Genomic DNA, 144,179 nt, shown 5'->3' on the forward strand with positions numbered 1-144,179 from the left:
TGGAAGAATCATACCAGTCCCTTGAACTGCATCTACAACAGTCTTTCCCAGCACAGCACCCTCAATATATTTGATCACCATTTTTATTGTTCAGATCCAGCATTGTCACTGATGGGAATGGTAGTCCAACACACCAAGAGGACACCAGGCTGAAGGAAGATATTCATCCACATTGGTGTAATCCAATGAGAAAATCCTAAACCAATGCTAATTGTGTAGAAAACTTTAAACTATAGCTACTCTTTATAGTACTTCTGTTTAGGAGAATATGCACCGAAACCAAAATTAAGTTCCAATTAATGCTGTGCAATGAATTCAAAGTGAATCAAGCTGATTTGGATCAATTTGGACCTGGTTCTGATCAGATTAGCCTGATTTATTTGCAAAGCAGAACAGCATGGGCGCAATTTAGACTTCAAAAATAAGGCCTCATTCCCACTTACTTTGGTTTCCGAACCGAATCTATGATTCGGTTCACACTTTTGCGCTGATTGAAGCCATTCCATCAAACCAGGGGCTGGAGAAGCTGGGGACAAGGCCGAGGAAGCTAGGAGGTAAGGAAGCCATGGGGAAGCTGCGGACAAGGCCGGGGAAGCTGGGATAGGGGGCAGGGGATGGGAGAAGGCCGGGAACAAAAGCCAGAGATGGATTGGCCAGGGACAAAGAGAGGCCAGTGACAGGAGAAGGGCAGGGCCATTGCAGCTGCCCCCCATCAGGAGCGGATTCGAATCCGCATGGTTCCCACTTGGGCTGAATCGATTTATTTTGAAATAAATCGATTCAGCCCAAAAGGAGTGGGAAAAATCAGCTTCTTTTTGACATGATCGAAATGGGTTAAAAGCATGCCCCCCCCTTCCGAATCGCTTCAGCGATTTGGATTAAGTGGGAACCATGCACCTTTAAACCGGATCATGACGCATTACGATCCAGTTTAAATGGTAGTGGGAATGAGGCCTAAGTAGAACCAAACAGGCACTATGTAACGAAAACACCAAGGGCTATGTAATGAAAATATCAAGGAAATGGAACAGGAGGAAGAGAGTTGGACTTTGCTCCTTTTCAGCTTTAACATGCAAATGTGGGGGGGGGGGATCTCACCAGCACCCTTCAGTCGCAGTATTTAAGGAAAAATTGTGTGTAATCATTAAGTTGTTCTTCTACATCTCAATTCACTTACTAGAATTAGTTTTTGGTAGTAGATTGTTGGAAGTGCTGTGACGAGGGTTTATAGTGGCTGTTCACTGAGATCTAAACTTGGTCTCCATCTTCTTTCCTAAGCCTTTGTTCTGTCTCATTCTAGCTTTATTGCATTTGCATTTCTTGTTGAGTAGTAACAGTAGTAGTAATTTGAGTAGTTATCAGTTTAGTGGGTGTCCTAGTTCTAAGCAGCAAAACACACACATCTGATTTGCTTTCCTAGGGTTTGATTCACTTTTAAAAAATTCACTATATATAGTTTTTCTGCCTGCGTACAATATGGTATTCTAAGAAGTATGTTTTTCTGCCTGCATCCATCTGGCATTCTAACAAGTATGTTTAAAGCACATATATAATGCATGTTTAATTCATATCATGAAACAAAGGAAAGATTATTTTATTGCCCATTCTATTCATTAGTTGAGAAAGCAAACCACTAAATTTAATGTTCATTATATCTCATTACTTAAACACACTGTTTTAGCAACTCCTATTACCATTACATTTGATCATTAGTTTATTTTAAATCTATTGTAAAGCATCTGCATAGCAATTACAGACATAATAAAAGATGCCCATAGGGCCAAAGGGAGGGAAACATCTGCTTGCACTGCCACCAAAACGTGTAAGGGTTTTTCCCTCTTTCTTTTTGGTAAGCTCTGCAAGTTTCTTGAGAAAGTTATACTGTATAGGTTTCTGAAGGAAGCTAAAGAACTTACCAAAAGGCCAGAGGAAAAGAAGGGCGAGGAGAGTTCCTGTCTGTCTTGATTTTACAGGAAGACAAAATTATTATTTCCTTCCGCTCCACATCTCTTGAGACTGAGAAAATCTAGAATTACCATAACTACTATGGACCTGCAAGTTTTTAAAGTAAGCTTTCATTATTTCTAAAATTCATTCAGCATCTCTACTTAAAAAACTATTCAACTGCAACAACCATTGCTACAGCAATGAACATTTAACAAAACCACTTGAACATCAAATTTACAAGTTATGTTTTCAACATCATTTACATATAGAAAGATTAAAACTGATGAACCACCACTAATGAATCACTTCAATGAATTCTTCAAAACTTTATTTATTGAAACATTCAAATGTATCAATTTCAAAATGGGAATTAAATGCAAGTAAAGTCAGAAAACGAGTCACAGCTCCTTTTAACTGGTAGCACCATTTCAGTTGAAATCTTATCCTACATTATGGTTTCTGGGTGTGCAAAAATTCCAACATTATAAAACATAGCATTCCAATAGTAACAAAAAGCTTTTCTAAGCAGTTTAAAAATACCATATGAAGAAAATGTTTTAAAATGCAGTTATGCATTATCACTGTGTTCATAATAAGATTGTTCATAAGTCTATCTATCATGGTTACAGGAGAAGTGTTTGAAACAGCTTTTGGCATCCCTTTATAAAGAAGATAAAAAACATTTAGTACACTATAGTACAATCACTATACTGTTTAAAAAAACAAAACAAGACTCAGATTATAAAACCTAATCTATAAAAGTACTAAATGAGCTACAAAATTAAGCATTGTCAAGTTCCTTTGGCCACATGCAGCCAATACAACAAATTGCTAAACTCACTGCTTTTTTAAATCACAGCACAAATGATTTGAACACAAAACAGAAAGATCATAAGGAAATGTATTAAAAGTCACATCTGACATTTTCTACTTCTTACAGTATGAAATTCCACTACACTTGAAATTTGTGTCCAAAGTACACATAAAGTGCTAAAAGTGCAAACAACAGAACTTTTCTTTCCATATCTCCTTGGGGTTAGTTTGTATAAAATGTTACGTCTGGTTTCTACAAAAAGTATTTTTATTCCATTCTGACTAACCAAAAGCCATGTTAAATGGTTTTAACATCTGTAACTAGTATGAACAAAGATGTCCGACTACATATTATTACAGCAGAAAATGCTTTTTCGGTTATATTGATCACCATGGAATCTATTCAAGAAAAGGCTTTTTAAATCAGCAAATTGTTGGAGACATAATACTGCTAATTCTTCCTTAACACATATGTTTTGGAATTGTCCCACAGTAGCTACATTTTGGGAAGAGGTAATCACAAAACTATATTTGGTTTTGGAAAGTTTCTTGATATTTGGGGGCATGCATGTTCTTGTGAAGTACTTCTCTGTTTCTTGGAAAGTAAGAAATGGTCAACGGAAGAAGATTTTTTTGTGACCTTCATTACTGGAATGATAACACAAGCCTATTATGAAAAAGCTTTTTTCCCAATATTATAGCTATTTTTAATGTATTTTTGGGTGCTGAACTTGAAAAACACAGTAAAAATGTTGTACTACATACAGTTCTTCCACAAATTCAATATTTGTTATCATTTCAGATATTACCTACGTTTTATTATGTGCAGACACTGATGTTCCACTGAGATTTCTTATGCATAGATTTTTGTGTTTGATATCAGGGAATTAAAAGTGTTTTGAGCCTATTAGACAACTAACCCTTTTCTTACTCTTTGCAAGATAATTCTTTGAAGGATTATTTCAGTCAGTCATATATTACAATATAGAAATGTCAAAGCAAACTGTGAAAAAACTGAACATGATGGAGCAAATCTGAGGTCATTTTTTGATTTAGAATGTCAAATTCCTATAAAACCAGCATACATTTAAAAGTTTTTATAACCCTCAATTTTGCTCCACCCATAATCCAATAGATAGACAGTCTAACAACATGTTCAACATTTGAAAAAATGATGTATAGACAAACTGTCCAAATTAACTTATATTTGGACATTTGATCAGCTTTTTATAAAAACTTACAATTAATGTGGTAATTTTTCTCCTTTTATGTTTTTATTTTCCTGCTTGTGTTATACTGGAACATTATTGTATGGAACAGAGATCCCTTCTGAATGTAAATAACAAATAAACAACACCAAAAACAAAAACAAAAAACCCAGTCAGGTAGGGTAGACACAAAAAGCCTGTACTGTATGTAAATTGCTTTCTGCATGGACTGATCTGCAATGGTCATTTCCAACAAGAGTGGGGAGCTTACCATTGGCCATGTTGGTTGCTAATGCTAATGGCAACATGGCCAATGGCTAACTGGAGCTGTAAATCATATGAAGGGCCAAAGGCCCATTCTGATTCATAAGATGTTTCTGACAATAGCAAAAACTTTTTAAAAATCACTATAAGTTGTTTTAGAGATTTTTCATATGTTCAAAACAATCAGCAAGAGGAGAGATATGAATTATTATTGCAGGAACAGTCTTCACAGGATCTAAATTACAAGTTGAAGGCGCTCTTGAGTTGTGGGTAAAGATCAACCATTCCCAAGCCTTGTGAACAAAAAGTAAAATGTACTTGGATACATGCACCACTTTTTTTCAAATTCTTGTAATTTCTCTATAGGACACTTCAGGAATAACAATGATTTGCTGAATGAATAAATTATTTTGGTAATGTTTGCGTTTACTTTAGTGTGTCAATCTCTACAGTGGAACAACACGGAACCAGAATGTACTCATTCAGTTCTTCAAGCAATATCCATTTTACAGCAGCTAACAGACAAATCAAGTTTAGCACAAACAAAATAGTTTGCACAGTTTGCTGATACACATGGTACATTTATGACATCTCAAATCAATCTAGAATGAATTTTGGCAAAAATAAAGCCACTTCAATCTGTATTCATTTGCACTTAGGCACACTAGGATTCATCATATCAAGATTCTTCAAAAGATAGATCTTTTGACAAAACAAATTGCAGTGTTTAACTTCTCCTTCAGAATGGTCTTCTGCGACATGCATCATAATAGTTGGTGCTATTAAAAGGTGAAAACATGTCTTGCTTAATGAAGTGGACAAACTTTTCCAAAGGGCACATTAGCTTGCCATAATGTTTGTTGTAATCTTGACAGAAAGATGTCTGGAATGTGACATCAACACCATTATAAAGGATACGAATATAGTGTTCTTTATATTTCTTTGCATCTTTCCACAGCTCGAAGACAAGTCTAGCTGCAAATCTTGGAAACCTGGCCTCAGTAATACCCAAGGCACTAAGAACAGGTGACAAGGTGACATCATGAGCAGAATAAAGGGCAAACAATTCTTCTTTCTTGCCATCTGCAATGCGCTGCATACGAGTGACAGTCTGGTTAAGGATAGGATGAGTTGCCAGGAGCGCATACAAATAATAATATTTCTTCACCTGTCTCTCTTTTTCATCTTCAAGTTGATGCTTCTTAATTACTTTAAAGTGCTCAATGTCAATGCAGCCATTCTTAGTACATGGAAAACTGACATTATGACAAAAATGGCAGAGCATTGAATCTATGGGGTTAGAAGCTCTTAACTGCCTAGTAGGTATGCCAACTATTCTTGCCATATCTGCATATGTTTTCTCCAAATGTATGTTTTTCACCCGGAGGCTATACTGACGACGTTGCTCCTCCTCTAAGTAATGATTTCTTATTGGGCAATCACAATTTCCAGAACAAAAGATTGTGCTCCACTGGTTCCTGAAGTTAATTTTTTTCCAGTCAAACTCTGGCAGGAAAGAATAGAGTAATGCCAGGCCACTCTGTAGTGTTCGACTCTTTCCAGTAGTCTCCAAATACAAATGCTTAGCTGTCCAGTCACTCGGTATCAAGTTATGCTTCTTTATATAAATATCTCGTAGCAGCTGTCCGTTTAGCAAATGTTGGACAATTCCTTAAAAGAGAAAAAGATAACCATTCTTCTATAACAACATCTTCAAAGTGCACACTGCAGATAATCATGACTTATTAAACTGGAGTTCAACGTAGCTAGAAATGAAAAATTGAATGTTGGATAAATGTTACTCTTAAGCAGGATAGCACAAAGGGAGATCCACTGCTATTTATTATATTAGTACAGATGTCAGCATTCTGTACTACTCAGCAGAGTGAGAAAACTGAACAGCTGCTTCTGTAACTTTATGATAAACAGCTTAGGCATGAATACTATCTTAAGAGGTATTAAATAGGGAAGTCAGTTTGATAAGCTAGAAAACATACAATGAACTTGTTTCATCAGAGTTGATAATTTCTCAGATGTGACAGCGCAGTTTACTTTCTAAGAAGCAATTCTGTTGATACTATGTTGCCCAGAGAAATATACAATACCGCAGAAACTGTACCTGAAATTCTTAGTGAAGACTGCATGTTTTGTATACCAACTCACAGGTTCTGAAAGACTAATTATGGCTGAAACTGTTATGTAACTCACGAGAGCCATGCTGGTCCTGTACTCATTCTCCCTCTCTTTTTCTATCTTTTTACAGTAAGACTAATGTTGATGGTTTCTAAGACATGTTATTTTAAGACTGTTGTTTGTTCTACAGATTTTTTTAAAAAAATAGCGGCACAGCATGAAATGAATCTGCCTGTGCAAGTAGAGGGGAAAAATATAAATTTCTAGTTAAACCCCCTCCCACCCCTCAAAAAAAATTGAGATGTGGTTATTAAGGTTTTGAAAACAATTTGGCTTAATTTCAAATAACAAAGAGAAGAGAGTTGATTTCAACCTACTCTGTACCAGATTAGAGTGGCCTAATTCACTTCTGGAGAACAGTACAGTTGGAAACATATCAATCTCATCCAGAAATCCAAGCATTTAAACTAAGTAGGAAAAGGTCAGCCAGTGTGTCCCTGAAATTACCATATAAGGAAAATGGCAAGTTGGAGAGATAAACAGGGGGATGATGGTAACTGGGCTTTGCTCATTGACTGATGAAATTTGTTCATTTCATCAGTTTAACAGGCAACTGAAGGCATGATTTTTATCAGTCTGGGGTACAAGGTTCTCCCCAGTAATCCCAGTGCTTTGGAAAGGGATTGTGTGAGGTCATTAAAGTTATATCACTGGTTATCTTCTTTGGTGCTCCTTCATTTGTTTTGTTGGTTGTGTTAGTATTAGACTGGGAAAAAGTAATAGTGAGGGATGAGCAGTTTTTAATTGTCATCTGAGTTGGTCTCTCTACATTTCTCTTTTCCTTGTGTCTTGTTGAAATTAACTTAATATTCTGTTTGCCTTTGTTGTTACTTTTAATTTGGCTGAAGAGTCTGTGTGAGTTTAGTGGTGAAATTTATTCTCTGCCCCCCCTCCTTCTAACTACCCCATGTTATTCTTGCTCAGTGTCAGATGGAAGGAAGACAGATAACAACGGAGAAAAAACATTGTCTGGGACCACGTGAAAGAACAGATCACAGGATAATTATCTTTCTACCCTGTAGGCAGGAAATAAAGAGGAATAAACTGTCAGGACATTACAGAGCCAGCAACCTGCTCGAGTCAGGGACAGACTTGTTTAAATTATTCATCCCCAGAGGAGAGAACAAGTAATTAAATCATTTTCTCCCTGCTGCAAAAATGTCTTTGAAAACTGTGCAGTTTTAGAAGATGACTTGCATTGGGGAGCAAGACTCCCTCCCCAGGCTCACCTCTTTCCTTGCCCCCAGTGGTAAGATTGTGGAGGGAGAAGCCAAGCGAGGAGGCTTAGCCACTACTAGCTATGATAGCCAGTGATAGAGAATCCTCACTCAGCTCACCTGGTAACCACCCACATGGCCATACGGCTGGTTAGAGGGAAGGGGTGAGCAGCCAAGGGCAAAGACTTATCCACTAAATAATAATAATAAATAAAAATTTTATTTATATACCGCCCTTCCATAAGATCAGGGCGGTTTACAACAATTAAAATACACAATAATCATCAAAAACCATACAAAAATTACATAAACCATACAACAAAAACAAGAACAAAAGGCCCCCAGGTTAGCCAATCCATTGCCTGTGCGGCGGGGGGGGCCTATGGGGCCTTATTCGGGGAATGCTATCTGAAACAGGTAGGTCTTCAGATCCCGTCTGAATTGGGCCAGGGAGGTAGCTGAGCGGAGCTCTATGGGCAGCGTATTCCAAAGGGCCAGGGCGGTGATGGAAAAAGTCCTCCTGGAAGTGGAGACCAATCTCGCCCCGGGAACCCTAAGTAGTTGCTGCCCAGATGTTCTGAGGGTGTGGGGCGGAATGTACGGGGAGAGGCGGTCCTTCAGGTATCCTGGGCCCAGGCCATTTAGGGGTTTATAGGTCATCACCAACACCTTATATTGCGCCCGGAAGCGAATGGGCAGCCAATGGAGATCTTTTAAAACCGGTGTTATATGGCTGGCCCTGGACGTACCAGTGACCAGCCTGGCTGCCATGTTCTGCACCATTTGAAGCTTCCGGGTTTGGTATAAGGGTTGCCCCATGTAGAGTCCATTGCAGAAATCCAGTCTCGAGGTTACCAGGGCGTGTACCACAGTTTCAAGGTCCCTCTGGGCCAGGTATGGGCGCAGCTGGCGAATGAGCCGAAGCTGATGACAGGTGCTCTTGACCGTCGCATTCACCTGAGCAATCAGGTGAAGGGACGAGTCAAGGAGCACCCCCAGACTGCGCACGGAGTCCTTCACAGGGAGCGTGACCCCGTTCAGGACAGGTGGAACCACCGCCATTCCTGGACCAGGGGAACCTATCACGAGTACCTCCGTTTTCTCTGGATTCAGCTTGAGTCGGTTTTCCCTCATCCAGCCCATTACTGACTCCAGACAGGCCACGAGAGGAGAGACACCATCCTCAGTCACTGCATCAGTCGGAGACATAGAGAAAATTATCTGGGTGTCATCAGCGTACTGATAACCCCGCGCCCCATGTCTCCGGATGATCTCTCCCAGCGGTTTCATGTAAATGTTAAATAGCATGGGAGACAGAATGGCTCCTTGAGGGACCCCAGTTTTAAGGGCCCTCTCACCGGAGCACACGTCTCCCAGCTGCACCATCTGGGACCTCCCGGAGAGGTAGGACCGGAACCACTGGAGCGCAGTGCCCCCGATTCCCACCTCTGCCAGGCGCCCCAGAAGGATACCATGGTCTATGGTATCGAAAGCTGCTGAGATGTCCAAGAGCACCAACAGGGACACGCTTCCCCTGTCGATGCCCAGACGGAGATCATCGACCAAGGCGACCATGGCCGTCTCAACCCCGTAACCCGCCCGAAAGCCAGTTTGAAATGGGTCCAGATAATCCGTTTCGTCCAAGACCCTCTGAAGCTGGATTGCAACCGCCCTCTCGATCACCTTCCCTAGAAATGGCAGCAGTGAAACAGGCCGATAATTATTATACTCCAGGGGGTCGAGGGAGGGCTTTTTTAGTAAAGGTTTTACCATGGCCAATTTGAGAGCAGATGGAAATTGCCCATCCCTCAGAGATGTATTAATAATCCGGTGTAACAATAAAGTTACAACCGGTCCCCCCTGGGCTGCTAGCCACGAGGGACAGGGATCGAGAGCACTACTAGTAGACAAGCCAACCCCCCCCCCCACACCCTTCCAGCCCACGCAAGCATACAGTCGCTGGTAGGAAAAGCTAGGGCAGCAGCTTGCCTAACAAAGGAAGAGAGAGGTGATATTACTTTGCTTCCATGTTCTCTCCTGCCCAAGTCTTGCAGGAAGAAAGGAAGTGGGAAGCTGAGAAAGGAAGCTCATTTATCACTTAGTAAATCTGGAACCTCACAGGGATCCTCCAGAGATGATGCAGGATGATGTCATTGTGGCACATAGGCTACACTGCATACAATCCTCTCAGCCCATGTGCCCCTACTCTCCTGCCAGCCAGTACATCGTTGTGAGGGGGGACAGAGAAAAGGTGAATCGACTCTACACTGGGGATAGGTGAGAATTTAGTCCTTGATTCTATTGAAGGACTGAAGAAAAATGAGAAAGGGGCTTAAGGATGATTCCTCCTGGAGGAGTTTCTGGATACTTGATAAGCCACCCTTTTTATGAATCTTTTTATTATTCTTACCACCCTAGCTTCCTCAGGCTAGGGGCAGGAAATGTTCACCATTCGGGGGGGGGGGGGGGGAGAAAAAGGTTAAGACCAGTAGGACAGGAAAGAAGAATGATGAATATCCTGCCTGCATCAGCTCTCAATCCCTCATGTCCCACACCCCAAGAAGTTCACCTAATCCCTTAAAAGAGATCAGATGGATTTGTTGGGAGAATCTAATCAGATGGACTGCAGGTAAACCATCCTCTCCTCACTCCTCTATTTCCTTATGTTGCATAACTGAATCTTACCAGTTACACTGTAGGTATGTTAAGACTGTTAAGTCAGCTAATGGGATGGTAGTACAACAAAACTAGCATAAATTGCCAAGACTGAGCAGCCAATAGCTTTGAAAAATGATTTTTTAAAATTTGTAAATCAGCACAGTTTACAGCTGCCTCGTGCAAGAATCCTTTGGATTTCCTGCTTGGCATTTGCATGATTTAATCCCCTCTTCAGGTTCTACCACATCTCTAAATTTTATATGGGTGTGTGACTAGTTTTAAAAAATGTATAGTAATTTTATGTTTCCCAATGCAAATGATGAGGAAGAATTGGTGAATCAGATTCTGATCTGGGGCCTGGATTGGATCAGGACAGATCATGATTGACTCAGACCAAATGAGGTTCCGAAGTGAATTGCTGAATTCAACTCCAAACCAAATGGAGGCCCCATGCACAGGCCTAATTACTATCACAACCAGGAGAGAACCAGCATGTCTCCTGACGAAATCATTTTTAAACACTTAGCAATCACTTGGGAAGGTCCAGTTAAGAGAGAACCAAAGACTCTCTTAGCAGAGTGATTTTTGCTGAAGATGAAGATAGAACAGCTGTATACAAACCTGTCTGCGTAAGCTCTCCCATTTCACACAGTGAATGGCTGGGGTAACGAGGCATGCTGCTCAGAGTACCGTCCATTTGTGCTTCTACTCCTTTAGACATATGGTTGATAAAAGCTTCAAGCTGAGGATGGGAAGGTTTTCTAAATAAAATATATAAAAAAAGTTCTGCCTTTTAAGTGCATTTAAAAAGCTGCAAAGATCAAAGTGCTCTAATTATGTCAATTCACATAATTTCAGAATGAAGTCATATCTCTTGCTGAGAAAAAAGTCTGTTCTTAAAGAAATGAAATCTGCTACTACGTAAATGGTCATCAACAGTTGGAAGAAGCGTATAGGAGGCAAAGAAAGAGAGAGAAATAGAAGAATTAAAATACAGCAGTCAATCCCCAAGAGAAATTGCTATACAGTTTTATATAATTGTTATAGTTTTTTCTGCAATGCAGTTGGCAGTCTTTCAAACTATAAACTTTGTTTGCAGATCAGCATTAGCCTTCGATATCTCTGGAAAAGACATTTTTCATACAGGATAGAGAAACTGGTAGTGGTGGTGGTTGGAGTTGATCTTGAATCAAAATGTGGTTTCAAAATTAATTACTGGAGGACCGTGAACAGATGTGTAAAAACATGGGTGAAATGCAATATAAATGCCACCAATACAAGACTCACTGAAATAAACTGATGTAACAACATGTTAATGTATCAACACTAAATAGGATTAATGTTGGATTTAACTCAATAGCTCTGAACTATTATAGCTGTTGGTTGGTTGGTTGTTAGGGTAGCAGGTACCTTTTTAGAAGAGTGATAAGTAATATATGGCCCTGCAGATGCTTTTATATTGCAATCCCGCCAGACTTAGCCTGCACAGGAAAAGGTGAGGAGTGTTGTGTGCCCAAGATGTTCTAGAGGACGACATTTTACCAACCTAGTTTACAAGATGCATTCACTGTGGAATGAAACAAAAATGTGAACACCCCATTTAAAACAATCATGCCATTTGCAGTTTGGTCATTGTTTTTAAGTCTGTTGTTGAGTGCTTTCAAGTCATTTCTGACTTACACAGGGTTTTATTGGCAAGCTTGGTTCAGAGGAAGCTCGCTATTGCCTTCCCTGAGGCTGAGAGAGTGTGACTTGCCCAAGGTCACTCAGTGGGTTTCATGGCTGAGCAGGGGATCGAACCGTGGTCTGCAGAGTCGTAGTCAAATACTCAAACCACTATGCCACACTGGTTTTTTTTTTGAAATTTTCTTCAAAAAAGTTGGCAGATTAATCAGTGTACTGTATCATTTTAGTCTATCAAAGGTTTAAAACAATCTGACTACTTAAATCTTGCATTCCTTGACACACATGTTATGTCAGTAATGTGGAAGATTTCAAACCCATTCTGATTAAAAAAGCTTTTATTTTTGTACACACACACACCCCTTCAACTGGATTTTAAAATATTGTTCTGAAACAGAATTTAAGCATAGGTAGAAGTCCAGGATTTAAGTGCTGAAAAATAAAGGGACAATTTTATAAATACTACATAATAATGCCTGATTATCAGATTAATTTTTGGTAAAACAAAATTAAAGAATAATATCACATCAATTTTACATGATGCATATTTTCAGTTCATATTTTGTTCAGTTTCCTTCCATTTTCAGAATGACAGAAATGGAGAATATTATAGTCTTCAATAGAAGGTGTTAATTCAGATTTGATTAAAAAAAACCTATAGTAATGAATTGTTTCTATGGAACCATATAACTTTATTGATTCTTTCTTTCTTTCTTTCTTTCTTTCTTTCTTTCTTTCTTTCTACAGTAAAACTAAAGAAGTAGTCTCTAAAAACTAATTATGCTGGTTCATCAATACTACATTCTGTGTGGTATATCTATCTAGTTATCTAGTATTTATAAGAAGCTATATTCCACATATTGGCAAAGCTGTTTTAGGAGCTTTAATGTACCTGCTATGAAGGGGGGAAAAAACAACAAAAGACAAGGACAGAAGTTCAAGCCTTTAATAATATCTCTGAACTGTTGCTAATCTTTGTCTGTGAAACATAGTCTAAACTTCTACTTCCATCTTTGATATACTGTAGTAAAATCATTTTGGAAGAAAATTATGTATTCCTTTGAGCCTTAAGATAGTTAAAGAAATTGGGTTTGATCCAAATTCATTTGACAAGCTTTAGTCACACAAGGATCCATGAGAAAAGTTACTCATGGATCCAATACAATATATACAAATTTGGATCCATTTAAACGTTACTTATTTTATATTTATATCCCATTTAAACATGTTCACAATCTCTAAAACAGCTTGAATAATCGATTAAAACAAAATTAAACTTAACACATGACACCCATTTAAAGACGATGACTACATCCTGAGATAAATAAAATTGTGTGGTTGTTCTCATTTTAACACAGTTGGGTATTTGTTTTCATTTTCATTCTAACAGCCCCCTGCAAAACTGCAAAGTAGATATTAAACTGAGAGTGGGTTAAGGCCTGGTTTTGGACAAATCTGAAGGACACAGCTTACTGGGGTGAAAATTAGAACAAAAACACCCAGAGGGATGTAAGACAGAGCCTATTCGTTTCAGTTTCCACGAACAGATTTGTTCTTTCATGATGCTTTCCCATTAGCGATAGATATGTTTGTTCTTAGCACTACAGCCTGGATTTTTGGTTAGTATCATAAAAGCATCCAGCACTTTACAAAACATCAGGGCTTATCTTGATCTTCTAACATTACTTACAATTACAAAGAGAAGATGAACAACATCTACGTTTTTCTAGAGAAGGTGACAGATCTGGTTTTTAAAATAAAGTATTTAAATTGACAAGTTTGCACTGCAAGTTCCCACCTCCACTCATTCACAAACTTGGATTGTCGATTCCTACCGCAGTTTCTCAACCCACCACAGACCATTTCAGAGGATCAAGGGTCCACCTAGTACTGGGTTTACAGGAGTTGCACTTGCTCTGCTACCCCCTCCCTCAACAACCTGTGCATGCAGAAGTGCATTCTGGTAATTAACAACATGGGGGCCGAACAGATGGCCTGGAAAAGCTGGCTTCTGGCTGTGATGTTCTGATGCCACATGCCTCTAAGACATATGGAAGCTGCCCAGCCATTCAGATGGGGATAGCTTCAAGCTATTCTGGGGGGTAGGGTAGTGTTTTGACAACACTTGCCCCCGAAGTGCCTGAAAGCCACCCTGAGGTTGCACTGGGGCCACCTAAGGTGGCCCAAAACCAGCCCAAATAGGAACAGTAGGGATTGGGGCCACAGAGGGTGCTTGCAGCAGCTCTAGGGAGAGCAGCTTCAGGGCAGCCCCAATCTGCCCTTTTGGGACAGTCTGTTTCACCTCATAGTTGGCTCAAAGGTACACTTACTAGTTGATGGGAAAGTCTGACCCTTTTTTAAAGTACTTTTATTTCAAAAGTTATTTCTATCTCCTCTCATTCTGAATATATTAACTTTCACAACAAGCTGTAGTCTAACTGTGGTCCAAAACATACTGCAAGTGTGAGAAATAATCAGGTCATTGATCAGAAGGCTGGATCCTGGGTGGAATAGTGTTGGGATATGCTGCTTTAATCTGTGTGGTTACAAAGAAATATGGCCTTAGATAAAGTCAGCAAATCTTTCAACCTGTAGATTCTGCACGTCCTTGAGAACAAGCTAGTAAAAGTGCAGGTTGCTGCTGCTCTTGTTTTATCCTGCTGAAGGATACCACTTATTTTTTCAGTTGTAAAGCAAAGTACAATAGCCCAAGGGGTGTGAATTGGCCTATTGATCTATTGGAAAAGCGGGTGAGAAATAAATTATTATTATTATTATTATTATTATTATTATTAATCCTATGGTTAGTCTTGACTAAAGTATTCATTCAATCAATGGGATGTTCCTATGTGTTGACATTCAGGGTAGTCAGCCATCAGGGGATGGTAGAATTTACAAAGAAGGTTGTACATTAGTTCTGTCTAACAATTTGGGAGGGAAAAAAGGGAAAGCTAAAGAATGTATTTCAAGTAATCCTCAAGCAATCTTTCCAAGCTTTGGGCTCCTGAACATTCTTAGACTACAATGCCCATAATCAGTGGCCAATATGGTGATTATAGAACATGTAATGGCATCCCTTCCTCTGTCAGGTATTTTTGCTAAAACTTCCCCAAACTGTTTTAATCTTTGCAAGTGTTCTTGATACCTGGATATTTTCAAAACCTATGTAGGTAACAACAGTTACCTGCAATAGCAGAAAAGTAGAGAAAAATACTTGGGGAGGGGGGAACTGTGACTTTTTTCTCTCCCACTGCTTTTCCATTGCAACTTACTATCATCCTGAGAGTGATCTGCAAGAGAAAGTCAAGAGGTTTTTGTTATTTGTGTTTTAACTGCCCTGGCTCAGTGCTAGGGAATCCTGGGAATTGTGGTTTATTGTGGCACCAGAGCTCTTTGGCACAGAAGGCTAAATGTCTCACGGAACTAGTTCCCAGAACTCCCTAGCATTGAGCCAAGGCAGTTAAAGCAACCTCAAACTGGATTATTTCTGTAGTGTATTTGAGACCCAATTTACATCCAAACAATTTCATACTAGGACATTAAGAATGGCCCTGTAAACAGTCTTCCAGTGTTCCATTTCTTGTCAGAACCCTGTAGTATCTCCAATGGTTACTTCTCAGTAGGATTTTTATGGGAAGCATTCATGAAGAACTGCAGCTAGTTTCTTGAATACAAAAGAAATAATTTCAGTTTTTAAAAGGTTTGAAAAATATTACTGAAAATGGGATATAATATTCAGCATTCATTAGTCTGCAGGACATTTTAAAACCTTGCCTAAATAAACATAAGCTCGTTTCCAAATTTCAAGAGGTAAACTGTCAGTGTGACAATTCCTGCTGGGTAGTTATTAAGTCTCTTGCTCAGAATGTTTCTTATCATAGAAGTACTTTTGAAATAGGCTTTTTGTCCCTCCTCAAGAATTACAAACTACTGTATATAGTTGTGTATAAGTGAACCTCATGTACAAGTCGAGGGCAGGTTTTGGGGGCAAAATCATGGATTTTGATATAACCAGTGGCTAAGTTGTGGGTCAAACTCAGGGGCACGGAACAAATAATCTAAATCGAGGGGGGGGGGGAGACACCATTTCACTCCCTCCTTCTCCCTCTCTGGACCTCTCCCAAGGGTTACAGTCTGCGTATGCAATATTTGGGTACAAACCTCCAATTTCCCTCCCTTCCCCACTCCCCAAGGCAGCTGGCTTGCAAAAAGGGGGACAGAGACCTCTGATTTCCCTCCCTTCCTCACAACTTTCCCCAAGGTTGATGGCTTGCAAAAAGGGGGGCACAGACCTCAAATTCCCCTCCTTTCCCCACATTTTTCCCCAAGGCTGCTGGCTAACAAGAAGGGGGACACAGCCCTCTGATTTCCCTCCCTTCACCACAACTTTCCCCAAGCTTGATGGCTTGCAAACAGGGGGAAACAGACCTTCAATTTCCCTCCTTTGCCTACATCTTTCCCCAAGGCTGCTGGCTTGCAAAAAGAGGGGCACAGACCTCTGTTTTCCTTCCTCTCTCTCTTCCCTCCCTTCTCCACAGCTTTCCCAAGGCTCATGGAGAAGTATTACCGTATGACCCGTATATACATCTACCTAGGGTTTTGGAGCCCATTTTTGGGCTTAAATTATTTGACTTATACACAAGTATATATGGTATGCCAACAAATCTTCTCCCAACCCCTAACCTTTCAAGTACTACCACAGGTTTTCCTGGCAGCTTTTTATTAATATACAAGAATACAGGATTCCACTTAATTAGTGAAAGTTTTTAAACCAACAAGTCTGTGGTGTAAAATGTGTTGAAAGGCTAAAGATGCACCAACTGCAAGGTATGACCAGTTTACACCTGGACAGTTAGAACACAACTGACACTCAAATATAAGTTATTTGCAGCATCAGAACAATGTGTCAAAGCTAATATGGACAGATATTTAAAACCATAAAATCTTAATTATCAAAGCTTCCATTTCAGTACTAAACTTCAAAATCCTTTTAAAAAGATATCACAGGTCTTTAGGGAGGGAAAATGAGTCTTGTGGGACACTGGTAATAAATATCTTACAGTACAAAATCTTACAGTATTATCCCCCAATGGATTACAGGGAAACTAAATGCAAAAAGCAGAATGCCAATAGTGATCACACACTAACACAATTTTCACTTTCTGGACTTTTTCATTTCCTCTAACAACACTGCTTACAATCCTGAACTCTATGCAGCCATCTGTATGTAGCTAAATGGGAAGTAATTCCCACACACGAAATCCAAGAATAGCAATAACCTCCTTACTTATACAAATTGTCCTGGCCTATATTTGTGGACATGACAAGTCACACAGTTCTTCTGTGATGTAGCTCTTTAGAAGATTGTAAAATACTTCAACTGAACCATACTAACATCTATGGCAGTTATATTCCTTTTCTCATCAACAAAATATAGGCATAGGACAGTATCCAGTATGATTACTGCTCTCATGTAAGCAGCTTCCACAAGAAATGATACCCTGAAAGACAATGTAGCCATGTGCCATAAAATGCCCTTCTTGAAGGCAGGCTGGATATATCTCCGAAGCGGGTTTTCAGAGATAAAGAGGAGAGAAGAGAGCGGCTAAAAATCCCAATGCTACCCAAAGCAATATGTTAGATTCTACTTTTGGATTCTACTTACATTCGATTCTTCCTATTAATGTTTGAAAACCTGACCAGGTTCACATACTGTATATTCACAATTTATTACCTGCTTTGAAAGTAACAAGATGATTCTTCACTCAATGTATTGTCTAGCAATACCTGATTCCTGATTGTGTTGGCTTCTTTTTTTTAAAAAAACTAAAAGTACCTGCATTTTTAGGCAGAGAAATCATCAGAATTTAAAATAAAGTGTCTATTTTTTATTGAGTGCTATGCAAAGCAGTTGAAAACATTATTTTAAAAATAAAATACAAGCTTGCTCTGCATCTTCCATAAAAAAGTCTAACATCAATCAAATATAACAATTGTCATGGCTTCAAAATTACTATAATTTCCATTAGATGCTATTTTGAAACTTAAGGACTTTAAACAGAGAGTCATTTTTTAAAAAGTAGAACTTTGCTATTTTGTGAAGTTATGACTGAAAGACTTAAGCCACAAGAGGGTGCCACAGTATCATCTCAGAATATACTACACCTTAGAAATGATCACCTTTGAATTATCACCTTTGAATGATTTTTTTTTAAAAAAAGAATCTCCTTAAATGCAGAGTTGACTTTTGAAAAGCATGCATAGTAGGAGAGCACAGAGGAAGAAACAACTTTTGCAGGGCTACTAGACAGGATTTTGACAGAAAAATGGAAACAGAATAAATGAACTAAACTTTCAGATTAGCTATGTGTAGTGGTAAATCACACAGATGAAAGGCATGCAGTCTTTCAGGCTATCATTATGTAGCTTGTCTTCCTTTTTAGGAATTCCAAAATCTAAAATATTCCAAAACCCAAAATGTTTTTCATGGATGGTGAACCGTACTCAGGAACAATGCTAACAGTGGTTGCTATAAAGGTTTCAATCTAAAAAGACAGTGTAGTATGCATACATGAGCCAGTGTAGTGGTTTCAGCACTGGACTATAATTTTGGAGACTAGGGTCTGAATCCCTGCTCTGCCATGGAAAGTCAACTTACACTCTCTCAGACTCAAAAGAAGGCTAGGGCAAACCCCTTCTGAAGAAATCTTATCAAGAAAACACCATGATAGGTTCACTTTAGGGTCACTATAACTTGGAATCAACTTAAAAACACACAACAAGAAGTACTGGTATGTGTCAATCAAGCCCTATTTGAACAGGAAAAAGAACTGGAAACATATAACAGATATAAATTATAAAAGCATAAGTAACTTGATATATGGAGCTACCTGGAAAGGGGTGGGGGGGAATCAACTTTACATAGTTGAAACCTATGTATATTTGTGCAAACACAGCTGAATGGGACTCTTAAAGCAGAAATGAGCATCTTGTGGGCCTCTACATATTGCTGATTGCAATCTCCATCAGCACTAGTGACATAGCAAATGATGAAGGTTAATGAAAGTTTCAGTCCTGCAAACTGCTCACTGTTACTCTACAGCAAAGATTTCAACTTTATTCAAGTGTGTACTTCAATGATTTCCATAGGAATTATAACACTGGAGTCACAGCAAAGTTTTGCTAAGCTGTGTATATCACACTACATTAGAATACCAAGTATCACTATCTTCACTTCAGCCTCTATATGCAAGGTCCAACATTAGTACTTTTTGAGTGATCAGAATTTTTAGCATATGCGCATAGAACGATCCTATGCATACTTTGGAGCCAGCATGGCAGAGTGGTTTGAGCATTTGACTACAACTCTGGAGATCAGTGTCCAAATTCCTGCTCAGCCACAGAAATCCAGTGGGTGGTCCTGAGCAAGTCAGACATTCTCACCCTCAGAAGACTCTAAAACACTCTAGGAAAAATCATTAAGACAGAAACAACATGAAGGAAGGCACACAACAACAAATGCATATTTTATGTGAAAATATCTCACTATACTAAAAGGGATCGGATTCCAAGTAAATGTGCATAGGATAGCAGACTCAGTGTTCCAGTTTAATCCATAAAACCACTCAACTTTAAATCATTAAGATTGCCATAAAGTGTTGCAAAAGATTGCCATATAGTGCTTTCTTTCCAGCACAGTAACTGTAGGCAATCTGGGGTATACATGCCATCTGCAGCTACTGAACTTCATACTGTATGATCCCATATATTTGTTGACAATCATCACTTTATTAAACCTTTAAATCAGCCAAGAAAGAGCTATGCCTCTCATACCAAAACCCTGGATGCAAAAAGGGACATGTGCATGTTTCTACACATGCACACAACTAGCACATTCATATATAGTAAGAAATAACCTAATTCTGTCAAATTTAATGTTCACTAACTGCAAAACAAATGTCAACGTTATCATCCCACAAGAAAAAGGAAAATACTTCCAGAAATGGTTAACCTGTGCATAATGCTTATTTGAACTGCAATAACAATACACAAGATCTAGGTTACAAAAACTATAGGAAAGACTAAATTGGAGCAGGGTGAAGTTCAAGTTAACCAACATGGCCAGTGGTAAGGAATGCTGGGTGTTGCAGTTCAATGTTTAATCCAAAATACTACAGTTCTCAGCATTATATAAGAGTTGTCCTCCCACTCACAACCCTCAGGACTAATGGTTTCACTGTGATAAGCCCCTGAGTGGCCATTCTGCATCTAGTATAGAGCGGGGGTGGGTGGGAAATTCAACCATGTGAAAAAGAGTATGCAAACTAATAGATTCACCACTATACCTTATGTATACTGTCTGCCACCAGGCACCGCAAGCTGCCATTAGGCATCATTCCCACCAAATACCATTTCATATGCCTCAGTAGCACTGCTGCCATCAATCAATTATTCCATCCCCACTCATGATATTCAGTATAAGAAATTCAGTGAAGAGCTAAAACTTTCCAGTTGCTGGTCACAAGAATTACAGCTGAAGGAATTTTCTTCTAAAGCACCTTAGTCATGTGTAGTTTGGTAATCTGGGAATATCTTTCTCCTTCCTTCTTCCTTTCCACAACAGGCAGCCATCTCATTGGAGGCTGTCTCATCCCTGAATGGCACAGCCACTCCGTAAGTACATGACGTAGGACACGTCTGCTCCTGGCAACTGCCATTGTGGAAAGTAATGCTGGTTTGAAGGCTCAGTGATCATTGAGGCCTGATGCTGATGGAGTTCCAGGTCTACACTTGCAGCATTAACATCAGCAGAACTACAATGGGAGCCCCTCAAGCCTCACATCCAACTTGCAGGTGCTTAATCTCCCTTCATGGACCACCTTCTAATGTAAAGTAGAACCTCAAACTACTTATGATTCTATCTACCGTAATCACTTACCCACAAAAATAGGCATTTGAACTCCAAGTGAAACCCACCATTTGGAGCAAATCAAATTTGTGTAATAAATTCTCTGTTGCTTTTTCACTCAAAAGAATAATTTTCATTTCCTTAACACAAAACATTTATGGATTATTGTATTGTGTACTGGGATTAACTAATGTCCTCCCCAGGCAGGTCAAGGAAATGTGTAGCCCACCAGAGATAACTGGTCCTAGCCAGCACACTCAACAATGACAGATGGGAGTTTCAGTCCAGCAAGATCTGCAGAAACACATTTCCTATGCCTGCCAGAGGCGCGTTACAGACCGCCCCTTTGAGGCGGCCTGTACCCGCCCCTTTCCCCAGGGTATCGGGGCCTCAGTGGGCAGAATGGCAGCTGCTGAGGCCCCAATCCGCCACTTTCCAGGCTGCGGGGAAGCGGCAAAAGGCCGCTTCCCCGCAGCCTGGAAAGGGGTGTCCTTGGGGCTTCAAGCCCCAAGGACACCCTGCGGCGGCGGGGAGGAGGAGAAAGGGGCCGCTTGGCCCCTTTCTCCTTTGCGTCACTGGGTGCAGCCGTGTGAAGGCTGTGCCCAGCGGTGCAAACCAGGAAGGAGCTCTGAAACGGAGCTCCTTCCTGCTCCGCGCAAAGGGCGCACTAAGCACACTGGCGCGGAGCGATGATGTCACGTCTGCGCCACCCCGTGTAGAGGCGGCGCGGTCGTGACGTCGTCATGGCGGCCCCCATGCAGATGGGGCGCCGCCATTTTGTACGGACTCAGTCCGTACTAGGGTTAGGGGGGTTCGGAAGCACCGCACCTTCCTAACCCTAATACGGACTGACTCCGTACTAAAAGGCCCGTCTGTAACGGGCCTAAGTAAATTCTTCCATAACCTTTCTAAGTTTTAGTATATTGAATATACACTCACACTCATTATTGAAACTGGGGTGTTTATATTCATATTTTATGCAATGGTAACAACAATAGTTTAGTGTGTCCTTAAATAGTGAATTAATTTATTGAGCTTTCATCCATTTACACAGCCCTTGGAATATAGTAAGTGATTTTCCACCTCTCCTTTTTACCGACTTATTAAATACCAAACTATGCTGTGTAAAATGTTACAAATGTTTTAACCAGTACACATCCTCTCTGTTGTTTTAACTCAGTTGCAGTCTTGAACATTTATAATTTAAGACTGGGAGTGTACATTTTGAAAACTCAATATTTACAGCAGTAGAAAGATGCTTCGTCTCTGTCACTCTAATAATGTAACCAACAATGAAAACAAGAACAGAAGTTTATGGAAAAAATATTATCCAATAGATACATATTAAGAAGTTTGAACTTACAGAAAATGTCCCGCATGCAAGTATTTTCTAAGTTGTACTCAGTACAATGTACTCTGAACATTATTATTCACAAGAAAAAGGATGGTGGAGGAGAGATACAGATGGCAGCTGAAAAGCAATGGTATTCAGATGCTGTCTGGCCAATTACTTTTTAGAAGGTGTCTTTAAAAATAAAATCAGATTAGCAATCTTACTCTTGAATTGGCCAATTTACAGATGCCGCAGGAGACAGAGTATCCAGGCAACACTGTGCAAGTGGCTGGGACTGAGCAGAATGAAAGAAATTACCCTGTTTAGTTTGACAGATAAAACCTCCAGAGAAATTCTTATATGCTAATTTCCATAAAATCATGGAAGAATGAAAATGAAAGAGCTTGATTATTCAACTTGACCTTTTTGATAACTATGACCGAGGGACATGACCAACATCACCTCAAAAATCTGAAACATTTAAAACAAAAGAGTATTACTTACTTAATTGTCAGCTTGATGACATGCACTGTTTGCCAAAGCCATAAATTGTGTTTTATTACGGGATGAATTTTTACTAATATATTTGGTTTTTCATTTCAGATAATTTCTAATGCACTGAGGGGTTATAAGTTGATCAAATAAAACCTCCAACAGAATCTGCTCCCAATTAGAGCCAACAGGTCCTTTTGAAAGTAAACTGCTAAGAGGCTGCTGCTCTATTTCCAATTTCTGCTTGGCTTTTATGCTTTTCTGAATTAATGAAAGAAAGTGTAAGTTCATAAAAAGCTGCCCATTTTTCAATAGGGAATGACAATCTATCAATATAAAACCACATATGTATCTTTTTTTGCATACATTCATAATAAAATCAATCCCATCCTGTTTCTGCAGTAAATGTGTGGATTTTTCTTTCAGCACATCTGCACATCTAACTCTGTTTAAAATACTTAGAAGGCAGTCTGAAATATGTCTTTTCGTGAATTTTATCTTCTTCTTTTCTAATAGCATGTAGCTGGTACATGTGGTTAAAACAGATGGAGAGGTCATCACAAAAAAGCGATCCCTCCCAGGTCACTGCCCAGAAAAAATAACTATCCCTATGAAATCCAGTCATTTCTGTCTTCGTTCTCCCTCTCTCCCTCCCTCTCTCACACACACACCACTCCCTAGTCTTCACATGACTTACTGACCACATTTAAAATCTTTCAAGTAGGTGCCAGGTCATTTCCTATGCTATTAAAATTTTTAAAGTACTGTAATGCCTTTAGTCTAGAAACAACCATTTGGCTTTGTGTTTTGTACTAACACACAGATCGTATTTCATACATGCACTTATTTCTCATTGTTTTTATTGTTCCAGCCCCCTCTTGCCAGGGAGCCATGGTATGATGACCAGTGGCATGGACTCTTGAGGAGTCCTTTCACAACTATGGCTCAATGGTGAGAAAAGGCTCAATGAGTCATCCTTCATTACCATACCCACCAACACTTCAGAACTTTTCAACTGGTGTAGGGGTCTGGTGTCTAAAGTGGAGTTGTTTTGTTTTTGGCCATGGCAATGGTACCACAACTTTAAGTGTGAATTACAAAATGTGTGAGGTTATAAGTCATGACTGTGACTTCATAAATACTGAACAGGATGTATTATCCAGGGTATTCTCCAGAAATGAAGTACAAAAAAGTTAAGAGTGTTCCAGAAATCACTTTATGACATGACAACAGTAGCTGATCAAGAAATTCAATGTAGGGTGGAGGCATACATATACTTAGGGTAGTTTCTTTCCAATATCACTTTGCTCTTAAAGAGTTTGCCGGGGAGAGGTTGTATGAGATGGAGGATATCAGATAAGAAAACGCTGAATAATTTCCACACTTACATGAGTGCCTCTGAATCACAATCATGGATTAAACATGATTCTATAGTTAACAGATGTCACAATTGTTCATTATTATATTTCAAAATAATATTACAACTGGTTCTTTTTTATAGGTTAGCAACGTTACATTACCAGATGACAGGGTGATTCATTTTTAAACTAAATATGATAGGTTTTCCTCCTTTTCTTTTTGTCTATTGAAATATTATTCCTTACGGAATTCACTTATGGCATTCTAGGCAAATTAAAGTCAAACGTTGTATTTACTGAATTTTAAATTTAACAAAGATCTAAGTATTATGTACTTCAATTGCACCCCATCCCAACTCCCACCCCAAAGGCAAACACTGCAATAGAAAATTAATTATGCTTGTGAACAATTACAAAAACAAGTTTTCTCAATGAAAATCTACCTTGATTTGAAAATGTTAATTGAAATTTGACAAAAGAATTCTCCAAGGACTTCATCCATTTCCTTACCTACATGCTAAGCTATTCATGTGTCACAATCCTTAATTCACAACACTCTAGCAAGACCCCCTAAGATATCCTGCTTGCCCATTAGGAGTCCATACATAGGGCTGCAGCATAATCTGCGTAATTAATGAACTCCATCTGTGGAATACTAAATGAAAGAGAGGAGGGAACAGAATACAAATGAGAAACTCATCACAAAACAAAATCCAAATAGGTTAATCAAATACGAATTTCAATGAGAAAATAATTAAAACTTAAATAGCTGCCAATCTATATTTAAAATGCATGGTGATTCCTCCACTTTTCAAGTTCTCATTAGAAATTACTGTATTAAATTTCCATAAAATCCACTCTGCTATTCGTGCCAACTAACTTTGTTGCATTACAAGGCCATATAAAAAAAGAACTCTTAAAGTCGTCCTGCAATTATTCTGGAATGTATGCCAGTCATCTTGCCTGTACAGCTGCTGATTCAATTACTCAGGCTACACCCTTACCCTCTCTGCCCATAGAAAAGCTGTTCAAGGGTGAAAGAAAGAGACATGCAATAAATGTAGTGCATATGTCTATGGATGACATCTTGTTGGTGACTTATGTGCACAACGTCCCCTTCTGGTTGGGATACAAAGGTACACTGCACTCATCCAGAAAACTCTCACCACCCACAGCTGTCAAGCCCCAGAAGGGGCTGCTGCAACTCCTTCTTATCAGAGAGAAAAGAGGAAAGGAAAGGCTACTCAGACAATGAAGATCCAGTTGTTCTGGGCTCCTGAAGGGAGGGAAAGGAAGGTACACTGTATTTAAGAGCACAAATTTCTCCTTCCCTCCAAAGTTGTTTCTCCATGGTATGAAATGTCTTCCTCCTATTTTCCTTCCTCACTGGTAAGCAACAGCCAGAGGGATGCTTCCCAGGGCTTAGCAGCTGCCAGGCAGTAACAAAACACAGAACTGCGCTTGTGGAGCTATGCACACATGTAGCACCTCAGCCTATGTGCATATTCATATTGCCCCCCCCCCTCTCTCTCCCACACACACACACACACACACACACACTTCACATGCAAAAAATGCAGATTTCTTTTATACTTTCCCTCCTGTAATATATCCCCACAAACATAACACACACAAGCACATACAGTGTGTACTGGCTATTAATTGTTAATGATTTTTCTGTAAGTGTATATAGTCATACCTTGGAATTTGCAGAGGATCTGTTCTGGATCTCTCCCCATGGACACCAAAAAATGCAGGACCTCAAGCCCCATTCTCCCTAATGGCAGTGTGACATGTGCACGCCTGCTAGCATGGTCACATGCACACGTCACCATTGAAGACAACGGTTCTTGCCACCCACAGATGCTAAAATCCATAGATAAGGAGACCCTACTGTATATTCATATTGATCTCTCCCTCTAACAGCAAGAGGAGTTGAATACGATTTGCAGTTTTTAGTCCTTCAACAGAGAAAAGATTGTCCTTCTGTCCATCTGATATAAAAAGCTTCCTGATCCAATCTTGTTTACTGAAAATTACATCTGTGCTTCAAAGATTGTGGTTGTTTCTAAGAATGCTAGTTTTCAGCTACAAAGACTATAAACACTTGTGGTTCTACGTAACTACACAACCAATCCTTTGCTTGTTTGCCAGCATATTCATTACCACTCTTGAAAGCATCTTCCATGCATGATTTAAAGAATGCAAATAGAAGCTTTGGAGATTGTTTTAATTTATAAAGTTATCGGTTAACCATGCTTCAGCTGCAGATCTCAAGGCAGATTACAAAGTAAAACCAAAACATATTAAAAGAATTAATCAAAATTCATCGGAGCAATATGGTTAATAATTCTAGGATAAAAGAAGAAAAAATAATAAATAATAATAATAATAAAATTTTTATTTATATACCGCCCTTCCATCAGATCAGGGCGGTTTACAACAGTTAAAATACAATAATAAACAATTAAAAACATACCACAATTACAAAAAACATAAAAACAAAAGGCCCCGGGATTAGCCAGTCCCGTTGCCAGTGCAGTGGAGGAGGCCTATAGGACCTTATTCAGGGAATGCGGTCCGGAACAAAAAGGTCTTTAGGTCCCGTCTGAATTGGGCCAGGGAGGTAGCTGAGCGGAGCTCTATGGGCAGCGTGTTCCAAAGGGCCGGGGCGGCGATGGAAAATGTCCTCCTGGTAGTGGAGACCAATCTCGCCCCGGGAACCCTAAGTAATTGCTGCCCAGATGTTCTGAGGGTGCGGGGCGGAGTGTATGGGGAGAGGCGGTCCTTCAGGTATCCTGGGCCCAAGCCATTTAGGGCTTTATAGGTCATTACCAACACCTTATATTGCGCCCGGAAGCAAATGGGCAGCCAATGGAGATCCTTTAATACCGGTGTTATGTGGCTGGCCCTGGACGTACCAGTGACCAGCCTGGCTGCCATGTTCTGCACCATTTGAAGCTTCCGGGTTTGGTATAAGGGTTGCCCCATGTAGAGTACATTGCAGAAATCCAGTCTCGAGGTTACCAGGGCGTGTACCACAGTTTCAAGGTCCCTCTGGGCCAGGTATGGGCGCAGCTGGCGAATAAGCCGAAGCTGATGACAGGTGCTCTTGACCGTCGCATTCACCTGAGCAGTCAGGCGAAGGGACGAGTCAAGAAGCACCCCCAGACTGCGCACGGAGTCCTTCACAGGGAGCGTGACCCCGTTCAGGACAGGTGGAACCACCGCCATTCCTGGACCAGGGGAACCTATCACGAGTACCTCCGTTTTCTCTGGATTCAGCTTGAGTCGGTTTTCCCTCATCCAGCCCATTACTGACTCCAGACAGGCCACGAGAGGAGAGACACCATCCTCAGTCACTGCATCAGTCGGAGACATAGAGAAAATTATTTGGGTGTCATCAGCGTACTGATAACCCCGCGCCCCATGTCTCCGGATGATCTCTCCCAGCGGTTTCATGTAAATGTTAAATAGCATGGGAGACAGAATGGCTCCTTGAGGGACCCCAGTTTTAAGGGCCCTCTCGTCGGAGCACACGTCTCCCAGCTGCACCATCTGGGACTTCCCGGAGAGGTAGGACCGGAACCACTGGAGCGCAGTGCCCCCGATTCCCACCTCTGCCAGGCGCCCCAGAAGGATACCATGGTCTATGGTATCAAAAGCCGCTGAGTCTATGGTATCGAAAGCCGCTGAGTCTGTGTGATGAGCGTGTTTGTGCTTCTGAAGGCAATTCAAACGTCTGGTAACCAATCATTTCACTTCAGATGCTGGGAGATATGAAGCTGGACTTAACAAGCTGTTCTTGCTAGGTATGCATCAGAAGCATAATAAAACAATTGAAACTGGATGCCACAATTTCAGACTGCTACACACAGAGCTACAGTCAGTACTCCACATCCACAGATTCCTTATCCACAGATTCAAAACCAACCATGGATTGAAAATATATATTTTTAAAAAGTCTATAAATTCCAAACAGCAAACCTTGATTTTGTCATTTTATATAAGAGTACCATTTCTATGCCATTATATTTAATGGGACTTGAGAATCCACTGCTTTTGTTATCCACGAGGGGTTCAGGAACCAAACCCGAGTGAATGCCATGGGCCGAATGAATTTTAGTTTTGAAGAGTTTTTCAAAAAAGAAATATTTTTCTAGGATGGATACATGACATATTACCAAATTTTCTTATTCTCTGAAAAGCCAACAAAACTGAGCATTTATTGGATTCATGGGAGATCCAGAAAAATATTGAGGGTAACAAATGAACAAAGTACCTTTGCAATGCATGAAAGCCTCATACCAGAACCTTCAGTACCATTGTCATTTCTCATATCTGGAAAATAATTAATTAGGAATGTCTTTGGACATATCCCCAAACTGAACTTCGGTAGAGTGGAATTCACAATGTAACTCTTTAGACTGTTATCTGCTGGGTTTTCTTCTTATGGACTTTATAAGGCTAAAATTGTTATTTAATTACTATCATCAAAGCATGCACTTGCCCACTCCGTAAAGTGTTGTCTTTAATACTATCCTGCAGACGTTTTTAGAGCTTAGAATGTCAAGCCCTGTAAAATTTCCAAATGGCTTTGAATTCTCTCTCTTCAATTAATGTTTTATTCCCTAGAGTATGTTCATTAAAAATCCTATCACTGCAATTAGCAAATTAGTCACTGCTTATCTTATTATAGAATTTAATTTCTTACTACAGCCAATACAATTTCATAGCACTAAGTCCCATCCTAAAATATTTAATATACATGCCCTGCTTTGGAACATTAATACTTTGTGAAAATGTGTTTACCACATATGCTGTTGACTTTTTTTTTCTCCCACTCTTTTCTTTCCCAAATACAGATTTTATTATATATTTATCTGCTATGTTAACAAACAGCAGCTTACATGACTGGTCATGTCAAATTGCTAACCTTTATACAACTGTATTTATTCACTGCAAGATTTAAAAACTAGGATTTATCCTAAGTGACACACCTACAAATTAGCACATAACATAACATTTCACTTGTCCTTCTTTAATAATTCTAATTAACCTTGACACAGTCATTCTGAACCATTCAGTGTGGTTGTTTATTATTGCTTGCAGCTACAGTGAGTCAACAAAGCTGTATCAGTAAGGAAATACAGACTCCAACTATGACACTAATTAACAACTCATGGTTAATATACTCTATATTGTTTCAAAATGAATTATTTTAACAACTATGTACAGGATTATTAAGCAACGCTAATGGCCACCATCTCTACTAAAAATAATGAATCCATATTGAATTTACCAGCATCTCAGACTAGTCTTGCCACTGACAGAAAAGCCACACAAATTAGGGAAATTTTAGCTCAGGTCAACCATCAAAATATTTATTACTGAATAAGTCAATTAACAAATGAAAAATATACCAAACAGTCCTCAGTGAAAAAGGGTGAGTGAGTGGGTAGGAAAATATTATGGTTCTGTCCGTCTCGCTCCATCTTTAAGTATTTAATATCTCATAAAACTTCCTGACAGTACGAGCTGTTTTACAGTCGAATGTGCTAACTCAGAGGGTGGTGGAGTCTCCTTCATTGAAGGTTTTTAAACAGATGCTGGATGGCCATCTGTCCAGGGCGCTTTGACTGTGTATTCCTGCATGGCAGGGAGTTGGACTGGATGGCCCTTATGGTCTTTTCCAACTCTATGATTCTATGATAAACTTTCCAGTCTCATTTTGGAAGACAAGAGAACATTTTCCCCATCTATTCATCTGTTAACACATATACTCAACAAGGATGAGAGTGACTGAAGAGATAGAGGATAAGAGGCAGTCTTCCATTGAACTAGGATTTTCAGAGCTTGGTAGCTGAAATACAGTTCTTTCATTTACCTCTATTTGCATAACCTGTGGAAGCCGTAACAATTTTAGCTTTTTTAAGGGAAACAGAAATTAGCACAAGATAAACCACAATGTTGTATGGAAAAACATACGTGCTATGAATGTGAAGATTAAAATAAACCTTTAAGTAAAATGTTCACAGCTCTCCACTTGGATAGACAACAAGTCAATACGTGGATTTTAATTAGGTGATTATATTTCATTGAGAGTGCCAGCATGGTGTAGTGATTTGAGCATAGTATATGGACTCTGGAAATTGAGGTTTGATTCCACACTCACCCATGGAAACTCACTGGGTGACCTTGGACAACTCATACATTCTCAGCCCCAGAAAACCCTGTGACAAGTTTCCTGTAGAGTCACTGTAAATCAGAAATGACTTGAAGGCACATAACAACAACAACAACTCCACTGAATTTTTAAACTTCAGAGTGTATAAAGGTAGCCTAGAGAGAAATTATAACATAAAGAAACTGTACCTGCTGGACACTAATGTACAGTCAATGTCTGGCCTTTTTGTTTTGGGAATGGCATAAAGAGGGTATCGGTCCCCATGACGAATCAGCACATGGACAGAAATCAGTTTAAAATAATGAGGTGCATGGCCTATAAGAGAAAAAAAAACATTATAAAACTCTCAAGAAGCCCAAGGAGGACTCCTATATAAACATAAAACAGTCACCAACATACAAAACATAGGCAATGAAAAGGCCTACTAGTTCAGAGGATCTACCACTGACATGATTGGTGCTGGATTACATATGCATGCCACAGTGATAATCTAGATGTATTGGAACATGTAAATACTCAATAGGAACTACATCTACTGTGTGCACTTTATTTGTTTCATTGTCATAATTTTCTTCTGAAGTAATTTAGTACCAGCTTTACTCCTTATTCTGTTTTCCCACAATCTTACTAAAATAAATGTATTATTAAATATCTACTAATTCAAGACTGAGAAAATGGGATAGTGATAATATCAGCAATACATATTTAGTGGCAAGGTGGTCTGACTGTTGGACTGTGACTCTGGACACCAGAGTTCAATTCCCTGCTTAGCCATGAAACTTACTTAGTGAACTTGGGCAAGTCACATACTCTCAGCCTCAGGGAAAGGCAATGACAAACCTCCTCTGAACAAATCATACCAAGAAAACCAAACACTTGAAGGCACATAGCAGCAAAAACAACAACAATTAAACTGTCCCATCCTTTGAACTGAAAATGAATGTGACACATGGGCTGATTCTTAATAGTTTTTTGTGAGTTTTTCGGGCTATGTGGCCAAGTTCTAGAAGAATTTCTTCCTGACGTTTCACCAGCATCTGATTCTTAATAATAACTTACAAATATTGTACTTTTGACTCCTGGATGTAGTTTAGACAGCAACTGCAAATCATTATAGGATACAGTAACAAACTATGATCTGTGCTACAGAACATAGAGAACATAAAAGCAGCCTTGTCTGGTTATAACAAAAAAGCCTATTTAGTTCAGTATTTTATATACCCCAGTTGCCAGTCTGGGAAACCTACAGGTACAGCAGAAAGATTACATCCATTTCCTGCCATTGCTCCCAAATAAGTAGTATTAAAATAACTGCTGATCATAATATCTTTCTGTCTGGAAGTTCTACAGAGGCATAGTGACTACCACAACAATGACTAGTCCTCCATGTATTTTTCCAGTCTCCATTTAATGTCATGTAACCTATTGCCTATTAACACAGCCGTAGGTAACCAATTCCCAGTGTTAGTTATGTGTTGTGTAAGAAAATACTTCCTTGGTGTCCTCACAATTCATTTCATTGCATAACCCTAAACTGAAGCATAATAAAAGAAGACTCTCTTTTATTCACTTCAGCCACAGTATGCATTATTTTAAATAAATGAAGCTACAAGGTCCTGAACTGTAATGAACACCTAACTGATAAGGAAGCTCTTTGCTTTAGAAGTTTACGAGAAGCTGGCAAAAAAGTCAAATTAAAAATAAGAAGAAACTTAACATTAGCAGAGAGATAGTGTAGTGAAGTTGTTGACTATTGTACTAGGACTCTGGAGACTTTCTCTCCTCGGCCATAGAAAACCACTGGTTGACCTTGGGCAAGTCACAAGCTCAGAGAAAGGCAAAGGCATACCCATGCTGAACAAATCTTGCCAAAAAAACAAAAACAAAATCAAAACATGATCGCGTTGCCTTAGGGTTGCCGTAACTCAGAAATGACAACATTAGTAAAACAAAGAAATCATTTTGTCTCTAGTCCTCAATAGTAGCAAGCAGACATAAAGGATTGATCCCAACCCTGCCTCCAAAATTAATTTTAAAAATAAGTAAAAGTAGTTGGTTAATTAAGGGAAAGCAAGAACGGCAATTATGTCAGCTACTAAACATAATCTTACATAAGTCTTACATAAACATTTATCTGTTATCTGCCCTCTAGAGATAATGTAGGAGAAGTAAATATAGGGACATATTGTCTTACATATTTTATTCTTCATTGTAAAAGAGAATATTCCATAATCCATTTTCCAGGGGGGGGGGGTTTCGGGGGGGAGTTTGGGAGGAAAAAAAATCACGCTAAATTTTAGGGTTCCCCCACTCAACATTTACACCTCTACATGTTCAAAATGAAGGAAAAAATCAAATATGGAATGTTTTAGCATGATTCAGGAGGGCAAAGAGAAAAAGAAAAATGTTTTTCCAGGCTTTCACATCTCTAGTTATCCCTACCATGGTCCTAAAGGCTGCTGGTTTTATTTTATCGACTCCTATCATCTATTATTATGTATTATTTTATATGTATATTGTTCTCATTTTGTAGAATGTATGCCATAGGCAGGTTTCTTTTTGTCTATTTTAGTGATGGCGAACCTCTGGCACGCGTGCCAGAGGTGGCACTCAGAGCCCTCTCTGTGGGCACATGTGCCGTCACCCCAGCACAGACTTTGCCAGAGTTTGTTACTACAAAGCTGGAGGGACATGGCACTTTGCAATAAATAAGTGGTTTGGGGGTTGCAGTTTGGGCACTCAGCCTCTAAAAGGTTCACGATCACTGGTTATTGATTGCATGTGCAGCACTGTGTAAATCTACAGCGCTATATAAATAAAGTACAGTCAGCCCTTCTTATACACTGATTTTTTATACACGGATTTAAGCATACACAGTTTGAAAATGTTCCAAAAAAGTATACATTTACCTTGATGTTCCATTTTTTATTAGGGACACCATTTTGCTATGTCATTATACTTAATGGGACTTGAGCATACACGGATTTTGTTATACACGGGGGATCTTGGAACCAAACCCCAGCGTATAACAAGGATCCACTGTATAATGATAATAATAATAATAATAATAATAATAATAATAATGGTTTTCCTTGTCTTTCTTGCCACCAATACTTTGACTGAAAGCCCCTGTGTTGCCCTCTTTCCCTCTCACTGCCACCCTGAATCTTTCCACCATTCCTGGTGTAAGGTGTACTGCTCACTCTGGGAATCACTGGTCCAGGTGGATCTTTGGTCCATTTCATTCCAGCCAGATGACTATATTTCACCCAAAACTATTAATAGTTGAGGCTAAAACAGAAGTTAAGACATTGATTTTCATGTTAGTTTTAATTGGTACTGCTGCTTCCTTCTACCTGGTAGTTTTATGAGAGCATGCTTTATTGGAAATGTTAGAATCTATAAACAAAACACTATTAATTATACCAAAATAAAACAGCAGACATCAACACAATAATATATTTACCTTCCATGCTGCGTTCAGGTATGCTGGGAATGTTACAATAAAATTTGGCTTCATAAATAGGATCTATGGCAGGGGGCTCTGTCAGTGGATTTGGCATAATTCTCTTTCGATTCTTGGAATTCAAGCCATCTTCCTTAACTGGATTAATGGGGATCAAGTGTACTAAAAAAAGATACAAATAAGCAATATTTATGGTTCATAATATTGGATTGTTTTAATGCTACATCATTTATCTGAATAACAACAGATAAATATAAATGTAACACATACATATAAATAAACAAAAAATTACTGATGTCTAATCTACTTAATCACTGGTTCAATTTATCATCAGTTAATAATCTTGCTGTGCAGTGAATCAGAATACCTTGTTGAATTAGATTAGTCCCTCCACACACTAAAAACTGAAGATGTTTAATTAAAATATTAATAGATAAGTTGTCAAAATTACTGGAACAGCTAAATGTACTTGGTATGTGATTTGTGCCTCAAAATACTTCAGTCCTACACAAAAAGAATAGTTTTGAGTGTCTCTTAAATTCTAGCTTCTATTTGCTTAGATACCATTTCCCCCAGATTTCAGTACGTTTAATCATTTTTTCCAACAGAAGATCTTTCTGAAACAAGCTCTTTCAAATAAAATGTGCATCATAGCAAGGGTGAGAATCAACAAAGGGGGAGCAAAAAGAGACACACACAGTCACGGCCACATCTTCTCCACAAATATTTTCCCATAGCCCCAGAATATTTAAGATTATCATTTTTTCAGTGATATAAGTTTATATCAACCAATTCTACTGTCCATAATTATAAGTGAAAAGTGCTAACTCTCCATAGGCTACGTATGCTAGAAAGCCTCCCCCCCACCCCACCCATTGCTTTTAATAAGAAGCATTCACATTTCTGTAAAATATACACACTACAACAGTTACAGAAGGTTAAACAGGCAATTATGAAGGAAAGAAGCAATACAAGACACCAAATCAATGCTAGATCACGAAATATAAGTTCATGTATTTATTGCAGACTGCAAAATACCAAGACATTTCTTCTTTATGTTTGAAACATACGAATTACATTAGTAACCAATACAAACATTACAAGTTAGCATAGAAAAAAGAAAAGCGATGCAGTGAAGACTAGACCAAACATTTACCAAAAATTAGAAGAAAAGAAAGCACAGCTGTTTCCTTTTTTCTTTTTCCTCCCAAACGCCAACCGTTACAAAAAGAATAAGCAACAAGAGTGGCCATCTTAGCCTGGATTTTCCCCCTTGAAGGTTTGCTGCAGGCACAGAAGGCTCTTTCAGTTGCACACAACCCAACTATTTTAAACTATTTTCATTGACCTCAAATTACACAGCATTTAAAACAAGAAAGGTTACGTGGCAAAATTTCATCATCTTAAAACAGAAAACACATACAGTAGATATTCTGGTTAATTATCTCACCCCTTCCCCCACCTTTCAAAATCTGCAAGGTAATTGTCACTTTAAAAAAAACATAAAAACTCTTTACCTGTATGAAGTAAAATGTGTCAGTAAACAAGCACAGAAGCACAGTAAGAGGTAGAAATACACTATATAAAGAAAAAGGGAAATCCCTAGCAGTCATACAAGGAACAGCCTGGAACAGACAGATAAGCTCCATAGGGATTAGAGGATTGTTAGTGTACAGTGCTGTCAATTTAGTAGATATGCTATCCTGGAAATACACTACAGGAATACTTACTGCCTTCCCTAGAATATTTTATGTTGATTGCAAGAGAGAGATTATCATTCACATTTGAGTCAGGAACTGTGGGTAACTGAACACACACAAGACTGCTAAGGTAGTACAGTGCACCTGCCTCATACGTAGCTTCCAACATATGCTGGAAGCCACGCCGGAAAAAAGCCTTGCACACCCCGGAAGAGGTAATGGGGCGCACGACTGCGCCACTGCACGGCAGGCACGAGCCCCATTATTTCCAATGGGACTTGAGCTTACGCATTTTTTCTTTTACGCGGGGGGGGGGGACGGATCCCCCACGTAAAGGGTGCACTGTGCAACAATTCTTAGACAGCAATCACTATTTGTGCATATGGACTAGTATGTTCATATGTGCCTTCAAGTTGCCTCTCACAGGGCAACTCCATGAATATTGGGGGAGGGGAGGTTAAGTAAGGAATACTCAGAAGTGATTTGCCTTCCTCTGAAATATATCCTGCAGCACTTTGTGTTTCCTGGCACTTCCTCATCCAAGGCATCCTGACTCTGCCTAGTTTCCAAGATGAGACAAGCGATTGTACCTTCATGGAAAAATTTAGGAAGATCACACCATTGTGGAGACAACAGGCAGATTAGAACCTTGGCACTAGTCAATGGGAGCAATGCCAGGAAAATTTGGGGGCTGCTCCCAGGAGTGAGTATAGAAGAGGGAGGAGCAGGCTTGAAAGTGGTTGATGTTTAGTGTTCCCTGAGGGGTGAAGAACCATTGAGGCTAAGTTAGGATGCTGTGAGGGCTGTTAGAAAGGGTGTTAGGTACCCAAGAAAGAGATAAAGAATGTCCTTAATTAAATTAGTGCAAGACACAGTGTTTGGTGACTAGTAGAGTCACAGGTAGCTTTTGTAAGATACAAAAGTTTAATAAAGGTTCTATGAGAACTTAGTCTGTATGGGAACATATATATAAAGCTACAAAGAAACAATTGCAAGCTAAATAAATTGTCAAACTGTGTAACTAATCAAGTATTTATACACCATATCCATTGTAAACATCATCCACTAAAAGAGATATTGCATCCAGCCTAACTGGAAAATAAATTTATTACTTTGTTTCAACAAGCAGCTGTCTGTAGTGATCTCAGAAATCACATTAAAAATGCTACCAATGTTGAGAAAAGTCTTTTAGGTTTTGGACACACTACATAGTGGGTGTGTGGCTGTCAAAGAACAGTTGGTCTCAAACCTGGGGAAAATTTGAAATCCAGAGTGCTGGCAACTAAAGAGTTATAGTGTAGGAGACACTTAAGAGAGTCCCAGGTTTGAGTCTCGCAGTGAAAAATTGGTGGGATAGTAGCCATCACCTTCACATAATTGGTGGCAGCATTGGAATCAAAAAGACCCATTGGGCTGCCATCTGGGAAAAGTATTTGGGTGGGTGAGTATCATTGTAATAACTATCAAGATGAAAAGGGAGTTACAGAGGATGTTACCCAGAGTTTTGAATGTTAACTGTGAGAAATTGCAAAATTAATTTACTAGCATTTACACTACCATAATAACTGGACTGAACTAATAACTGAAAACGTTTTGTTTGTCATTAATTTTTAATTGAACCATTAAGTGTTGGGCCAGATGAAGAAACTTACACACAATAGCATAGAGATAGGCACTCTATTCTAACATATTTCATCAACAACAAATATCAGAGTTTTGAATTAAGTTACTGATTATTCTTTAAGCTATTAATTCATTATTTTCTAGTGCTTTCCAATTAACACCAATTAAAAAAGCTTTAATTAATTACCGTATACTCAAATATAAGTCAACCTCATGTATAAGTCGAGGTCAGGTTTAGAGTGGGTATCATGGTTTTAGTGTGGTTTTAGTATCTGTAATTTTATATTGTTTTTAGATGATAGTTTTAATTGTTTTATTGTAAAAAAATTTAGAATTTATACTTATGAGCTGCCTTGTTTTACAAACTAGGATTGAAATGGATTTAACTGGCATTGTTATCATTTGATATACACAAGATACTCATAACTGTGAAGGAGTCAAATCTGTGTAATTTAATTTAATTTAGATTTTAATTTAGATTTAATGTAGATTTTCAAAAAAATATATAGAATAGGATAACACAAACTGAATGAGCCAGTGTCTGGGGGAAAATGCTGGAGGTCCTTGATCATTGTAATTTTTAAACACACTGGGTGGATGCTTAAGTTTACTATAGATAGAAACTTGCTACTGCAGCATATCCCTAGAAATAATGGATGGAATCCAGTAGGATTTCTGGATATGTAAACACTGCAATTATAGCACTACAGAGTGAATCTCAGCCTGACCCCCACAAATCCCCACTTACCAGGAAGCAACTGTTGTGATTGATGGTGGTCTGCTTTCCTGTTGCTCGGAAAGCACGTGACTGCCATTTTCACCCCCATCACAATTCCCTCTCATGCCACAGAGCCCTCATACAACTGGGGTAGGGCCATAAGACACCTACTAGTCATCAAGGGACTGGATCCCCAATGATCAATGTGGCTGCTGCCAGAAAGTGGAGATTGAGAGACAGTCGTGCTGTGCATGGACTGTGAATATCTAACAGTTGTGGGTGCATAACTCTAGGCTGCATATTCATAACTCCCAGAGGATCCCAGCCATTTTTTTTAATTGACTGTCTATTTTAACCAGGTTATGAGAAGAAGTCTTATTTCTGCTCTCAAAAGAACTTAGTTTGAATGATCTACTACAGAAAAAAATGATGGATAATTAGCAATACAGTAGGAGCTTGTTATCTGCTGGGGTTTGGTTCTAAGATCCCTGTGGATAACAAAATCTGTGTATGCTAAAGTCCTATTAAATATAATGACACAGCAAAATGGTGCCCCTTATCAAAAATGGAAAATCAAGGTTTGATATTTGAAATTTATACTTTTTTGAGTATTTTCAAACCATGGATGCTTGAATCCATGGGGGAAAAACCTGTGAATAAGGAGGGCCAACTGTCCATCCACCCAATTCCTTAACATTAATCAGCTCTTTTAGTTTTGTGTTACATTTCCAATCATATCCCTTTCATACCAAGCTGCGATAAAACAGGCATATATATATCCTGGGCTGAATATTCAATAATACTCAAACAAACAAACAAACAAAAATAAACCTAAATTGAGGAATCTCCCATATAATTCCTGTTCCACATAATCTTGCATGGTTTACACAATGGAAACATATTAGGTACAGAAGATTAGACAGGTCTTCCAACTCTTCTTGCTGAAAATGGAAGCATGATTTACAACAGCAAAGGAAACCACAAAGGAAGAAACACATAATTTATTTATAAAGAAAAGAAAGTTTATAACATGAACAAAGAAATACTGGCAATCTCAAATTACATTATAACTATGGAAACAAATATCTATATCTCTATCTATCTATCTATCTATCTATCTATCTATCTATCTATCTATCTATCTATCTGAACAGGTAAACATCCTTTCCAAGTCAGTGTAATTAATGTGCTCTGGCAGTTTTGTTGAATAATCTAAGGCAGTGTAGAATAGAAGAAGCATGGCAAGATGGACAAGAAAGAAATGGAATACAGCGCACCTGCGTTTTACACGGACACGCCATACACACCTTTCAGCATATGCTGAAAGCTGTGCCGGAAGAGCCAGTTGCGCTCCCCGGAATAACTAATGGGGTGCACACCACGGGTGGGGCTTAAGCATACGCTGATTTCCCCTTACGCAGAGGGATAGAAAATGGTAAGGATCCAAAGACAATAGTGTGGAAAATACAACCCCAAGAGTTTAAGTTTGGAGAAAAAAGGGCTAGAACAACAGTAACAACAACATGAAGAGAAAATGTTGTGCTTATTCCATAAATGTTACCATTCCCTACAAAAATTTAACAGGTCTTCTATTTGGTAAGAAAACGGAGAAGGGATTATATAATATTCACTACTGCTTAGCAAAGCAAAATTTTCATCCTGCTCTACATCAGCAATTTGCACCAACAAATTGAAAAAGATGAAAACACAAAGAACAGCTAACGAAATGACTATTTTCATCCCATCTATGCCTTACAGAAAAAGAAGCACAGACAAGGCACAGCACATACCACTTTTCAAGCATTTTTTAAATCACCTCAAGAAGCATTTGCCCATGTATCTAAAGATCAACAGTCATACTAATTTCCATCATTCAAATTCTCCTTTGGAAAAACATTAACAGTATTCACAGATATCTGCGAAAAAGATTATACAGTGATAAAATACAGCAGCATGATTGTTTTTCTAAGAAACTCAAGGGCTATGATTACACAGGTGTATAACATAAGAAAGAAAGATGTACAGTAAATTATATGTTCTGTGATTTTTTTTCCTGTTTATCCAAAATGTAGCCATAGAAGACTGGCTTCTAATTATGTTTGAAAAGGAAAAGAAAACCTTGAAAGAGGGATCCTTAAGGGTGAATGACTGCCCATCACACCACAGCTGTATTTGTTTGGGGCTTCAGTAGGAATCTGTTACAATACTGATTTACTGGGAATTGAAGTGTCTGGCATTCTCTAATGTAAACAAGAATAATCTGAAGCTTCATCAGCTTCATCACTTGCTACACATCCACAGGGCTGGTTAGAAATAAAGTTTCCTCATCTTCAAAAATAAAGGATGTGTTGATATACTGAGGCAACCTATCCAAAAAAACAAAAACAAAACCACAGTCAGCTGTCAAAAGATTATTTTGAATTGTGGGAAGTATTTGCAAAATACTTATTTGCATGAAGAAGCCTAGAGTACTGCTTTAACATAAAACTCTGTATCTTGCTTTAAAGCCACTGTTTTCTGCTCAAAATTATTTTTGCACAAATTAATTTTTTGAGTGAAATCCTAAAATGTAACAAATCATTTGAAACACACAAAACCTCTCAGAATTGTGCCCAATGGAGACAGAATATGTTTTGGTCTTGCAGGCAAGAATGAGTAAGTGAAGATTTTCATCCTTGCTTACTCCTATTTCTGGCACAGCAGACCTAAATGACAAAGTATGATAGTAAAACTGAAGCAATGATTTTTCCCCTCATCCAACCATCATGGAAATTCAGGTGCAAATACAATTTATATATATATATATATATATATATATATATATATATATATGTCAGTAAAGGGCCAGTTTTAACTTCCCAGTGTTGTCACTAACACAGTGGAAATTTCAAACAATGTTGGGGAACTTCCATTGCTATCTAAACCTCTTGAGCTGTGGTAGAAAAGCTAAAGATCCTAGAGAGGTGTAATTCGGGTGAAACAAATGGATTTTTTATTTGAAGTTTTTCCACTTTCACAGAATCCTGAATCTATTCCCAGCAAATGTGGGAGGACCACTGTATACTGTCTTGGGCCCAGACTGTCTGAAAGACCGTTTCTTTCTATATGGGTTTGCCCAGTTTTTGAGCTCTTGGTTCCACCATTGTCACAGACCTATTTGGTTAGGATACAGGACACTGGCTTTTCAGTGGTTGTTTCCAGGTGCTGGAATTTCCTCCAACAGAAGGACTGTTTGGTTAATTTTTATGTTCTTTCCATTGACAAAGTTTTTTTTTTTAGCTTTAAAGTAGCTATAGGGCATTGAAAACTTATCTTTTTCAGAAAGCATACCCCCCTGATTCTCTCTAAAGATAGAATACCCTAAGGAAGATCATGTCTAATTCAGTCAATTGTTTTTAAATTGTTGTATAATGTATTAGATTTTATGGAATTGTTGATGTAATCGTAGATGTAATGTATTTTTGTAATCTACTGTTTTGTATTGTGACATATGTTCACACAACTGCCATATTGTGAACTGCTTTGATCAAGAAGGAAAAGCGGTATACAAATAAAGCTTATTATTATTATTATTATTATTATAGCAAAAAAAAGCATTTTTGTGGGAATGCTGTACTTTTACATTTATTCCAGTTTAAATGTGTTTGAAACTGTTTTAAATTAATGTTTTAATAAGGCTGGATATTATTTATTTAAAGACAGTTTTATTTAGGCAGTATTTTAGCTATATTCCATTTTGACCAACACTGTACACTGCTCATACTGGGAAAAAGGGTGAGACACATATAAAATAAAAACAAACTTTTTTTCTTCAAACAATCTCTGACAACCTCTGAAATGACCACTCTTTCACAACAGATTGCAAAATGATAATGTCTTTGAAGTCAATTAAAAACTTATTTCCTCTTATGCACTTTCCCAACTGCTAATTGTTTAAGTTGCCTTTAGCCTCATCTTATGGAGTCTTCTATTTGTAATACTGCTGTGTTTTATTGATTAAAGTTTACTGTAAACTAGTTTAGGATTTTTAGATGGGAATCAATACATAAATATTTAAAATAAAAAAAATAAATCTAAGATGCACTAGAAGATGTTTCCATTTTCACTAAAGTATACAATCTGGGCTTTTGACTTTCACCTTTCTTTTTTCCTTAACTCTTTCTTCTCTGAACAGATAGCATGTGCAGCATAGGATATAATGGCCTGCAGCTCTCTCGCTCTCTCTTATGTTGGCTATACAGTATTCTGAGTTTGGCTTGTAAAAAAACAAACTAAGGTAATATGTTTAAATCTGTACAGTAGGTCCTCCATATCTGTGGACTTGCCATTCGCTGATTCCAGCATCCACGGACAGTAAGTCTGCATGGGGGGTGTATGGCGGAAGAGGGAGGAGCTGGAGGAGGAGGCAACCTCCTGCTGCCTACCTCAGGACACTGAGACCTGAGCATCCATGGATTTTGGGTATCTGCAGGGGGATCTAGACTGGATCCCCCGAGGATACCGACGGCCAACTATACTTCCCAGAATACTTACATGGAAGGAGGAGCCCAGCATGCCCTTCCTTCATAACATTATCTTACATATTTCACATACGTCAGATAGTACAATTCTGCAGTCAGCCCTCCATATCCATGGATTCATGAATTCCAAAAAATAAACCTTGATTTTTGCCATTTCACATAAAGGACACCATTTTACTATGCCACTATATTTAATGAGATTTGAAAATCCACAGATATTGGTATCCACAGAGGGTCCTGGAACCAAACCCCAGCGGACATCAATGACACACTGTAAATTCTAAGCAGGTTATTTATTCAAGTACTGAAACTAGTCTAGGTTTGCTAAAAATGTAAGCATTTATATATATTGCAAATGTCTAGGAAACATGCCCCCTAGGGAAAATGTGGGGAGGGAAGGTAGGAGGTGAGTTACATTATACAGTGCACCCTCCCCTTACATGGGGATTTGTTCTGGATCCCTCCGCATAAGAGGAAATCAGTGTATGCTGAAGCCCCATAGGAACTATTCCTATGGGGCTTCAGCACATGCTGATTTCCCCTTACACGGAGGGACCCAGAACAAATCCCCGCATAAGGGGAGGGCACACTTACGGGGCACACGACGGGCTCTTCCAGCGTGGCTTTCAGTGTATGTAGCTTTAAAATTGCCAAAGAATATGTATCTCTAGTACAGAGAAACAGGGCTGGAGAGTAGGAGTAACGAGTAAAGAATAACAAAATATATTTGTTACTCCTAATTCCTGTTATTATATTGTACATGCAATCATCATTTTTTTTATATATTTTTATTGAGGATAATATGTGTAACATTAGGAAAAAATATCTTACTCCGGAGTAGGACAAGGAGTACAGTCTGCGCTTTCTTTATGCAGGGGATCCATATCGGACCCCCCATGTAAAGTGAATTCTGCTTATGCTCATGCCCCATTTAAATGAATGGGGCTCGTGCATATGATGGTGCACACGCACAATGGGCACACACGCCATTATTCCCTGTGGGATGTGCCGCCCTTTCTCCCAGTGCGGCTTTCAGCATATGACGTGGGTGCACTGTATCCCCAAAATCACCACTACTCCCCAGCCCTGCACAGAAAGAGACAGAGCTACCATATATACTCATGTATAGGTAGACTTCGTGTATAAGTCAAGGGTTGGTTTTGGGAACAAAAATCTGGATTTTACTATGACCCATGGATAAGTCGAGGGTAAATCTGAAGGGCATGTAACTGGGCTGGGAAAAGGCTTGGGGAACGAATGCTGGAGACAGCTGGGCAAGGAAGAGGCTTAGAAAGGGAGGATTCACTCGTCCTGTGTCTTCCCAGCCCAACTGCCCCCCTCCAGAGGCAGCAAGGCTGGGAAGAAGCTTGGTGAGCAACTGCTCCCTTCTTCTTCATCTTCCTAGCGCAGCTGTCACCCCCACTTCTGAGCAGCCAGGCTGGGAAGAGGTTTGGAAAGGGAGCGTTCTCTCCTTTTTACCATATTGCCCCATCTATAAGCCGACTCAGGATTATGGAGTTGGTTTTGAGGCATAAATTTCTCTACTTATAGTCAAGTATATACAGTATGTTTTTTTAAGAATAAACAGAAAAAAAGAATCTTATGACACCTTTAGATTTAACCAATTTATATCACATAGACACACATGCATACATTACTGGCCTCTACTGTATTCTGTATACAGTCCTTCCTCCATTCTCGTGGTCTTCAGATTCATGTCCCTCGCTTATCTCTGTAATTATGTCATTGATTATATCAACCTGCAGCCAGAGAACAGAGCTTTCTCATAAAGTTAAACAGTATAGGAGACTATCATGCTCTCTTCATATCCATAAAAGTACACATGTAGGGCCTTGGGGTTGTGGTGAAATATTACAAAAAAAATCAAAAAGAACCACAATTCAATTACTACACCTTGGGTTGCTAAATTAATGCAAACCACACACATAAATTAATAAGAAACCCACACATCAAACATCTTCCTAAGGTGTGCAGAGCAAACACATATGGACAAAGCCACAGATCCATCATTTTTTCATTCACTACAGAAACACACGTACTGGCTAGAAAATCTCCTCTGTGTAAGAGGAAATGTGAACCTTTAAATGCTAGATTCTAATGTGAAGATTGTGGAACGTTGAAACATTTAAATCCACTTAGTCCAAAGTGAAGATTAATGATATCCTTCTGGGTTGCCTTGCTGGGATGGGACTTGGAAGCACTAATTTTCAGTGGCTTTGTTCCTTCCTGGAGGAGCAAACTCGGATGATGGTGTTGTGGGACTCCTCTTCGACCCCCTGTCTGTTGACCTGTCATGTTTTGTCCCCCATGCTATTTAACATATGCATGAAACTGCTGGGGGAGACCATCTGGAGTTTTGGAGTGCCATAATGTGCATGTGACATCCACCTCTATCCAAAGAGGCTGTCCTGTTCCTAAACTAGTATCGGTCATCAGTAATACAATAGATGAGGGGAACAAATTGTAGCTTAATTCAGACAAGACAACAGATGTTTTTGATCAGTTGTAAGGCAGATCAAGGAATAGAGATTCAGCCTGTGTTAGTTAGGATTACACTTCTCCTAAACACACAAGTTTTGGAGTTTGGGGGGCACTCCTGGACAGAGCTTTGAACCTGAAGGCCCAGGTTTCTGTAGTGACCAGGAATGCCTTTGCACATTTACAGCTTGTGCATCAAGTGCAACCATTGCTTGAGATGCCAGATCTGGCCTAGTAACATCCTGCTAGGACTTTTGTAATATGCTCCATTTGGAGCTATCTTTGAAGAGTCTTTGGCATCTTAAGCTGGTCCAACAAGCTGCAGCCAGACTGTTAACTGGGCCAGGTTATACAGACCATCCAACAGCTCTGCTGAAACAGCTCCACTGCCTTCCAGTTTGTTTCTAGGCCCAATTCAAAGTGGAGGTTATGACCTAAAGCTCTATATTACTTGTTGAAATTTGGAAGGAACTCAGTGAGTACTTAAAAAGAGAACTACACACGGACAGAATTAAATTACAAATATTTTTTTAAAAAGAATGGAACAAGATCATTTTCTTGCAAATATTGTCAATATCCAGTACTTGGGGTAAATCTTAAGTGCTGAGGAACAGAAGTTATCTATGAGATGGGGATCAAGCAATCACCCACCTGTACTGCCAATTATAACAAAGTTCAGAGCTAAGAGGAACTCTTCAAGAAATGTATGTTTGCTGATGATGTTTTAAAGAAAAATACTTAAGCACTTCAATATAGAGACCTTTCATTATGCAGAGAAATGGCAGCTTCGCAAACACTTTAATGATGGGACGCCTCCATGATGATTTTATCACAGGAGAAAAGTGTGGCCGGCAAACACACCCTTGTGCTTTAGGGACGATCTAGCCATGTTTTAGGGATGGTAAGCCTCCATGTGATAATCTCCTGGGGTACAGGGACAGTATTTTAAGCTTTTCATGTGTGGATCGAACTGATTGTCTACATTTTAAAAAATGAGATATTTTGTTTATTCACCTCATCTAACAAACATGGATGTTTAAGCAAATAGAAGAATATACAAGCTATAATGTTATTGTTTTCATTGATTTAAACTATTTAAATTGTTAGTTTTTTGTGGGGGTTTTTGGGCTATGTGGCCATGTTCTAGAAGAGTTTCTTCCTAACGTTTTGCCAGCATCTGTGGCTGCCATTTTCAGAGAATGCTTGCCTGGAAAAAGTGGGTATATATATACTGTGTGAGTCTGAGAATGCAAGAGTGATTTGAATGTGTATTGTTCTGTGCTGATGGCAGGCCTCAGGCTGGGAGGCTAATGCAAAAGAGGATTGGTGTCTGCTAATTGGTGATCATTATCTGCCCCTGACTCTGAGTGGTTTCCCATTTGCATTTGCTGAGTCCTTATTTTGCCATTCCTCAGGACTGGTAGCCAAATTTTGTTCACTTTGAGGGTTTCTTCTTTCCGGTTGAAATTACCCAGGTGTTTGTGGATTTCAATGGCTTCCCTGTGCATCCTGACATGGTAGTGGTTGGCATGGTCCAGAATTTCAGTGTTTTCAAACAGTATTTTATGCCCAGGATGGTTTGTGGCATGTTCTGCTACTGCTGATTTTTCTGACTGGCCCAGTCTGCAGTGTCTCTTGTGTTCCTTGATTCTGGTTTGCACACTATGTTCGGTGGTCCCTATGTAGACTTGTCTGCAGCTGCATGGTATGCGGTAAACCCCTGCAGCTGTGAGAGGGTCTCTCCGGTCCTTGGCTGAACAAAGCATTTGCTAGATTTTCTTTGTTGGTTTGTAAACCATTTGAAGGTTGTGCTTCCTCACCACTTTGCCTATTCTGTCTGTGACTCCTTTGATGTATGGTAAAAATACCTTCCCTTTGGGTGGCTGCTTGTCTTCATTTCTCTGTGTTCTCCTGGGCCTGGCAGCCCTTCTGATGTCCGAGCTGGAATAACCATTAGCCTGTAGAGCCTGGTCCAGGTGCTTCAGTTCATCTTCCAAGAAGTGGGGTTTGCAGATGCATTTTGCGCAGTCTACCAGTGTTTTGATTGTGTTTCTTTTTTGCCCTGGATGATGGCTGGAGTTCTTGTGCAGGTATATGTATGTATGTTTCAGTATACTGTGTGACCCAAATGTTGGTTTGGTTTGCAGATGACTAGGACATCCAAAAATGGCAGTGTTCCTTCCCTTTCTTTTTCCATAGTGAATTGGATGTTGGGGTGAATATTGTTAAGATGGTTCAGGAATACAGCCATGTCTTCTTCTCCATGGCTCCAGATGGTGAAAGTGTCATCCACATATTGAAACCGAAGTTGTGGGCTTTTTCAGTGCTGTTTCCAGGGCTTTTCAAAGTGTTCCATGTAAAAGTTTGCTATCACAGGGCTTAGAGGGCTTCCCATTGCTACCCCATCTCTCTGTTCGTAGAATCCATTGTCCCACTGGAAATAGCTTGTGGTGAGGCAATGTTTGAACAAGGCTGTGATGTCTTCTGGAAAAATCTGTTGGATGAGTGTCATGGGGTCCATTATGGGGACTTTGGTGAACAGGGAGACCACATCAAAGCTGATTAATATGTCTCCAGGTTTTAGTTTAAGGTTATTGATTTTTCCTATGAAGTGAGTTGTGTCCTTGATGTAGTGGGGGTTCTGCCCTATATGGGTTTGTAATTGTGTAGCCAGAAACTTGGCCAAGTCATATGTCGGGGATCCAATAGCACTCACTATGGGTTGAAGTGGAATGGAATCCTTGTGGATCTTGGGAAGTCCATATAATCTTGGTGGGAGAACCTCAGATTTGTACAAACTTTGTCTTGTGGTTGGCTGAATTGAGGAATTTTTCATCAGGTTGTTCGTTTTAATGGTGATTTTGCTGGTTGGGTCTTCTTTCAGCTTTTTGAATATTGTAGGATCCAGTAGTTCCTTGATTTTTTGTTTGTATTGTTCTGTATGATTACTGTGGCATTGCCTTTGTCTGCTGGGATTGTTATTATTAAGATAATTATTATTTTTCTCTTTCCAATAAAGTACAGTGGGCCCTTGTTATATGCTGGGGTTTGGTTCCAAGATCCCTCGTGAATAACAAAATCCGTGGATGCTCAAGTCCCATTAAATATAATGACATAGCATAATGATGTCCTTTATAAAAAATGGAAAATCAAGGTTTGATATTTGAAATTTTTATTTTTTTAACATTTTCAAACTGTGGATGCTTGAATCCGTGTAAAAAAATCTGTGTATAAGAAGGGCCGTCTGTACAGCAGAAAAGTTGTCCAAATATGAATGATTAACCTATTAAACTGGAGATAATTCACTGCTCAATAATTTCATAATTATCTATTAATGATCCAAAGCACACTGCAGAAATAATCCTGTTTGAGACTGCTTTAACTGCTCTGGCCCAATGCTAGGGAATTCTGGGATTGGTAGTTTTGTGAGAAATTTAGCCTTCTCTACATCCAGTGGCTTTACTGACCAGGGTGTCACCTGGTGCAGGGGGTAGGGCTTCTAGGGAGCAGGGCCAAGAGGGCATGCCCTCTCACCTTGCTGTCATTCATCAGCTGACTAACAAGTAAACCGCAGGAAGGGTGGTGCTTTGGGTACTCTCCCCACGCTGACACACACCATAATACTCACAAGTAAAAGGGGGCACATCAGAGAGTGGGGTGTGCTCGACCAGGTATCACCCAGTGTGGCCTACATCCCCTGCACCCCTAGTGATGCCACTGCCTACACCACCTGGTATTTGATGCCAGTCTCCCATCTATGTACTAAACAGGGCTGACCCTGCTTAGCTTCCAAGATCAGAAAGGACCTATTACCTTTAGGGTATTTAAGCCCTTACTCCATTATACAAATTAGAAACTTTGGCCAACCACTTACAAAGTATTTTCAAACTGTCCATATCTAACCAAACAGAAAATAGCAAAATACAGACTACAAAAGGGCTTAATAATGGATAAAAAACTGGCTTTGAGTATGAAATGTAACACTACGTAGATCTAGGGGACATGTTTTTATGAACGTTCGGTTTATCTCATTCTTGAAATACATTGGTCATTTATACAAGGGCTCTCCCAAGCCTTAGTTCAATATTCTAATTATCAGCATATTTCAAATTGATAACACATTTCAGTTTTTGAATTCATATTAATCTGACCTATGGTTTATTAAATCAGATTTGTGGTGATTCTTCCTTCTTCTTCACATTAACTATGTAATTTGGAATTTGTAGACTCTTCAGCACAACAGTCTGTAATAACTTATAAGATATACAGTTGTAATAACTAATACTTTAATTACAGAAATATATTAATGCTGAAACTCCAACTTAAAGTCAATAATTTTAGTTTAAAATTAATGAATAAAAATATGAAAATGATATATTACTGAAATCTCACAGATGTGCTTTTACTAGCAGGACAATAGACTTGTGTCTTTCTGACAAATAGCCGAAGCCGTTGTTTTAAATTATCGTAAAAAGCAATTTTATGAAAAGGGTTGAATCGACACTAGAAAGTACACATCTTAAATATCTTCCTTCTCTTTATTTTTATTCCTCCCACAGGACTAAGAGGTCCTCATGGCCTTCTTACATTTCTAAACAGAGAATTCACACAAGTCAGAGTTTCAAAAATTGTTAAAAACAGAAATTTCAGAAATTCAAAAGATCTGTGGATACTTTTGAGACATACCAATAAGATGGCCTGTTACTAATTTTAGGTTTTGATGCAACATCTGCTAGTTTGAGCCATTAGGGAACAAGTACAGAAACTTAATGCAGTCAAGCAGAAGGAAGAAAGACAGGAGGGAACATGATACATTCATGAAGAAGCAGGGGAGAAGGAATGTTAAAACCTGACTTCAAGAAGAAAATAGATGTGGACTTAAAACAGTGCTGCAAATCTAGAATTTTGGTGCTTAGCAACAGAGAGATTAGTGCAGGAGACAATTTGATCCTTAGAGTAGTTGTCAAATCTCTAACAAAATGATGAAGGGTGGAGTACTGTAGCCCCCTCTTTCTATCACTTCTTCACTTTTCCTTTCCCTAAAATAGTCAGTCCCTCCCTGCGATGTTATTTTTCACAAGATACTGGTTGCTTGGGGAACGCTACACTTTTGCAAGCATGGGTCTTGCTGGAGTTTCCCTTCTGAGTGGGTGCTGTTGTTTTGACTACATAAGGGCTAGCACTCATGGAAATAAACTTGCTATTAGCCTAAATCACGGGCAAAGAAAAGTATTTTTTAGGAAGTAAGCATATGTGAAAAGGTGGGACAGGCAACAGCAGAAAAGAATTGGCAGAGCAAAGTTCTAATTCTTTACGTTTAGAACATACGTATTTGCTAAGGTAATACAGTTGGCCCTGCACATTTGTGGCTTCGACTTTTGCAGATTTGATTAATTTTAATTTTGACCAATACAGTCGGCCCTTCTTATACACGGATTTTTTATACACGGATTTAAGCATACACGGTTTGAAAATGTTCCTAAAAAGTATAAATTTACCTTGATGTTCCATTTTTTATTAGGGACACCATTTTGCTATGTCATTATACTTAATGGGACTTGAGCATACACGGATTTTGAACCAAACCCCAGCGTATAACAAGGATCCACTGTATGTACTCTCTAGGAATCTCTTGGTCCTCCAAGTGCAACTCTGCCAGAGGTTGACCATAGAGTTATGCTGGAGAACCTAGATGTTTCTAGAGAAAACACTTCTCTAGGCATTTGGAGGTCCTCCACCATGATTCTATGATCAACTTCTGGCAGTTGTTGACCACAGAGTTGCACTGGAGGACCTGGAGATTCCTACAGAGGTGTTCTCTTAGCTAAAAATAATAAGGTTTTTTTTTTAAATTTGTGGTTTTCCAACATTCACAGGGATCCTTCATCCCTAACACCAGCAAATGAGGGGTCACTGTACATACACATTTCTACTTCTTCTGTATGGAAATAATCTATACAGCAAGAGTGTCTACTAATCAACAAAATCTATACTAATGGCTTGTTGGCTGTACTGTAGTATGGCTGTTCCAACATCAAACCACTCATGTCCTGTACTAATTCTGATGTAACATGTGGATCTTTAACATAGCTCCTGAACATACATATTTCAGTAATAAATAGTGATCCAAGGTGCATTCATCTGAAAATACTTTGCTACTATTCAACCAATTACATTTGCCTGCAGATCATCTCATATGCTGAACTGCTAGACAGCTGCAACTCACAGGTCCTCTCTGAGTATGGTCTTAAAATGATTGAAATTGGTTTCATATGCATACTTACTGGAATCTTTCAAGAAATCAACCATAGGTACAAAGAGTTGGGTTTGAACTGTAATTTGCAGCACTGGATACAGAGCAAATAAAGCAACAGATCATGTAAATGACTTTTGTGTCAAATCTCACAGCCTAATACGCTGTTACAGAATCTTTGCCTTCCCATACTGTTTAACTTGTATAACAGAAAATAAATATGAATCTCTCATTACAATGAGAAATTTACTAGCTAAAGAACAGGGAATTGTGCCAAATGATCATGAAAACAGAATTAAAAGAAAATAAATTCTGCACCAACTTTAATCCCCCAAAGTATGAAATATGACTAAGGAAAGACAAGAGATTAATCAATTAAAACAATTCCAAATAGACTCCGCCACAAGAAGAATCATGGTAGACATGCAAAACTCTTACAGGAGCCAGCTGCACTAAGCATATAGTATCAAGGCATATGCTTAACATAAAGGAACAGGCATTCTGCCAACAGAAACGTCAGAGCAGGGAGAGAAGTATCAGGAGCAAGAAACAACTGGCAAACTGCAGCAATGCTTCTCAGCTGCACAGAAAATGTGATATTTTTTTCCAATTGCATGGCAAAAATAACACAATTTCTCTCCATTTGCTCATTATTCCATCACTTCTGTCTGTTGCATTTTTATGGACTGGGTAATGAAGGAGGCAACTTCCTAAACTAAGTTTGACCGACAGAATCATTTCTCATGCTCACTAAGAACTAAATATATTTTGTGACTTGTTGGTTCCTAATATATCCATAAATATATAAATGAGATAGAATATAGTAAGGAAGAATTTGAGAGTAATATGTCAAATATTCATTAGATAAAATGTAATACATTGGATGCAGTACTCTGTGACCATTAGATGGCTTATACAACTGTGTTCCCATCCTCTCTTTGCTGCTTTATCTATCTCCCCCCCCCCCAAAAAAAAAGGAAGAAAGAAAGAAAGAAAAGAAAAGAAAAGAAAAGAAAAAAGAAAACACTGGGAAGCTGGAGGACCATCCAAAACAGCATGTTTTTCCTCCAAAGAAGAAATCCAAATGGAGGTAGCCAACAGCCAATCCACACAGTTCTTTCTCTGAGGTTCACAGTCACGCCCTAACTGTATCCCTTAAAAATGCTCCCTGCAAACATATACAAGAGCCATCATGGTGTTGTGGTTTGAGAACTGGACTACAATTCTGGCAAAAAAGGTTTGGAATCTTGTCTCAACCTTGGCAACCCACTGGGCAAGTCACACCCTTTCGGCCTCAAGGAAAGGCAAAGCCAAATGTTGCAGCCTGAATAAATCTTGCCAAGGAACCACATGACATGTTCACCTACAAACATATATATATATATATAACCCATAGGAACAGGGACGAACACAGCTTCCAATCAATGTAGAACCATATAAATATCACAACACAGACATCTACAACACGATAGAAAATTAGGAAAGAACATGACTGGGCCTAAGCATATATTGCCAACCCCAGTTAAAATGGCCAGAAGGCGTGTTAAAGGTAAAATGGTTAAGGCCAACTTTACTTTTTCCATAGTTTAAAATGCAGCATTTTTATGTATATAATAATTAAAACATGCATTGCCCTAATTTATTGTTTTGCTGCTTTCAGTTTAATATCACTGCTTTGCCAGGAAGAATAGAAGTGGCTTCCTGTTCTTTCCTTAAAAACATTAGGCTACAAAAATCTAGGAAGCAATTATTTTTAAGATGATAGAATCCAAACTACTCTGAAAGCTGTTTTTTATTATGAAATTATGCAAACATTTGTCACTGTGAAAGTATTCTGAGTTAAAGCCAAACTAAGAGACTTCAAATGACTTATCCAATTGATTTTAATGGGACTGTTTCAGCAATACAACTATGCTAAGCTTGTATACAATGAAAGGTAGTACAAGCAATGAAGTCTGAACAATCATAATAATAATTACTCCTAAGTGAAGTACAGACAGAATTCAAAACAGACTTTACTGTTTGGCTTAGAAACATGTTTTCCCACAAGCTAAGACTGAACGAAAGAGCAGGCAGAATTTGCAGAGGGGAGGTATGAGGGGATGTGAGCTAGTCTGGTAATCAGGATACATAACATCTGTACCTTTGATGGTGAAAAACGGCAGTTTTTTTTTCAATTTCATTTAATTAGACCTATCTTATCTGGGTAAGGCTCCAATTGGTCCATATAGTGCACAACAGACACTGTCAATAGATATGTTAGTTCTATGAAAATTACAATGTTAGTTCTATGAGAATTACAAAGAAATAATCTCGCCTAATCATGGGATCTTGCTAATCATAGGGTGGATTATATGGAAGAAGGCAATCCTGTAGGTAACCTCGACCCAAATCATGTAGGGCTTTAAAGGTAATAACCAACACTTTGTACCTTGCCCAGTAACTAACTAGCAGCTAGTGGAGTGAATTTAATATTGGTGTGATATGATCACTCCTGGATGTCCTAATAACCAATCTGGCTGCCATGTTGTGAACTAACTAAAGTTTCTAAACTTGGTAAAGAGAAACTTTGCATTCATGTTTAAAGACCTTTAAAAATCTGGTTTATAAATTAAAAACATTTAATCATCAATTTTTATCTGCCCTTACACCACAAGTGAGTTTCATATACCTGCTTGTCAAAGAAAGAAAATATGAAAGTTTTCCAAGGACAAGTACCTCTTTCCTCGCTCCCTAAAATACTTATTTAATATATCAATTATCCAAATAATAAGGCTTCTCCGTGAAGGCTTACTCATAGGTTATTCCCAAATATTTTATAATATATAAAGGGTAGGAACTGCAAAATCCACAGGACTTTTTAAAAACACAATTTTTTAAAGTTACAAAATTTATACCAGACCAGCAATATTAACCAACTAACAAGTAATTAGTCATGGGAATTTTTTCCTGAGATCACTTTTTCCTAAGCCACATACACACATACCTAGTCAATTAAAGCTGGCATAGAAGCAATTCACTTTTGTTTAAAAAAATGTACTGCTGAAGATTTCTAACTTGCCAACTCTTAAAAATGGGGCTGTGTTTGAAGCATAAACAGAAATGCCACATCTATATTCCAATATAAATAAGTTCAGTGGGCCCTTCTTATTCAGGAAGGTTCATTTTTGGACCCCTTTGCAGATGGCAAAAACCTGAATGACCAAAAGGTCTTGAAAGTAGAAAAAAGTTGGCACTCAACTTCCACATTATTAACACACAGAGAGAAGTTTGATATCAACCTCTTTATGATCTCTGAAGAAAAGCTGTGGGAAGACAGGAAGTGCATCAAATTAACAGAAGAATCCAATGGCAATGGAAAATTGCACAGAACCCAATGGGAAGTAGAAGAGCTTTAGAATCTCCACCTATAATATAAACCAATGAATTATACTTACAGAATTGTAGGCTAAGGCTCAGAACAGCTAACAAGGCAGCCACCGCCAACAAGAACAGAAACCGATTTCGGAAAAACATTATTATTCTTTCTGATTCTTCTTCATGGTTTTAACTCCATAGTCCAAGGTATTTCCTGCCAACACAAACACAAAACATTCATTATAGATAACCATTATAAGAAATATCAAATTCCCAAAATTAGAAAAAACAATTTCAGAGCCATTGCTGCACTGAAAGACTGAAACTATAAACCTTCCAGCGAAGGAGAAAGAGTTAATTCCAGGTGCTGCCCAGGTGAGACAAGGGACCGTATGTTAATTTGAGTGACTCAATGTCCTAATCCCTCCTCTTCAGTTCTTTACAAAGCAGTGAAACTGACCAACTCTGTAGATACTAAAATCCATGGATGCTCAAGTCTGCATTGTCTTCAGTGGCGGTGTAGCTGTGCCACCCTTGCGGACAATGGGACTCGTCCGTGATTCCTCTCACTGGTGGCAGACAGGTGGGGGGGAGGCAGGTGGCCACCTGCTCCGCTGCCTCCACTTCCTCTTTCAATGAAATACAGGAGCCAGTGGAGTGTCTCTGGCAGTTGCAGTCTCATAGACTCATAGAGTTGGAAGAGACCGCAAGGGCCATCCAGTCCAACCCCCTGCCATGCAGGAAATCCAAATCAAAGCATCCCCGACAGATGGCCATCCAGCCTCTGTTTAAAGACCTCCAAGGAGAGAGATTCCACTGCACTCCGAGGGAGTGTGTTCCGCTGTCGGACAGCCCTTACTGTCAGGAAGTTCTTCCTAATGTTGAGGAGGAATCTCTTTTGCTGTAGCTTGCATCCATTGTTACGGGTCCTAGTCTCTGGAGCAGCAAAAAACAAGCTTGCTCCCTCCTCGATATGACATCCCTTCAAATATTTAAACAGGTCTATCATATCACCTCTTAACCTTCTCTCAATAGACCCTTTACTCTCCTCCTCCCCTGCTCTCACAGCCATTACAATTTACCAGCAGTTTATTACAGCCCATCACCAGGGGCTTATCTATAAGCAATGGAACACACCTAGGGAGCATCTACACTGTAGAAATGCTATTTGACACCACTTCAAGTTCCATCCTATGGAATCCTGAGATTTGTAATTTTACAAGGTGTTTAAACTTCTCTATCAAAGAGTGCTAGTGCCTCACAAAACTACAAATCTCAGTATTCTGCAGGATGGAACCATGGCAATTAAGGTGGCATCAAACTGCATTACTTCTACAATGTAAATGGACCATGGTGTATCAAAAAGATGTACATGGTTTCACATCCACCAAATTGAGTAAAATAACAGAAGACACATCATGGGAACTATGAATGGGGAGCTAGGCTCAAACACTGAAACCGAAGAATGCTCAGTGACAGCAGTCACAAATGCACTCACAACTACTACTGCTACTAGCCCCCCTTATTTGTCTTCACATAGTCAAGCAGGCATATAGACAGAAATTATTCTCCACCTCAATACCCATTAATTCATACATAAGACATATAGCAAGACAACAGATTTGTAGTTTTGTGAGGGTGGGTTTGTGGGATATTGTGTTTTATTCTTTTTTAATGTTCTTTTAATGTTGTCAGCTGCCTCGATCTAATTGGAGAGGCAGGGTAAAATAAAAGTTTATTATTATTATTAACAGCGAAAAGCTAGTTCTTCCATTCTGGAATTAGTTTTTGGATTCACAGGGTGTTTGTGACTCTCTGAAGTGCATGACACAGAACTCACCAGTACAAGAACAGATACCACAAACATGGAGTTATAGGGAGAGATATGTCTGTTGCAAATGTTTCAGTTAAACAAGGCAAGTGTGGCTGGGTAACATGAAACAATCTAACCTGGGGCAGGCAGCTACTTGAGAGAAGGTACAGATAATTGCAAAACTCTACTGAAATAATAAAAATAAAAAACAATTAGCAATACATTGCCTTCTATGTACCTCATTTCTCATAGAATGTATGACTAGGCAATAAACCTGAACAGCCTTACTGAAGATGTATGGTCCCCATATAGTTACACAGTCAGTCATCCTTATCCACAAATTTCTTATACAGTGGACCCTTGTTATACGCTGGGGTTTGGTTCCAAGATCCCTAGTGTATAACAAAATCCGTGTATGCTCAAGTCCCATTAAATATAACAAGATAGCAAAATGATGTCCCTTATAAAAAATGGAAAATCAAGGTTTGATATTTGCAATTTATACTTTTTTTGAACATTTTCAAACTGTGTATGCTCAACTCCATGTATAAAAAATCTGTGTATAAGAAGGGCTGGCTGTACACGGATTCAAGCATGCACGGTTTGAAAATATTCCCAAAAAATATAAATTCCAAATAGCAAACCTTAATTTTCCATTTTATATATGGGACACCATTTTGCTCTGCCATTATATTTAATGGGACTTGAGCATCCATGGATTTTGTTATCCACGGGGGGCCCTGGAACCAAACCACAGCGGATAACAAGGACCCACTGTAGCACCACAATATGGTCCCTTCTATTATATGGTATACAGTCGTCCCTCCAAATTTGCTGACTTCCCACTCACGATTTTGAATTTCTGTGGACAGAAAGCCAGGAGGGACAAAATGATACGTGCAGCCATTAAAAACAATGGGGCTTCAATATTTGCAGTTTTTCCGATTTGTGAGGGGTTGGGGGGGGGGGGGGGCGGAAAGGATCTCCTGCAAATCAAGACTTTAAATTGAGAGGCACATGCTAATTTTAGAAGTCAGTAGTTACCAAGTACCTATGGTTCTACTGGAAAATAGTTCTGCTAAAGAACGATACAAAATTAAGGTAAATTTGCATACCAGCCACAATCATCCCCAGGAATTCATCTCTAGAAGCCAGGAATTCATCTCTTCTCTGGATGGGACTCAAACCCTACTCACTGGTTTCCTGCTCTGTTATTCACACAATACACATACACACTGTAAACTATCCAGTTGACCCCTGCAAGATTTCTATTGTAGAGGTTTTTCAACTGTGGATACTTTTTAAAGAGGGAGGGGGGAGAATGACATGGCCTGGAGTTGACAGTCTAGGTCATGAGTTAAAGTTAAACTGTCTATTTGTAGAAACTGCCAAATATCTGTTCATTTTTTGTAATGTATACAACAGGAGCAATGTCAAAAAGCTGATAGTTATCTGGTCTGAATTTATCATTTCAGGTCAGTACCCTCTTAGTCTATGAAACAATAATATGGAAAGCCCCTATGCTAAACTGTATGATTAGCAGTTTTTATTTTTATCCAAACTCAAAAACACTATTCTGTCACTTTTCCATGAAGTAGCTGCATTATTAGAACCAACTCATTATTCTACCACTATAGTACCTCACCATCTTGTCTCACAGAGAATAAACACATTATTACACTGAATCACTGTGACAACTTAAATAGATTGATTAAAACGCCCTGTCTCCATAATAATCAATAGCACTCTTCTTAGTCTGCCTCCATGAAATCACTGTGCTTATCTGGAATGAGTGATCAGAATGTTGCAAAACCACCATGACATGAACAAGGACAATCACTGTAAGGACGATACCCAAAGACACAAAACAAAAAAGTAGATAGGTTGAGCATCCCTTATCCAAAATGCTTCAGACGAGAAGTGTTTCTGATTTGGGGGAATTTTGGAATATTTGCATATACATATTAAGATAACTTGACATTGGAATGGAAGTCTAACCATGTTTAATATTCACCTTATACACAAAGCCTGAAGATAATTTTATAAAACATTTTTACTAATTTTGTGCATGAAACAAAGCTTCTGTACACTGAAGCACTAAACTTATGATGTCATGTCAGTACTCAACAATTTCAGATTTTCGATTAGAGATGCAACTTGTATAATATATGCTGGCAAGTTCCAGTATCACTAAGAAAGGTGAAAAAACAACTTTTCCTGAGTAATATAATTTCTACAAGAGCACTATACTGTGACAACAGTTGTTCATCAGTACCATGATAGCTGTAACAAGAAGTATCAGCACTTGTTAGCATTGACATTATTTAGTTTACCAAAGTGATATCAGTGATCTCTTCAAGCAAATATTTAGCTATCAGATTAAGAAATTGAAATATTCCATACACTTACAGATGGAAGTTGGCATCTCTCCACAGTTTAGTTCCCTAATGAATATGTCTCCATACTTAAGTAATTTATAAATTATTTGATAAATGTATCCATCCCATGAAGGTTCAGATAGTAGAATCAGACTTAGCAAAGCTTTTATCATCAAGTACTTGAAATACAGCTTACATTTTAAGAAGCCCATGGCGTGTTACAGACCGCCCGTTTGGGGCGCGCCTGTAACCGGCCCTTTCCCCACCGGATCAGGGCCTCAGCTGCCACAACGGCAGCCTCTGAGGCCCTGATCCGCCGCTTTCCAGGCTGCGGGAAAGCGACAAAAGGCCGCTTCCTCATGGCCTGGAAAGGGGTGTTCTTGGGGCTTCAAGCCCCAAGGACAACTGGCAGCGGCGGGGAGGAGGAGAAAGGGGCCGCTTGGCCCCTTTCTGCTCTGTGTCACTGGCGCAGCCATGTAAAGGCTGCGCCCAGTGACGCAAAGGTGGAAGGAGCTCTGGAACAGAGCTCCTTCCGGGGCCGCAGAAAGGGTGCCCCAGGCGCCCTCGCACCACAGCCCCAGTACGTCACTTCTGCGCCGCCCCGTTTGGAGGCGGCACAGTCGTGACGTAGCAATGGCGGCCCCCGTGTGGAACGAGCACCGCCATTTTGTGCGCGCTCCACATGTGCTAGTGTTAGGGGTGTGTGGAAGCGACGGCGCTTCCTAACCCTATCACACTCTCGCGCAACCCTAGCATGCGCAGAGCATGTACTTTGTGCGTGTTTGTAATGTGTCCATATTTTGTATGAAAATCCCATACTATATAGTAAATCTTAACATTAGCCCTTCCTTATTTAACAAATAAAATCCAGATATACCACATAGGAGTGGCGGATATATCTGCTGTAAATAAATCATAGATCCATTTTCTTGCTTGTCTGGATAAAAAAAATCCATATGTCTGAGAAACACAACTAGACTCCCCTAATTTTCGTATATTATTATAGGGATCACATCTGAACTGAAAAGCAACCTTTAATGCATCTCTGACATGAAACTGAACTTCAACCAGGCCCTTGAAAGCAGCTAACAGTATTATTTATGAAGTTCAAAGATTAGCACAATTACAAAAGTAAGCTTCAATATTTTACCTACTAAAACAATGGATGCATCCAACTCCTGAAGAACACTGAGTATAAGTAACAATTCCAAATCAGACACTGCGAGTAAATCAGAAGTCAGAAAAACATGCCAGTGAAAAGACATTATTTAACTGAATCAGGGGGAAAGAATAAGCAAGTGATCACAAATTGTACAAGCTACCAAGGTCAAGCAACATTTGTACACACCAGATGAATGTCTCCAATGACATCTTTGTGCCCTCAGTAAAACTGAATCTATCCTCTGTACATATTAGGAACTGATGGACACATTTGCTGCTGAAATTTTAAGGATTAAAAGATATGTGGTCCAACAAAAATAAACTGTAGAAACCAGCAATGCGAACTGCCACCACCATGTGGAAGCTATATTTAATAATGGACTAGATCGGTCTATTTATATTCTGTACCAGTTTCACATGTGCTCAATCTGAAGTCTATTTCAATTTTTCATAAATTACAAAAACTGTGTTTCACTTCTATAAATCACCTCTGTGTTCATTTTTGTGATTTTTTACCCCAAAATACAGATTTTTGTTTGTTATTTGAGAGAAGAACTGTGCTGCAAAATGTGGAGATGTGTACAATATAGTTTGATTTGCATATTAGGCCAAGAAATAAAATCAAAGGCAATTCAGCAATCCTCAGTACTTCTGAAAACAGCTGCCATCATCAGCACTACTCTGCCTGTTCTAGTGTCCTATTTTGACAGTAAGCAGACTTTCATGTAATCAGGACCTTCTTACAATTCTCACTGGGCTGCAAACATGCAGTACTGCCACAGTCTTATACGGTGCACCCACACCATATGCGGGCATGCCATACGCAGCTTTCAGCTTATGCTGAAGCCGCACCACAAAAAAAACAATGATGTGTGCACCAGCCCCATTGTTTTCAATGGGGCCTGAGCATATGTGTTTTTCCCTTACGCGGGGGGGGGGGGGGGGAGGGGGGTCTGGAATGGATCCTCTGCATAAGGGAAAGGCCCACTGTAATACTTCTCCCCCTGCATAAGTGTCTAGTTATAAACTAACAATTTATATTGTGCTTCCACCCAGATGGATATTGTTCTTCAGGTTGCAAATAAGTGCTGGATTTTGTCCTGTTATACACTTTGTTTTGAACAAATCTATTTTTTTTTTCTCCCAGGGGGAGGATAACACTATCCAACAGAAGTTGAATCCCTATGCCTTGATTTGCCTTTTGACTGATCAAGAACATATCTGTTTTAAGCTTCAGTTTGTTTGCTCATTGAGTTCACTACAGATGCCAGTCACTGGTTTGGTACCAAAACAGCTTCCTTGGAGTTAGGGAGATAGAGTTGAGTTCATCAGCATATTGGTGACACCAAACCCCAAAACTCTCTCCCACTGGGATCAGATAGATATCAAAGAACAGAGGGGAAGACCTGAACCCTAAGACCAAAACCTGGAGATATAACATGAATCCTTCAGCATCATTTTTTCAGTTGTCCCTCCAAGGACTGAAACCTTTGTAAAACAGTGCCCCCAAGTCCCATCCCAGAGAGGCAGCCGATAAGTATACCATGATCAAGGGTACTGAAAACCATTGAGAAATCCAGCAGAACCAACCAGATACACTTCTCATGTCCAGTTCCTGGCGTAGTCCATATCCCAAGCCTCAAACGAGACTGAAGTACATAATCTATTTCATCCAGGAATCCCTGGAGATGAGTCCACCATGCTCTCCAAAGTGTTGCCTTAAAAAGAGATGTTGGATGCTGGGTAGCAGTTATCTACTACAGCTGATTTCAGGGATTTCTAGGCTCCCCTGAGTAAAGGGAATTTTGCCTCTGCTCGAGCCCCATTTAAATGAATGGGGCTTTGTGCACGCAGTGGTGCGGCAGTGCGCACACGACCCATTTTTCTTTATGGGATGCGCCACCCCTTCTTCCAGCATGGCTTTCAGCTACACAAGTAAAATTCATTCACCAAAGCCTGCCTAAATAAAAATGTCTTCATCTGCCAGTGAAAAAGAGAGCAGGGAGGAGATGAATCTGATCTCCTGTGGAGGGAATTCCACAATTTGGGAGCAGCCATGGGAAAGGCTCTCTCCTGAGACTTCCTCATCAACCATGCCCACAAATGGGATAGGACTGAGAGAAAGCCCTTCTCTGATTAACTTAACACTTGGCTGACTTATATAGGAGATATGATCCTTCAGATAGTCTGGATCCAAGCCATTTTAGGCTTTAAAGATCAAACCAGCACCTTGAATTATGCCCAGAAAAAGCCTGGTAGCCAGTGCAGTTGTTTCAGCAGGGGAGTCACATGATCCCTGTAGCCAGCCCCAGTCAACAGCCTGGCAACAGCATTTGCACCTGCTGAAGTTCCCGAACAGTTTCCAAGGGAAGCCCCATGTAGAGCACATTACAGTAGCCCAAACAGGATGCGATCAAGGCAAGAATTTATTAGAACACTGAAAGATCAGATTAACAACAACTTCCCACAGAGCATATACAGCCATAGCCCCTAAGTTATGGAACAACTTGCCAGAAGAGATCCGTCTTATTACTACCTCAGATGCTTTTAAGAAGGCACTAAAGACGGATCTCTTCCAGTGGGCCTACCCACCCGATCTTCTATGAAGAACCTAAGAAAACCCTACTTTTGGCTGTAATACGGCATGTTAGATGAAGTTTTTATTATTCTGAACTGTATTTTTAAGTGATGATATTTTATTGTAATCTAGAGGCAGGAAATAGAAATAAAATTTATTGTTGTTGTTGTTGTTATTATGTGTCACCACAGCTAGCTTCAACCTCTCAAGGAAAAGGCACAGCTGGAGCACTAGTTTTAACTGTTCAAATTCCCTTCTATGGGAACATAAGTTAGCCCCCTCCCTGCTTGCTTTTAGTCAGCTAGCCAAGCCATTTTTATTTAAGCAGACATTTGACATATAATTTATGGCTTTTACAGAGCAGGTGGGTTGTAGTTATGCTTTTAATTTTTGCATATTTTTATGTTATTTTATATTGTGTGTAGTAGATTTTAACTGCTTTAAATTTTATTGAGAGTTTTAATATTTCTATCTGTGAACCACTTTGGGTCCCTCTGGGGAGAAAGATGGCATACAAATGAAAGAATGAATAAATGAATGCACTCCTGGCTACAGCTGAAGCCTGCCCATGCAGGATCAGATCCGAATGCAGTGGCACAAGCAAGCTGCGAGCCTGAGATTTCATGGGGAGTGCAACCCCATCCAATAGAAGCTGAACCCCTGTTCCCTGATTTGCTTCTCAACTGATCAGGAGCACATCTGTCTTGTCTGGATTAAGTTTCAATTTGTCTACCCTCATCTCAACCATTACTGACAGCAGTTTAGTACAGAAACAGCTTCCTTGGAATCAGATGGAGAGATAAGAGTTGGATGTCATCATCATACTGGTGACACAGAACACCAAAGGTCCAGATGACCTCTCCCAATGGTGTCATGTAAAATAATGAACAGCATGGGGCACAAAGCTGAGTCCTGAGGAACACCATAGGCTGGTGGTCAAAGCATCGAACAGGCATTCCCCAGCACAATCTTCTGGGTCCGCCCCTCCAAGAAGGAGCAGAGCCACTGTAAAACAGTGCCCCCAAGTCCTATCCTAGGGAGGTAATAAGGATACCATGGTTGATGGTATTCAAGAGCTGCTGAGAAGTCCAGAGGACCCAATGGGGACACACGCCCCCTCTCTAGTTTAGCATGTACATTATCCACCAAGGTGATCAAAGCTGTCTCTGTCCCATAGCCAGTCCTGTAGCCATGCAGAAATGGATCTAGATGGCTTAATGGCTGCTCCAGTTTACTTCCCCTCTCATGCTCTCCTTATGGTTCAATTTCTTCCTTTGCCAGCAGGGCAGATTGTTTAAAAACACCTAAAATATGTAAACAAAACCATCTTTCTTCCCTAGTCCGGTGCAGGGTGACATCACTTCCCCGCAAGGGGCAACCCCAGACAGCAGCTGATACCCCATATAAGAACAGATATTAGTCTGGCAGATTAACCAGAAGCTGGCACAGTACCTAGGTCCTGGTCATGGGAGGCAGTGAAAGTCAATCAGATGGCACCAGCCTGCAGGAAAAAGAGGAAACCATTAGCAACAGCAAACAGATGGTGGCAACAGCTAACAGAAAGACCGGGGGGGGGGGGGGGGACATGATGATGTTCCTTGTGTGCTTCTCTCACACAAAATGCACAATAATTATTGCTTTCTAGTAATCTTGGGAACTTGAAGTAAGGTTTAGATTCCTGCACAGGCCAGAAAATATGAATTTTTCTATAAAACCAACACATTCTTTTACGGGTGTACTAAACATGCTCCCGCAAATAGTTTGTCCTTCATTCAAATAAATTGCTGCTCTTCTTTTGCCCTTGCCTTCATCTCCTATTTTAAAAGTCAATGTAAAATGTGATTTCATTGCCATAATTATTGTGTTAAATGAAAAATGAAAACCTTTGGAAAAAAGCAAGGTTAAACTTCATAATGTGTCAGATAAATTAAATGTATTTGTCATCTCTATAATTATCCAGGTTTACAGAGATCAGTTACTTTCCATGATCAGAAAAGCTCATTATTTAGCTGTCCAGTATATTTCTATTGCTTCCAAAGATTTCTGCTCACTGAACAGAACCAAACAACTGAGAATGTCCTCTATAGTCGATACGTCATCAGTGTGACAGGCGACTTACATATGTGACAGGCAACTTGAACTTAACCAAAATGTTTTAGGCTGCTTGGGAACACCTACAGATAGCTAAATAAAGTGAACCGCTAGGTACTGGTTAAAACAGAGAAATTAAATTTGACATACTATCCCTTTACCAGTAAAAGGTTAAACTGGAGATATTCAGCTTTGGTATTCTTGTGGGCACACTGATCTCCATATAGTAATTTGACTCTTGGACAGGTATTTTGTCTCTAGCACTGACACCCTTTCCCACAGTACATCTAATGAGAGATAAAAGTATGGATTTCCTTCTTCTTATAACTTGAAAATATTGGGTTTTTTATCATTAAGTGTAGACAAACGTTTTACTGCACCATGAATAAAAATGGGTACTTCTGCCAAGGTCCAACAAATTGCCTCAAGAGCCAGATGTAGCTTGCGCACTGCCAATTGGCTGTCCCTGCTTCAGAGAACTGGAAAGTTTTATGAAGAATCAACTCAGCTGTACAAATGTCTGGGCAAAGTATTTCAGCTAATACACAACAACAACAACAAGCCCATCCAAGGGCACTCAATTGGTTCTGAAATAAGTGTGGCAATGGCTGACAATTTAGATATAAAGACCACAAAGGCGTCTCACACAGGTTTTATCACCACCCAGGAAAAAAAAAAGATCATGAGAGTTTTCTTATGTCCTGAAGCAAATTCTGCAAACTGAAGTCTTAGATGATCAAGCATTTATTATCTGTTGCTTTCAAATTGTTCCATAGAAAGTCTTGATTTCACAAGCTAGACATTCAACAATTCTTTTCTACCTTCCTCTTTTGTATTTTGTTCACTTTCTGATACTGAGTATAGTCTATCCTTAGCAATATCGAAAAAGTTAACCAGTAACACAATCAGTTATAAACAACTACCTTTTACCTTGACCACTACTTGATGTCTAGCAAAGCAGTGTCACGATACCTTTAAAACAAAAGTTGTTCAGTTCCAGATAGTAACAACAACAAAAATACTGCTACTACTTAAAAATGAGACACAAGGCACTGTTGGAAAAAGTACACATTTCAATCAATATAAGAAAAATCATTCAAAACAATCTTGGAGCCTGCTTCTGTAAACATTGCTCACTCTATTGCTAACATTTGCAATAAGGTGAGTGTGTGTGCATGTTTCCTCAGCAAGATAAACTGGAGTACAGCTGTTAGCACCCTTGAATGTTTATCTGCAGCAGAAAAATCATATCCAGACCTCTATTAAATATTGCACAGAACTGCATGATCCACTACAGATTGCAAAAGTACTGTATAATAGTTGATCTTTAGTTGGGAAATTGTTTCCCAGAAATGCCACCAGGTCTGTGCATCTCACTGGAATCAATATTCTACAGGCCTTCAATATTTTATGCAAATGGAACAAATATTACTATTTACCAGAGAACAATGAAAGCATAACAAGTGCAAGAACAAATACCATGCTTGGGAAAGAACATTAAAATGGATTTTTTCTGGAAGTAGCTGATAGAAGCCATATTATTTTTTAATGAAAAAAGCAGCAGTGAGGATTATATCATAGTCTGAAAGGATTATTTAGTAATTGGATTCTTGCAAATACAGAGCTTCTAATCTTTCCCTCTTCAAGCTCTTCATGTCATCTTTGTCAGCAACCAATATGCTTCTTAGACATGCCTGTGATCAGGGAATTATGTTCAACATGGCCTTTTACCCTACATTCCTACATCTGACATTCTGAATCTTGAATTTTCCTGCACATAAGGTCCAAGAACAGAATCACTTTACATCAGCATAATTATCATTCTGCTCTCTCACTGAAGCTCCACATATTTCCTGAACAGCTTCTTTTGAAGGTTGTGGAAATCAGTGGTGGGGTAGAAAATTAATGACAGAATTTGTGTGACACTCTACAAAATAGACCAGTGATTTCCAAACTCTGGTTCTCCAGGTGGTTTGGGCTCCAGCTCCCAGAATCACAGACCTCTGACCAAGATGGTTGAAGCTTCTGGGAGCATAAGTCCAAAACACCTGGAGGAACAGAGTTTGTGAATCACTGCGCTACGGTAAGAGACACTTTGGAGTCAAGTCATTGGCTCTTAATTGCTGGTTCTTTCAATGTCCTAGCCATTTTCCTTTTGTCTTTGCTCTACAGGCCACTAGACAAGTACTACAATTATAGTACTGTTATATGGCATCACTGAGATCTTATTTTCTGCAGTGATTTTTGCTGCTGTTTGGTGCCTTCAAGTCATTTGGCACCCCCAAGGCAAATCTATCAAAGGGTATTCTGAAAGCTGAGAGTATATAACTTGCCCAAGGTCACTCCATAAGGTTTCAATAGCTGAGCAGGTATTCGACCCCAGGTCCAGTCGTAGTCTAACATTCAAACCACTGCACCATACTTACAGTAGATTTAGCCAATATTGCCAGTGGATGTCAGCTAGAAACTCTCTTCAAATCAGCTTTTATCCAGAAGGATATGAGTGTTTAAATTATAGTTTTTATCATGTGTAATTACAATGAAAAACAGAATGTTTTATTACTAAACATTCAACAAACAATGTAGAATAATAAGTGTATATTAGTAATATTTTAATAATATTTATCTCCTGTCTTTTTTATTAATCAAGAAACACATATCTGTTTGGCGCAATATACATATACCTATTTCCCCAACAGCTATAAAAAGAAGAATGTCGAGTTTATAGCTGTAATAGACAGTTTTATTTTCATGGTTCAACTATTCACTCATTAAGAGGAAGCTGTCACTAGAAAGCACCAGCATAATATAGTGACTACTACATGAGAGTTAATTTTTAGATTATTTTAATCATTGTGCTTTTAATACTGGTTTTTGAAATATTTTTAAAAATAATGTTTTGATTTGTTTTCAATCCTCTTGGGGCCTTGACGAACCTGAGACAAGATAATTATTTTAATTGAAACATAAAAATTTAAACTATTATTTTAAATTTTAAAAATCAACTAATATTTTAATAAATAAGGTATGAAACTGGAGAATATTCAGTCCCTCACATAGTTATAATATTCACTTGGTGATCTGTAATGCATCATTCTCTTGCAATCGAAACTCCTTCAAACATTTGTTGTAAAGATAGAGAGAGAAGAAGGGTAGGATAGAATTATCCTAACTTGAACTCATGGAAGAAAAAGAGAACATAAATATATAAATAAATAGTAGAATTTGTTGACAGTCATTACTATCTTTTACTTTTGAATAGCAACTCTCAAAATATTTTCAGCATCTTGTAAATCTTGCATCGGCTGCATTATAGTAGGCAAATATTTTTGCATTTGAAATAACGAACATTGAGGGCATTGAACATAATAGTTATTGAGGACATTGGACATAATGGAAATGGACAAGTTAACTATATACTTAAAGGACAAGACAATTATAGAGAGGGATGGTATTTGGAAGCCATTAATGAGTTATTGTAAAGATAGATGGTCATAAAAAGAAATATGGAGAGAAAGAATAACCATAAGAAAATAGAGATATACTTAAAATATGGGAAAGCAAAAAAGGAAATTGTACAGAATGGTATCTAAATGATGGAGATATGCATACGGTTGCTAAACAGAGGTGGTAGAATTGTGAAAACATTATATCAAGGAGAGAAGTTCTATGAAGAATGTGGTAGAGTGTATTGCAATCCAATGGGATAATCAGAACACCAAGGTGAGGGAGAGGGGGAATGAGGAGGGGGAAACTGAATTGTTTGGGATAAAATGAATTTGAAATTATGAGAGGATATCATGCCAAAATAATACAGATGGATATGATGTGACATGATTTGATGCAAGATATGGACATAAGAACAAATAATAATAATAATAATAATAATAATAACAACAACAACAACAATAATAATAATAGGTTTTATTTATATACCGCCCAATCACTGGGAATCCGAGCGGTTTACAATAGAGGGGATAACAGACAGTTCCCTGCCCACAGGCTTACAATCTAAAAGACACGACACAAAAGGAGAAGGGAATGGTGAGGGAGGGAGGGAATAAAGTCCAGTATTCTTCTCTCCCTCTGAGGCCTGGACCAAGGCAGATGGACTGGAGGGAGGGCTCTTCTTCTTCAGGCTAGCCCCTGATGGAACTGGGCCAGCCTTCTCTCTCCCTCAGAGGCCGAAAGATGACAGTTGGGGAGGGAGGAGCCTCTTTCTTCAGGCTAGCCCCTGATGGTACTGGGCCAGCCTTTATTATTATTATTTATTATTTATTATTTATTATTTATTATTTATTATTTTTATTGAATTGTTTTTAACGAATTCTGTATAGCTTGCTGCTGTGTTGTTATGTTGTTATGTAGTTGTTGTTCACCGCCCTGATTTTTAGAAGGGCGGTATACAAATAAAATGTTATTTATTTATTATTATTCTCTCTCCCTCAGAGGCCGAAGGATGACAGTTGGGGAGGGAGGAGCCTCTTTCTTCAGGCCAGCCCCTGATGGTAGTGGGCCAGCCTTCTCTCTCCCTCAGAGGCCGAAGGATGACAGTTGGGGAGGGAGGAGCCTCTTTCTTCAGGCTAGCCCCTGATGGTACTGGACCAGCCTTCTCTCTCCCTCAGAGGCCGAAGGATGACAGTTGGGGAGGGAGGAGCCTCTTTCTTCAGGCTAGCCCCTGATGGAACTGGGCCAGCCTTCTCTCTCCCTCAGAGGCCGAAGGATGACAGTTGGGGAGGGAGGAGCCTCTTTCTTCAGGCTAGCCCCTGATGGAACTGGGCCAGCCTTCTCTCTCCCTCAGAGGCCGAAGGATGACAGTTGGGGAGGGAGGAGCCTCTTTCTTCAGGCTAGCCCCTGAAGAATATGGCTGTATTTAAATGTGATTGGTAAGATGTATGTAATAATCAAAATTACTGTGAAAAAATGAAAACGAAATAATGAACATGAATATATGTACATTCATCAGTTTGTTAATTCTGTCATATCCTCAAACTAGCTCTATGTGTTTCCTTAGGATATTCTTCATAACTGTTTTACTTTTTTAAGGTGGCAAAATATTTTTTGTGCAGCAGCATATAAATTTTTGTACTTAAATGCTATTTTCTTGTGCTGGTTGCTTTTAATTTGTGTTTAATGTTTAAACTGTGTATGTTTAAGCATTTTATATCCATAATAAACATGGTTATACTTCTTCATAACATGACACTTCCTTTTCACTATTGGCAACATTCAATTTGCAAGTGCAAAGCCTTTCAAGAGTACAGGTATGTTATTTCAGTTTGAGGATTCTTGAAGCTTGGCACTCATCATTCTAAGTGGTTAGTTTTCTGCCATGACTTCTGATTCTTCCATGATGTTGATTACTAATAAATGGAACTTAAATTCAACATCTCATTAACCCTTTGTTTACCTGGAGGGGAGACATGACCCCTCAGGTGTGATGCCCAGAGAATGTGAAGGCCCATTATCACAAATATATCCATTATTACAAATATATTGAGAGTATAAACCATCAACTAAGGGTCCTTAGAACTAATTAAACCTATAAAATAAGAAAACTACAAGGTGCTAGTTGGACCATAGGAAATAAAAGGCAGAAAATTATGGGGTGCGGTCATTTATCCAAGTTTTCAAATTAATTTGTTCCATACAGAGTAAGTGGGACATGCTGACAAGCTAACCATGACTTCATAAGCACATGAACTGTGTTTGCTGTAAAATCATCCTATCATTACATGTTTTCTTTCTATTATTAATGTAGTCTTTGTTTTTTATCGTATTATTCTTGTGGGCTCTACAGAAATAACCATCAAAAAAGCTATGTACAAAATGATGAAAGCTGCAGCTTTCATTCAAAGTAATAACGTAAAATTGCTCTTGCACTAGAAATCAGTTGTCAAGGAAACTCCCTAAAGAATTTCCTAAACCAATTCTTTTGCCAGTGAATAACATTGATCATTATGTGCTTTTTTCAGCTGCTATGTGATATTATTCCACCAATCAAATTTTTGCCAAAATTTAACATCAAGTGTACTGTATAGTTACTGCAAGAGGGGAAATGTCAGTCAAGCAGCTGGCCAAAGAATGTGAGGTAAGCCTCAATTCACGGTTAACAATGTGTCAACTATATTTATAGATGCATTTACATCCCACTTTCAAAACTGAAAGCTTCCCTAAATGACATACTATTTAAATCATTTAAAACCAGTCATCAGTAGGAGTAAACATTAAAACCATTCCAAACAGCAAAAGTACACACATACGTAACATCTAAAAGATCTGAACAATAAAAGAACAAACTTCACCTGATAATTAAAGTTAGTACCAACTGAGCCTATCTAGAGAAGGCACATCATGGAAACCTCCACTAAAAAAGAACCATCTTGGATCATCACTCACCTAACCTCAAATGCTGCATAGAGGCAGAAGTAGAGCCTCCAAAAACAATCTGAGGGTCCAGTCATCTAGTACCGCATAACTTTTGAGCCAGACTGGTACAAGCAGTTACAAAACTTTAACATTAAAGAACAGCACTTTGAACTGTTCTGAGAAATGGAAAGGAAGCCATAACAGTTCTTTCAAGAATAAGATCAAAACATTTACTAAACAATCAAACAATTTTCAAAGTAAGACGTAAAGCCAAAACTGTAGCACAAACATAATATTATCAGACTGTGGATAATCATTATCAGGCTAAGGAACTGTGGTTGGCATACCAGCCCAGACTAGCTAAAAATGCTTTGTGCCACGGAAGCAACTTTAGCTTTCACAGAGATGGTCAGATGTAAAAGCAACCCCCAAATTATGATAGTGCAATGGCGGCACAAACATCTCCTCCTCCCTTGCCATTCTATCCTTACCATCAAAAATGGTTTGACAATGAGCCCTGACGTCTATTCTACCACCAACAAGTTTTCCACTGTTCAAGTCATCATCCCAACTGTTTCAGTGTCCACAAAGAAGTCACATGGGCTGCATTCAGAAGGAAAAGCCACTCAGCATGATTGTATCCACCCTTCTAGTTATCTCTGTATAGTCCAGCCCCTGTATTTACAGGATCAATAACAGTGATTTCACTTACCTGCATCCAGGAAGAAAAGTCTCTTTTGGCATATGGAGATCTTCCAGCATGACTCTGGTCTAACTTCCAGCAGAAATATAGTATTTGTTATTAGCCATAATTATCACTATCCACAGTAAGTCTGGGAATCTATCCCCCACAGATACAAGGATGAGACAGTATTTCAGAGTGATCAAACCGCTGACAACAGTGGCAACAAGCTTCCCCAAGAGTAAACAAGAATACATCTGGTTCTATCAGCTTCTGAATCAAGTTCTTCAACTGTCACAAATCCAGGCACAGCACTGTCATGTCATGGCTCAGCTGCTGCTCACAGCTTCTCCTTCCAAATACTAAGTCTTACTGTTCTGATCAGAGAGGAAGATAGTCAGGCAAACCTCCCATTATGTTTAGGTCTAGTTGCTGTACTCATTAATAGTTTAAGTTTGAACAGTGAAATTATGAACATTAAAATTAATTTTCCCTCCTCCTCCACAGCCCCTATCCCCTGGAAAGTGAAAGTGAAGCAGGATCAGAATAAAAGCAAAAGCCCTTTAAAATAAACCCTCTTTTGCTAAATGTCTTAGCAGCACATGCTCCATTATCAAAAGAACTTTCGTCTAGCTCTCTCATATGTGTAGTTCCCCCCCCCCAAAAAAAATGAACATAAATTTAATTTACTAGTAGAAATGCCCTGATTTGCATGGGTTAAAGACCTTTGAGTCCAACCTCATCCCAGTCTGCATTCAAAGAGCCTGGTGGTGCAGTAATTAAATGCCGGTACTGCAGCCATTCACAGCCACAAAGTTGTGAGTTTGATCCAAGGCAGGGCTCCAGGGTCCTTTCATAGGTCGCTAAAATGAGTACCCAACTTGTTGGGGGCAATTAGCTTACACATTTTAAAAGGCTTAGGGACTGGTAAAGTGCACTGATAAGCTGTACAAAAATGTAATTGCTACTGCTATTTCTCTTCTTCTCTCAGGATTTTCATCTTCTCCAGCCCAGCACTAACTCATCCAAAACCAGTTTTGTACACATTAGAAACTATTTAGATCTATCTGCCCGCCACCATTTCTCTTTTCTTCTGCTCTCTCTCTCTCCCTCCTTCCCACCACTCTTTTTTCTTTCTTTTCATATAATAATATAATAATAAAATATTTATTTATATCCTGCCTCTTCCATTTTGGGGATCAAAGCGGGTAACAGTGAATTTTATACAATATACAACAATAAAAAGAACAAGCCCCACAAGACTACGGCCCAACCCTCTCTCCCAAGTATCAAATTAAACAATAAAACATGATTAAAAATACATAACAATACATCAAAATTAATAAACAAACCACAAATAAAAATAATAATAAAAAGAGGGGGATTCAATTGGTTCTGGACATTATCAATCGGGGAAGGCCTGCCGAAAGAGTAAGGTTTTTGTTGCCTTTTTGAAAGCCCCGAGAGAGGATAATTGGCAAATCTCTTCCGGCAGGTCATTCCAAGTTTTTGGAGCGGTGACAGAGAAGGACCTCCGGGAGGTCACCACCAGTCTGGTCTTTCTAGATTGTAAGAGGTTTTTCCTGGAGGATCGGAGTGTATGGGAAAAATTGTATAGGAGGAGGCGTTCCTTCAAGTATACTGGACCCAGGCCATGTAGGGTTCTATAGGTGATAACCAACACCTTGTACTGTGCCCGGAAGCTAATAGGCAGCCAATGTAATGATTTTAAAATAGGTGTAATGTGGTCGAACTTGGATTTTCTGGCAACCAGTCTGGCTGCCATGTTTTGTATCAATTGGAGCTTCCGGACATGGCACAAAGATTGCCCCATGTAGAGCGCATTGCAGAAATCAAGATGAGAGGTTACTAGAGCATATACAACCGTTTCTAGGTCCCACTGCTCCAGGTAGGGGCGCAGCTGGCATATCAAAGCTGATAACAGGCACTCCTGGCTGTCGCATCAATCTGACGCAGTCTTTCAGGGGAAATGTGACCCCCATCTAGAACTGGCGAACTTATCTCCATATCCAGATTGGGGTTACCTATCACGAGTACCTCCATTTTATTTGGATTCAGCTTAAGTCTATTTTCCCTCATCCAATCCATTACTGACTTCAGGCAGTCATTCAGGGGGGAGATGCCCTCCTTGGTCACTGAAACAGTCCGAGACATAGAGAAATAAATTTGGGTGTCATCAGCGTACTGATAACACCCCACTCCATGTCTCCAGATGATCTCACCCATTTGCTTTCCACCCCAATGTTTATTTGGCCTTCCCTTCTCCTTAAGGCTTCCCTCCAGCTTTATCAGGCACCAAGAGTCTCTCTCTACTATTTCTCAGTTACCATATTGCAGTTTCTCCAAAGTCATATCTGTATATTATACAAATTATCTGCTCACTCTGCACACCATGATGTTATAAAATAACTGATCAGCAAAGATATACAGTACCACATATGCTAAGTACTACTATTCATAATATTGCTATTTAATAACACTGGCAGAATTAAATAATGCCTCACCATAGTGCTTTCCTGAACCCAGGATCAATTTGGTTTTATTTATTTTTTAAATGCTACTTGATATTTATTTCTGATCATGTGCAGATGGTTTCCAACTCTGAGTTTCTTTTTGAAATGTAAACTGGCATCCAGCCCTACATATCTATTGAGTTGTAAGTAAAATTGGATTCAATGCCTTACATCTAGTTAAGCGGATATACAATGCAGTCTAAAAGACAAACCAATTCAGGAAAGAGAGTCTACTTTCATTTTTCCTCTCATGGACATATGCAGACTTGAACCTGGACCTCCCAAAGAAACAAAATACATTTACAAAACAGAAAACACTGCCACATCTGCAGGAGAACTGCTCTTTAGGTGATGTTTGGGGGTGTTTTTTCCTCGCCATTTTGTAATTTAATTGCAGCTCTGCCTCAGTATATACACTCCAAATCCACATAAAACTACAACAGATAACATCTCTAAACCCAAGCTTCCAAAGACAGACAAAAAGAAAAAATGGCCAAAATAGCTGCCCTTCCCAGATTTAGTCTTCTTCTAATTTCTTGACTGCAGTCACAACTCCAATCAACATTTGATCCAAGGTGTGGGAATGCTTTAATTTAATTTTCTCGTTAGCTAGTATGAACTCATGCAGACCTTCCATGATTATCACTTTTGTTTTCTTAATGTTCAGCAAGCCTACCTTGGCACTTTTCTCCTTGACCTTCTTCTTCAGTAACTGCTCCAGATCTTTGCTGGTTTCTGGTAGTAGTATTGTGTCGTCTGCATATCTTAGGATGTTAATGTTCCTTTCTCCAATCTTAACTCCTCTAGTCTCTGAGTCTAAGCCTTTTCTGTATACAATATTTTCTGCCTACAGACTGAATAAGCAGGGTGATAGAATACAGCCTTGTCTAATCCTTTTTCCTAGTGGGAACCATTCTGCCTTTCCATATTGAGTTCTGACTGCAGCCTCTTCCCCTAAGTACAGGAAATGCATCAGGACAATCAAATGTAGTGGGACTCCCATTTCTTTGAGACTTCCACAGTAGTGTTTTGTTTTGTTTTGATCTCTGAAGTCAAAGGTTTTGTTGTAGTCAATAAAACACATGTAAATATTATTTTGGAATTCTCTGGTGCACTTCATTTTCCATCGCATGTTTGCAGTTTCATCCCTCGAGCCTCTTCCTTTCCTGAATCTAGCTTACATCTCTGGGACTTCTCACACCATTCATTCAGATTTGTTCGGACTTAGATGCCAGAATTGATACAATTCCAATAGATGTAAACTTGGCTCCTACTTGTCCAGTGTTGATGGATACTTTTCAGTTTGTGCATCCTGAGGATGCAGACAAGTTCTTTGACTAATTTAACAGGCCAGAAGAGGATTGGTGGAGTGGGTAAAAGAAATGATTAATGCCTCCTTACAACAATGCAGGGTCCCAACATGCTTGAAGGAGGCTTTGATAAGACCTCTTCTGAAACAAACCTTCCCTGGAATCTACTATACTGGACAACTATAGGGCAGTCTCCAACCTTCCACTTTTGGGCAAAGTTTTGGGGCCTGTGACGGCTTTTCAACTCCAGAGGTTCCTGGATGAAATGGATTATCTAGATCTGTGTCTGACAGACCACTGCTTCTCTACCTCCCCACCCACCTGCTGCTGCACAGAGAATCCTGGTGGGCAAAGCTGGGAGAGATTGAACCCCACAGCCTCATCCAACCAGGTCTCTGTAACACTGGTCAAGTCAACATGTTCATCCAGGATCAAGTATAAACGGCAGCTATCTTATCATTCATTGACCAGGCACTAATCAGTGGCCTTTTCACTCTAGGAAGGTTGCTGCCATGATATTATTTGGGACAGGAGACCTCTGTAGACTATAGTAGTTCAATTGGTTATCTGTTCCTAGTTATTTATTCTTCTCAACTGCTTTGAATGTGGCTTTCACTTCACATTCCAAAATTTAGCATTCATCTTCTCATGTGTCATTTATGCTTTCACATTTTTAATACAGCTCTTCTCTATATTGTTCCCACCAATTCTTTTGATTTCATTATGGTGTGTAATTTGTTCTTCATCTGATCATACCACATCCCCACCCTTGATTTAAGTCAGTTAACCAGCTACATGACAAAATTGCTACCGGTCAATGTTGTCATGTGGAAATGGGACAAATGTTTTTCTAGCCAGGCATTTCATTTGTAATTTTTTTTCTTCTGTTGAGAACATTTCTTTAGAAAGCAGTTAGAGCTAAAATGAACCTATTTTATATGCTACATTGAGAAGTAGGGACATTTTGTAGCAATAAGCCAGCAGGAATTGCTAAATGGGCTGAAGTCTGTATTTGCTCTACTACACAAGTAGCAAACACTTCAGAAATATTCACTGTAGCTGAATAAACACATATGAACCCTTTAAACACTTACATTTGAAACATCTGTATATTTTGGAAACAAATTTTCTACACTTGAAAACAGAATGGAAATTATTTGAACAACACAAAAATTCAAGTTTAAAAACGAGGATGGAAAACAATTCACAGCAAAAACAGCTTTTAAAAAAAACTGGAAGGAGAGCATGACAGCAATAGCACAAGAGAGTGAAGCAACATTTGAGTAGCTTCTCATTACACAATCATTTATATGGATGAAGGTCAACAATCCACACATGTGACAGAAGTGAGTATCAACAAAGATATAAAATACAGCACTATATATAAATGATCTCATAAAGAGGAAGAGGGACAAAAAAATGGAAAATGTGGCAGCACCTTTAAGACTAAGAATTTGCTGCATCCGAAAGCTCATGCAAAAATAAAATGCAGCTAGTCTTAAAGATACTGCTACATTCCTTTTTCTGTCTTTTCCTCCCTCCTCCTATTTTCTCTAAAAGCTGCAAGAGACTAGCACACTACTTCTTTGAAAAGTTTTCAGTTATCAAAAGACTATGATAAAACATAATGGGTTTTCAAAGAAAGAACAAAACCTGTTGTGATTAGTTTATTCTTTCATATGTCTTAATTCTCACAATGGCCCGTTACAGACGGGCTCTTGAGGTGCCCCCATCACGTGCTAGGGGTTGGCCGGGGACCCAGCGTCCACACCAGACTCACCCCTAGCACGTGCTGGGGGAGTAATAATGGCGGCGCCCTATACACACAGGCGCTGCCATTATCATGTGCACGTCATAACCACGCCGCAGGAAGAAGTGCCATTTTGGGGCTTCTTTTTTGCTCCACGTGGGAGCCGTGCGGTTTGGCTGCTGCGGCTCCCTCGCGGAGCAACCAGCAGCGCCGGCAGACCACCGCTTTTAGGCAGTCTGTAACGTGCCAATATGTTTTATGTCTCACAAGATACAGCTTGAGTCTCACTTATCCAGAATTCTGAAATCCAAAATAGTCTTAAAAAACCCTATTTCTATTTTTAATTTTTTTTTTAATTTAATAAAAATTAATAAAAACAAAAACTATTTCATGGGTGGTTGAGAAAGTGACACTTTCACTTTTCGGGTTCAGTGTACACAAACTGTGTTTACTGCACAAAATTATTTAAAATATTGTATAGCATTACCTTCAAGCTATGTGTATAAAGTATATAGGAAACATAAATGAATTTTGTGTTTAGATTTCTGTCCCATCCCCAAGATTATCTCATGGGTATTAAAAAAAAAATTAAATCCAAAATCCTTTTGGTTCTAAGCATTTTGGATAACACACACTCAACCTATGATTCTATGATTGAATTTAATTATAAATTTATTTTCCTGAATCAAATTTCATATAGGTCCAGAACACATTTATTGAAATAATCCCGTTTGAGACTGCTTTAACTGTCCTGACTCAATAAAACAGACAAGAGTTTTCAAAGAAAGAAAGAAAAACCTGTTGTGATTGCTTTATTCTTTCATATGATTTATTCCAATTCTCACAACTGAATTGAATAGGAATTTGTTGTGTTCTAGTCCAACACTTATCCTCACTTGCTCTGTTTAGGTCAGGGGTAGGCAACCTTTTTGAGCTAGGGGGGCAGGTTGCTGTCCCTCAGACAACTGGGGGGCCGAAGCCGGCCGCGCGGCTTTATATAGGCCCCGGCTTCACCCCCAGGTCACCTGATCGAGGAGACTCCTCCTCCCCGGCAGCTGATCAATGAGCTGCCCTGGAGGACCGGAACTCCCAGATCATAGAGCCCGGCCCCTAGAGCGTCGCAGGGCGGAAGTGACTCCACTTCTGCCCTGCGCACCAATAAGGGGCCTCTGGGGCTTGTAGTTTGTCACCGCTTCTAGTGACAAAGCGACCTGCCCGTCCAGCCGGGCGGCCGCTTTTTGCCTCAGATGCCACTGACAAATAACCGCAGGAAATCAGGCTGGAGGAAAGGCCACAACTTTATTAATAGCAAACAATTGGTAGCGTTGGCACCAAGCATGAGGTCAGGATCTGCGAAATCAAACAACCTCATGTTTGTCTGATTAGCGAAAACCTGGTACCCACCAGGCATTGGGATGACCTAATCACCACTATCATTGTTACAGCAGACCTTTCAGCAATAAATGCACCAAAAATACAAAGAAATGCACTTTGGAAAGTCACACTGTCTCACCTTCAGAAATAATAAAAATAATGAAATAAAATAAAAAGCAATAATAAAAATAATGAAATAAAATAAAAAGCAATAATAAAAACAATGAAATGAAATAAAAAGCAATAATAAAAACAATGAAATGAAATAAAAAGCAATAATAAAAATAATGAAATGAAATAAAAAGCAATAATAAAAATAATGAAATAAAAAACAAAAATAAGTATTGCATATTTTTAAAAATTAATAAAAAAAAACCAAGGCAGACCTGAAATGACTCACCTTTCCACCTCCTCCTCCTCCTCTTTTTCATCCTCCTCTTTCTCATCCTCCTCCTCAAATAAGAAAGAGGCCTGGGGCCGCAAGAGCCCTGGGGGGAGCCCGCGGAGGCGGCAGGCCGCCTCCTACGTGCGCTTCTCCTCGGCCTCAGCGGAGCCAGGGCCCCACGGAGGCCGAGGAGGAAGCCAGCGGCTCCGCACGCTTCTCTTCGGCCTCCGCGGAGGGCGGGGGAGGGAGCAGGCCGCTGGCAATCGCGCCAATCGGCGCGTTCGGCGGCGGCCCAGAGCCTCTCCCCCCACCCTGTGGGAAGGCCGAGGCCTCCCCAGAGGGCGGGGGGAGCAGGCCACCGGCGGCAATCGGCAGCAGGGCCGGCCTGGGGCTGGTCCCACGGCCTTTGCGGGCCGGATCCAGCCCGTGGGCCTTAGGTTGCTGACCCCTGGTTTAGGTCCTGTAGATTCAGGCTCATGGCCTCCCTAATTGAGTCTAGCCATTTGGCAGGCAGTCTTCCTCTTTTTCAACTACCTTCTACACTTCCTAGCTTTATTGTGTTTTCTAATGAGTCATGCCTTCTCATGATGTGGCCAAAGTATTACAGCCTCAGTTTTGTCACCTTGGCTTCCAGGGGGAAGTCAGGCTTGATCTGTTATAGGACCCATTTGTTTTGTTTTTATGACCACCCACAGTATGCTCACACAGCATTCTTCTCCAACACCACATCTCAAATGAATTAATCTCCTTTTTATTCATTTTCTTTAGTGTCCAGCTCTTACATCTGTATATGGTCACAGGGAATACAATACATTGAATGCTTCAAACTTTAGTGCTTTGTTGAATATCTTTACTCTTTAGGATCTTGTCTAGTTCCTTTAATTGTGCCCTTCTCTTTCCTAGTCTTCTTATTTCTCGACTGCAGTCTCCCTTCTGATCAATGTTTGATCCAAGGTATGGGAAATCTTTAACTATTTCAATTTTCCTTGCCAATTGGGAACCATTCTGTTTCTCTATATTCTGTTCTAACAGTGGCCTCTTGTCCTAAGTAAAGTTTTCTCATCAGGACTATCAAATGCAATAGCACTCCCATGACTTTAAGAGCCCTGGTGGAGCAGTGGTTAAATACCTGTACTGCAGCCATTCACTCACAAATCATAAGATTGCAAGTTCAATACCAGCCCAGGGGCTCAAGCTCGACTCAGTCTTGCATCCTTCTAAGGTTGCTAAAATGAGTACCCAGCTTGTTGGGGGCAATTAGCTTACACTTTGTAAGTGTAAGGGAGTGCTTCGTGCACTGATAAGCAGTATAGAAATGTACTTGCTACTTGCTATTGCTATTTAAGAGTGTTCCATAGATTTTTATGATCTATGCAGCCAAGGCTTTCCTATAGTCTATAAAACATATGCTGATTTTCTTTTGAAATTCCTTGGTGCCCTCCATTAGCAATCATAGGTTTGCAATCTGGTCCTTAGTGCCTCTTCCTTTCCTGAAGCCCGCTTGTTCCCTTGCTCCTCTGGGATATCTCTCTCCATATATGGTTGGTGTTTGTGTTGCAGAATTCTAAGCATAATTTTGCTCAAGTGGGAAATTAATGCTATGGTCCTATAGCTGCTGCAGTCTTGTGTCTCCTTTTTTGTGGATGGGGATGTATATTGATCATTTCCAGTCTGTTGGCCACCATTTTGTTTGCCATATTTGTTGGCATATTTTAGTTAACACTAGTTGATTCTTTCTGTGTGGATTGTAGCAGTTCAAAGGGAGTATCATCTGTACCTGGTGATTAATTCTTCCCAATTCTTCCCCTAATTCTGGACAATGCAGGACAAATGAATACAGCACAGTTTAAAGTTGCACAACCATTTGCACAATTAGCAGCTATCTTAGAGACCACTGTTGTGCAAGAATTGTTAACAGTATCCCCGTGAAAATGTTCTATATTACATTAGTATAACAGTATCACAATGCACACAAACTAATTAGAATTAAGATGTGATATGATGCTGTGCACTAGTTGTGACAGTCAGCTATTTTGAAAGGCGATTAAACCTAACAAGATTTTGCTTGTCACCCCACTCATGCTACCAATTCTGTCTGCTCTAATTCTCTTTTGATAAATGTCAAAACAGGACATGAGTGGTAAAGCTTGGTCTACACATGGAGGAGAATGGAGGAGGAAATTAGGTGACAGAATTGATTGTCACACCTCAGATACAGGTGGGAAATTCAAATGTTCCTCTATGCCGGCAGGAAAAAAGTGTTACTTTCTAAAAAGAAAAGAAAAGAAAACTAGCAATGTTGAACAGAAGATACATAACCCAGGCTTTTCCTTGCTTGGCTGAGTTTCTATTTGTAGGGTACTTTCAAGTGCTACAGGCCATTGTGCTAACTTTCAGCTCCATGTATAGATCAGACAAGAATGAGGCGGTGTAATTTGAGTGCCACTTCAAATTACAAGTAGAAGAATTGCATTTTTAGATGTTAGCTCACAGAATTCCCAATACACAGAAAACTAATACATAATCAGAAGAAGCACTACGACAGTTCTCTCCCTCAGGTGAAAATTTACCATATTCAGGAAGTGCTCTACATTCAAAATCTAGCACATCTAATTGTGGAGACCACCACTATTAACCAGCATGAGGTGGCTGTCCCAGGGCTCCAGACCCTAGGTCAGGGGTAGGCAACCTGCGGCCCGCGGGCCGGATCCGGCCTGCCAAGGCCTTCCCAGCGGCCCCCAAGCAGTCTTGCCGCCGATTTCCCCCGTTTTTCGCCACTCCGGGCGCCATTTTGTTTTTCAAAATGGCGGCTGAAGTCTCACGTGAGCTCAGGATGTCAAAGGTCACACGAGATTTCGGCCGCCATTTTGAAAAACAAAATGGCAGCGCCCATGTAGGAGGCCTGGTGCAGCCCCTGGAGCACTCCAACAGGGCTCCAGGAGCTGCAGTGGGCCTGCAGCAGGCTCCACCTCGCTCTCCGCCCTCCTCCTCCTCCTCCTCCCTAAGAGCAGGGAAAGGAGGAGAGGTAGAAGGAGTGCAGAGCCAGGGAGAAAGGGAGCCAGAGTGGCAGCTGCAGCCACAGCCACAGCGAGAGGTTGGTAAGGTTCATTGGGGGAGGGGGTTAGCTGGGTGTTCTTTCTGCAAACTTCCCTCTCAGCACCCTGTGGATTTTCTGGGTTGAAACTGTGTGCATGCTTGCTGCAGTTTATTTTCAATTGCATTGTAGTAATTTCCTTGCTTGTAACTTTATTCTTAGTCTTATTTATTATTTTTACTTGCCCTGGGTGGTGTTTGTGCAAACTTCCCTCTCAGCACCCTGTGGATTTTCTGGGTTGAAACTGTGTGCATGCTTGCTGCAGTTTATTTTCAGTTGCATTGTAGTAATTTCCTTGCTTGTAACTTTATTCTTAGTATTATTTATTATTATTACTACTTGCCCTGGGTGTTCTTTGTGCAAAATCCCCTCTCAATGAGAAAGAGCAGGAGGAGGAGAAAGAGGAGGAGGAGGAGTGTGACCTTCCAAAGTGCATTTCTGTGTATTTTTGGTGCATTTATTGCTGAAAGGTCTGCTGTAACAATGATAGTAGTGGAGGTGGTGATGATGATGATGATTCTTCGGTGGAAGCTCCGCCCTGTAGGTTGGAAGCTCCACCCCTGGCATGTGGCTCTGCCCTTGGAGGGTGGAGGCTCCACCCCCAGCATGTGGCTCCACCCCTGGAGGGTGGAAGCTCCACCCCTGGCATGTGGCTCCGCCCCTGGAGGGTGGAAGCCCCACCCCCAGCATGCGACTCCACCCCCGGAGGGTGAAGCTCCACCCCCCGGCTTCGGCCCTCCAGTTGTCTGAGGGACAGCAACCTGGCCCCCGGCTCAAAAAGGCTGCCTACCCCTACCCTAGGTGACATGAAAGGGCAGCAATTTACTACTAACTTAATTGATGGCTACTGCTCTTTACTGTCAGGAATCGAGAATGCTTGTGTGATTTTCTGTCAAAATTATTTTGCCTGACTGAGTGCAATGTATCTTGACTTGAGTAGTCAAGGGACAGCATTTAATGTTCTGTTTCAAGCAACAAAATGTCTTGAGCTTGCCTAGACTGGCATACACCAAGATACTATCATATCAACCAGCAGAAGTGTGTAGAATGCTTCCAGGAGTACTACTAGGTAGCATGTGTTACTCAACAACCAGCAGAAAATTTTTATCAATTGCGATACTTTTCCACCCCTTCATTACAGTGGGTCTTTGTTATCCGCTGGGGTTTGGTTCCAGAACCCGCCATGGATAACAAAATCCATGGATGCTCAAGTCCGATTACAAATAAAGGAAAAGGAAAATGGTGTGTCTAATATAAAATGGAAAATCAAGGTTTGCTATTTGGAATTTATACTTTTTAAAAATATTTTCAAGCCATGGATGCTTGAATCTGTGGATAAAAAATCCGTGGATAAGGAAGGCCGACTGTATTACCATCCTCTTACTCCATTGATTTCTTCCACTGCTTCTTGCACAGAAAACTAATAAATATTATGAATAGTGAAGCAAAGCTTTAGTCTAAAAGCATCTGTCTGGCTACAGAAAAGCAAATATAACAACAATTCAATTTTTTCCAACAAAAAATTACCATATAATTGCATTTTGAATGAACTATGTACATACATTTGTATGTACAGCACTGTGTAAATTTACAGCGCTTTATAAATAAAGGTTAATAATAATAATAATAATAATAATAACAACTAGCAAAGAATTCAAGTGTACACCCTCACAAAAGCCTCTATAAACCAAAGTCAAGCTGATACAATTGAGGTATAAGTCACAGCGGATAGGAATTGTGACTTGTAAGTAGATCTCTGGCTGATTCAAGGATTGTGGAAGCTTTAAAGACTATTACAGAATCCCCTGGCAAAGAGAAAATGCATTAAACTCTATTGTGCTTTTTGGTGGTGAACTTGGTTCTGCATTTGCTTTGTTCCCTCAGGGAAGGGAGAGGATTTTAGACTGCAAGGTTACCACAAGTGACTGTTTCCCAACTAACAATATTTTAGACTTCATTAACTAAGAAGAGGCAACATAAACTCCTACACTCCGCACCTGGATCATCTCCCCCTCTTTTCACAAAGATGTGCCCCAGATGGTGCCTGCTCATCTTCTGCAAGCTCAGTGGAACACAAAATAACAATCGTTCAGGTGAAAGAAACAAATGGAATGAGCTGACAGAAGCTATAAGCACTGCACAGCCAAGCTGAGTGATGGAAAATATTCATATTATAAAGACCCAAAGAAGCCTGTCCCATTTAAGGCTCTCATCCCTAATGCTCCATCCCAATCAGATACTGATCCCCAAGTCTGAAGCCACACCAGCAAGATTATGAGGACGCCATACCAAGTAACACAATCACAAAGGGCACATCAGCATAGAATCATAGAATCGTAGAGTTGGAAGAGACCACTAGGGCCATCTAGTCCAACCCCCTGCCATGCAGGAAATCCAAATCAAAGCATCCCTATAGAATCATAGAATCGTAGAGTTGGAAGAGACCACTAGGTCCATCCAGTCCAACCAAGACAAGGCATCTAAAGGCTACACAGAGAAGGTAAGCCATTCCTCCACCAATTTATAACATTTCTGGACACTATTAGAGAAACTGATATTTAACATTGCAATCCTAGACCTGTCTATTCAGCAGTTAGTTCCACTGAGCTTCATCTAACTAGATGAAGTGGATATAGGATTGTTGTGTGCCTTCAAGTCATTTCCATCTTATGGTGACCCTATAATGAACCTATGATGGGCTTTTCTTGGTAAGATTTGCCCAGAGGGGCTTTGACTTCCTCTGAGGCTGAGAATGTGTGACTTGCCCAAGGTCATCCAACAAGGTTTCTATGGACAAGCAGGGATTCAAACCCTGGTAGGCAGAGCCATAGCCCAATGTTCAAACCACTACACCACGCTGGCTCTCGGATTACAGCCCAAATATCGGCCCCAGGAATGCCAGAGGAAATGGGTCAGAGAGAGATCAAAAGAAAACAAAGAGTTTTGCACCATGATGGCTTGTTCAGGCAATACACAGAGGGAAACACACAAATAATCTTTCTTGTTATGTCCATCCTGCCAATATGCCCTGGACAAAAGATGCATAGATTCAAAACTGTCATCAGAACTGTGGTTTGGGGTGGAATAAGCGTTGTTCATAAGTCCTCCCTCCATCCCACCTCCTCCACCAAAAAAGAAAAGAAAAATAGGAAGAAGTCCTGGACAAGAAGCAGGAGGGGAAAGAGTCAGAGAGGAATCCTAGAACTAGAAGAGACACCAAGAGCTATCCCATCCAGTCCCATTCTGCCATGCACACACCATCAAAGCTCTCCCAACAAATGGAAATGATAAAGAGGAAGCGATCCCAGACAAGGAACAGGAGGGAAAAGAATCAGAGAGAAATCACAGAATCCTAGCATTTGAAGAGACCCCCCCCCCCATCCAGTCCAACCCCTGCCAAACAAGAAGGCACAATCAAAACACTCCTGTCAAATAAAATGAAAGCCTGAAAGAGAGCCTAGACAAGAAGCAGGAGAGGAAAGTATCAGAAAGGAATCACAGAGCTGGAAAAGAGCCCCCTCCCTCTGCAGGGCCATCCAGTTCAAACCCCTGCCATGCAGGATGAAGCAACCAAAGCACTCCCAACAAATGAAATGAAAAACAGAAAGAGAGCCTATGGGAAAGGATCAGAGAGGAATCACAGAATCATCACACGAAGGAAAATTGGAAGTTTAAATGGGGTTTGTCCCATGAAAATCGTGCAATTACTATTAAATCTCAATTAAGATTTTCACAGCCCGGAAATAACCAGGCAATAAACAGCAAGAAAGCATTCACAGGATTTCGTCGTGAACAATTTGTTGCTATTTATTGCCTGGTTATTCACGGGTTAATGGCACTTTAATCACTTTTCAACAGTGACGTTGTCGTGTGAAAACCTTTATCGCGATGGCACGCTTTTCACGGGATATATTCCTGGGATAATGTCCATTTAATCACGATGTCGTGTGAAAACCTCAATCGCGAATGCGTACTTTTCATGGGATAATCCCCGTTTATACTTCCAATTGTCCTTGTGTGATAAAAAGTCCCTGGAGTTGCAAGAGACCCCCATCCAGTCCAACCCCTTGAAACAATCAAAGCACTCCCGACAAATGAAGCGAAAAACCAGAGGAGGTCCTAGGCAAGACGCAGGAAGGGAAAAGTATCGGAGGGGAATCACAAGAGTTGGAAGAGATCCCCAAGGGCCATCCAGTCCAACCCTGTTCTGCCCTGCAGGAGAACGCAAATCAAAAGTACTCCTGACAGATGGCCATCCAGCCGCTGTTTAAAAAGGGAAGAAAGAAAGAAGTCAGGGGAGAGGAGAAGAAACTGAGACAGCTGAGGAGCAGAGGCTTCCCTTCAGAATGCAAAGCACCAGCGTTTCTTTCCTCCAACATCTTCCCTCCAAAACGAAACCCAGCATCTCTTTTGGAGGAAAGGAGGAGAAGGGAGGCACTGCCCTGGTTCTTCATGGAGGGAGAGGAGATGCCAGTGCCAAGCGGGCATCGAAGTCAGGGAAGAGAAATGTGAGCAGAGGTCATCTTCCTAGTCCAGGACATGGTCCTCCATTTCAAGCTTCTCTCCAGGAGGAAGCCCAAAGTGACCTCCATTTTGAGCATGGCTAAGAAGCATGGATTTATATTGATAAGAGTGCTTTTAGCTCAGGCTGACCAGAGGTCCTCCTTTTTCTAGGACATGTCCTCCATTTCAGCCTTCTCTCCAGGAGGAGTCCCAAAAGGTCCTCCATTTTCAGCATGGCCAAGAAGTGTGGATTTAGTCAGTTCAGGATGACCAGAGGTCCTCCTTTTCTAGGACATGTCTTCCATTTCAGCCTTCAGGAAGAATCCAAAGATGTCCTCCATTTTGAGCCTGGCGAAGAGGCACGAATTTACATTTCTGGGAGTGTTTTTAGCTCAGGGTGAGGTGACCAGAGGTCCTCCTTTTTCTAGGACTTGTCCTCCATTCCAACCATCTGCCCAGGAGGAATCCCAAAATGTCCTCCATTGTGAGCATGGCTAAGAAGCATGGATCTACATTTATACGTTTTGAGCTCAGGCTGACCAGAGGTCCTCCTTTTTCTAGGACACGTCCTCCATTTCAACCTTCTCTCCAGGAGGAATCCCTCAAAGGTCCTCCATTTTCAGCATGGTCAAGAAGTACGAATTTACATATCTAGGAGTGTTTTTTAGCTCAGGCTGACCAGAGGTCCTCCTTTTCCTACATTCCAGCCATCTCCCCAGGAGGAATCCCCACAACGTCCTCCATTTTGAGCAGGACTGAGAAGCACGGATTTATACTGATATGAGTGTGTTCAGCTCAGGGTGGCCAGAGGTCCTCCTTTTCCCCACGTCCTCCACTCCAACCTTCTCTCTTCCAACCTCGCTCAGCTCTGGGCCCCACAACAAAGCCCAACTCCCAGAATTCCACAGCCTTGAGCCAGAAAAGAGTTAAAGCGGTGCCAAACCGGGTTATTGCTCCAGTGTGGATGCAGCCTAAGACACTGACGCACACAAACATACATACATATATATATGCACATGCATACACTCACCCCTCCAAAGGCTGCTTCGGAACTCCTCTCTCTCCGACTCGCTTCTATCTCGCTGGTGTTGTGTGTGTTTTCTTTTTCTTACCCTCCTTTAAACTCCGCCCCTTCTTCCTTTTCATTGGCCGCCTCCGAAGGTTCCATTCCCACACCTTCCCAGCAGCGCCCTCTGCCGCCACACCGGGTGCATTGCAAGACAAAATGCGCCTGCGCACTTTGCTGCCGCTTCTCTCCCTCTCTCTCTCTCTCTCTGTTTAAGGGAAGGGTGCCGCGCGCTCGCTTTGCTCAGCTCCCTACCTCCGCGCGCGGGCACGCGGACACACACAGACACACAGACACACACACAAGGCGCCAACGGTTCATCCTGGCTCGCGCTGAGGGTGGGGGGCGGGGCGAGGGAAATGGATGACGTAGTTATGAAGGGAAACAAAATGGGCGCCTTTATTAAAAAAAACACATAGGGAGCCAGAAAGAAAGTGGATAATAGCCAGGCTTATTTAAAAATAATAATAAAAATAAAAACACTTCCCAATCCAGTATGTTGTTTGCTGAGTCCACAGAAAATAATCCCACTTCCTGACACTACTTTTAACTGTTTTATGGCTCCATGCTATGGAATTCTGGGACTTGTAGTTTTGTGAGATATTTGGTCCTTCCCTGCATATAGAGATCTTGTAGGACCTTTTGAGACTAACTGCAACAAAGAGGTTGGCAGCATGAGCTGTCCTAGACTTCACTCTACTTCCTCAGATGCATTTGGTAGATCGGCACCACTTCCTCAGATGCACCAAATGCGTCTGAGGAAGTAGGCTGAAGTCTTTGAAAGCTCATGCCGCCAACTTCTTTCAGTTAGTCCCAAAAGGTGCTTCAAGATCTCTCTATGTACTGATTCTACAGACTAACACGGCTATAACTCTTAATTTAGCCTTCTCTGGAGTTTATCACACAGGAGGGGTCCTGTGCAGAAATGGGATTTAAAACCCAAAAAGAACACCCAAAAGATGTGCAAAAGTGGAGTTGATTTCCAGACACGTTGGGGTTAATGAGCATTAATATGACATTAACCTGGACAGAAAGTTGCAGGGGGACCACTTGCTTTTTATTTTCGGGATTTTCCCAACGTAAAAAGAATTGCGTTTTGTCAACTTTCTGTCCAGGTCAATGTCGTGTTAATGCATTTTAACATCAATGTCATCTGAAAATCAATTGTACATTTGCATGTCTTTTCTAGTTTCTGTCTGGGTTAATGTTGTGCTACATTTGGATATCGTCTGATAATCATTCTGCTTTTGCAGGGTTTTTTCAGTTGAAATCCCGTTTTCCCTCCCATGTGATAAACTCCTAGGTCAGAGTGCTTTAGTGCCTCACCAAACAACTCTCAGGATCCCCCAGGATGGAGCATCCTCTGCTAGAGAGAGCTCTGGTGCCACAACAGACTCCAATTCCTAGGATTACATAACATAGAGCCCTGGCAGTTAAAAGTGTTATTGAAGTGGGTTATTTCTGCAGTGCGGGTGCAACTGTTGTCACATTCTCTCAGCCTCAGGGAAAGGCAAGGGCAAACTTCCTCTGAACAAAATCTTGCCAAGAAAACCTCACAATAGGTTCACCTGAGGGTTCCCATGAGTCAGAAACAACTTGAAGGCACACAACAACAAGAAATGTTCCACAGTCAGGAACTATGATGGAAATGCAGACACCTACTATTCAGTTACTACAGATATAGAGCATTTATTCAAATGACTTGAAGACACACACGCACACTAGGGCAGTGCTACTTAAATAGTGCCAGTCTCTGTCTAATTTCCAGGAAAGAAACAGTGAGCACAGATTTAATGCTGGTCCCTGGCACATGGGAGAGAGAAAATAATTGCTAGGCACCCACAACAGATAGTCTGATGAGAAGCATTGCTTCAGGCTACAGAAGATTTTAAAGGAAAATGAATTTTTGGCTTGTTAGCCAATTGTTGGGGAGGAGGAAACTGTGACAGCTGGTTGGAGCCATCCCATATTGTTTTGGGCCCATTCTGACGTGGCCAATCTGCCTTGGGTGGCAGCTGAAATTTTTGAAAGTAAAAATGAGCAATTTGTAATAAATGAGTTACCATAGCCATAGGTCCTGGTTTAACAGCGGTCGTGAAGCAGATTTATTGAAACATAAAATATGGGGAAGAGGCAGGGTGATCAGACGCCCTTCTTTTCCAGGACATGTCCTACATTTCCACCTTCTCTCCGTCCTGGATGAATTTCAAAATGTCCACCATTTTGAGCATGACAAAGAAGCATGGATTTATATTTATATGAGTATTTTTTTTAACTTTTATTTTGTCTTGTTCCTGATTTGTGGCCCCAGACAGGGACGTAGCCAGGATTTTAGGAAAGGGGGGGGGGGGTCCAGACTAAATGCCACCATTATAATATGGCTTGGGCGTGGCGGCGCAGCAGCACACACCATTCATTTATCTAATGGAAGGGGGGTCCAGACCCCAAGGACACCCCCCTTGGCTACGTCCCTGCCCCAGAGCTCCCTAACAGAGAAGACTAAATACATGGTGACCAGATGTCTTCCTTTTCCCAGGACATGTCCTCAATTTCAGCCTTCTCTCCAGAGGAATTCCAACATGTCCTCCATTCTAAGCATGGCTAAGAAGCATGAATTTACATTTATGAGAGTCTTTTTAGCTCAGGGTGACCAGATGTCCTCCTTTTTCTGGGACATGTCTTACATTTCAACTTTCAGTCCAGGACAAATTTCAAAATGTCCTCCATTTTGTTGCATGGCTAAGAAGCATGAATTTATATTTATATTAGTGCTTTTAGGTTTTATTTTTGTGTTGTCCTACATTTTTTTCTTAATGTTCTAGATCGTGCGGTGTCTTGACCTCCTTTGCAGATATCACATCTGATCACCTTGGGATAAGGTAAATGGAAAGTATGCTCTGTATGTTATGCTGCACTTACTTGTTCAAAGTCTCCATTTAACTTTGGTGTGGTTTGGTGACTAACAAAAAATACAAATAAAAACAAAGACCATAGATACTCATATGCACTTGAATGACGAACCACTCTTAACATGGGAGGCAAATGTGTTTAAACTGGTCTGCCCAGTCTAAGATAGGGATGGGAAGAAAACTGACAAGGACAAAGGAGAGAGGGAAAATAACCTTAAGTATGAAGGACTCTATTCCAGAGGCATCTTGGAACACAGCAATGTTTCAGCTGATTCAGAAGAACATTTTGGAATAGTGTTTAGATGCCAGCTTCCTTACTTTTAATTCAATCTGTTTCTTGGCAAATAAATTGCAGTACACTCTGCATCTAAGGGAGATAAATTTTGCTCCAAAGTGAAAATGCCTCTAAAGAAGAGAAAATATTGAAGTCCAGGGACACTATTAAGAAAAAAAATGCCATTAAAGTGTCTTTGTAACATTTTTATTTATTTATTTATTTATTTATAAATATGCAAGTAGAGCAGAAACAGAGGCCTGCAGCAAATTCTGCAACAGATTTCTAGGAGAATTTTTTGCACTGCCTAGTACACTGAACAGTTTTCAATTCCCTTTCTCCATCAAACCGCAAATAAAATAAAATAAAAATCCCCAAACTAATAATGTATTGAAAACTTACCTGCTATTCTTTAACTTCTTTGCTTCTCCATGAAATAGGCAGTTGTTCCCCCCCCCCCCCCCCTTTTGTGGAAGAATTTCTAAAGAATTTTGCAAGGCTGCAGTGCTCACCTTACTTTAAGAGAGTGGTTGAGCTCCTGGTTCTTAGAAAATCCCCTTGAGGTCTTCAAGTCATGACCTCTTCCCTTGGGTCTTCTTCTACCTGTCAAGTGCCTGAAGGATGAGTGTAGCGCAGTTCTTGTTCTTGCATTTGGGGTGTCGAGGAGGGAGTAATATGACAGACAAAAAGTTACTTGAACAAAATCTAACACGTATTTAAGTGCCTAGCAGACAATAGTACAGGAAAGCCCTAAAGAAAGACGTGTTGAGATTACCATATATACCTGTGTACAAGTATACGAGTGCCAAGGGAAGATTTTAGGGCCAAATGGCATCATACCTGTGGATAGGTTGAGGGAAAACTTAGATGCATGTAACAAAAGATCTAAAGAGGAAAACACCATTTCTCTCCCTTCTTCTCCATCTCGGGACTTCTCCCGACCATCTAACACCACTTCCTGGCACTGGAGAATTGGGTTTTTTAAAATACATCTTTATTCCAAAAAAAGCGAACATACTACAAATATATAAAATCATTGTGCAATAACTACAAACAGTCATGCAGATAACATATTACAAATTATAGAATGCTTCTTTCTTACCTTCTCCTAATCAGTCTCTCAATATATGTCTCCGTACACCATCTAAGACTTCTTAATCGTTTACCATTCTTCCTTCTCTTCCATCTCTCATATCAATTTTTAATTTCAAATTACTTCTAACCTCCTATCCTGCCTCCTATATCCTCCAATCCTTCATATACATTTCCCTTTCTTCCTTCTCCTCATCTATCCCTCTCTCTCCTTCTGCCTCACTTCCCCCTACCTTCTTGCACTTATTCAAACCTTCCCAAAAACTCACTTCACATACTTAGAGGAGAAGAAGGTTTTAACATTGGATTGAAAGGGAAGGAAATGGAGTGAAATGGGGTGTTTGTGGGCAGAGAAATTCAAAGAAGGAAGATGGGAAGCTTGAAAAGGGGATCACCTCTTTCACACACACACACACACACACACACACACACTCCTGCCTTGGCAGCTCTTTCAGAAATCACTGCTGAGGCACAGAGTGGGAGGCATCTGGCAGTGCATCTTTCAGGACTTTTCTAAGCAATATTACTCTACTGACATATATATAAGTTGACCCAGGATTTTATGGTCAATTTTGGAGCATAAATCTTTCAACATAGTTAGGATAAGTCTTCTTGGGGTTTTTCAGGAAGCCAAGGAGGTTGCAACGGTACTTCTAGTTCTTTGTTTTGTTTCCCATTTTTACCCCAGGACTGGACTGCAAGGAGGACTAAAACAATATTACAAAGATTCTGGGTCATGAGGAATTCCCTTTGAATCAGTTATCTAAGGCAATCATTTCCTGAAGATTTGTTAGAGAAGATTACTACACATGGCTTTTAACTGTACTTAGACCCAGAAAAAATTGGCTTTGATGATATTTATTGAACAATGCCATCTCTGACCCATAGCTTCTCCATCACCAAGCACTGTTAGGGCATCCCTTTCCATTGGCAGGGGAAACCGGTCAATAGCTCACAATTGTGCTAGTCCTCAGGTGTGAAATGCTGCTTCCAGGGCAGCTGTGTTATTGTCATTCACATGGTGTCAGTATTCCCTCCTCTCCTCCCTCTTGCTATTCCCAAGCAGCCTGATTACCCTATTTTTATATTTCTTTTCTTAAAAAAAAAAACACCTTAAATCACAGTAGCAGAGTTCTGAAATTGTGTGAAAAAAGTTAAAATAAAATTTGAAAACTAAAAGGCATGCTGGGTACAGTATTGGGCAGGGAGGCACAATTAAGGAAGAGTCAGAGAAGTAGTGCAATGGCGGCAGCAATCCCAGTTGCATGATTAAAAAGACATGTAATAGCTATTATACAAATAAATACAATTCCGTTTTCCTTGACAAACATGATAGCGGCAATAACAGGGCTCCTGTGGTAAAGCCCTGAATAGAAAAATCTTGTTTGTTGGTGAAACCACAGCAAAAAGGGAGCTAGCTAGTCTAACTTCCTTGGAAAGGAATGCCATAAGCTGTGAGAAGCCACCAAGATGGCCTTTTGCAGTATTCGTATGAAACATACCTTTGAACACAGTGGAACCAAGAGAAGGTACTTTCCTGCAGATCTCAAAACCAAGGGAAGCCTATACAAGATAATATGATCTTTCAGCTAGCCTGTACCAAGTCATATAGGACTTTCCTTTCCAAACTGCAGAAATAAAGCAGCGTGACACCACTTTAACTGTCATGGCTCCATTCTGTGGAATCCTGGGATTTGTAGTTTGGTGAGATATTCAGCCTGGTCTGTCCAGATGCTCTGATGCCTCACCAAACTACAAATTCCAGGATTTCACAGAATAGAGTCATGACAGTTAAAGTTATGTCGAACTGCTTTATATCTACAGTGTAGCTATACCCTTCATAGGTCATTGCCAGCACTTTGGAAATATGCCCAGAAACAGGTTAGTAGCCAGTGCAGCTGTTGTAATTGGGGGATGGAGATATAAATCCCCATAGCAAACACAAACCCTGATCAACAGTTGGCTGCAGTATTATGAACCATATGCACTTCCCCCATGCTCTTCAAAGGCAGATCCATGTAGAGTGCATTATAGTAATCCAAATGAGATGTGTGAGTTATGGGTCACTGTAGCTAACTCAAACAACCAGGAACGGGCATAGCTAGCAGTCTAGTTTTATTTGTGAAAATGCACTCCTAGCCACTGCTGAAACCTGGATTCAACCTCAGGGCTGAGTCCACAAGTACACCCAGACTTTTTTTGCATGAGAGTGTACACCCACCCAGCACAGATTCAATCCTTATTCTCTGATCTATCTTTTGACTGGTCTGTCTTGTCTGAAATAAGCTTTAGTTTGTTTCTCCTCATCCTGTCCATTACTGCTACCAGATATTGCATACCTGCCAACATTTCACATATGAAGATCATGACGTGTTGCCAAGCAACATCAGAAGTGGTCAAGATGGCAAACATTATTTTTTTAAAATATTTTTATTACAGTTTTCTTACATATACAGAAATAAAACATTTTGCACTTCATTATCTTATATCTAAAAGACATCAAACATAGCATTTCTCAGTAAATGATTTGGTTTTGCTGTCAGTCAATATTTCTCTCCTGTCTCTTCATCATTCTCTTTGATTTGAGCATCCGTGGATGGCAAACTCATATTGTCCCTAATGACGGCGAGTGTGCAGACGTGCCACCATTGGGGACAAAAGTCCCTCTTCTTACTTCGTCTTTCCCTCCCTTCTTAATTCCTTCCCTCCCTGCCTCCCTTACTCGTTCCTTACCGCCTCCTCACTTCCACCTCGGCCTCCTCACCACCGCAGCCATGAGAAAGGCCTGGTAGTGGTGTTGGAGGCCACTTGGCCCTTCCGCAGCGGTGGCGGCAAGGAGGCAAAGGCTTGGCCTCCAGCACTGCCACCCAGCCTCGTTGCCACCACCAATACAACAGCAGAAGGGCCAGGTGGTGGCCTGGAACCCTCTTGGCCTCCAACACTACTACCAGGCCTTTCCCGTGGCTGCGGCGGTGAGAAGGAGGTAAGTGGGGAGGGGAGGAACGAATAAAGGATGACTCCTTTCAAATATTATTATTATTATTATTATTATTATTATTATTATTATTATAAAAGCAGCTTTCAAACGTCTGCTCTTTGTACATTTGAATTACAAGTCTCCTCTTTTTTATTTAATCTTTTTATTCATAAGCATCGATTAAAATCTTACAAAAAAGACAAAATTCACATACAAACATATATTCCTTACTTACATCTCTCATTCATATTATTCATATCTTTCGTTACTTCCTTATTTGAATTTCTTTTTGCTTCTCAATACTTTCTTCATCGTGCTACTCTTTTAACCGTGTTTTTAACTTTCTTTCTGTATCCTTATGCTATCTTCTTTTTCTCTTTTGATTTCATACTCTGATTGTCCTTTTCAGAGAGAAAAAAGCATAATAATTCTTTTTATCTTCTTTGCCTATGAGAAGTTCTCCCATCATTGGGTCTATCCCTACAGTTTTGGTATCTAGTAAATATATATATATATGTATGTGTGTGTGTGTGTGTGTGTGTGTATATATATATATATATATATATATCATTTGTCTGAATAAAAACAAATCTCCTCTTGACTACTCTAGCAAATGCTTTCTCTGAGGCCTGTAGGCAAAATGATGCTTATTATGAATCCATACAGCCACATTTTTAATGCAAGTTGTACTCCACAATAATTTCAACATCATGCATGTCTTGCCTGACTGCTTTCTTTTTCCAAAGTACAAGAGGAAGCCATGATGAAGGCATAACAGATTGGTCTTTCCACATTTAAGCACTTCACCTGGAACACTGCCTGCCTATGTGCTTACCACCCACAGTGTTTGTATGACTTAGCCAAGCTCTGGTACTGTAGCATTCAAGTTAATCATAACTCTGTCATTTCATCAGCTGCTGCCTATCAGACCTTTGCTTTGGTAGAATACTAGAGGAAAAATTCCATACAATACGACATCTGTTGTTTCTTTCAGGTCAAGGCTTACTCTGTTGCCTATATATATATATATATATATATACACACACACACACACACACACACACACACACACACAGACAATGCATATGGAACTGACACTGTAAAACTCCCAATCTGTTCTGTCCTAATTAAGTCAATTCAATTTCATTATCAGAATCCTTTTGTTCTGGTGAATTATATTAATGTCTAAACATACCAGATCAACGTACTAAAGCTATTAGAGGTCCATGTGGTTTAGTACTTATTAGATATGTTCGAATATTTCCCCAGTAAATTTATTTCTTCTATGGAGTATCCATTATGTTATAGGAAATAATATAATACAGTGGGCTCTTGGTATCTGCTGAGGTTTGGTTCCAGGACCCCACATGGATACCAAAATCAGTGGATGCTCAAGTCCCATTATACACTCGTCCCTCCACATTAACTGGGGTTAGGGGCACAGGATCCCTGTGAATGTGGAAGAACCACAAATAACAACAACACTATGTTTTTACCTGAGAGAACACCTCTCTAGGAATCTCTAGGTCCTCCAGTGCAACTCTGTGGTCAACCTCTGCCAGACATTGACCACAGAATTGCACTGGAGGAGCTACAAATGTCCAGTAGAGTGTTCTCTCTAGGAAAATCTTGTTTTGATCTGGCAGAACTGATTTTTTGGCTTTTGGTTTTCACCTGAGAAACAGAGGGAGCAGGAGGGGGAGACACTTTCCAGCAGGCCTCTCCATTTCCCCATGCCTTTATGCATAGTTGAGCTTATGTGCCATCCACACTACCTAAGTCTCATGCTATGTATCTCATTGCAGTCTCCTCCCAGTCATGCTGGTGCTCAATTGTTATATTATGGTATTGCTGAATTCATAAGTGTGTCAGGGGATGTTCTAGGGTACTAGGGTAAGTTATTCCCTTACATTTTTCAGTTTTTTCAGATGAAAAGTTGCAGATATCTTTTGCGGGTAGGTATTCATGCTGTTGTATCCATTCCACAGTTTGACTAACATAACCAATCTTTACATCTTTTTCTTTCCCAGTTTTGAGCCCAGAGGAGTTTAGGAGTCTGAAAACCCATAGACAATTGCATTATCGAACCCAAGCTACCTAACTGTGCATCCTCAAAACACAGAACACAGAAAATGATGGAAAGCCAAAGAGCATTAAGAAACCAGACAAGGACTAAACCTTCTAGCAGCTGATACAATATGTGTGTGTTTGTTTTTTTAAAATCCCATTGCAATCTTATTTCTTTTGTGGGGTATCCATTATAATGCAGCATATAAGATTATATATATTCTCTTTCCCCTTCCAGTAAAATATATCCAACACAATGTATCTGGTGTATTGTACACGTCTTTGCTAGTTGGGCACTTGTAACAAGAAATCGTAGCTTCATAGCTTCTCATTCCATTTCCACATCCACTCTTAAGACTGAATCTTGGCAATTCTAATTCAGATGTGTATATCTGTCAACAATGCTATTCTAAGTGAAAAATTCATTTTTGGTAAGCAGGGTTCAGAGAGTGGTTCGCCTAAGGCTACTATGTGAGTTACCTGCTTAACAAAGTAGAAGCAAATCTTTTATACAATCATTGTGTTGCTACAAATATGTCAAGTCTGGTTTACTGAGTTTAAAAGCTTTTTTAAAATACTTTCTATTATTCCAGTACAATACTGCAAAGGGCTGTTCTACTACCATATCCTAAAAGCTATACAGCAAAATGAAAACACAGAAATGGCTTTTTAGAAGTATAGGTCCTTCAGCACATTTCCCTTAGCAGCCATAGATGCATATAACTATTTCCTATGACTTCTGATGATGGAGTGCATCCAAACTAAAATTCACAATAGTTTTTGGAGCTGATATGCACAATGAAGAGATATACATATCAGTGATTATTGAACCATGTTTTTCCATGTGGAATTTCTATCTATCTTAAAATATAGATTAGCATTTCAATGGCTTCTAAAAACAATTGGCCACAAAATTTTAAGTTATAGCTTATGGACAGATTTGTTTTGTCTTTTTAATTTTTAAAAAATTAGTCAGCAATAATCTTTATTATTGGAAACTATACTTGCTGCAGTTCTTATCACAGGACTGCCAGAGGGGATAATAACTGATCTAGAGGTTGCAGTGTTTACAGTACCTGCCATTTCCAACAGAGTTCTTGGACTGGTGGACAACATGAAATAGCACCATTTGTATGCAGTAACAATAGAAACAACCATAAAATATTTTGCAGAAAAAATATAAGTTACAGAGAGTTAAATCATTTTAAAAGTAGCACAAAGAGCTGAGAATATATAACAAGTTTATAGTGCCAAAATAACACCAAAATAGGTGCCAGCTGATCCACTCTTGGGTAAGCCATCTGCATTGAGGGTATCACGACTGCAAAGGGCCTACTTCCATTAACCAACTGCCGTAGATCACTTCGTGTGTGATGCTTCTGAAGAGGGATTTACAGTCCATATATGTGCATGTGGAGAGAGGCTATCTACTTTGGAAGTGTGACTTGTCACTGGTGATGAGAAAAGGAACAGAACTCCCATTCTTTTATACCATACTGGATCTTGCCTATGTTGCTCAGTTATAAATTTCTTTCTTTTCTTTCTTTTTATCATAGTGATATGGTGGCTAAGAGGATCCCCTGTTGTGCAGGGTAGTAGCTATATGGTAGCTATGCCATTCTTTTGCTAAAGCTGAAACATATGTAGAATAAAATGACTAGTCATTGTGGAAGATAATACCTAAGGGAAAGAATATAGTATGATATGTATCATTTTGCAAACTGCCTCTTAAATTTAACCAGGAGCCTGTGGTTCTTCTTTCCCTCACCACAATTCTACAATTTTAAACGCTTCCTTTCAGTCATATAATTTGGATGCACTTTCCCCAAATGCTTTGTAAAAGTCTTCTCTAGCTAAAGGTCACTAACTATTTTTGATAGTATCTTATTTCTAGCAAATGCTACTTGCTTTAAGCTTGCTAATTACAGGCCTGGATGCATTGTCATTCTCTCTCTCTCTCTCAACACATCTGAATACTTAAGGAACAAGTCTACAATCAGGGAAGAATAATATCCCTTCATAATCAGAACAGCCTGTCCCACTTTCTGTCACAATGTGCATGGAATATAATGGCAGCATGGGACATTTCCTTTTATTTTGTGGCTGCGCTTTCGATTATAGTTACAAAATGTCTCCATATTATTACAGAATATCAGAACATAGAGAACAGAGCTTGGAAGGGCTCTTTTTTTAAACTACAACTCCCAAAATTCCTCTGCCAGCATGGCCATAAGTGATGGGCCAAAAAAGTAAAACTTTCCATGCTTTGCTTTATATTAGGTCAGAGCACTGTTGCATGTAGCCCACTGCTATCCATGCTGAGCGACAACAAGCTCCCCCCCCCCCGCATCACACACATACAATGTTTTAATCAGATGTTATTCAGGTCCTAATTGGAAGGGCAAGAAGTTGAGTGAACATAGAGTGTTTTTCATTCACAGTATGTGCTCTGCTATGGAGTTGCAGCCCTTTCCCCACTGAATAAGTTCTATTTGGGTTTGATTTATTTCATCTTTTGTTTCATGAAGCTTGGAGTGATCTGTTAGCCTCAAAACAGTCCTATGAAGTGAGATGGCTGTGAAAAATTAGTGTGTCCAAGCCAGCTCACTGAACTTCACAGGCAGCCCTACCATTTGGTGTAGCCTCAGGCAGTAGCTTTGGGCTGTTATGAGAGAGTAAAAATTGTTGTTTATTTTCTATTATTCTGGTGCGTGTTTTTTACTTCCATGATTGGTCCTAGTTTTCGTGTCCAGTAAAATGTTGGAAGGTATACTACAAAAGGAATGTAAGGCCTGTCCAGATGGGCCTATAGGGCCCATATGTGCCTCACCCCTAGCATGTGATGAGGGCGTCAAAATGGCGGCACCCTGTACACACAGGCGCCACCATTTTTACATGATAGATGCTTAGCGTCCACATGTCACACCCTCATAATGATGTCACGAGTGTGCCATTGGTGCATTGCAGCGTCATTATGGTGCCGCAGAAAGAACCTGCTTTTTGTGGGTTCTTTATGCTGCGCAAGGGAGCCATGCAGTTTGTCTGCTGCAGCTTCCTTGTGCAGCAAAACAAGGCGCGGGCAGACCACCCTTTTTGGGTGGTCTGTACCCCGCCTTAGACACATCCACATTATAACACTGAAGAGTTATGCAATGCTGATCCCATACCTCCAGGCAGAGGTTCTACAAAGATTCTCTGACATGGCCTAGTGGCTTCACTTCAAAAGACTGTACAAAATATTTTAAATAATAAATAAATAAATAATCCCATCCCTAAACCTTAACTGGGAGGGTGATATTTCAGGAAGAATTACGAACTTGGCAATTTGAGAGCTAGGATAGAACCTGCCCGTTGTTCTAGGACATGAGTGATGTGAAAGGAGTGTATTTTTAAAAATATAAAGGTGAGATCTGTTGGATTGGGAATAGATTCCCAGGGTATTATTGCCTTTAAAAATACAAAGCAAACAGACAACAGTCAGGATATACAGTTTAAAAGCTTACTGGTAGTACTGAAACATATTTGTAAGTTGCCTAAATCCTGATTAACTAAAATGCTGTTCAGACAGGCATTATACACCGGCCTTGGGACAGAGTGGGGTGTGGTGTCTGCAGGACACATGCCCTAATGCTGCCCTGACACTGCTGTTACGTCGTGCACCTGACTGCACGGTGGGCAACATCATGGAGTTCCTTTGGCACTCCATCCAGATGACACAGTGTCAAAAAGAGCACCAGAAAGTGCCACAGTGGTGGCAAAGGCACCTTTTCCCTGACGTGAAAACGAGTGGCATTTTGCCATTCCTTTTAGAATTGGGGAAAGGCCAGATCGGGCCCACGGCATGTAGTTGCCACAGCCCAATCTGGCACTGAAAGGGGTGGCAGCAGACCACTCCAAAGAGGTGGTCTGTTTAGCCCCTAAGAGTTTCAGGTAGGTGAACTAATCCGCAGAGCTGTGATTCATCCATCTTGGAAGAAGGAAGATGAGAAGGAGTTGTTATATGACCAGAGACACCTGGGAATTTCTGGGGTCTCATGGTAGTTACCTAAGTACAGTGATCATTGATGACACTGTATTGTAGTCTCTAGTTGATCAAATGGGAAAAAATTAAGAGACAATGTGAAATACAGTGAGCCCTTGATATCCTATCGATTTGGTTCCAGGACCTCTCATGGATAACAAGATCCATGGATGCTTAAGTCCCATTTAATACAATGGCATATGGAATATTTTCATTCTGTGGATGGTTGAATCCATGGATAAAGAATGCCTGGATACGGAGGGCCAACTGCACAATTGAACCATGCAGGAAAGCCCTGTACTGCCTAAAACTCCCCTAGAGAGGGTGAGAAGAGAATGTGTAACTGGAGCAGTATTTTCCAAAATGTTCTTTAAACTTTGCTTTGGGTGAACATCTAAATCTAAATATTTTTGGAAATATTTCACAGCACAGCATTGGTTCTTGGGGAACCTTGACAATTCATTTAAAAGCATAGCAAGATGTGGAAACTTTTGCCTTTCAATAATTCCCATAATCCCATACATTTGACTATGCTGGGTAGGCTCCAAAGAGTTAAAAACCAAAAAGTGTGGAGAGCTAAAGATTCCCCTCCCTGACTTATGGTTAATTTGTCTGAGCCTTTGGAGATCTTCTGTATCTTAAAATTCACAGAAAAGATCATCTTCTTGTTTCAAAACCAGGGTCCATCATGCCCAACATCTCTGTTCCACTACTCTTTTTTTTTTTTAATGCATAAATTTCAGTGAATGCTGTCCTCTAATGCTGTTTCAATTTTTCTAATACTTTGATCTCCATAGATTCACAGGATCATTTGGGCCCACAGCTTACATGGCAATTATAAAAGGCCCATCTAATGTTGTTGTGTGACAAACAGAACCTACTTTTCTTACATTTCATCTTTTTTTCTTGTGCATTACAGAAACATGGGCATTTGCATGAAATTACTTCCTCTCTTATCAACAGATGAAAGTAAAATGCACCAAAATTGTATAGTATTTGTGGTGTGGAATAAGAAACCAAACCTTCACCCACTTATATAAAATGTCCCCTTCATTTTAGTCCTGTTTGGGAATATCCAAGTCTGCTTGAAATGGTTTTTGAAAGCTGTGCTGAAAAGAGGAAGATCACTTAGTTTTCAAGAAAGATAATGTCTGTGGCTAAATTTGTGATTATTTCACAAAGAAGTAATTTTATTTCGCATCTCTGCCTACAGCATAGGTGTTACATTGTCTAACGTAAGAGAGACAGTGTGGTGTAGTGCTCTGAGCACTGGACTAGGACTCTGGTGAACAGGGTTTGAATCCTGACTCAACTATGGAAACCCACTGGGTGACACTGAGCAAGTCTCAGTCTCCCAGCCTCAGAGGATGGCAATGGCAAACCTCCTTTGAAGAAACTTGCCGAGAAAACCTCTGGGAGTCCCTTCATTTATCAAAGCCTTCTCTACATATAATAAGGGGTTAAATGTGGGAATGGGTTCGGTTACAATGTGAGGAGAGTTTACATAACTGGTGGTGAGATGCCAACTGTCCAAAGAAATGGGCAGTTGGGGAGAGGGGAGAACCTTCTAGATCAGTAGTCCCCAAACTTTTTTTTACTACCACCCCTTCCATCTTTGACAACAACCCTAGTACACACACAGCATACATCTTTCTCCATATCAGGTCTACTGTTCTATGGCAAATTCAAAACAACCAGTCTTCATTGCCACTTTCTTTGCACCTGATTACCTAGGAGAAGCAGCTGAGCAGCTGGGTGACCAGCAACTGAGAAGTCTCTTACCCATGCCACCCCTCCAGCAAAGGCCAATGTAAGCTGCTTGGTTGTTGCTCCTAAGGTGAAAAGGGAGAAGCTTCCCCCTGGCAAAGAAGAAGTTTCAGTCCTTCTTCACTGTTGCAGAGAGGGGTGCCATCAGTGTGTGTGTGTAGAGGGTTTACAGAGGTCACATGCTGGAGACTAACATGGACAAGAAAGGGGAGAGATTTTAACTACAGAAGCTACTCCAAGGTAAAGGATTCTTTGCAAGAATCGATCACAGATACCTCCTCCCTCTTTTTCACCAGAGACATGTCTTCCCCATACAGCTTCAAGTGTTCCCCACACAGAGACATACACCAGTATTATTTCTTCTGCTACCTCTTCTCTTAGCCTGTCAGATGAAAGAAGGAGCAGAAGAGCAGCGCCTTCTTGCCAGCCAAGTTCCAGCAAAGCTCACAAAACCTAAGCAGGGTCTCAAATTTGGCAGCTCCTTTTTGTGCTATTTCTCCCCCACTGCTGGCTGCTGTAACATCTTGCTCCATTCAGTTTATCCCAAGATGGTGCTGCTTTGATGTCCTGAGCCAAGGCCTCACAAGAGTTTTCCAACTGCCACCACAGCTGGAACTTACTGATATCCATTAAGGATGGATTGCATCCTAGGCTATTTGTTGCTACAATTCAGTAAGTATGTCGCCAAAAAAGATGATGTCTCCCAAATGATGCATTGCCTTCTCTTGCTCATCAGCATTAACTTTTTCAAAATGTTATTATAAGATTAGCTGAAGCAATAATCAAGCAATCAGATTTACTGCACACAATACACTCACATAATATCATCAAGTGCTCCATTATTCATTTCCCATGTTATTTCATGGCTGATTTGTTTCAATATCTTCTTGAGAGCCATGCAACATGCTTAGTTTCTCTTACGAGTTGCAGCATATTTCTCATGGAGGATTTAACTTCTTTAGTTATACAATGATGTTGTTCGAGAACAGTTTTGTTTAACTGAGATATGGAAATATTCTCTGTGCCATAAATTACAGAATGCTGGTGAGTTCTATTCCCCACACCTTTTAGGCCACTTCCCCCTTTGAGCTACTCTTTTGAAAAGACTGGAGAGGAACCAGTGTTGAGAGACTTGAATTTCATTAAACAAGTCATAACTGTCCCTTATAATTCAAATAGGTGTCTGACAACAACCCGTCCCAGAGTCCAAAGAGGCCCTTTTCCTCATAGAACTACATCAGTGGAATGAGGGAGGGGCACTGTTTCCACATTCTCACCTGCAATCCTCTGTGCACAGCCACAGCCAGATATGGAGAGCAGGACAACATGCAGCACAGAGGTCTGCAAGTGGTGGGGAAGGAGGGGATAGTCATGCTACTGGGTGTCTGTTAGCCTGACCTTGGGTGTAGGCCATGGAATGGACCAGTAAATCTATGCCTGTTCCATTTCTTAAAACCTGGCACCCTGGTAAGTATGTGGATCATACAAACCACCCACATGCAACAATAATAATGCAATAACAGCCTTGAGGGTGATATGCTGCACTTTCCTTACTCCAGCTTTAACATTTAAAGTTTAAATCGTGCCTAGAATGTAGAGCATCCAGTCACTTCCAATAAGACGTGGAGTTTGAACACCTGCTTTTAATTCCTGACATCAACTATGGATTTTTTTAAAGCTCTCCCTGGATATATTAAAGTCTTTGTAACAGCACACATGAGTGCCCTAAGTTGTGCAGGAACATAGATATGCTGCTTACATGGAAATGGTCCCATCCATTACATATGTCTAAATCGGCAGCAATAAATGATTATGCAGCCAGTGTGCTGAGCTCCTTCTTTTCCATTGGCTTCATTCTTAGCTTGCACAAATTTCTTATCTGTTGTTTGCATTTGCAAAGTTCTTTATGCCCAAGAATTTTCATTATATGGTTATGAAACATCTACCACCAAATGTGTTCCTCGGTGATGCCAGAAAAATACAATTAATGATTTGCACCAAAGCGAACTGTAGGGAGAAATCATTGAAAATGTTGTATGCTGTATCTCCAATGTGCAATAAAATTTTTATTCATCTGTCTACTGAGGGAAATGCCAGCTTTGGAATAGCTTTCAGTGCAGCTGTCTCTAAACCAGCATATCACACATAATATGATTTGCTTGACCCCCACAGAAAAGAGAATTTTGTTCCTTGATTGAATTTCCAATCATCTTTTGTATTCAAATAAGCATACTTATCATTCATTGGGAAGATGTGAAATATTATTATTCTCAGTGTTTCTTCTGACTTGAGTGGTGATTCTTAATAAAGCACTGCTATTTACTATTTAATATCGGAAGGTTTGTGTGGCCATATTGGATGTATTCAGTTTAATAAAAACATACAAAATGACTGTATTGCTTCCCTTATCTTGTTTTGAAAGCTGTCTGCTCTATAGACTAGTGATAAGTGAAAAGACTAATAATTACACACAGCTAATTCAAACACAGGTATGTTGATATTTGAATGCTACTGAGGCCACCTCCTTTCATTTTAAATTCCATTTTAAGCTATTGCTTCCCATGGAACTTGGAAAAAGCTTTATCTAATTTCCTTCACTTTATCCAGCCTGACAGCCTCCTGAATTCATTTAGCTCCAAAGAATGTGCAGCAAGGTGAAGTTAGTGTTTTGTCTCCTTTTTATGATTTAAATGAAGAAAACAGGGAAACTGTTTAACTCTCACTTGTCCTGTTGTAGTCTTGAGGAAAATTCCTCCTGAGAACCCTTCCTCCCATTGGTGAGGATGAGTTATTCCTCCTCACTGCCTCCATCATCCCACAGAAAAGCAAATACTGGTTTCAAATATGAGTATTTTCTCAGAGTTGTTTCTGGTAGCTGGGGAAAGAGAATGGCCTAGTTCTTAACAAAGTTCAGCACAAGCCATGGTTTTGGGTCAACATCTGAATCTAGTCATAAGGATACCTTTGATTAGCCAGAGTAATGTGGTCATTTTAGGTTAGTGGGTGACATTTTAGGTTAGTGGGTTGGTGGGTGACAGCAAGTGTTGGGAGCAGTATGCCATGTGGGCTACCCTTCTTTCCCTAAGCTCACTCTTAGTGTCACCATACCCTCTAAGTGCTATAAAATGTACAGGAATGCAAACATGCTTCTTTATGGAAATTGCTCCATTTACTAAATCTGTCTGATCCCCTAACCCTAGCTTTTTGCACTCAAGAGTAGTGGAGGACACTGTCAAATCACTGAAGAAAATTTCCTGTCCAACTGAAATAGGAACATGCAATAGGAGGCCATTTTGTTTATTGTCTCAGGCAGCAAAATATCTTCAGCTACCCCTGGCTACAAGGTAGCACATCAGCTGTACAATTAGATTGCCTCTTTCCACATCATCATTGGAATAAAGCACAAAGACTTGTGAGCCCAGTTCTGTATTTCATTGAAGAATATGCTTATCTAGGTCAAGAGATGAGAATTACATGAGTAAATGAATGATAAATTATCCTATCATTAGTGTGCACTGCAGGGAATTTCTGGGTACTTTGCAAGTATTCCAGGGTGCAGAGATTAAATGCTGTCACCACATGGATTTTACTCATTCTCTGAACCAGTCAGTGTATCTATGCTTTCCCCATCCCTAACAAGATAATGTTTCTATTTTTAGGATGGGTTGGACCTAGAAATGGCACTTTTGTTCTTTGATCTGTAAAAAGCCTAAGAATTGTTTGTTCTCTGGAAATATGCATGAGCTATAGCCTGCTTGGAGATGAGAAAGAGTGCCCTGGGAGATGGGAGCAACCATCCATAGTTGTGCACACTATTAATTGCCTGTCTAGAATTCATCAGCACACCTACCAGCCACAGGTTCTCATCTGCATTAGTGACACCTGGGCTCGGAGATAGTTTGGTTATTCGACTTCTTGAGGAAGAGTGCTATTTCTCAGTGATATACTTTATCAGCATCTTGACCTGATTTATGAGATTTGCCCCTTTTCAACTGACAAGGCCATCCAAAGACATTGTCTGTCTGAGATGGTGGGTCAAGGGCCATCTTACCTCATCTGCTCAAGCTGCATAGAACCCAAAATCTTTGGGCACATGAGGCAGGAAATTTGACAAGGACCTCTCCCCATCACTGGCAGTATAAAGCCTACCTCTAAGTAACATTGCTAGCGTGGAAGGCCTTTTTAGGTCAACACATGTTCACAGGCCTAGTTTCTGTTCAGCTGGCCTTCAGTCATCTCAATGAGGCAGGACTGCACTAAGAGCTGCAACCGCACAACAAAAGGAGTGATATTAACATTAGCTGAACCACAGTAATAATATTACATGTAGTCAGTTTTATAGTTATATGGATATGGTCTCACTAAACAGTAGTCAAGTCAAGCACTGACCTGTATTGTGCCTTGTGGTGCTGCCTCCTGTGGGTACTAAAGCAGTAACAAGGTCAATGGTAGTAGGTTTGTACTAGGGGTCAGTGACTTGTAGCATTCAAATATTATTTTAATAAAGTAACTAACTTTTTCTGAAGCTACTAAAAATATTTACTACTACTACTTCCTCTGGTGTGCCTGTCATCATTTTCAACTTATGGTGACCCTAAGGCAAACCTATCATGAGGTTTTCTTGGCAGGATGTGTTCAGAGGGACTTCCTCTAAGTCTGAGAGAGTGTGGCTTGTATAAGTTCGCCCAATGGGTTTCCATGGCAAAGCAGGAATTTGAGCTCTGGTCTTCCAGAGTGCTACTTCAACACTCAAACCACTACACCATCCTGGCTCTCAACTATTGACTCATTTTTGAGAAACATGGAAGACATTTTTTTTAAAAAAGGACAAATTGTTTATTTATATAATTTTAGGGTTATATTTCTAAGATTTCTACCCTTGAGTAATAAAATCAATGGTTGATTGTACATGTCTACTTATTCAAAGGATGTTCTATACATATCTATTCACCCTAAGTCTAATGTGTCTCAAACACATTAAGCTAGTATGCCCCATAGAACTGAGTGTAGCTTGCTTCTAAGTAGCTAGATATAGGGTTGCAATGCATCATTTCTACTAACACAGTGGTCCTGTGAATTTAGTTCTAGTTATAGTTCCAAGGCTTCTTGGATAGACCAACTACCTAACTCATGGAGCACAACTCCCTAATGTTTGGATTCCCTTGTAATATACTATTTGATTTTTATAGAAAACAGCTGTATCATAATTAATTTGCAACTCACCGTTGCAGCACAAAGTAAACCATTTTAGTAGGCTTGCAGATGAGTATTTAAAACAGCATGTGAATATAAAAGAATAAATATTCTCCTATGACCTACTTTCACTGGAAAATATTGATCACTTTGTAGAAAGGCCACTATATCATTTAAAAATAAATTAAATGGAAGGTGAGCGAGGAGAGTGAAGTCGAAGGCTTTCATGGCCAGCATCCATAGTTTTTGTGGGTTTTTCGGGCTATGTGGCCATGTTCTAGGAGAGTTTCTTCCTGACGTTTCGCCAGCATCTGTGGCTGGCATCTTCAGAGAACTCTGAAGATGCCAGCCATGGACGCTGGTGAAACGTCAGGAAGAAAGTCTTCTAGAACATGGCCACATGAGCGAGGAGACATTTCTAATGTACACTGTGGCTGAAATGGTGTTTGAAAGTTTGCCATTTAAATCTGTTCTATCATGTAACGTTCTTCTAGGAAACTTGCTTATTAAAGAGTTTTAAAACTGAATTAAAAACTATTGATTTGAGTCTTCCTCATAGGTGTTGGCAGGGGATAGTCAAAAGCCATTTTGAAGTCAATAATAGCCACAAAGATATGTCTGGCTCTTCCTGAAAGGTATTTGTCAATAACATGCTTTCACAAGAAGCAATGAGATTTTCAAGATACCTGAAGTGCTATTTTCCCCCTAATGTGCAGGACTATATCTGTGCCATATTTTTATCATATTTGTCTAGTTTGCTGGGAATTCACTATTGACCAGGAACTAATAGCTTATGGACCAGTGTTAATCTGCAGACCACTTCGAATAGTATTCCATGATTAAACCTTGCCATACTACATGAACAGTGCTGTTGTTTCCAGCAAATATCCAGCAAATCTTTTGTTAATGCATTGTTGTTGTTGTTAACTTTGTTAACTTTATTTATATCCCACCTTTGTCCTAAGACTGAAACTTAAGGGGGGCTACAGATTCAAAAAATTACAATTAAAAATATACAAAAAGCCACATTAAAATTGAATTCAAGTAAGAACTATATGTAAAACATATACATATACACAGACAGTTTTAGAACTTAAAAATAGCTGTACGTGTTGCATCTTTTTATAATGTATTTTAAAATTATTTTTAAATTTTTTAAAGATTTTTAAAATAATTTAAAAATACAATATAAAAAGATGCAACATGTACAGCTATTTTTAAGTTCTAAAACTGTCTGAAAATTTTGGTTTACAAATATCCCTGAAATCTCAGGATACCACAGAATTAGGATAGTTCAGCATAATGATCCCATAAGCCATTAACTAGGCCAGCTGCCCTCTGAAAAAAAAATTTAAACCACCAAAAAACTGGGGTCTTTTTTGGAAAAGAAGGTAAGACCTTATCCATCTTTCAATTTTATTCCTGCAAGTGGACTTTTCGGAGTTGAGCCCCAGTTATGGAATTCTTCCACCCAAGGTTGATCTATTCCTAATATCGAGACCTTTTACCTTTTCTGTTTGTATGTTCTGACTGACAGTCCTGGTTTGCTTTAGCATATTTGTAATTTATTTTCATTGTACTAAATCAGTGGTGGGCACCTTATTAGTGGGCCTCAACTCCCATCAGCTGGGTAATTCTTAGGAGTGATGAAAGCGGCGCTTGAAGATCTGAAGGTCCACTTGTTGCCTACTCCAATTTTAAATATTTCTTAGGTTTTGGGCTGACAGAATGTGGGACGAACCATACACAACACTGATTATGACCAAGAAGGAAGATTTAAACAGCCTCATTTGGAAGTGATGGTTCCAGATCTGAACTGGGAGAGCATGTGATTAAATCAGTGAGCCTTATCACACAGAGGGCTCTGTTCCAATGCGACTGCGGGTCCAACCATGCAGATTCATGCTAAAACGTGATGTATTATTACACATGATTTCTTTCTATGGGGGGTTGTTCCGAGGTGCTTCCACAGTCAATCCAAAGTGACTCCTCATTTTGGTGAATTCAGTAACAAGCGAATTCACAAGAGTTGCTTCTAAGCTCACTTCAATTTCACTCTGAATTGGTCTGGTGTGGAATGCAACTTTGCTTCCGTCCTGGTAAACCCCCCAAACCTCCAAGGTCCCACATTTGCCATGATGCTGCACAGCAATTTTGCTCCATTTGCTTCCGGTGCTCCTTCAAGAATTCCAACTCCCAGAATTCCATAGCACTGAGCCAGGACAGTAAAAGTGGAGTCAAACAGGATTATTTCCGCAGTGCAGATGCAACCTAAGAGAAGGCAACTGTTACAAAGGGAAGGAGAATGGATTGGATTCAGGGAGGTGATATTTTAGGGAGCATGGAGAATAAGGGAAACAGGATCATTTCTGCACTCCTCCAAAATGGGTCTCCTTCTGATCCAAAGGATTTACTTCCAAGTAAACCTGCAGCTTCTACACTGATTATTTTGCAGTGAAAATTTTTTTATTACTACTACTACTACTACTAATAATAATATTTCCTTAATAATAAAATAATAATTTATTATTGTTAAAATAATAATGATGATGATCATTTATTTTTAAAATAATAATTTATTTTTATAATTATAATTATAATTATAATAAGTTATTAGTTTGCTGAGGCACCAGAGCTCTCTGGCAGAGAAGGCTCAATGTCTCACGACACTACAGTTCCCAGAATTCCATAGCACTGAGCCAAGACAGTTAAAGTGGAGTCAAACTGGATTATTTCCCCAGTGCAGATGCAACCTAAGAGAAGGGAACTGTTACAAACTGTTATAATAATGACAATTGTGCTGGCCAAATGGCCGTAATAAAGTTATTATTGTTATTATTATTATTATTATTATTATTATTATGACAATAAAAAAACCAAAAATGTTTTAAATAATAATAATAATAATAATAATAATAATAATAATAATAAATTAGTTTGCTGAGGCACCAGAGCTCTCTGGCAGAGAAGGCTCAATGTCTCACAACTCTACAGTTCCCAGAATTCCATAGCACTGAGCCAGAATGGTTAAAGTGGAGTCAAACCGGATTATTTCTCCAGTGTGGATGCAACCTAAGAGAAGGCAACTGTTACAAAGGGAAGGAGAGTGGATTGGAGAGGTGGTACTTTAGGGAGTATGGAGAATAAGGAAAACTGGATACATTCGCAGGAAGCAGGTGGGGGTGCAGGAAAATCTGACAGGGAGGACCCAGGACACATTCTTAGCAAGCAAGGGGCATGGAGGGAAATCTGACAGGAAGAATCAGGATACATTCACAGGAAGCAGTTGGGGGAGATGCAGGGAAATCTGACAGAGAAGACCCAGGACACATTCTAGAGTAAATCGAGTAAAAAATAGAATAAAATAGAAGGGAAGAAGAAACGTGAAGCTGACATTCACGTGAGGCTAGCATTCACGTGAAAGTAGAACCAGGAAATGGCTCCCTTCTTCACCCCGGAAGTGCAAACGTTCACGATGTGTTCAGAACCCCACTGAGCATGCGCAAGGGTCCCAATTCTAAACATTGAATCCACATGGTATGTACTGGTGTGGTAATTCAATGTGCACTCGCTTCGCTTTGACTCAGGAATGGCCACAGTTTCATTTTTCACGTGAATTGCCTTGGATTCGAAGTGACTGTGCTTCACTCTTGCTATGGAAGGGCCACGGAAGGGCTTTGGATTAGAGTTCCAGTTTCACATGTGATAAGGGCTAGTGTAAAAATGAAAGCGATTTAAACCTATAGCTCTGAGATTTGCAAAAATATGTCTAAATCCTATATTCAGAGGCACACCAGCCATTCATAACTCGTTCTTTGTTTTGGTTGCTCTTGATCTTGCTGTTTTACTCTCTAATTGTTGCTTTTATTCTTACTTATTATTATTAAATAATAAAATGTATTTGCTTTGCATGAAGAAGCAGTGGTCAAGCTGACAGTGAAGGTACTGGGCCCAAATTAGTGTCATGACTCCAGTTACTCTGGGTGTGTGTATTGATTTGGGTGGCAAGTTGTATATTTCCCTCAGCTGTTTCTTTTCTCATCAGTGAAAGCATATGTATTCCTGTGACTCACCTTTCTCTGGTACTTGTTATCACACCTTCAAATTACCTTGTCAGTTTGCCTGTCAGCTTTGACAAGAACATCTTTTGAAGGCAATGCATCTTTCTTTATGTAGCTTGTATGGCAAGTAAGCATCTGAATCCTGGATTTCCAAAACAGGGTTCCAAAATTTCATTTTTCAGATACACCAAACAGTACCACCCTCGCAGGGCTCCAGCCTTGTCTCAACTTCCTCAAGTCATAAAATAAAATTAAAATAGAAAGTTTGACCTTTCCCCTAATGATATAGACATGGAAGAAATGACTTTGATTTCCAACCATTCTTTGCTGATAAGTATTTCAATTGCTAGAACTGGACTGATGGTGGCTGGGGGCAGGGTGTTACTATGTAGAAAGTTTATTTATCAGAGAAGGGGTTGGGTTTTTATTTTGGGCACCTTGCACACCACATAATTATGGCGGGTTACACACCGCCATTAAAGTACGCACGGAGCGCGTACTAGGGTTAGGGAGGTGCGGTGCTTCCGCACCTTCCTAACCCTAATACGCACTCCGCGTGTAAAAAATGACGGCGGCCGTTCCAGACGGCCGCCGCCATGAGGACGTCACGGCTGCGCCGCCTCTATACGGGGCGGCGCGGACGTGACATCCTCACTCCGCGCCAGGGCGCCTAGTGCACCCTTTGCGTGGACCAGGAAGGAGCTCCGTTTGCGGTGCTGCTTTGCGTCGCTGGGCGCAGCCTTCAGACGGCTGCACCCAGCGAAGCAAAGGAAAAAGGGGCCAAGTGGCCCCTTTCTCCTTCTCCCCGCCGCTGCGGGGTGTCCTTGGGGCTTGAAGCCCCAAGGACACCCCTTTTCAGGCTGCGGGGAAGCGGCGTTTTGCCGCTTCCCCGCAGCCTGAAAAGCAGCAGATCGGGGCCTCAGCGGCTGCCATTCTGACACCTGAGGCCCCGATACACCAGGGAAAGGGGCGGGTACAGACCGCCCCAAAGGGGCGGGTACAGACCGCCCCAACCCGCCAAAATTACTATCATTCTGCTTTAACTGCCATGGCAACATCCCATGGAATCCTGAGGTTTGTAATTTCATGAAGCACTACAGCTCTCTGATGGAGAATTCTAAATACCCTTCTTTCAACTGCAAAGTCTGGGATTCCACAGAATGTTGCATAGGAGTTAAAGTGTAATATAGTGCCATGAAAGAGCCTTTAGTCTGTTTAGTCTGCTATTCAAGCCCCATTGAGTATAATGGCGGTGTGCTCCCACATGCGGGCACATGCACCATTTTGTCCCTTCTAGGTTGTCATCTGCAAAAACTCAAAACCATGAACAGGAAGTCTGCAAATGGGGAGGGATGACTGTATACCAGTTTAGAAAGGCCATAGCTCCTGTTTTGCTTGCACTTTGTCCCCAAGTTCAGCCTCCAGGGCCTACCATGGGTCAAAAGGCCCCCAAATGTGCTCTAGATGGGGTGGAGGGCATTTCTATGATGTTTGGAGCACCCTTGGCCCCTTCAGAGATAAAAAACAATTTTTGCAAAATTTTTCAACAAAATTATTTTGCCCCTACATACCCCAAAATGTCCCTCGGGGAATGTGGAGTGTATTTTCCCCGTGCCAGTAGAAGGTACATGGTGGCTTTTAGGAGGAGTGCAGCCCTCCAAGACCCTCTGGGGGCTAAGATAGCCCCCAAACCTTCCACAGTTGTCTAACCCTGTTATACATGATGGTGGGTAACTGTGGCCCTCAAACTGCTTTTGACCTAAAACTCCCATTACATTACTCAACACAGCCAGTGGAGAGGCCTATAGTCCAAAAATATATGGAGAACCATATATCAGTTTCTACAGCATTGATTATTCATGCATAGTAGGGTATCTGAGATTTTTCATGGACTTTATCACACCAGGCTTATAAGGTACCACAATTCCGTTAATCTAGCAAATGCAAACATACCAGATTTGGGGACAATAATTATCATATAGCTCTTCAAAAGTGTGACGGTGCTGCTTCTGTCCCCTGCACACCAGCCTCCATAGCCCCACCTCCACATCCTAACCTTTTCCCCAGCATGCATTTTGTTCTGTAATTATTAATTTTATTATTATTTTTAGTGATCATGGAAATCCATTAGGATATATATATATATATATATATATATATATATATAGAGAGAGAGAGAGAGAGAGAGAGAGAGAGAGAGAGTGAGTCTGCTTGGGAATAGCAAGAGGGAGGGGGAGAGGGGCAAAGGAGTATAATCATGCCCACTTGCACCATGTGATTGCCTGCACATCAAAACTGCTTCAGAAGGAGCTTATCACACTTTTGCAATGATGGTAATGCAGTCCAGTTGAAGGGCATTGGTGGGTTTTGCCTGTCAATGAAAAGGAGGATTCCAACGGTGAATGGATTACAGACCAGTTACTGGACAGCTAAAGCATCATGTGATGCATCTATCCTGCTCTAATTCCACTTTTCAAACCTGGTGTGATAAAGTCCACAGATCAATCTGTTATAGGCTTTCAGACTACTGGACTAAGTAGCATAGAGATGCAATTTCCCATTCCCCTCATGAAGAAGGAGCTTCTTGAAAGATTATCAAAATGCATTACAAAGTAGGGGACAGAAAATCCTTATGAAATTCACCACTCCATAGGTTCATCTCCACTTTATAGCTGTATAAAAACAGAGGTTCCATAGGGAATGCTGCAGGATCACCGAACACAGTGATTAAATGACAAATTATGCCTGTCTGGATGCATTTGATGGGATGCTGCAGAGTTCCATTTAATTGGTGTGGGGTTTGGGTAAACATTTGCCCAAGGAGGAACTGGCCTGTTTGCTGAGATCCACAGAAGGGGTTCTTTACCTTCTGCATTGAAACACACATAGGAATACTTCAGATTGCACAGTCTGCTGCCCCCTGGCATTTTAACATGGTAGAGAGTCAAAAGATGTTTACCCACCTTTCCACATGTGTTATACACAAGTTCATAGGGCTGTCAAACACCTTCGACTTAATTTGAAATCTTTCCCTGCACTCCTGTCCTGAGGAAAGATTAAATTTAGATCTGTATCCTAGCACCAAACATTACTACATGTTGTGAGCAGCTGCCCCAGTGTGAGGAAAATGGAGCTATTTCCCTCTGCTTCATTGACATTCATTAAACTGAGCAGACACCGCTCCAGGAAACCAGGCAGCTATTTCTGTCAGATATAAAGATGGCATTTTCTAATATTTCAAGAATTTTATTCATCTTTTCTCTTATCTCCACTTATTCTCTTAGTTCCACACTATGAGACCTGAAACAAATGCAAGTGATGCTTCCTTAATGGTTTTGTCATACAATAAGTTTCCCTTTTTTAATAAATTAACACCTCTCTTTCAGGGGCTAAAAACTGGTTTCATAGTAAGATTTGGTTCTAGTGTTTTCTTTTTATTTATTTAAAAGAAAGCAGTAATACCTTTCTGTGGAGCTTCTGTGGCAGCCTACAAAAATAAGATAAACTAAGCTCAGAAAATATAACCACACAACATATTCAAAAAAGAAAAATATCTTACTTTATAGTACATCATACAACTCAATGAATCTGCTATCCAGCAGACAAGAATTATGTTTCTGGCTCTCAGCTAGATAGTGATATATCTAAATCCTGTTTCAATGGTGATGGGAAATCATGGTATATCATTATAGGAATGGGCTGTGGTAATCCTCACCCTCCCATCATTCCTGAAAAGAGAAGATTTATAAACTTTTGCTCTTTCCTTTCTTGTTTCTAAACAAAAAATAAATACATTTTAATCTTTGGTTACTGAAACAAAATATCAAAATATCACAACCCACTGGCCTCTGGTACAAAATGCACTAAGTCCTGTACACACTTTATAAAAATAACTGCTAAACAGTTACAGTTATAATTCAATTACACTGAAATTCCCACTAATTATGATGCAATTGTAATCTAACTCAGTTATGCCTTATGTAGAAGCGATTAATTACAAGTAACTGGTTCATATCACCTGATTACATGATTGCAATGTGCTCTCTGTGGGATTGCCCTTCAAAAGTGTTCAGAAGGTAGTGCAATAAGGAAGATAAGAGAGAGAGTTTTGAATCAGTTCTGTTGCTCCAAACTCACAGAATGATCTGTGGTCCTTCTACTACTACAGTATATCACATTCCTCCAAATGTCTACCTCCTGTGTTTGAATAATTAAAACAATTAGTTCTTAACTATAGGAATAACATTTATGAAGATGTACATCATGGCTTGACAATGAAAACATACTGGGCGACCTTGGGGAAGTATTTCAGCCTCAGAAGATGGCAATGGCAAACCCCTCTGAAGAAACTCGCCAAGAAAGCCCCATTATAGATTTGCCATAAGGTCACTATGAATAATGGTATAGAAAAGTTCTCTAGAGCAGCTCTGGAACACTGTGCTTACCTTTGCAATCCCACTCCATTTCCTGCAGTGGGTCAGTTTTGAGGACTGAGTAGTACCTATCAGTGGCATTGCACTGCAAAACCTCTTGTTATGATAACCACTGAAATTCATATTACTTGATGTGTCAACAACTCCACGGTTGGCTTTGCCAAATCCCTCAATATTACTGAAGCAACAGGGTGAAATGAAGCATGGTAGGTAGCCCTCATTTTCCTCTCAGAGGATGAACTATCAGAGCCATAGAAGCATGACTTTATTCTTTTAAGAATACATGCCTGTTCTTGCATGAAGATTACTTAATTCTTTTTATTCATCTTCTAAATTCTGACATTCCCCTTTTGACCAGTTTTTCATGGAGCCTGGAGCGATATTTTTATTGGATGCTGTCAAATCTGAATTATTCCCACTATTATCCAACAGACTAGCTCTTTTTCAGCATTTTGCCTGAGGATGCACCACTGGCAAATACGTGTATTGTAAACTGAACTTTAAGTATTAAGCTGCAAAGGACCATTAGCAAAATTAAAAAGACAGTTTATCGGTATCAAAAAAATGACTGAGGAACCACCCTCTCTTAACTGGAAACAGAAGGGCTTACTTACATGAGAACCATCTTTCCTGCTCTGAAGGTATGGGAGAAGAACTCATGATCAGGAAACAAAAGTAGAAAAGAAACAACATAAGAGAAGAATGATGATGAGAACAGGTTATCAAAAATATGTGGATCCACAAGAACATAATTATTATAAATCATTGATCTGTGCCAATGAGAGGCGCCCACAGCATTTGTTCTCCACCTTCAACACTTTGCTAAAACCTCCCTCTCCTGTCTCTTCATCATTCTCTCTGATGATTTCGCTAACTATTTCATCTCCAAGATTACCACTATTCACTCTGAGATAGTCCCTCCCAATTTTTCTTCTACTACTAATCTTCTATCATCCTCGCCTAAAAACAATTCTGTATTTTCTCCTGTTTCTCTGGATGAACTCTTTACGTTGCTGAACTCTTCCAAACCTGCAACTTGTTCTCTTGTCCCAATTCCTACTCGTCTTCTAATCTCAATAGCTCCCTCTTTTCTACTCTCGCTTCTCTATATCTTTAATCTCTCTCTCTGGGTTCTTTCCCTTTGGTCTTTAAACATGCTTTAGTTTCCCCTATTCTGAAAAAAACTTCTCTTGACCCCTCTTCTTTGACTAGCTATCATCTGATTTCTCTTCTTCCTTTTCTTTCTAAGGTTTTGGAATGGGTCTTGAGTTTCCTGAAGCCAACTCCATTCTCAATCCCTTTCAGTCCGGTTTCTGCCTGAGGCATTCTACAGATACAACTCTCATTAAAATATCGGATTATCTTTCACGGGCCAAGGCTAATGGCCTTTACTCTGTTCTCATTGTTCTTGATTTGTCTATGGCCTTTGACATTATTGATCATGGTCTTCTAGGTGACATACTTTCTGACCTTGGGTTCTCAGACTCTGTTCTTGACTGGTTTAGATCTTATTTGTCAGATAGATCTTTTGCAGTGGTCAAGCTTCATCCTCTGTTCCCTTATCTGTTGGAGTTCCCCAGGGCTCTGTTTTGGGTCCCCTATTGTTTTCTCTCTACACATTGTCCCTAGGAAAACTCATTAGTTCTTTTGGCTTTCCTATCATTTGTACGCCAATGACACTCAGCTGTATCTCTGCACCCCTGACCTTTCCCCGGGTCTTGAACAGCAAGTTTCATCTTGTCTTACAGCCGTCTCTCAGTGGATGGAGCATCGACGCTTGAAGCTCAATATGTCCAAAACGGAGCTTCTCGTTTTTCCACCTAAGTCTACTCTTCAATACTCCTCTGTTTCTGTGGATGACATTTCTATTCAACCGGTCCAGGAAGCCCATGGTCTTGGTTTTATTTTTTATTCTTCTCTGTCATGTATCCCCCGGATCCAGGCCACAGCTAAGACATGTAGATTCTTTTTAAACAATATTGCCAAAATTCGACCATTTCTATCTGCCTCTGCCAGGTAAGCCTCTGCCACCTCTGTCCTTTCATTTCTATCCAGCATTCAGCTGCACGCATTATATCCGCCCACTGCTTCGACCATATCTCTCCTTTATTGTCAATTCCTACACTGGCTTGCCCTCCCTTTCCATATTCAGTATAAGCTTCTGTTGTTGACTTTTAAAGTCCTGCATGGGCTGCCTCTCCTTATTTATCAGACTTTCTTTCTCGTCATCTTCCCACTTGTGCCCTTCATTCTGGTAGTCAAGGTCTGCTTTCATAGCCTAGGATTTTCACTGCCCCATCCCGAATTCCTCCCTTTTCACTTGCTGCCCCTCAGTCCTGGAACCTTCTTTCCCCACAAGCCCAGCTCATCACTTCTTTAACCAGCTTCAAAACTAAGTTGAAGAACATCCTGTTCAGGGAAGCATTCCCAGACATTGCATGACTATTATTTGTTATTTGATGTTTTTAATTTGTTGCCTGCCTTATTTTATTGAACCCCTTCCTGTATTGTTATGTATTATTTATATGTATTAAACTATTATTTCTTAGAATGTATGCCGTGGGCAGGTTTACTTTTATGTATTTTATTGTTTGTATGTACAGCGCTGCGTAAATCTACAGCACTATATAAATAAAGCATAATAATAATAATAATAATAATAATAATAATAATAATAAAGCAAACCTGACTACAAGCAGTTGTAAAAAAGGTATTGTTGGGTGCCTTCAAGTCATTTCTGACTTGTGGCAACTCTGAGATGACCCTAGCATGGGGTTTTCTTGGCAAGATTTGTCCAGAGGAGATTTGCCATTGCCTTCCCCTGAGGCTGAGAGCACGTAACTTGCCCAAGGGCACCCAGTCAATTTCATGGCCGAGCAGGAAATTGAACCTTGGTCTCCAGAGTTGTAGTTCAACACTCAAAACCACTACAACACTACAAAGCCACTGGCTCTAAAAGTGGTATACTCCAATTTATTTAGCAATGGAATTCAGCTACAACGTCATGATGTTATTTCTCCCAATCCCATATTTTGGGTCTTACATTTTTTAGATTATAAATCTCAGGGCAGGATTTGCTTAAGTCAGGAATAGGGACCAATTGGGAGCAGGGGGTTGGCCATTTTAACTCCCATCTTTGTAAGCTGCACCAGTGCACTTTGGTATATCGGAATGTACATTATTTATGGCCATCTGATTTTTCAACTGATTTATGGCCAAAATAAAAGGTCGGGGTCAACTGCCACATTTGTGGGCTAACGTGGTGATCAGATACCCAAAATTAAATGCATAATCACAACAATAACATTTTTAGTTAAAGGGGAAGCTGGAGGAGGGCTGTGGTGAACTTCCACACGACTTCAGGAGCCACCATAGTGCATTCAGGGATCACATGGATCCATTGGCTGTCATGATCTAAATACTGGCTTTTGTAAGTCTGGTCTGGGAACTGTTTTAGTTGAAGGGCAGCGTAAAAATTCTATAAATAAATACATAATTAAAATTGTCTGAGTTCAGTGAGACTTACTCTCAGGTAAGGTAGCATAGCTGGAACTTCAATTCCCATTCTATCACTTGAAGCCTTTTAAAGTATCATATATTGATCTAGTTTCACACAAATGTCACCCATTTCTCCAACAGATGCCTCCAAGTGCTGCAATGGTGAAGGAGTGTAATTTTAAGAAGAAGCCTTAGTATTTCAAATGATAAAAACAATCTCAATAATAGAAATAGATTTTCTTTAATGGAAAGCAGAAAAACAGGACCATTAGGTGAAATGAACATACCAAAGACTGAAAGTATTCCGAACAGGAATAGTTTTCTTACTCCAGAAAGCAACGTTTAAACAGTATGGAACCAAAATGACAGGAATCTCTCTAGAATTCCCATGAAGTTTCTATTTGAAGTGAAGTGAAGTATTCAGTCATTTTCCCTGCAAGACTTGTTCAGCAGCTAACATTGCAAAATAGCACCCTGGGCAAGATTTACATTACATCATTTAGAATCTTTCAGTACAGAAGCCTATACTGGAGAAATTCACTATTAAATTTCTTGACCTGTCTCCTTGTTATTTCAGACAAGCCAAACTGTTAATACAGCACAACTGCTGTTTAACTAGCAGTCCATATGGCGCATGAGCTTATGTGCTGTTGTCAGATCCCAGGATCAGTACAATGCAGACACAAAAGGCATTCATCGCTTAACACCATAATGAGATGGAAGTGACTTACATCTTAAAATGAGCTCTTTTTTTTTAACAGACTAGTTTGTATGTTTAAGCATTTTCTCGTCTGGAGAAAATCTATTCTGACTTTTATTTTTAAAAGCAAACTGCTTCAAATGCTTGTGAAGATTGGCCCTGTCATTGTAATAGCTTTCCAGATGGGATCTCTGCACTATTCACATGCTTTTGAAAGAGGTTCACTCTGAAAGTTGCACAACAGTACACTGAGATACAAAGCCTTGTTTTCTTCAGTATTTCCAGGAACTCTTTTATTTATTTCTCTTCCTTTTCTATCAGTCACTTCCATTCTAAGAATAAAAAGGGGGAAAATATAGAAACACAGAACAATTGTTCCTTGCTGAGTTCTGGGGCTAAACTATTTATGAGCAGATGGGAAATAGGAATACTGGGGAGTTCTTTAATTTCAGATTTAATTTTAAAAGAACAATAACAACTCAAAGAAGAATTAAATATGATGAAGCAACAAACACCAAGTGAATCTTAAAATCCCTTATTGAAGCATATGCCTTAATTACTCTATTTGATTATGCCTTTACTTCAAAGGGGGAATCAAAGAGACACATCTAACATCTTTTGTCTTCTTTTCAAAACTACAAGTCATCTAATCATACCATGTAGAATAACTGTGCCCCCATGCCTCTTTTTTTGCTGCAGGCCCTAGATCATTCTTTATTTTCTTTTTTTGGCCCAATAAAAACCTTGTACAAATTAAGACTATTGTCTTTATGAAATCTCATAGCTCTGGTGAGTAAAGATTTAAATGACATCAAGAGCTCTTCCTTCTGTGGATAGGGGACATAAACATTTCTAAGGTTATGCTTTCTCACAAACTCTTCTTTTGTTTCTTCCATAAGGCAATATTTATAAAATGTACTGGGGCTGATACAACTCTTGATAAAAGCCAGTGTTTCAGTTCCCCACCCTGTAGTGTTCTTGCATCTAGTATTCAATAATATTGTCAGCTTGCTCAAACTGAAATTTAGCTATTGATTCCTTTCTTCTGTGGTGCCCTGTGTCCAAAATATAACTTTTGCATCCTGTGAGCTTAAGTTTGTAAGTCATTGTGAGCTTGGGTTTGAGTCATTTTTTCATCATTAGAGTCAACATGGCCTCATGCACAGCTCCAATAATTGCCCTGATCCCTTCTACCATTTTCTCCCACCTATTGCTCTACCTGACCCACATCTCAAGGAATAGTTATCTATGAAGCTTGGTTTAGGTACCATCCTTGCCTTGTCCCCCAATGACCACTTGCCCCTTCATTTCCACATCCACAAAGTTTTGCATTCCCATGGACATTCTCACACAGAGACTACTATATAGGTCCATCCCAGGGCTTTCCACTTCACCAAATGCATCTGAAGAGGTAGGTTCAAGTCTATGAAAGCTCATGCTGTCAACTACTATTTTTCAGTTAATCTCAAAGGTGCTGCAAGATCCCTTTGCATACTTTTAGGAGCTGTTTACTCAAAGCCTAGTGGCTTATTCATTCATTGGGTTTTATTCTTTTAAAATGTTTTGACTTAGAAATATTTAATGGCTCTCTTAAGGGGCTGTTAACAGATAAAATAAAGAAAAGGGACAATAGAATAATCCCTGAAGAAGACCATCAAATATTTCTAGGCTAAAATATATTGACATATTTTAAGAATAAAACATCTTTTTCAACATTGTGGGATTTTGTCTCTTCTCTGTCTGTATGTACCCTCAAGTATCTTGTTGACTTCTGGCAACACCATGAATTTCACAGGGTTTTCTTAGGCAAGAAATCCTCAGAGGTGGTTTTTATTCCTCTGAAATATAACCTGCTTCATCCCCAGTATTTAAAAAAGGTCAGGCTGATTCAGGAAGGGGCATTCTGATATTCATATTCCTTTAGTCATTTCCCTTTAGACTTCTCACTATAATAAGCTGTATTGTATCTTAAATTGTATAACTTATTTCACAATGTGTATCTACATGCACATTTAATCTACAAAATTATCTTGTGCAATTTCCCCCTCTTTTCAGTTATATAGTCTCCTCCCCCCCCCCCCCCCTCATTTAGAACCTAGGAAGGAATAGCAGCTCACATTTTTCATTTGAGGAGGTTGAATTCATCCACCCAAGACTCAACTGGAGAGGACAAAATGCATAATGTGAGATCTTTCAGTGGTATACTGGCTATATACATGAACTAAAGACCCAACTTCAAGAAATTGCTGCTGGCTATAACACCCAAAACAATGTAAGAGTGGTTGTCAGATGGATTGCCTTCTCTGTCTGTAGGATTGCTAACATCATCCGAGGGGGCCTTATCCTACCAACTGCCATGAGGCAAAAATGTATAAGTGAACTATTTGCATGGTAAGGGAGGGAGGATTCAAATGTCTGGGGAATGGTGAATCCATTCCTGATTTCTGTCCAAACATTAAAGAAGATTTCCAGAGTACAGAATCCTACCCTCCAATAGTTTACCACCATGAATATCTCTTTTAACAAAAGTTCAGATTAGTTTTTCTGCTCCATTGGCACTGGAACTACCCACCTGTCCTGATCCATAGGGACTCACCTTTTGGAATCTGCTCCCACTTCTATTTGGTAGTATTGGCTATGATGTTTCAGTTGCCTGTTGAGAGTTCTGCCTGTTCACCCAACTCATTTCTGTGCCTACCATATAGAAAATCATGTTTGAAAATAAGATTCTAAATATTTTAATTTATTATTTCATATATTATTTTTAATGCTTGATTTGATTACTTTGTTTTTATTTAACTCCTTTCTTGTGAATGATATTTGATGGATTTGCCTTTTTTGATCATTTGGAGGCTGGAATTCTGTTCTGACCATGCAATGGTCAGAATCCCCTGAAACCTACCTTTTTAAAGCAATGAGCCCCCTGTCCCATATGTCCATTTCCATTTTGACAGAGAGCTGTGGGTTTGGCTGTTTTTTCTGTATCTGGATAAGCTTCAAAATAGTCATCTGCAGGAACCTTTCAAGAACTTCCAGAGGTCCCTGCAGACCTTCTTGTGGCAGCACATCCACTACTGGAAAATAGCTTGACATGTCCCCATCGATTTTCCTGCTCTTCAACAACATGGACAAGACTGCTGCTCGTGGAGGAGATGTAACATTGAGAGATGTAGCTGTGTGATATGTATCCATCTGCCAATGCAGGATTCCAGCCATTATTTTAGAAATGGAAAGTGATACATAAATACAGTTTTTAAAAATTATTAAAAATAGGATACATGGGTCCCAGCTTTGTTCACAATTTCAAATGTTGGTTTGAATTAACTGGCCAGATATTAGATCACAAACTTACTCATTTATAATATAATATGACACAAGTGGCAACTAGGATACTGGGCTCCAATGGTTGTCAGGGACAACCACAAGCTTGCTTTTGAATGGCAGGAACTAGATTGCTAAAGCTGATTGCAGCTACAGATGCTGAAAGGAGAAATTAACTATATATTGTGAAGGAACTCAACAGAAGCTTGCCAATTACTGCTTGACTGATTTTGTGGAAAGATGATGACAAAAGAATGGGCAACACAAAGAAGATTGACCTATTTGATGAAAGAAATCTGGAGAATAAATCCAGGAGTATATAAGGCTGCATATTTGCTACATGGTGGCCTATTAGAAACAAAGTTGTTTGGAACAAATATGTGCTGATAGGTTTCTCTGGAATGAAGAACCATCTGTGCTGGCATCCCTTCACTGGCTCCCCCTCCCTTTCCATATTCAGTACAAGCTCCTGCTGTCAACATTTAAAGCCCTCCATGGACTGGCCCCTCCTTACTTATCAGACCTTATTTCCCCTCACCTTCCTACTCGGGCCCTCCGTTCTGGTAGTCAAGGTCTGCTGTCCCAGCCCAGGATTTCCTCTGCCCCATCTCAGATTCACCCCTTTTCACTCACTGCCCCTCACTCCTGGAACCTTCTTCCCCCGCAAACAAGAGCCATCTCTTCTTTAACCAGCTTCAAAACGGAGCTGAAGACCATCCTGTTCAGAGAAGCGTTCCCAGGCATTGCATAATTGTCACTTGCTTTTTGTTGTTCTTTTGTTGTCTGTTTTATTGAATCATTTCCTGTATTGCTATGTATTTTATATGTATTATCCTACTAGAGAGGCCCCTTCCCCCCCACCTTTCCCTTCTCCTTTTGTGTCGTGTCTTTTTAGATTGTAAGCCTGAGGGCAGGGAACCATCCAATTAAAAAGATTGTATGTACAGCACTGTGTAAATTTACAGCGCTTTATAAATAAAGGTTAATAATAATAATAATAATAATAATAATAAATTTCCCCCCTTCTGGGGCCACATCTCTGAGTTAATCTGTTGGCAGCAATGTGTCAGCAATGGGTCATTCTGGAGCCAGCAGCGGGCATGTGAGAGCTCAAAGTGGTTGGTGGTCACCCTTCATTCCCCCCCACCACTGGTACGAACAGTGGTTACTGGCTTACATTTCATATTTCAGACTTTGAACTCTCCATGGTGCTTAACCTGTTGGGGGGATAGAGTTACAAATCTTGGAAAGCTCCTTTAAGATTCAGATTAAAACGCAGAGCAGATTCACTTCCTCACTTACATGCTCTTTCTTACTTTCACTCTCATCTCTTGCTCTCACTCACTTGCACTCTCTCAGTCCCTAACTCTCTAGCACAAGAACTTGAACTTTTCCCTTGCAGATGATTTTTAAAATTAGTCTGGGAGCATGGAATTATTACATTTTTGGACTACAACTTCCTGCATCCCATTCAGCATATTGGGGGGTGGGGGGGTGGGAATATGTTTTCCAAGATTTAGCAACCCTGCCTTGGCAATCCATGTTGTTTTCTTTGCACTTCATCGTATTATGCCATGTTATATAAGGTCATGGCACTGGGCAAGATATCATTCTGGAGATAAAGCAGGGAGTGCATGCCCCCTTACTGCTGGGGATTCCCTTAAGGGGTCATGGGGCACCTGTTGAACCTGCCTTATTTGCATGTAACAGGAGAACCATGTAGCAGTGTGGCGTGTTTCAGACGCGCAAAAAGTACATTCTACATGGGCACCGCCATTGGGTGTCGCGCAAGGACGCCTGGGGTGCCCTTTCCGTGGTGCCAGAAGGAGCTCCGAAATGGAGCTCCTTCCAGGTTTGTGGTGCTGGGCGCAGCCTTTACACAGCTGCGCTAGCATCACAAAAGAGAAAGGGGCTGAGTGGCCCCTTTCTCTTCGTCCCCACCGCTGTTGGGTGTCCTTGGGGCATGAAGCCCCAAGGACACCCCTTTCCAGGCCACGGGGGAGCGGCCTTTTGCCGCTTCCCCGTGGCCTGGAAAGTGGCGGATCGGGGCCTCAGAGGCTGCCGCTGTGGCAGCTGAGGCCCCGATCTGGCGGGGAAAGGGGTGGGCACAGGCCGCCCCAAAAGGGCAGTCTGTAAACCGCCTTTGTGTCCATATAGGTGCTTATGCCTCATCATCTTATGGTTCTCACAGCTGGTATACTAGCTAGGGATGTTCATTCATCAGTCAATTGCAGATCATCCAGCACCTGGATCCATAGCTCTGTATCAAGACACTTCAACTATAATCAAGGAAATTGTGGACAACACAGGGTTTGTGTTTCTTTTGTTACTCCTTTGTCTACTCCTTATTTCTTCACACTCCTTCACACTTTAGTAGGACACAAGACACATTCTAGGTATTTATAGTAAACCATATGGATTAAATAACAACTTTGGAAGCCATATTGATAGAAAGGTGGGCAGGAAAGAAAAGAAGACAGAAAGTTAGTTTCATGGGTAGGTTTCTCATTGTTAACATTAGCTGATGAAGACTTTCTGGCAGGATGGTATAGTAGAAAGTTGACTTAACTCACATTGGAATGGTTAATGGTCTACCTCAGGCTTTGACTGGGGCATATACAACAAACCAAACACAGCATGAAAAGTGAGAGTTCTGGGTAATCAGTACATAAAAACCAGAAAGAGCTGAAGTACCTAAGAGACTGCAATGGTGGCAGCACTGACATCAAGATAAAGAATGCCAACTGGGCAGCTACAATCACTCAAAGGAAAGTGGGAGAAAGTCTGAAGAGGAAGATGTACCATGTTTTGCCTCTATCACTCAGCAGACAGGTTTTAGGGTCCTTGTTACAAAGGCTTATTGCTGTCCACTGGCATAAAAAATGGTCAATGTGCATTTAGAAGTCCTCTACTAGCTAACTTAGCTTTAACTTGGCAGTTCAAAGCAAAGAACAGATCAGAGAAACAACCTGCTTCTATAATCCCAATAGCTCTTATGATAGGTCATATCTGCATAGTTCACTTTTCTTTGTTTGCTTGTATACTGTATAACTCCTGAAAGTCTATTTTCTTTTGGCTTTACGGGGGTGGGGGTGGGGGACATCCCTTTCAAGTAACCCATTTAAACAGTCATAGGACAGTCTGGGAGGAACTAGTTACTTAGAATTCTACCACTGACTGTGAAGGGGTACTAGACTCCATCAGTTAATGGTCTGGAATGCTTTCTTGCATCTTTTACAACCAATAAAGTTTATTTTTATAACAGTGATGTATATCAGTTTTCAGTAACAAATGAAGTCTTGGGAAGAACGGGAACTGCAGGCAGTTCTAGCTCAGAACAAAACAGGAGTGGAAAACTCTTCTGACAGCCTTCAGACCAAGTGGGATAATGTGTGAAAGTTGGTGGCTGAGATCTTAGGATGTCGCTCTTGGAGCAGAGTGAATATTCCAGGGGGAACTTAAAAAGAAACTTGCTGTAAGATACCAAAGTATAAGTAATTACAGTCAGATAGACAGGATTCAATCTGTGAATTAACTGGAATGGTGCTTGAGAGGGGAATTGACTAATTGGTTAACTAGGGAGTAAAACTATAGCCTAGATATACTGAAAACCAGTTGTGATAGTATTATTGCAAATCTTATATCATATGAGGAATCTAACATTTGCCTGTATTATTTTATTCACTGTTTAATAATAAAGTTTCCTACATGTTTACATGCCCTCCACCTATGCTCAGCTACTAAAGACACAGGAAGGAGTGTTACACCTAGAAAAGGTTTAGTTGTTGGGGTGAGCTACTAACGGATCTTGTAAGGCATCATGATAAAACAATGAACTAAAATTCCACTCAAAAATGAGTTGAACTAGGTGAGACAGTTCACATGATGATAATGGTGAGATACTTCCACATTTTGGGGTGGCAGAGCATCAGTTCTTTGATCACAATGCCAAGAATGCATACACGAAGCATTCAAGTATACCTTACAGTGATCCGGTTTTTTAAACACATAGGAAACATCAGTATTTCAACTCTAAAGTTCCATATTATGTCTCCCCACCTGAATTATTCAAGCACGACTGTTGAATCATGTTAATAAGTTCTATTATTTCTGAAATGATAGTTTGGTGTTTTTTTTATTACATGCATTATTAACTGTGTGAGCAGCAGGACATGGCAAAATGCAAAAGACTTCTTCATGCACACCTCTGTTTTCTGCAGTGAATAATTAAGCGTATATTTCGATAACATTTAGCATTCTCATGAATAAAAGATAACGTATGCTAGCAATTCAGAACCCTGCACATTTTTCTCTAAGGGTTTCAAAAATGCAGAAGTAGTCCCTAATTCAAAAGGAGCCCCTGCTCAGTAATATAGTTCAATGTCAGCAGGGAAGAAAAATTTGGGAGCTACACAAGAAGCTTTCTTATATTAAAAGAAAGCTTCTTAAATATATTGGACAGGATTATTCAGGGACATTCCAACATGGAAAATCACCTGTCTGTTAAGCTTTATAATAGTACAAAGCACAAAGATGAGTTTTAAAGGGAAAATGTGTTATTGGTAGAAATGAACATTTCTCACAAAGTATTTTGTATAATTCTGTCACAGTCCACGTAGCAACATAACAGAAGTGCTGTGGAACAAAAGTCAGTCTCTGGTTACCTTTCATCTGTCATTCAAATTCCTCTTCTTATCCTAAACTAAAATATACACACAAAATTAATATACTTAAAGCAGAAGCATTTGGAAAGGACAACACTTTACAGGGAGAAAAAAAGTGAGAATTGGTGACACATATTCAAAGAACTATTACAATGAGCACTTGAAACATTCTCAGCAACAGAAACATCTAAAGCCTGGGAAGCAGACTTTTTTTTCATTGTCTCCATCAAGGGGTGTCATGGATCTGTGGGTCCTAGAGGTTCATGCACCCCCAAAGGCTGTCTGTCCTTTTACTAAGAAAACGGGGGAAATGGATTCCTTCTCCTGGAAGAAGCCAGGAATGTTGATCTACCTTTTAAATAGCTTACAGGAACCCCTGCCTGTTTTAACATTTACAAAAAAATACCCACTTTTGAAAACAGAAGTAGACTTCAGACAACTTCTGTTTTTGTGTTTTCCCTTTTTGTCTCTAGGGTTGCCAAAGTTGTCCACGCCTCTACTATATGTATACTATTTCGAAGCTGTAGCATTCTGGAAGGATGTATTAATTTATTTTTTCAGTTTAAATTATGTTTAGCAATCTAATGGGAACTCATTGTGGTGTTTTGTTTCCATGTGGCTGTGATTCAACAGAGCAAGCACTGGAAAAACTGAACCAGGACATGATCGAACACCAAGGGTCCATATGTGCAGAAGCATAGTCAATGCAGTCCAGGGGCTGAGCATCAAAAGTAATCCAAGAAGTGTCAAGAGAGTAAGTGGGAGGTCATTGAACAGAATAATTCACAGAATAAGCTGAGGGTAAACAAGTGGGGTTAGGGGGGTAGGTGGGCAGGGAATGTCACACAATGCCAAGCAAAGATAGTGGACCTGTTGTTTGCAGCAAAGAAATGGCCTTGGGCATGCTGATTTATAGCCAGCTGCAAATCAGCACAGCTGGCCTAATTAGTGCAGTGTTTCCTTTTTAAAACATGCCAAATCCAGTCCTGCTTTTCAAGGTCTACCTAAGATGGGTCAGGTTCTAGGGCAGGACTGCCAGCATCCTCTTTGCTGGCAGACTTCCACAAAGTACACTTTGTGGAATTTAAGGGCCAGAAGGACAAAGGCAGCCTTTGGGAGTGCATGAGCCTCTAGGACCCACAGATCCATGACACCCCTTGATGGAGACAGTGGGGGCAAAAGTCTGCTTCCCAGGCTTTAGATGTTTCTGTTGCTGAGAATGTTTCAAGTGCTCATTGAAGCAGACCTCTGATTCTCACTGGAACTCATTATCTCTACTTTCCCCTTCTCCTTCCTCCTCACAGGGTTTCCTACAGATAGGACTTGAAAGTGGGCTTGAGAGCAGCTCAGCTACAACTGCTACACAGTAGTAAAGACATTTGTGCCTTCATCGAGGCCTATCATCACCTACAAAGCTACTGTATCATGTTGTCAGCCACTCTTGGTTCCTTTGCACCGGGACCAGCATCTATAAACTTCTCTGAACAAGCATCTTTACTTTTGGCTATTCCTCAGTATGTGGGTGACTGAGATTTGGTGGTGACTGGTGACTTCCCAGTTACTAGGGTGGTGAATCCATGCTGGATTTTATTATAAACTTTCAAGGTGCTTTCCCAGGTGGTGAACTTAATCAGAGACAGGTTTCAATGGTGTGAACAGTTCCTTTCAAGTTTGGGGTAATACCTGGAGCTGAGTTACAGTCCCACTGACATGAATCTATCATCATCATCATCATCACCATCATCATCATTTTTGTACTTTGCCTTTTCCCCAGAACTGGGACTCAGGGCAACTTCATTACCATTTCTTGGCAGTTGCTAAACAGTGCTGGAAAAGCATGTGGCCATTCAGATGTTGTTGGACTGCAGCTCCTAGCAGGCATTGCTGTCAGTGAAGAATGCTAGGAGCTGCAATCCACCATCATCTAGAAGGATATATGATATATATGATACCCCCTGGCTAGAGAGTGCAAAACTGTTTATGAAAGGATGGATGGGTGGAATGGACTGGACTTAGGGTTGCCATAAGTCAGGACCTCTAAACCAGGACAAATGTAAGACAACATTTTCAAATGTAGGACACATTTTGTAAAATGGAGGGCATGGAAAAATTTTGGATGCTTTTTAAAAAATGTAAATATAAATTTTTCTTAGGCATGATCAAAATGGAGGACATTTGGGCATTATTCCTAGACAGATGGAAGAAATGTACTTCCCTTTCTGGACCCATTCCAAAACACACACGAAGCACATTTTGGCATTTGACATGGCTTTATTTAACATGGCCTCTTGCATATTTCAGAGGCTTGGGGGGACTCTCCCCAGGGATACATGGTTGTCATAGAGGACTCTCCCCAGGGATGCATGCATCTATGGGTGTCATGGAGGACTCTCCCCAGGGAGGCATGCATCTATGGGTGTCATGGAGGACTCTCCCCAGGGATACATGGATACATGGGTGTCATTAGAGGGGGGAAATCCTTTGAAAATGGGCACCTACCTCCTCCTCCCCTTCTTCGCCATGCTCCAAGAAAGGGAGCTTTCCCCTCCCCCTGGCTGGCCCAGAGTCTCACTCCTCCTCCTCCTCCTCCTCCTCCAAGGGTCCACCTCCTCCTTGAGGCTGGCCAATGGCAGAGTGGGCCTGGAAACAGCTCCGCCCCAGCTGCTCTGCCATTGGCCAGCCAGCCTCAAGGGGACGAGTGTTCCCTTTAGGCATGATGGCTGCCGGCCAGGGCCCAAACCCAGGATTTAGAGTGAACCGGACCGTGACCATGACCATACCCCAAAAACCATTATAATCACGGGCGCAGCCAGGTTATGGCATTCCCAACTGGACTGGATTTATATCCTAGCTTCCTTCTGGAGTTCAACAAAGCATACAAGAATGACTAACAATGGTGAGATAAAACACAAGAAATTATAACATAAAAATAAATATTATTAAGTATAATTAATATATGAATAATGTAATGTATTTATTATTAATATAATTAAATTATCATTAAAACACAAGTAAACTGAAATAAAATTTAGAACACTGAATTTTTAAAAAAGTTTTTAAAAAATGTTAAGCACCCATACATCAAAAGACCTTTCCTCAAAGAAAGTACATAAGCCCCCAGGGGATTTCAGGGGAAGATGCCCTCAGTCTATGTCTGCCTATGTGAGCACAGCCAGATACTTCTCTAGTGCACTAATTCTCCACCTTAAAAGGCTGTAAGAAGGAGCTCTATCACACTGCAAGGGCGAGTCCTGGAGGTGGCAACAATGAAGTTGTAGCAGAATACTGCATGTGAAAACCTTACACTGTGTCTGACCATGGAGGATTTCAGCCATTATGAAATGACATTACTCTTTTTAAAAGTCCATAATGCTCAACAGATTGGAAGGCAGTAGGAAAGGGGAGAAAAAGACCACATTATAGATGAGTTAGAATCATAGAATCAGAGTTGGAATATACCACAAGGTCCATCCAGTCCAACCCCTGCCATGCAGGAATACACTATCAAAGCACTATCAGACAATCCAGTCTCTGTTTAAAAACCTCCAGAGAAGGAGACTACACCACTCTCTGAGGCAGTGTGTTCCACTGCCAAACAGCTCTTACTATTAGGAAGTCCTTTTTAATGTTTAGGTGGAATCTCTTTTCCTGTAATTTTAATACATTGTTCCAGGTCCTAGTTTCTGGAGCAGCAGAAAACAAGCTTGCTCCAGCCTATTTAAACCATGTTTAAATATGATGTCCCTTTAAATATTTAAACATAGTTATCATGTCACCTATTAACCTTCTCTTCTCTTTGCTAAACATACCCAGGCCCAGTCCAGATGGGCCAAAAGGACGCCCTTGTCATGTGTGAGGGGCGGCACTTCTAGACGCCCCTCACCCCTGCCATGTGATGAGGGCGTGAAAATGGCAGCGCCCTGTACAGATGGGCACCACCATTGTTATGCAAGTGCTGCATGGCACTTGCGTGGCACTTGTGTAACGAGTGTGCCAGTGGTGCACTCTGGTGCAGTCGTTACGCCACCACCGCAGCATAAAAAGAACCCGCTTTTTGTGGGTTCTTTTTCCGCCAGTGGGAAGTCTCACCATTTGACAGCAGAGGCTTCCCTCTGGTGGAAAAGCAGGCATTGGCAGACCACCCTTTTTGGGCGGTCTGTACCCTGCCCCAGTTTCCTAAGCTATATCTCAAAGGTATGGTTTCCAAAACATTTTGATCACTGTCCTTTGGACACACTCCAGTTTGTCAATATCCTTCTTGAACTGTGGTGACCAAAACTGGACACATTATAATTGGTGTGATCTGACCAAAGCAGAATAGTCGTTCTATGACTTCCATCATCTAGACACTGCACTCCTATTAAAGCAGCCAAGAATTGCATTGGCTTTCTTAGGTGTCACATCACATTGCTAACTCATTGATCAGCCTGTGATCTACTAAGACTCCAGGACCTCTTTCACATGTATTGTCACCCGTCCTATATCTCTACATTTCATTTGTTCTGCCCAAGTGTAGCATCCTACACTTTTCCCTGCTGAAATTCATTTTGTTAGTTTTGGCCCAGCTTTCTAATATTTCAAGGCCATTTTAAATTATGATCCTATCCTTTGGGGTATTAGCTACCCCTCCTAATTTAGTCTTATCTCGAAATTTGATGTGTCCTTTATTCCATCATCTAAGTTTTTGATAAAGATGTTGAATAGCCCCGGGCCCAGGATAGAATTCTGTGGCACCCTACTAGTCACTTCTCTCCAAGATGAGGAGGAGCCATTGTTGAGAAGGAAGGGTGAGGAGGTTTGATTCAATGGAGGAAGCCATGCACCTGTATTCACAGTACCTGAGCAGGGCTGTTGGTGACTGAGGGCTCTTGGAGATCTCTTATTACTGGGTTGCTAAGTCAAAGCCACCTTGCCAGCAAATAACCACAGGCTGCATCTTGATTATGATATCATGCAGCAATCGGAAAGCCATCTGTTTGGCAGGAAGGATTTTTGTAGCTGTCTTGTGGAATTACCTCTGATATATTGCTAAACCAGCTCAGAATAATTAATGCGTAAGATGGCTTGTTCTCATAGAATCCACATAAGAAAATGGCTCATCATTTACAACCTGCTTTGCCAACGAAAGGAGGTGCACTGAATCAGCAGTACTCCCCAACCTATTAGGAGTGCAAAAGTGATTAACAGTCAGATTTTTTTCAGGTTCATAAACCATGTCAATTTATTTATAAACTCCATGTCATCTATAATACTTTATTGGAATGTACTTGAGAATTCCAAATGACTAAATTACTAAAATTATTAAATTAAGAGAAAGGGGGGGAATGGAAAGATGATCAGGGTATAGAATCTACAATCTATATTGGAAGCAAAGTAGTGGAAATCTCCCTGCTAACTCTGAGTCATTTCACAAACCAAGCAATGTACAAGAATGCTTGTGATCCATGGGCATTAATTTACAATTATATTCAGGGTTCTGGGTAAACTGTAAAGAGTTCCAAGGCCACTAGTTCACCATATCTATAAGGAATGTATACATGTAGATATGTAAACATATCTAAGTGGCAACTATAAATAAGAGCTAAGCTTTTGTTTATCAGCCATCTGAAACCAGACAAGATGAATGATGTAGAGGAGATAGTTGGTGGAACAGTTAGATTAAACATGTTGTGTAAAGAACATCTAAGAAAACTAAAGGAAAGAGCTGATCCAGTGATAGAAAATTTCTGCCTATATATGACCAAATAATGTGCTGTGTGACATTCTAGTAGCAGCATAACTAAATTTATATATGTATTTATTTTAAAAAATAAACTATCATCCATGAAAGATTAACATTAGGGTAGTTCACAATAATACAACAATTAACAACGCAGTCCAAAGAACAGCACAAACTAGCTGAAACCACTAAATCAATGAGATATGTATTAAAACTAGAACCATTAAATCACTTGGAATTATAGAAATGTCAATATACCACCCACCAATTGATTTAATAGATCTAACCTAGCTGAAGCTAGCAACTGGATTTAGTCCCGAGACAAATGATCCAGATGAATATGGACTGATTTCACATATTTCTCCTATATGTAAACATCTATATTTATATTGTTATCTGATGTGTTTATATAATCTACTGTTTTAAATAAATTGCAAGCTGCTTTGAATCATATTATTGGGATAAAGATAGGATATAAATATATTGAAATTATATGTCTGTTGTCCTGGATGATTTGCTGGCAATTCTTGGGACTAGCTGCAACATTTTATTCCCACCCTCAAATGGGTTTATTTTTAGTCCTGAGATATATAAAAATACTATATTTCCTCATCTTCTTCTTTCTTTTATCTCTTAATATTTTTTACAGTACATCAGTGAAATTACAGGGAGGGGGAAAATGCCCTTCAAGTGATAAAATGATGTCAGCAAACCATGGCCCAATTTTGGTTTGTTTGTTTATTTGCTTGTTTTTAAAGAACAACTTTGGAACAGCCCTAGTGGAGATCCAAGAAATTGCTACAAGTAGCTTCCCCCAAAAATGGAACAAGTGGATGTCAAAGTGGCAACAGCTAGTAAGACCCAGTAAAAACAAAGGAGCTACATCACAACTTGCATTTCTTTACTCCAGTCTGGAAGAGCCCAGAGTCAGCAGGAAAGTTTACTCCCTGTGTGTGCAACTGAGTACACCATTTTACTTTCTCCCATTTTCATTTCTGTAGAAAGAAAGTACACTGGTGCATATGGAGTAACTGTTGCAGTAGACCAGAGACAGGCAACTTGTGGCCTTCCAGATGTTGTTGAATTGCAACTACCATCATACTTGACCATTGACCTGTTTTGTTGCATCACCCACCATGTGGAAAGATCTCCCCATTAACTAAAATTGTGTTCTGCCACATTTTATCCAATGAGGAAATATGGTTCAACTATTGTTGTTACTACATTTCAATAAAGCTGGGCTTCCCACTGTGTACCAGGTTAAATTTCATTTTTCAAAGGGTATATTGTCTTAGCGTTACAGCACCACCACACATTCATGCCATATTTCCCTGGTTTACCTAGCAGATAATGCTGGAATGGGCTTTGAATGCAACTTTTGAACTCAACTGTTGTTCATCACTGGGTAGATCCATTGCTAGTGTGTACCATATTTGAAGCTTCCTAACAAATGTATTCCACATGGCCTGAAGAACAGCCAGTTTATTAGTGACTCTTGTGTATTACTTTAATTTACTATCAATTTACTATTGATTCTGGCCATGAAAGCTTTCAACTTCACAATGCAAATATACTTCTACCACTTACATTGGGAGCAAGTCCCATTGAAGTGTTGCTATAGAGAAAGGCCTCTCATACTGGTGAACATAACTTCCCAGGTAGGGGGGCAAGGCACAGGAATGCTACTAAGGCACTCAAACTGCAAGCAGGCTATTGCAGGAGGTCAAATATATGTGTAGCCCCGTAATCATAGCTCTATTTTCTGAGGATGTACATCTTAAAATGACAATAAACAGCACCTAGCCAACAATTCTAACCCAATCAAAATCTAAAACAAAAGTATTTTAATAAACTAAAGACTTTATGCAAGTGGAGAATGAAATCATTTTTTAAAAATGTCCCAACAAATTCTGGCATCTGTCTGTCTTTTACTCAAATATATGAATATAGTTCAGTTTTTATTCAAACTTATATTAAAAAGTTCAGTTTATATAACCTATCAAATAAAATATGCACAAATGTACAATTTGCATTGTTGTTTTTTCTTTAGGGAGAATTGCCACCTGTCTAAATACAATAAAGGTATCAGATCCTATCTGATTTTGGTAGCTAAGCAGCGTCAGCTCTGGGTAGTACTTGGATGGGAGATTACTAACAAATACCAGGTACTGTATTTCAGAAGAGGTAGCTGGCAAAACCACCTCTGGATGTCTCTCGCTAAAGAAAAATCTATGAAATTTATGGGGTTGTCCTAAGTTGACAGGCAACCAGAAACAGCAATATGCAACTTCTAAAGCTGTAAAACATGAGGTGTTACAGTGCAGTCATTCCATTGATCGATCATGTGCCTGCTTATATTTAAAAGCTCCAAACAGTACTGGAAACATACAATACTAATTCTTTTGAATGTAATATCCCATCTATCCATTCTCTTCAAAATAATGCACCGTCATGCGCTGTTTGAGTTGGACAGCTTTATCCTTTATATCTTAGAGTATACCCTAAAAGGAGCCAAAAACATGTGATTTAGTTGAGTACAATAATAATATTAATGAATATATAAGGCTGGACAAATGTCATCAACTTTTTAAAAGTCCACATGTGGAGGAGGTAGGAAAACAAGCAACTGGAAGAAAGGCCTATGTATGGGGGTCCTGGTACAGACCAATCCTACACACTTTCTTTGTAGTGAAGGAGAGAAAGAGCTCAGCTGCCTGTTATTTAATGTTTTGTGTCATTCAGCTCTAAGCAGTACAAAATTGTGGGATTTGCTTACCCATTATTTTTGAACTTGCCACCTGTGCTGCTCATGTTAATCCCTCAGTCTGCAATGTGGATTAGAGGAGATCAGCACAGTCCTTGTGTGTCTAGTGCATAGTGGATGATCTGAATCAGTGTGCTTAGCAATCAGAAATCCACCTACCCTGAATGTGCTTTAGGTGTTTGAATTGTAGCCCCCATTGCTGTGGAATCTAAGATCATTGCAAAGACAGGGAGAAACGTATAAGGCTTTTGCAACAGCAACAAGGGGCTGCTGCTGGAAGAGAAGAGCAAGCTTAACATACATTTCATCACTGCACTGATGAGATGTATACAGTACTATGAAGATAACTCTGTGGTATGACATAATATAAGCTCTGTGTTCCTGGATTTATAATTGGTTGACCAGTCCTAATGTGGTTTATTAACCTCCATAAGACTTTCTCATGTTACTCCAATACAAAACTATCATAATTACCTGAAGCCATGCTCCTCTGCTTTCTTTCTTCAGTGTCCAAGGTTTCTTTTTTTCAACTAGACAACTTTCTGTGCCAACTATTTGCTCCTTGAGGGTCACCATTGCTGAAATGCTGTATGATATATTCTTGTGGCTCTACAGTAGGAGTGGAGAACTCACAACCTATGGGTGACAAATGGCCCTTGGAGTCTCCTGGTGCAGCTCACCATGGGTACCAATGTCTACTGTTCCTCCCCAAACATTTCACACACCATCATCGCTACAGCTGCCAGACTTTACCTCAAACCTTTCAGGGCACATATTTGTGTGGGTACCTGGAGCCAAAAAGGTTGTCCATCTATGATCTTGAGACTATTAAAAATCAGGCAGGTCAGACAGGATAGGTCAAGGCCCATTGACTACCATTAGCCTGTTGTATAAACTACTTCTTGAGCTGCTAGTATTCTGACCTTGATCTAGTCTCTTGTGATCAGATCTTCCATAGTAAGATGGTGAATAGATTCTGGATTTATGTTCACCTTTAGAGGATGTCAATGGCAAACCCGCTCTGAAGAACCTTGCCAAGAAAACTCTGTGATACGTTCTTTGCCCTAGGGTCAGCATAAGCCAGAAATGACTTGAAAGCACACAACAGCAACAACAGTAAAAGAGGAATCCGCAGTGCTGAACCTACGTGGGTAATTCAGCACCTTGGATTGCTTCTTTAAAATCTGGACTAAAATTCAAAGATCCATGCTCTTTCTTACATGGAAGTTACCAGCTATCATTTAATTACTCTTCCCTATCTAAAGTAGCATTGATTCTTCAAACTTTCTTAGACTTGAACCTTGCCTATCAGTGACCTCTTCAGTGTGGCAGCTATACTATATCATATGTTTTTAGCTTCCTCAAGCCCTTCATTGTAGACAGAATAGGCTGTCATGTACATACTCTCAGTACCAGGCTTTTCTTTTCATTTTTTCCCCCTGGCAGTGTTCTTGTAGCTTGAAGAGCCAGCTATACTGTGAAATGAAATTCAACTAGTTGAATTGCTGCTCCATGCCGATATAAGCATTGCCTGCAAATCTGTCCTTTTTAGGCAATTGTGAAAAAGGTAAAGAGGCCTGGGGGGGGGGGGGTTGTCTAAATATAATGGGATTTATTGATCTCCCCCAAACGCCCACATTCCTCTTATTTATAAATGGTGATTTCCTGCTGGAGATTCCTGTTAATGTAAATGGTCTTCATCTGCGTTATTGGTTTTTACATTTTCCTGGAAGGGGTTAAAGAATTGCAAGGCTTCTTTAAAAGAGCATCTAATTTAAAGAATTCTAATGTAATCTGGGTTTCTTAAAATCCTCAAAGTGCCTTTGGAAGTGAGTAGGTTTCCTTAAAAGGAACTTCCCTTCTCTTAGGCAGGTGGAATAAGCATTTTTATGTATTTAAATTATCATACTTTGCAGGTATAGTGTAGCTGTGTGAAACTCTTTGGTAAGAAATTTGCAACAGACAAAAGAATGAAAGTACAATGCATTAATGTGTAGAATTTATATTAATTAATACATTAAATAAATAAATTGGAGTATTTGTACCCCACTCTTCAGCTACAAAGGCTCTCAGAGTGGCTTAGAATTTATTTATTTTTTGTTTTTAATTGGACAATTCCCTGCCTTCAGGCTTACAATTTAAAAAGATATGACACAAAAGGAGAAGGGAATGGTGGTGAGGAAGGGATCAGGTTCATTGGTTCTTCTTTCCCTCTGGGGCCATAGCCATGGCAGATGGGCTGGAATGGGGCTCTTCATCTTACTTTGGGTTAGGCCTGATGGAGCTGGCCTGCCTCTCCACCCCCCCTCCCCAAGGCCACTAGAAGATGTAGTGTGTGTAGTTCACTAGTTTAGACAGAGTTAAAGAAGGTTTGAATAATCTCTTCCTTCTCTGCCGAAACCATCTGAGGGAGAGAAAGCAGCAGCAGTTCTTCCATTGTGCTAACATACAGCTTCATGACGTCTGAAATTTGCAATAATCTGGTACCTGAGTTTTTCTTTTCCCTTGTTGTTTCCACATATGACACCCTAGACATATTTTGGGTAAAAAAGGAAGTAGAAATTCTTTAAATCATCCTTCCCAATGTTGGTACATTCCAGATGTGCTGGATCACAATTCCCATCATCCCCAAGCAACATATTCCTTGTAATGGCTAAAGTCTCTCTCTCTCTCTCTCTCTGTGTGTGTGTGTGTGTGTGTGTACTTGCAAACCTGTGGGAAGGAAATGGCTTCTTTCTGGTCTTTGCAAGACACCCTAGACATATTTTGGTTGGAAAAGCTGAGTAGAAATGCTTTACACCATCCTTCACTGTGTTCGTACCCTCCAAATGTGCTAGACCACAACCCCCATCATCCCCAATCAACATATTCCTTGTAATGGCTGAAGCTACTTCAATAAGTCTATCAATGGCTATTAGTCATTGGATAAATGGAAATATTATATTGAAGATAATAGTAGGAGGGGGATGTTGCTAACAAGCCCTGTTTGTGGGCTTCCTGAAGACATCTGTATGGACACTGTAGAACTAAGATATTGTAATAGATTTTTGGTCTGGCCAAGCAGGGATCTCTCTCTCTCTCTCATCTGTTCAACTAATACAGGACCAGAAAAAATTGTGGCATCACTTCTACCTCCCAGATTCCCTTTGTGGAATTCCAAGATCCCCAAGGTTTCCCAAGACCCCCAAGCAGCAAACAAAGCCACCAATGCATTTCAGTGGAGACCAGAGATTATTTCCCTCTAGCACCAAACCCCCATCCCCAGAAGCAATCTCTGCAGTCAAGTGAAATATATTAAAGGGCAGGCCCTAACCAGGACAGTCTCTGTAGCATTGGTTCTAAAACTTTGGTCCAGTTGTTTTGGGCTTTAACTCCCAGAAGCTCCAGCCAGGTTGGCCAACAGTCAGCTCTGTTAGTCTAACATAATTTCTAGGATTTTACATTTCTATCAAAAGCAGATCTTTCATAAAGTTGTCTTGCCAACGCAAGCCTAAGCAAGCCCCAAATAACTTTGGGGCTGAACAGACCATCCCTTTCAGCTCCAGATTAGGGCCATGGCAATTACATGCTGTGTGCCCAATCTGGCCTCTCGCAGTGCAAAAAATGAGCCACAAAAAGCGGTTCCTTTTTGTGCCGTGGAAAGGGCACCATAGCCGCTGCTGCCGCTGCTTTTCAGCACTCCTTTGGTGCTGCGTCATCTGGATGCAGAGCCAGAAGAGTGCCGTGATGCCACCCACCATGTGGTGGGGCACACAGTGTCACCCCAGCATGGGGATAGAGTCGGGGCATGCGGACACCACACACCCACTCCACCCCAATGCTGGCCTTTATGGCTGGTCTGTCGAGACTGTTTGACAACAAGAATATCTAATCAGAATGCATTGTTGCTGGAAACTTCCAACTGATGTGAGCATTTGCAGCTGAACTTTGGAGGAACAGGGGAGTCCAAGTGGGGTTATAGAGGAAGTCACAGTCCCTGTGAATCAGAAAGTTTAGTGCTCAGATCCTGTGAGATTTGGCTCCACTACAACGCTTTCCTCTGAAGAAGAAAAGAAGCCACTGCTACAAACTGGATATCAGTAATGGCAAAGAAATCCAGCTACCATCACATCACATATTTTTTCTCACCTTCAAATCTTCCTCTTAGCCTTCTTTGTTTTGTGACTAATCATCAGAAGGCAGATTTGCCTTTCATTTCTAAGTCTGAATGCTGAGGTGCACATTAATCAGGGGGAATACACAATATGTTCTCCATCCAATTTAATCTTTGGTGTTTTATTTTTCATAAACATGATTTATGCATTTGCTTATCAGATAGTGTCAAAACTTGTGTGCATGTTGTGTGCTTTCAAAAGAAACATAGAACCAAAAAATAGGGATCCTTGACTTTGAAAATAAGATAAATATTCCTCATATGAAATGCAGTATGCATGTGTGGGGGGGCATATCTACATGAAGCCTTGTTCAGTTTTTGAGACTGTGGGGTCATTTCAACTGACAGGATGAATCGCTTCCTGATTCACTCTTGCCCTGGTTTGGAAAGCAATTCTAAAAAGTCCCCTGTTCCTACTATGAAAGGGGATCTTTTCCTTACTGGAGTGGAATCGCTTTTTTAAGGGAAAATTGTTGTCCCTACTGGGCACTTCAGAACTGCCTGTTAATCATTTGTGATGTAAGCAGTAGCCTGGCTTGGAAATTTGGGGGGGGGGGGGGTTAGAGGCTGAGAGAGTGTGAGGCTGATAGATGTGTGCCCTGAGGCTCAGAGAGTGTGAGACTCAGAGAGAAGGCTGGGGAGGATGCAGGTAAGGCAGAGAGGAGGGGGGATCCTCGCGGATACCCAAAAGACCCCTGCAATGGCTGGATTGAGCAATCCACCCAAGGCAGAGAGGAGGGGGCCCCACGGGTCTGTCATTCCCACTCATGGAACTCATTTCAGAATTGATTATTCTGGAAAAAAATATTTCCAAGTACTCTCTGGAAACACCAGGGTTTTTTGCCTTTGCCTCGCTTCCTCACAACAGGTTTCAATCACATCATGACAGGAAGCGATTTCAAATGGGAATGAGGGTCATTTGATCCAATCGGTGATTCGATTCTTTTTATAGTGGGAACAAGGCCTGCCACAATCAATGATTTCTGTTCTTCTTCTTCTCTCTCTCTCTCTTCCCTCAAACTGGAAAGTGGAAGCAGTAGCAGAATATGTAGAAACTACTCCAGTTCTGCATTTACCAGAGGAACACAAGCTCCCTCTGGCAGCAAAGAATAGTACTGAAAGACGTTCCTCACAGAAAATTTAGAAAGCCATTGGGCAGTCTACATGCTGCTTATACAGTTTTAAATTTCTGTGAAAAGTACGGGGAAATTCTGAAGATTCAACTTTGGGCTGGAGACACTTAGGGAGACTCTTAAGTGTGCATGAAATGTTTCTAAAGGGAAAATATATTTCTGTTTTGTACCTTGTTGGCACCAAATATTTTTCTGTGAAGTTGCTTTTGGTATATATTGTTTTTCCGAAATGTTTCACAAGAGTTATGTGCATGCCTACACACATATATATGCACAGGTGTGACACAGTCATTTCAGAAGTCTAAATGAAACATTGGGATCCCAACCAAGTATTGGTTAGGGGTTATCTAGGTTCTTGGGAGATCTAGGTTGATTAACTTCAGTTAAAAGAAAAATATGAGACAAAATAATAATAATAATAATAATAATAATAATAATAATAATAATAGAAATTACAACCATATCAACAATAATTATTCTTTTTCTTATTTTTCTTCCCCCACTCATCCCATTATTCCTTATCCTTTATCCTTCTTACACTATCCTGACCTTCTTCCTCTTTCTCAGTCTATCCTTTCCTTTTACCTTATCCATTTTATTCTTCCATTCCAATCTTTCTCTCATTCCTTACCTTCATATTTCTTTCTCCTTCTTACTTATATCCATTCTTCTTTCTCAACTTACACTCACTTTCTACAACATACCTATCCCTCATAATTCCTTCCCACCTCCATTCTTCTTTTTAATACTTAAAACAAGTTCAAATTATAATAAAAAGACATGCTAAATGTACGCAATAAACATTCATTCCAACTTCCTTGCTACTAATCCTTATTTCTATAGATAAATATTGACTCCTTAGATCTTTTATTCATATTTTCATTTCATATTTTTCATATTATTCATATTTTCCATTCCTTTTTCCCACAAATATAGTTCATAATATAAGCTTCTATTATTCCTATTATATTCATAAACCTTTTATATTGTCATCATTGACTTGATTAATTCACATATCTATAGCTTAATATCTATCTATTTCTCTATTTCAAATTCACAATAGAAATAAAAATAGAAATAAGATTTACTGTATTACGGTCAATGACCCACACAAAATAATACAATTCAGTACAATATTATACAATGTCCAATAGAAAAAACAATGCAAGCATAAATTACGAATACAAAAAGAAATACAGCTTGGAGATGCCTCAAACAAGGCTCAGTAGGTACTGGAATAAGTAAGATTGTACATCAAGTTGTATCAATTTTCTCAGTAATTCAGAAGCTGAATAAATTCTAAAAACTGTATAATAAAAAACTATTCAAATAGAAAATAGGGTCATTAAAATTAAAATTAAAACACTATTCTGCATCGGCACACTATTAGGGTGACACAAACATTTGCCACCTTGGCTGTAAACCCTGGCTGAGGGTTAGCCCAGAGGTAGTGAGGTTTACCTGGTATTATTTGTAAGATTAATGCTATAAAGCACTGATAAAAACAGCACGTTAGGATGGGTAAAATTATACATCAAATTTCATCAATTTTATCAATGGATCAAAAACTAGGTAGATTCAAATAACTATATAGAGTGAAATCCCTTCAAATGCTAAATGAAATTTCACAATTGCTATTTCCTCCCCTCGCTCTCTTATAAATTAAGTGACTTTCTCCCAGTCCTTGTTAATTTTTTCTCAGGGGTTTCCCTTTAATAAACAAGTTAATTTATCCATTTCAATAATATCATAGAGTTTCCAAAGCCAATCTTCTTTACTTGGAATTTCGTTTGCTTTCCTTTTTTTTTTTTGGGGGGGGGGGGGACAAAAATGTGTATGCACAAAAATGGGAGATCTAGGTTCTAACCTCCACTGAGCCATCAAACTTGTTGAGTGAGCATGGACCCATCATTCTCTCTCAGTCCATCCACAGTAGTTGTGACAAGGA

General features: G+C 40.0%; 1 protein-coding gene and 1 long non-coding RNA gene across 5 annotated transcripts; one reads left to right on the forward strand and one right to left on the reverse strand.

Moving 5' to 3' along the window:
* Nucleotides 1-3,870: 3,870 nt before the first annotated feature.
* On the reverse strand, nucleotides 3,871-88,857 carry PXYLP1 (2-phosphoxylose phosphatase 1). Of its 4 annotated transcripts, none has more exons than XM_089509246.1 (7): nucleotides 88,812-88,857; nucleotides 63,780-63,828; nucleotides 54,478-54,611; nucleotides 33,728-33,889; nucleotides 30,450-30,576; nucleotides 10,922-11,061; nucleotides 3,871-5,903 (listed from the first exon to the last, which is right to left on the reverse strand). In XM_089509246.1, the coding sequence occupies exons 3-7, from the start codon at nucleotides 54,554-54,556 to the stop codon at nucleotides 4,972-4,974; spliced, it is 1,440 nt and encodes a 479-aa protein (XP_089365372.1). In that variant the 5' UTR covers nucleotides 54,557-54,611; nucleotides 63,780-63,828; nucleotides 88,812-88,857; the 3' UTR covers nucleotides 3,871-4,971. The 4 variants fall into 4 exon arrangements, with proteins under 4 accessions (XP_089365372.1, XP_089365371.1, XP_089365373.1 ...); XM_089509245.1 differs by lacking the exon at nucleotides 88,812-88,857 and adding an exon at nucleotides 87,450-87,516; XM_089509247.1 differs by lacking the exon at nucleotides 88,812-88,857 and adding an exon at nucleotides 81,393-81,451.
* Nucleotides 88,157-97,139, forward strand: LOC149318215 (uncharacterized). Its single transcript, XR_016280008.1, has 3 exons — nucleotides 88,157-88,305; nucleotides 90,308-90,364; nucleotides 96,768-97,139. It is a non-coding gene; the product is annotated as an uncharacterized LOC149318215 (long non-coding RNA).
* The last annotated feature ends 47,040 nt before the right edge of the window (nucleotides 97,140-144,179 follow it).

The sequence above is a fragment of the Sceloporus occidentalis genome, unplaced genomic scaffold (genome assembly GCF_023333645.1).
Source record: "Sceloporus occidentalis isolate IW3139 unplaced genomic scaffold, rSceOcc1.0.p SCAF_2, whole genome shotgun sequence".
Classification (NCBI taxonomy): domain Eukaryota; kingdom Metazoa; phylum Chordata; class Lepidosauria; order Squamata; family Phrynosomatidae; genus Sceloporus; species Sceloporus occidentalis.

What these genes read in the sequence shown, in the direction of transcription:
- PXYLP1 (XM_089509246.1), bottom strand. Translation starts at nt 54,556, where the DNA reads ATGTTTTTCCGAAATCGGTTTCTGTTCTTGTTGGCGGTGGCTGCCTTG. An exon ending in ACCTGAACGCAGCATGGAAG is followed by an intron (nt 30,577 to 33,727) that starts GTAAATATATTA and finishes TTTCTCTTATAG; the next exon opens with GCCATGCACCTCATTATTTT. An exon ending in TGTACATTAGTGTCCAGCAG is followed by an intron (nt 11,062 to 30,449) that starts GTACAGTTTCTT and finishes TATTTTATTTAG; the next exon opens with AAAACCTTCCCATCCTCAGC.